At 36.4% G+C, this 144,179-nt stretch overlaps 3 protein-coding genes and 1 non-coding gene across 4 annotated transcripts; 1 reads left to right on the top strand and 3 right to left on the bottom strand.

Annotated features, from left to right (window-relative positions):
• Nucleotides 1-4,385: 4,385 nt before the first annotated feature.
• IDI1 (isopentenyl-diphosphate delta isomerase 1) lies at nt 4,386-15,132 on the bottom strand. Its single transcript, XM_036761280.1, has 5 exons — nt 14,641-15,132; nt 10,368-10,540; nt 9,547-9,639; nt 7,734-7,864; nt 4,386-5,901 (listed from the first exon to the last, which is right to left on the bottom strand). The coding sequence occupies exons 1-5, from the start codon at nt 14,841-14,843 to the stop codon at nt 5,584-5,586; spliced, it is 918 nt and encodes a 305-aa protein (XP_036617175.1). The 5' UTR covers nt 14,844-15,132; the 3' UTR covers nt 4,386-5,583.
• Nucleotides 15,133-17,582: 2,450 nt separating this feature from the next.
• On the bottom strand, nt 17,583-17,690 carry LOC118852456. Its single transcript, XR_005010538.1, has one exon. It is a non-coding gene; the product is annotated as a U6 spliceosomal RNA (small nuclear RNA).
• A 14,285-nt stretch (nt 17,691-31,975) lies between these two features.
• Nucleotides 31,976-131,979, top strand: WDR37 (WD repeat domain 37). The gene is made up of 14 exons (XM_036760307.1): nt 31,976-32,231; nt 59,161-59,338; nt 70,407-70,503; nt 73,126-73,221; nt 73,602-73,666; nt 77,663-77,798; nt 80,461-80,532; nt 81,559-81,603; nt 88,768-88,844; nt 92,118-92,358; nt 93,252-93,393; nt 123,591-123,725; nt 124,220-124,334; nt 128,846-131,979. Exons 2-14 carry the CDS (start codon nt 59,201-59,203, stop codon nt 128,975-128,977), a joined length of 1,491 nt encoding a protein of 496 aa, XP_036616202.1. The 5' UTR covers nt 31,976-32,231; nt 59,161-59,200; the 3' UTR covers nt 128,978-131,979.
• LOC118850711 (ribose-phosphate pyrophosphokinase 2-like) lies at nt 55,309-56,253 on the bottom strand. Its single transcript, XM_036760308.1, is given in 2 exon segments — nt 55,309-55,683; nt 55,686-56,253. Coding segments are annotated over 2 exon segments (942 nt in total). The 3' UTR covers nt 55,309.
• Nucleotides 131,980-144,179: the final 12,200 nt, after the last annotated feature.

Genomic DNA, 144,179 nt, shown 5'->3' with positions numbered 1-144,179 from the left:
AGATTATACCACACGAGCAGAAGGAGTCATAGATAATTTTCAGTTTTTTTTTTCTGGGTCTGATTATCAAATTGGTATAATTATTCAAGACTTGATTCTCTAATAGGTGTGGTGAGAGTGAAGATAGAAACTTGAAATCAGAGTGATGTTCTGCATTTATATGCTGCTGTTTTCTATGCTTTCTTTTTGCCTCCAGTAATATGTTGATAAAAGACTATACTTTTCCCTGGAGTCATGAGGACTTAAGTTAAAGTCTGACCTCAGTTACTGTGTGACCCTGGGCAAGTCACTTAACCCTGATTGTGGGGGCCCCCCCCAAAAAAAAACAAACAAAGAAGACCATATTTTAATCTCTTGACAAAAGAGACCAGATCCTAGGTTAATATTGAAATAATTTGGTTGATTAATCAGTGTGTTAACCTAAAGCAAAAGAAAGCCCAGTTTACAATTCTGGTTTTGGTGAGATAGCTTTATGAATGAACCTTTAATTAGATAAACCATGGGACTGGTGCTGGAAGGTTCCTAGAAAAACAAAACAGACTGTTTGCGGGGCTGCTCTGTTCAGCTTTGCTTAGAAGGGTGAAAGCATTTCTATTGTAGTAATAAACAAGATTATCTGACATTTTCTAAGACTATATTTTGTGGATCACAGATTTCCTTTGACGATATTACCTTGGTGTCAAGAGTTTATTACAAGTTGCGTGAAAATGAGGTCTGTGGAGAACATGAAATTATGCTGAAGCAGTGGTGGCGCGTGACTCTGGGCCAGCCCTTGTTCTGAGCTCCCGGGCAGAACCTAGATGTTGGTAATTATGAATTGTATTGGGTCTGTCTGTTGATATTTGTAATTTGTTTGTATTTTGTTCTGAAGTTCAGGATGCTGGATTTTTCCCCTGAACTAAGTAAATGCTGTCTGTATGCTGGATTAAACTTGTCAACCCCTTCACCTTGCTTTCCTTAATTAAGCAGATCAAAAGAACCTGTGCTGTTGGCAGCTTTCCAGGTGCTGGCTGTGGGTGGATCTTACACCCCCACAGAAGCTGCTAGCCGGATTGTTGAAACAATCTCTTTGTAAGGAAAGACGTCACTTCGAATCCAGATCCCCGAGAAGTAAAGGACTGTAACAAAGAAAGAACTAGAAAATCTTCTTGAACAAGAAACCAAGGACAGAGCTAAGTTTACCAGACGGTTCCACATAATTGCAAATTATTTTCTGTTTTAAGTATGGGATAAACTAAATGATCTGAATCTATTTGTCGAACCTGACAAAATATACAGAGTCTAAAAGCATGTCTGATTGGAAGGCTAGGGTCAGTGATGATATGTCAAGTGAAAATGATTTTTGACTTTGAAAAATGATTATCAAACACTGACAACTTTTGAGCATGCTCATTTATCAGAAGCCATAGGGCTGATAATTCATTCGTCGTTCACATCTGATCTTAAATTATTCTCTCATTTTGTGCTACATTTAATTTGTTATTTTCTTTCCTCTTTTATGCCTTTTCTAATTTCCTAATTTTGAAGGGACAGATGCATTTGTTCTCTCCAAACAACCTTTTTCTGGCACAGAATGCTGTCTATTATCATCAGCATTTTCCTTTACCGTATCTAATGGTTTTGTAAGAGTAGTGAAAATTACGTTTCCACTGGAACCCCATTTTGCAATATTTGTCAAAGGGAGCATAACCACTATTCGTGCCTTTTCAATTAAACACTATATATCAAATGCTAGTCATAGGCAAGTCCCCACATTAGGCTCTGAGAAAATGCAAAACTCATACTGTGAGGAGGTTGATACTCTGTTATGCTATACTATCTTATATAATATACCACACTATACTGTACTATACTATATACATTGTACTGTAATGCATATATTATACTATACTGGGAGGGGTTTAATAGGAAAATAAAAAGGAAACAATTGGAACATACAACAGACCACCTGACTGGGATGATGAGACTGAAACGGAAATGTTAAATGAGATCTGGGAAGGTGAATATCAATTAAAGATCATTTTAGGAAATTAACTTTTACCTCTTGCAACAGAGACAGGTTTAAATAAATTAGATGGGAGTGTTATTTTGAAATATGTTAATTTTAGAAAATATTACTTTTTAAATGATTCTATTTCTAGGCAAATCTGTACTAACATCACAAACTATGTAGTTTTAATATGAATAAAAACATTAATAAAATTGTCAGCATACGTTATGTTCTTAAGATTCTGTTGACTTTATGACTGAATAAGAGTCTTTCTGCAATAGTTGGATTATATTCATTTTCTAGGAAAGTTTTAACATCTGTGACAGTGAAGTCAGAATGAGAAGCCAAAAACGTCAACTTGCCTGCCATGAGAAGCTTAGTTGTGGAGACTCTAGGTTAATGTTCTTTTATTGTGAAGGGCTTATGAATTCAGTGGGGGTGAGGGGGGTGCAAGGGGTGGTGAGGGACCCTGGGCACACAGGCCATATAGTAGCAGTTCATGGAGTCATAACTTGACCCAAAGGGAAGGCGCTATACCACATCGTAAATTGCTGTTTGTCCTTTGTTCTTGAAGAGAACCATGACATCATGCAGGTCATGTGCAAGTGAATTGAAGTGAGGGAGGGCTGTACAAAGTCACCAGCCTCACTCTCTCCTCTGGAGCCATCTGAGCCCAGTGGCAAGATATGATTAGGATGACTGGAGATGGCCCTAAATGCAGTGGTAGACCTTGGCCTTTTTAAGCTAAGGTCTTTAACAGGTCTGTTTGACTGAGGCAATGCCCATTCAGTGATAAAGGCTAGGTAAGAAATGATGCAGAGAATGGCCTCTTTTACCTAGTTAAAAGAAAAAAATCAATCTGGGAGGGGAAGATCCTCAGGGTTTCTGGCCAAAACAGAAACGGTTGCTATTAAGAAATTCATGCCTGACAGAAAAACATTTTCTGAACAATTACAGCTACCTGAAAGTGGGACAGGCCACCCTGGCAGAGACTTCATATTCACAAGAAGTCTTAAAGGAAAAGGCTAGAAGCTCACTTGTTGGCTAGATTGTACGAGGGATTCATTTTTAGATAGGGACAAGCTAAAGTCTCTCCCAACTTGGAAATTCTGTGATTGAGTAGCTATAAGGCCACGTATTTTCAGTATGGCTCAGCCAGTCCTATTTATAATTAGCACCAAATTGCATAAGACAATATCCAAAAGCCTCAGTTTAAGCATCTTATTCAAGGATCTTTTCATGTAGACTTGAGCAAAGGGGCTGTATTGGGTTTCCTTGCCCTTAAGAACAGACATTACTATGAGAAAATGTAGGTTCTAGAACTAGAATTTAGCAAAGCAGCAGCTGCTACTTCACTCCCCTTGGAGAAATTACCACGATTGGATTCTAGCCCATCAGGCTCATAACTATAGGACCATGCAGACCACTGAGAACCACGAGAACTCGCGAATCATAAGTTGATAAAATGATTCTATTTGTACTTCTACCAGGAATGATGTGTCCAGGGGAAAATGGGAAGTATAATTTCCCTTGAGTTTAAGGAGAACTGAGTATCAAATGCAGATTACTATTATCACATGGACCAGAGGAATGATAAAAATAATTATACATTTGAAACCAAGGTTTTAGGATATTTAATCTAATCCAGTCATCCCTACCAGTTGCCAGCTGCCATAGACTGGGCAAACAAGCAGTCTAGCTGAAGCAGCAAGGCATCCTGAGGTAGAGACTGTAGGTGGCATGTAACCCACTAAAGTCAAACCACTACCAGCAACTTGACCAACTCCTTCCTATCCAGGACCAAAGAGCCACAGGAGAGGAATGTTTCTAGCCCAGGGCCCTCAGCCATCACCCTGAAAAGCGACTCCTATGGAGATGCAGCCTGGTGACTGCTCCTGCACGTACTTACCACCACAGGTACTGAAGAGCTAGAAGGGCAGGTTCTTGCCACTGTCCACTGGGTCAACATCACAAACTGGCATGAATTTGTCAGTGGAAATGACATGAAAGAAAAGGCCTTACTATCCGCTTTTCCTTGGCACCCTGAAGACCAGAGAACTTTTCCATCTGATTTGCACCCAAACTCTTCCCTTCATGAGAGCCAGGACTCTTAATTGTTGTAATCCCAGGCCTTAGCACGGTGCTTGGCACACGGTAAATGCTTCATTCCTTCTTTCAACCAACTGCTGACAGAATATTATTTTGATAAATGGGTAAGCAAATAGCCACAAGGTTAAAAGTTACTAGCTGTGTCACCTTGGGCAAATCATTAACCCTGTTTACCTCAGTTTCCTCATGTAAAATGAGCTAGAGGAGGAAATGGCAAACCACTCCAGTATCTTTGCCAAGAAAACACCAAGTGGGGTCACTACTGAAAAATGACTGAATAACCAGAAAAGTTTAAAGAATGTGAAAATTCCTTTATTGATTTCTATACTTTGTTTAGTAAAATAAATCCATTCTAAGTCATGCTGTATACAGATTAGCAGGACAAAAAAGGTTCAATATAATCATTTAGAAACTATAAATAAATACATGTTAAAGTTTAAGGACATATGATTCTCCCTCCCCCACTCCCACTGTGTATCACAGGTTTAGGAAGCAAATTTAAAATTTTCTCTTCATCTTTTGTTAGACTAACTTTTATGGTTAACAATTAACATTGGTTAAAAATGTCCCAAAGTTTCAAATGGTATTCAAGGAAACCAGAAGGTAAAATTTTAAACTGCAATATCTTATTACTTCAATAACCTAAATTCACTTGGGTCAGGCTAGTTCACACAACGTCTTACTCTATACTATCTTAAAATACATGTCAAGCTTTGTTCTCTTCAAGTCATGCTCTCTACGTTTTCTGATCCACATTTCTAGTTCATAAATAGTTGCAGTCATTTTGATTTTGAAAACTTTGCTATGAAAAATCTACCTAGCTGAGAAACGTTTTAAAAAAGGTTTTGTCCTGTTATTTCTCCCTAGAATAGTGCGTTTGAATTCAAGTATTTATACAAAGAGCAGTTGTAAAACTTAAAACTACTTTCTTTTCTTCCTTTTTTTAAAAGACCCATTTCCAAAATGACTAACCCCCATTTTCACTCAGAATAGAGGTTAAAGAAACCATAGCTCTGAGACATCGTCATTTCCTTAGAATCTTCTGTACTAGTTTAATACAGTTACACTGAAATTATTACAGCCAAGCATGTAAGAAGGGAATCAATATTTTAGAAGCAAACATATTCCTCCTTTACACAAATACTTCTATGTGAACCATAATAGAAACCAAGATACTGAAAATCTGTCTCAATCATATTAAAACTTAATTTGTGTAAATTTGCCACAAATAGTTTTTTAGGCACACGTTAAAAGAATTTAATCTAGCAAAACTGTGAGTGTGTCTACAGGCATGTGTAGTTTTTAAATAAAAAATCTTCCACATGTATACACCTTTCGGCCATGTGTACACCTAAGACATACAATTCACCTGGTCAGTGGTCTTTCTATATATTTGAACAGCATATCAACTATGACAGTCCTCATAAAAGAGAACAAGGTGATTTTAAAATGACTTTAATGTGGAGTTTTATAGACCCACATTTTTACATTCTATGAATTTTCTCATGTTCAACAAATCTATTCAAGTGATTCAAGTTATCCCACCATTTAAAAAGAAAAGTCTCGGCAATGATTTTGAACCAGGGTGTAATCTTAATTTCACCATTAGCTGCTTTTCCCAAGAGTTCTTCTAGTTCTTTTTGGGTCACATAACAATAGCTTTTAATCTCATTAGGATCTGGATCTAAGGTTACGTTCTTCCTCACAAACAAGATATAATCAATTTCATGTTCTCCCCAAATCCCATCAGATTGTGCCTTGTAGTGGATTCGTGTTAGATAGGATATATCTTCTGGAGGGACCTGTGACCAAAATAGACATTTTGTTAAAGAAGAATAAAAAAACTTAACATTTCTAAGCACATGTAAATGAAGATTTTTGGGGGGTGAACATTTCAATATCACCTTGAACAAAAGGACAGTTGTAGTTTCAATTATCCTTGGAAGGCAGGTTTATTTGGAAAAACTGCATCCAATATTTGGGCAGTTGAAAAAGTCTCGTGGGATTACAGTATCTACAATAAAGCACTGTTTTACAAATTTTCATCCTTTTGAAATTGTTAATCAATGTCATGCGTTATATGAAGATATATTTTGAGAACATTTCTGAGAGAACGTGTTACCACAATTTTTCAGGGAGAAATGTTTATCCATTAGTGGTAACTAATTTCTATCTGATCACAGCAAAAAAAAAACGTCCCAATTTGTACAATTCGGTTCATAGGGACTTTTTACAAAGCAATTATCTCCCAGGCATTATTTAATGTTCTATTCAAATCAAACATCTCAGTTTTTCTAATGTGCAAAGTACTATCCCAGGTGCGGTGAATACAAACACAAAAATGAAAAAAGTACCCCTCCATCAGGAATTCATAGTGAAGTTTGACAAAACACTAACAATTAAGTAAATACAAGATAATCTGAGAGGGGGAGAACACTAACAGCTCAGGAAATGATATAAGGCTTTGAGGAGGGGGTGGCGCCTGACCTAGGCCTTGAAGGAAGCTGGGCATTCTGAGAGGTAAAGAGAAGGAGAGAGAGCACATTTTCAGCAAAGAAGAGAAGCATGTATCAAGGCAGGAGCTGGAATACCTATTGGAGTCCCCAAATATGGGGACCAGACTCCATGTGGAAAGGAAGACCACAAGCCAGGAAACGACTAAAGTTCTTACAAGAACATATACAGTGTCAACATGTCTCGGTATTGAGTAAGACTAACTATTGAGAAGGAATGAAAATATCAATTTTAGTTTGAATTTGCTCATGTTACCTTCTACAATCAAAGGACTATTCAGCAAGATACCAAAATTTCTCTTGCAATTGTGTGAGGTAGTGAGAGAATAAAGTGTGAAGGCTTCACAGGGAATACATGTGTATGTGTATGTGTGTGCGCGCGTGTGTGTGTGTGTGTATATCTATATCTACAGATATAGATATATGTAAAATGTTTGAGAATCAATATTTAGAGAAAAGGGAAATGGGATGAATTTGAGTCTGTGGGAATCTAATTATTTAGCCTTTAGGAATATCTTTCTCACCCTTCTTCTTTAGATTTATAGATGTCACCTCAGCTGTGAGTGGAATACAAAACTATGAAAGCTTCCCTATGAATAACTCAGGCAAGGACCTTACCAGGCCCAAGTTTTGTTTTCCTGTAAATCATGTGATTTCAGGGAAACCAGATGGTATTCCCCTCTCCCCCTCCCCTCGCCTATTTCCCCCATAAGGTAATTCTGTAGTTTCTGTGCTTGTATTGGGTAAAAACTTATTTCTTTATTGCTGGTTAGACTGTGAGGCCACTTGCTTCCCGCCAATGGGGATGGGGTCCAGCCTCTGGGGTGGGATTTCTTAGAATTGTTTGTACAAGGGTATATATCTCCCTGCTTGCCTTCTCTCCCCGTACGTACCCCCCCATCTCTCATCACTGCTAGTCCACCCTGGTAGTGAAAGAGATGCCCAACTCTTGTGAGACTTGATCAAATAAAGCTTCTGTTTTTCCTAACCTAAGAAACCCTTTTTTTTTTTTTAACCTGAGTCAGTGGTCTTCTGACCCACACACAATCTAGCTATCAAGAGCAAGTTTTGGCTTATACTTAGTTCTCAATTGCTAAGTGTCATACAGTATCACTTGTTACCTGTTCCATAGGGATTCCTAGTTCAGCATTTAAACGTCTCTGAGCTGCCCGCCTTACTCCAATGGCATTATTTTCTTCCAGTTCTACTGGGTTGCTTAGTGGATGGCTACAACAAGTGTTTGTAAAACAGCCTGCAAAATGTTAAAAGAGATTAAATTACCTCAATTCCTTGAAAGATCATGAACATGGTATGAAGAACATAATTATTGAATTTTCATTCTTTATGACATAACAAAAACAGTTTATAAGACAAATTTCTGTATAAAGAAATAAAAAGTTATTTTGTGCTTCTGAGAAGCTATTAAAAATCTATGTTAAAGTAGAGATCTGGGAGTCTACCCTCTTCCCCTTATTATGAAAGGACTCGAACGCCGCAGTGTACTCGCTTCTCACCAGCAGCACCTGTCCCACAAATGTGAATATAAAAAATATTCTCTATTAAATTAGATGTCAACAGCTTTAAAGATGCAAGAATGAATGCTTTGTTAAAGCGGACATTTACACCTTGACAAATACAAAAATGTAACAATCAAGTTATGATCATGAAGTCATGATATTCTTCCACTGAGAATCTCTTCCACTGATTCATACGTATCACCTAAAGAAACATCTCCACATTTTTTGGTAATAATGGTAATTATGATGATAATAACATTAAATAGCACTCGAGAGTTTTCAAAGGACTGTGCATGGACTACTTCATTGGACCCTCACAACTATCCGAAGAATTAGGTGCTATTATGATTAACACCATTTTACAGATGAGGAAACTGAGGCTGAGAAGGGTTAAGTGACTTGTCCAGGGTCACATAGCTAGTAAGTGTCTGAGGCAGAATGTGAACTCAGGTCTTTCGAAAAGGAAGCCTAGAGCTCAATCCACAAAGCCACACAGCAACCCCATCCTTCCTTCCTTTACCCTTTTTGAGCATTTCATATGTAATCTGTACTACATTATCACACAACTTTCATCGCTACTTTAAAGGCTTTTTCTGCTGTTGTTTCTAGGTTCAGGGTTATACTGGACACTTAGGAAAAATGGGATGTTGCTGCATATGGACTCTGGCTCATGTATACTACAGGAAGAGTTATTTTTAAACTGCACCTTTATTAATCTTTTAATCATTAAGTTTACTGTATGGCCAACTCTGTCCTAGACTCTATGGGCAATACAAAAGAAATTGTACCATGTTTACAATTAGAGTAGGCTGTCAACAAGTGGATAGCTTTTTCTTGACTATGGCCACATGATCCAAACAACTAGAATTCTCATTGGTGTAGTTAACAGAGATAGATTAGTTATACTTTCTCCTATAAAAATGGAATTCTTAATTAAAATAGCGAGGTATGTATTAAATGCCACATTTAAACAGGACACACAATGTTGAGCAGGATTGAAATAAAAACAAAAAATCTAGGCAGATCACCTTTGTTCTTAAATTGTTTTGAACCATTTAACTTCTCTAACACTCAGTTTGTTTATCTGTAAAAGTGGGCATATTAATACCTGTACTACCTGCCTCACAGGCTTCTTTGGAAGAAAGATGGAGATCTGGAAGAGTCCAACTGCCTCATTTAAGGGTGGTGAGGCTCAGGTGAGATAACGTATGCAAAGTGCTTTAGAAACCTTAAAGCACTATATAAATAACAACAAATGACAACGTATATCATTATCCCCACTGTACCATGGTCAAACAGTTAATAAAGTATGAACGGTATGACTTGAACCCAGGTATTTTATGACTCTAAAACCTATAGGCTCATCCCACTATACCATGTTGTTTATCACATAAAAACTGAAAATAAGTGTACTGACCTGGAAAAGTAATTTTAGCATCTGATCTCTGTTGCAGTAATAGCTTGTTTTCAGTATTAAATAAGAAGACACTAAAAGCTCTATGTAATAATCCTGAAAAGAAAAAAAAGAAATTAACATTGACATGGCTTACAAAAAACTTATCTATTTTTTCTCCACTTGGGCCTCAGAAAGTTATCTTGTAACCCAATTCCCATACTATCTTCCCTCCCACATCTGGCTAGACTTAGGAAAAGTTGAAATTGAGACTGTTTCATCAACCACCATGGGGAAGTTTGTTGTTATTGAGCAACAGGATCATAGATTGAGAAGCGGAAGGAACCTGAGAAGCTGTCTAGTCTACCTCTCTCCTCTCGTGACAGAAGTGACTCTATTTGCAGCGGTTAGTGGCTCTGTCTTTCACTGGGCCCACAGCCTTTCCAAGGCTGTGCAGCACACGGACAGCCAGTTCAGTCTGGAATCAGCAGTGGCACCTTATGCTTTACAGCCATTCCCTCTGCATGATGAATTAGGCTTAGTAATTTCTGCGTAACAATGCTGACATGTCTCAAAATTTGGCTTTTTAAATCTTCATTTACAAAAAGAAAACGGCATCAAGTATCTAAATAAAATGGAGGGGGAAATATGGCAAAATACAGACGTAAATGTTTATATTAAACTACGCCATTGACTAACCAAAGCCCAAATGGAGAGAAGGCTGACAAGAACTCTGGTTTACTTCAAATTGATTTCTAACACCAATGCATCTGAATGACTGTTCTTGCCAACTGGAAGTGCCAGATAAATATATTTAAGAACAAAACGAAAATTTCCAACTGTACCTTTATCGATGTTTTCATTCAGGTGGCAATTCTTTTTAGTCTCTGCACCAATCTTATTATCATTTTCATCAATAAGAATGCACATCTCTGCAAGGAGCTGAACTTGCTGCTTATCAAGATTGTCAGTGTTTATTTCTGGCATTGTTGCAATCTGTTTAATCCTTCCCAAGAAGCTGATGATAAAGAGGAGGGGAAAAAGACTGTCACATTTCTTGTAAATCTCTCTCAATGAAATCCACTCCCCACCCGCCATGGCTGAGCCTCTTTATCTTGACCCAGGTGGCTGAGGAAAAGGCAGCTCCTTCTGGTCTAGACCAGCTACCTCTATCTGTGCCTTCATCCCTGACCCAAGCTTATCTCACTGGTCACTCTCACACCAAAGCCACCTTCACTCTTTTCCTACCTTTTGCTCCTTCACAACTATCTAGAAACATGCTCACAACAACGAGTCTTAAATGGATTAACTTGATCCTGTCTTCTCTCTCTCCTCTCTTTGAGAGCCAAACTGTTTGCATCTACTCCTTCACCTCCCATTCACCTTTCAACACTTCAGTCTGGTTTCTGACCTCCCCAGTTGGCAGAAACTGCTCTCCCCAAGGTTACCAAAGCTACTAAACACTACATCTGTTGTCTTTTTTTCTCAGTCCTCATTCTTCCTTGACTTCTCTGCCGCTTCTAACACTGCCAACCAACGAGAGGGAGCATGATACAGTGAAGTGCGCACAGGACTTGGGAGTCCAAAGACCTGGGTTCAAATTCTGATTCAAGTACTTACTAGCTGTCACTCTGGGCAAGTCATGTAAGCACTGGATACCCCAGTTTCCTCATCTGTAAATTGAGATGGTGAAGTTCAAGGGTGAAGTTCAGCTTAGAAAGCTCCCAATCCATGCATGTATGACTGCCCTCTCTTCTCTTTGCTCCCTTGATGATCACCTCTATGATACCTGACATTGTGATTCCCACATCCACAGATTTAACTATCATCTCTCTGCTGAAGTTCTGTCTACACGTGCCAACTTCCTTTTCCCTTTCCATATTTCCCTTTGGGTAGTTTGAAGACCCTTCAAACTCCTCATGTCCAAAACATTTTCTCTAAACTTGCCCTTCCTCTAAACTTTCTTGTTTCTGTTAAAGGAATTTCTCAGTCACTTGCATCATAAAACGCTGAAGAATAGTTGGCTCTTCCTCAGCCCTACAGTCAAACAGCTGCCAAATCTCAGATTCCGCCTCCACATCTCTTCCAACCATATTCCTCTCTCCCCTCACTTAACATACTACCAGTTCAATTGTTGCTTAGTGCTTGGACTACTGTCATAGGCTTTCCATTTCGGCCTCTTCAAATCTCGCCCCTGTCCTTTCCAAATCATTGCCTGTAGAACTGCCAACATCTGTCACTCCCCTTCTATTGCTTCTAGGATACTACACAGATTCTGCAAATTTTAGCAATACTAAACTATTAATTGCTCTCTTATCTCTAGAATGCATCTTGTCATCATTATTAGAATGCATTCCCTGTTCATCCACAGCTCCAGAAAGCCTATCTTCAACAACAATTCTGATATCTGTGTTCTTCCTGACACATAGGATGGCCTTAATATGTTTAGCAATATATGAAACAACCTCTAAAACAAGACTACTTCCCAAGAGGGAATTCCCTGTTGCCCCTCACCTCTGGCACCACGCTCCCCAATATGGTCCCTCTGAAATGCCCTGAATGCAGCCCTTCTGGTTTTCCTTACTCCAGTGGCCCATAATAAACTGGTTCCTTGAAGCTCATTCTGGCCACTTCTATCATGTTGAAGAAGAGAGGCAGAAATGTATTCCTTCTATTGCAGGGAAGAAGTTCAAGAGGAGCAGGATGGCCTGAAAGTTACTATCAATTTATGGTTTTAGGTTCAGTCTTAGGCCTAAAACCCATTTTGGCATTCTTACCTAGATTTTAAAAATCTAAAGAAAGCACTATATAAGCAAGGGAAAAGAGAATCTCTGAGAGACATGCAACTGCAGTGTTGACAATAATAAGATACTTTAAAAGAAATGTAAATGAGAAACAACATCAGCCTTAACAAGAATATTTGGCAGCTTGTTTCTGTTCTTATTGGGGGGATGAGGGGGGTGGTAGTAGCAACTTCACTAAATTTTTTTTAATCCAAATTTTTAATGCTTTTTCTTGCTCAGGGTAGTCCTTGTTTCCAAACCCACATTGTTCGGAAATCTTTCTTAATCTAACTTGTCTAGATCTGCGAAATGCTAGATAAACTCTTCCAGCTAGAACCTTCAATGTTCTACAATTTCTTTAGAACCTGCTAAATTCCTGGATTCAGGAAGTAGCAGAAGTTAATGGCTCAATGTCAACTTGGCAGAGGGTCTCCAGAGGACTATCTCAGGGATCTGTGCTTGGCCCTGTACTCATCAATGACTTGGATGTAGATGCCATACTCATATCTGCAGAAGACACAAAGCCGAGAGAGACGGCAATAACCATTTTTTTTTAAGGGTGGAGCACTGGGTGAATTCTCTTGAGATAAAAATTCAAAAGACATAAATGTAATGTATTTGGATAAACTTTTCAAGTAGAGGATGGAAGAAACCATCCTACATAGTTTTGTCTGAAAAAGACAGGGGGTTTTCACGGACTGCAAAGTCAATATAAGTCAGTACTCATGGCCTGTATCAAGGAAGGCAAAGCTTCCAGATATAAGAAAGTGATTCTGTCTTGCTACTTTGCCCTAGTCACATCACATATGGAAGACTGGATTCAGTCTGAACACCAGTTTAAGGAGGACACTGAAAAGAAGAGGATGACCGGAATGATGAAGGATCTTCACTTTAATTTCACACGAAGCAGGAAAAACTAGGCAAACTTAGTTTGAAATACCCTACATAGGATATGAAAGCTCTCACCAAGTATTTGAAAGGTTTTCATGTAGAAGGATGATTACATGTTACCCCTGCACAGCAGAACTAGAAACAAGGAAAAGAAATTGAAAAGAAGAAGATTTAAGTCTGATATTTAAGAAAGTCCAAAATTGTGGCTGTATGTCTTGGGAAGTCAAGGTCTTTATTGGAGACCATCAGAAAGAGCCTAGATAACACACCTGTTGAGTCTGTTAGAGTGCGGATTCTTTCTGTGTATGGGTTGGATGCAGATGTCTCTTCAATTCCATGCATAACAAGAAATAAAGCTCACGGGAAAGGAAAAAATGGAATTATTTGGAAGATAGGAAATTTAGTCAAAATAAGAAACAGGGTCATAATTTTTGTAGACCTATGTAAAACTTTTTCTAAAGTGCAGGTATGAATAGTAGAATCTCCAAAGCATCCCCATACTAGGACATACCAAACCAGAAATGTTTAACAAAATACATAAAAACACAACACAGATAATTTGTGGTTTTCTAAGGCAATATGTAGCCTTGGAAATTTGTTTCTATTTGAGTCTGACACGATTGTCCTACACCATTAGAAATCAGAAGGTGCCTCTGACCTGTTTTTCAATTTGAACAGCTGAAGCAATTCCCTTTCAGAGTTAAAAGTGTGGAGCTGTTTTCCAAGTCAGTTACGTCGGCAAGATTTCAACATCTAAAGTAACAACGTTAAACTTCCATAGCATTCAAAGCTTTCAGACGCAGTCCTGCAGTTGGGTGTTTAACTCCCACCTCCGTTTCTTATTAATCAGTATCGCTTAATAAACGCCAGTCTTTTGAGAGTCAATTTCATCTGAAAAATTAGAGGACCAGCAAGGATCTTTTTTTAGCTTTGGATGCTATGGCTAATCACGCCTTTCTACAGTGATTCCCAACTGCCAATGAAATACTCACTATGAATGTAGCGTCTTATCAATTCATTTCTCACTAATTAACTGTCCCCTGCTTATCAAGCCTTCCACTTTGCCCGAGGCAAAGGTACCGATAGCTGCTCCCCTAGGGGATGTCCCCCACGGCGCGGGGTTCGTTCCCGCAGGGGATCCCGGTGGGCTTAAGCCCTTGGGGAGCTTCTTCCCCAGCGGAGGCTCCGAAGTCCGCGGACAGGGAGGAGCCGGTTATTTCGGTGGAATAACAAGGAAGCCAGCGGGCCAGAAGCTCCGCTTAAGCATCCCTTCTATGGAAAAGGAAGCAGAGCCCCGAATAGGTTGGATGTTCGCCCGGGGCCCACAGCTCCGAGCGCCTGCGGTCGGAGCTGAACCCTGGCAGGCCGGCCGCCACCGGCCCCTCCCAACTAGGGCACACGCCGTGCCCACCGCGGGCCTCCGAGTACCCGGGCGCTCCCTTACCCTGCGCTCCCGCCGAGGGTCTGGCGCTGCGACTCCGCTCCGCCAAACTCGCAACTGAACAAGGAGCGGGCGGCCTCAACCCCGAAACCGCCGCGGCTGCTCAAGAGCGACTGGGACGCGCCCCAGCCCCGCCCCCCGGCGGGGGCCCAGGCCCCGCCCCCAAGCGCTCGGACCAACGCCAGCCGCGCCGCGCCGCGCCACATCCTCGCGCCGACCAATCGCGGGCCGTCCCGAGCCTTACGTAGCCCGATCGCCTGATGGCTCCACAGCTGGCGAGAGCGAAGGCGTCCTTACCAGGCCCGCCCTCGCGTCTGCCTCTCGGTCGGCGGCGCCCTCCCGAGGCTGAGCGAAGTGGGGAAGGGTGTGGGGAGTAGGTGGAGGAAGAGGAGCCTTGCCGAGCCGAGCCGAGCCGAGCCGAGGGAGCAGGCGGAGGAGCTCAGCCCAAGGATTCGTGCGGCGCGGGGGTGGTCAAAAGCTCGGTCTAGTGGTTCTTTTTCCGGAAAGGGGCGGGATGAGACCACGAGCTCGCGTCCCAGCCAGCAGCCAATCGCGTCTTCTGACCTCGCTAGGCTTGGCCAATCCGTTAGCGGCCGTGGTTGCAGAAAGGGCTGGGGAGGGTGCGTGGGCAGGGATGCCGCGGCTTTGTGCTGGATGTACTCGGTCCTCATCTCCCTTCTCCCTCCCGCCTTCGGCTCTGGACGCCTCGTGCTTCTGCCTCCCGAGCTTGTGCCAGACTGTGCCTCCCGTGCAGCCCCTCTACGGGAGAGCCACCGAGCTGGAAAAGCCAGCGGTTGCTTCCTAGAGGTTTAGAGCCGCCGATGACGACTGGCTAGGTTTCATTGGAATCATGGTTTAAACGGCTTTGATCATGTTTTCCTACTAAGAGTACGTTCTTGGACATAATTGCGTTTTTTACAAAGAGTACATAACATCTTAAAATATTGGTTTAGATTTTTTTAAAATTCCTTTCCAGCTTGCTTTATACTGTTTTATTTGCCAAAGCTAACAGGAAAATCCCAATAATAATGTAGAAAGACGATATAGTGGTTTCAAAGTTTGCAAAAGCACTTTGCATGTGTTTTCCTCTGATCCTCACGTCCCTATTTTACTGGTAAAGAAACCGAGGCAGAAAGAGCTCAAGTTCTTTCCCAGGGTCACCTGAGGACTCGGTCTTCCTGACTCCAAAACCCTAACTCTACTCATCTCGACACCTATTTGCCTAAAACATTACAATGGAATACCCTAATTTATAGCACAAAACCCTAAGGAAGGTGTTCTTTGACCCTAAGTCCATTCTTTAGCCCAAACTGCGTTCAAACACTGCGATGGTAGGGTCCCACCGCACTACTACCGCGGAAATCCATTGTTACAGTAAGTGTACCATCCAGAAAGTTTGAGGTTTCTCCAAACACCCCTGCCTGACCAGCTGAATGGTTGTGGGCGAATAGCCTGAGAAATGCAGCCTTGTGTTACTCATATTTGTGTCACCCCACAGTAACTTACATGGATTAGGCATTCTATACGCCAGAAGAGATTTTAAGAAAAGAAAGACAAGGTCAATACATACCAAAATATTTACGGCAGCTCTTTTTGTGGTGGCAAAGAGCTAGAAAGTAAGGGGGTGAAGCATCGTTTGGGAAATAGATGAACAATTGCGCCTTATGAATATAATTGAATACTGTTGTTCCATTAGAAATATCTAAGAGCGGTTTCAGAGAAACTGAGACTTGTTTGCCCTAATTCAGAATAAAATGAGCAAAACTAGAACAATTTATACTATAACAATGTGTACAATAACGTACTGTTATCAACATCATAAAAATGGATCTTGAAAGACTTAAGAACTCTAATCAGTGCAGTAATTAATCATGATTCCAGATGATTGAAAATAACGGATGCTACCCATCTCCTGATAAAAAAAAAAGTAATGGACTAAATATGTAGAATAAACATTCATTTTTTGGCATGGCCAATATGGAAACTACTTCGCTTCACTATGCGTATTTGTTGCAAGTTTTCAATCCCCTTCCCCAGTGGATGAGTGGATTCAAAGGAGAAGATGGGAGCAAGAGAAAATGATTCTTGATAATTAAAAATTTAATAAAAAATAGATTGGGCATTATATACATATATATATATTTTTACATTGAATGATTTTGAAGTCAAGCCACTAGGTGGCGCAGTGGATACGGCCCTGGGCCGGGAGTCAGGAAGAACTACATTCAAAATTTTCCCACGGATAGTTAATAGTTGTTTGTCCCTGGGCAAGTCAATTAATCTCTGTTTGTCTCAATCTCCTTTTATGAAAAATGGGGATAACAATAGTATCTGCCACCCAGGGAAGTTATGAGACTAAAATGTATTTTTTTTTGTAGACGTTAAAGTGCCATACAAAATGGTAGCTATTATTAGCATATCATTAGTTCAAAAAAGTTAATTGTGGATATGGGAGTACTTTTGTCAGCCTGCCAAATATTGTTTTATTTAAGACATCTATTCTGAATGTTGTCATTTTTGCCAGTTTGCAGGGTTGCAGTAGTGAAACTTTAGGTTGTTTTGATTTCCATTTCTCTTATTAGTTATTTGGAGCATTTTTTTTCATGTGATTGTGAATTCTTTGTAGTTCTTTTGGGAACTCTTTGTTCATGTCCTTTGACTAGTTATTGGGGAATGACAGTCATATATATTTATTGTGTGTGTATATCTTGGATGCCAAACTCTTACAAGAGAAATTTGATGCAAAGATTTTGCCCCATTCTACCTCTTCCCTTCTTATCCTAGATAGATTTATGTTGTCTGTGCAGATTTTCAGTTTGTCCATTTGGTCTTTTGTAATTACCTTTATTTCCTATTCTTCTACACGGAGGGACATAATTTATTTCTCTTCTAATTTTTTTTGTGATAATTAATATCAAAGTTGAGTATCCCTTTAGAATATATTGTGGAATGTGGTATAAGGTTTTGGTCTAAGCTCAATTTCTCGTGCAGGGGCCATGATAATCTTCTCTGTATCATTCCAATTTTAGTATATGTGCTGCTGAAGCGAACACTTAAGCCTAACTTCTACCAGACTGATTTCTCGTTTTCCCAATAGTTTTTTTTTTAATCAAATATGGAGTTTTTCTCTAGGAAATTTATGTCTTCCACTTTGTCAGATACTGGGTGATTGAGTTTTGTTGTTTCTGAATCTTCCTGGTCCAGTCTGTTCTATTGGTCTATCTCTCTATGTCAGATGGTTTTGACGACTGCTGCTTTATAATATAATGTGAGGTCTGGAAGTGCTATTCCATCATTTCCCTTGATGTTCTAGATCTTTTGTTTTTCCAAATGTATTAATTTATCAAGTTCTGTAAAGCATCTCCTTGGTAATTTGATTACTATAGCATTAAAGATATAAATTGATTTTGGTAGTATTGCCATTTTTTATTACATTATCATCGTTCAGGCACTGAATATACCTCTAGCTTATCCAAGTTGATTTTTATTTCTTTAAGGATCATTTTGTAATTGAATCTATAGAAGTGTTTTGTGTGATTTGGGAGATTGATACTCAGATATTTTATGAATTTTGTAGTTATATGGAATTAGATTTCCATTTCTGTTATTGAGTATTGTGTTTTGTTATTATTATATAGAAGTGCCTTTGGTTTTTAAGGATTTATTTTGTAGCCTGCAACTTTGCTGACACTGTTAATTGTCTCAATTAGTATCTTTGCTAAATCCCTAGAATTTTCCAAGTAAACCATCGGATTGGCAGCAAACAGGTATAGTTTTATCTCTTCTTTACTTATGTTTATTCCTTTAATTTCTTTTCTTTTTGCTATTGTGAGCATTTCCAGAACCATCTCAAGTAATACTGAGGAGAATGGGCGTTCTTGTTTCTCTCCCGTATTTATTGGAAAATGTTTTAGTTTATCCTCAATGAGTATAATACTGGCTTTTGGTTTTAGAAAGATGTGTTTTACGATTTTACAAAAAGGTCCCTCCATATCTGAGGAATGCTACTCCCTTCCAACAAAAAAGTAATGGACTAAATATGTAGAATGAAATATTAATTTTTGACATGTCCAATATGGAAACTAGTTTGCTTCACTATGCATGTTTTTGTAATGGATACCTTGCAGGGTTTTTAGCATAAAAGAGTGGTGTACTTTGAGGTTTTTTCTGCATCTATTGAGATGATCATGTGGTTTTGGATGGTTTGGTTTTTAATATGATTATGTTGATTGTGTTCCTACTGTTAATCCATCCTTGTATCCCTAGTGTAAATTCCACTTGATCATAATGAATGAGTTCTTGGATAAAATGTTGTAACCTGATATGATATTGTTTAAATTTTTTGAGTCAATATTTATGAATAATATTGGCCTATAGTTTTTTGTTTTGTTTTGTTTTACCTTTCCCTGGTTTAGGTATTAGGACTCTATTTGTCTCATAAAAGGATTCTGGTAAGGTTCATTCTTTTCTCAGTTTTTGAAAGTAGTTTGTGAAGTACGGGCACTAATTGTTCTTTAAAAGTTTGATAGAATTCTCCTGTGAACCTTTCTCATCTCCAGGGAGTTGGTAGGAGGGATGCCTTTCCTCCAACTGGACTGTAAAAGATAAACCTTTTGTCTGGGCGTCAGGTTTTGTTTGTATCTTTTTTTTCTTTGATATGGGGTTTTGTGAGATGTCAAAAGGCAACTGGCATCTTCCTCTTTTTCCTGAAGGCTCTAGCAAGGGGATATTCAATGTCAAAGTAGTTGTGGAAGAAAGTGGCAGAGGCAGACTAGCCAATAAAGTCACACAGAGAGAAAGAGAGAGAGAAACAGAGACAGAGACAGAGACACAGAGACAACGATATGAAGAAAAAAGTCTGTGTGGCACTGATTGGACTGTATTTAGTGGAAGTGAGATATAAAATAGCTCACGATAAACTCAGTTACAAATATTTCAGTCAGGTTTGAATATTACCTCATAACTGACGATAATCATTCTATGAGTCTTTATTGCTTAACATTTCATTTCTGTGTCAGAATAAAACTGCCTGTTCCTTTCCTGATTCATGTTTGTACTCTGGGTACCTTTTTATTTCCTCTACCCCTGTGAGGGAGGACTCCTTAGATTAGGGCTAAAAATAGAATTATTACTCACGAATCTGAGGTGGGGGTAGATCTGGCCTCTGGGAGCCTAGTTCTCCAGTTGAGAAGTTGGTTAACCCCACTACGGTGAACCAGGGCAAACCGGAAGTAGATACAGAACAGAGAATGGCAAAGGTCAGTGCAGTGATTCCTGAATTGCCACTGTGTTACATGTGAATAAATGTGGTCATCTGAGATAAACCTTTGGGCCCTTTGCATTCTCAGGAATCCACTGGAGATATCCACCTGGGACTGTCTTCACTGGATACCCTGCTAGCTGGAAGGATACCTACCTCCCTTCACCAAGATTAGGGTAGAGGATGTTTTGTAGCAGCTTTTTTAAGTTTGAATCCATTCTCTCCAGGGCCCATAGATGGGGGAAGGGATCTCTTCGTTAGTGGGGCAGAGTCTAGAGGGAGCCTTTCTATGCCTTCCTACCATTTCCTCACTGGGGACTGTAAAGGTAACAAGAAGGGATAGATCCAAGACGGTATTTGGGACTGTGCAGAAAGAAACAAGAGGTTTGGCTGAGGCTAAAACTTAAATGCAATGTCTAGAAGACTGAGCTGTTACCCCTGAGCTCCTAAAGCAAGGCATAGTCTTAACTACCACATCCAGAAATAAGCGTGGTCACTGATGCAGAATGTAGTGAGAACAACTGGCAAATTGTAGCTGTAATGCTAACACTGTAAAAAACTAACAATTTTGAAAGACTTCAGAACGCTGATTAATTCAGTGATCAGCCAAAATGCCAGAGGAGGGAGGATGAAGAATGTTACCCACCCCTTCTGACCAAGAGGTGACGGATTAACATACAGAATCAGACACATTTATGAACGTGGCCAATATGGGAATTTGTTTTTTCTTCACTATTTGTAAAGGGGTTTCTTTTTCTTTTAAGATGGGGCAGATGGGAGGGAGGAAAATAAATGCTTGATAATTGAAAAAAAATTAATTTAAAAAACTCTTCCTCTGTGCCTTTGAATTTACCATGTCAACCAGCCAGGCTAGGTTAGAAAGGCGTCCCCACAGGGCAGGGCAATGGAAAGTCCTCTAAAGCCTTTGACGCCAACTCCTATAGATAGGGCCTTGTATGGATCAGATGGCAAAGAAGGCAAACATCCTTCCCACTTACTTAAAGGGCTAGCTCAGCCTGCATTAGACAGGTGCTGCTGTTACCACAGGTGCCATTTCCACTCTCTTGAGAATTACATCCATGACTCTGACGTTATAGTATAAATGTGTTGAATTCAGTTTGTTTTTAAAATCTTTAGAGATTTTTTTATTTTTGTTTGTTATTTGCTCGATGACCTTCTCTTTTCTTCCCTGGATGTCTTCCAGATGACTTTGCTTAGTTGGATCTTTTGCCAGGATTTGGTTTTCCTTCCGATGTTTCTCACTGTTGTATGAGGTTGCTGCTCAACATATGAGTTATGCTTCCATCATACTTCAGCACAAGATTTCATGAATTAGTCCTATGCGATCTTAGTCCTTAGCAAATCTCTGTGCATATACTAGTGGCTAGGTAGTGAGCTGTAGCCCTGATGACAAGTTTGATTCATAGCAGGGCTTCACAACCAGAACATGGTTTCCGTAGATACTTGTCCAAGCTCAGGGATCCCCTGGTGCTGGTGTGAAACAATTCTGGGATTTTACTGTGGCTTAGTTCATCCAGAGGGTGAGCACAAAGGATTGTTGTTATGCCAAGGTCAGGGCACAGCTTGCTTGCTGGGCCTTAGCTCTGCAAAATGGGGTGTCTCCTAATGGTAGAGTAAAAAGAGAGGGGTGGTCTTGGCATGGGGATCCTGACATCTACCACTCTAAATCCTACTCTTCCTTTTATATCCAGCTCAAGGTTTACCTGTTCCTTAAAATGTCAAACTATTCCAGTCAGCAGTGGTACTTCCCTCTCTTGTACTTCTATTAAACTGATAATTAATACTATACATTGTAGTTCTCTGTTTCCTGTGTGTCAGTTTTATAACCTTGAACTATGTCATAAGCTCCTTGAAATCAAAGACTCTTTTGTGCTTTGTATCCTTCGTACACCTAGTACAATGCAGGGCATATAGTCACTCATTGATTGTTTGAGCGATATGAAGTTGAGAAATGTGATACTGGCTTACATTTTTATATACTTTGAATTTCCAAAGCACCTTCATATATATATATGTGTATATATGTATGTGTATATACGCATATATTTTTCTCATTTGATCTTTGTAACAACTTGGATGTGTGTGTATATGTATATACATATATATGTTATTGAAACTGTGATTTAAGGTTTATAAACTTCTTTATATATGTAGAAACTAACCCCTTTATATGTACCATTTCTCCCCTCTTCTCCAATAGATTGCAACCTCAGTCATATCCTCACTTTCTCAAATGTTTAGTCACTTTCTATCTCCTGGGTCCTTCCTTACTGCCTTCAAAAAATGTAAGCCTTCTCCATTCTTCTTTTGTTTTTTAATAATACTTTATTTTTTCCCAATTACATGTGAAGACAATTTTTAATATTGATTTAAAAATATTTGAGTTCCAAATTCTCTTCCTCCCTTTTTCCCTTCCCTTTCCCTGAGATGGTAAACAGTTTGATATAGGTTATATATGTGCAATGATTCAAAACATATTTCCATATTAGTCATGTTGTGAAAGAAGAAGCAGACCAATAAAAACCACAACTTAAGTAAAAAATAGTATGCTTCAATCTGCATTCAAATTCCATCAGTTCTTTTTGTGGATGTGGATAGCATTTTTCATCATGAGTCCTTTGGAATTGTCTTGAATCATTGTATTGCTCAAAATAGTTAAGTCATTCACAGTTGATCATCATACAGTTTTTTTTGTTTTTGTTTTTTGGAGGGGGAAGGCAGGGCAATTGGGGTTAAGTGACTTGCCCAAGGTCACACAGCTAGTAAGTGTGTCAAGTGTCTCAGGCTGGATTTGAACTCGGGTCCTCTTGACTCCAGGGCTGGTGCTCTACTCACTGCACCTCCTAGCTGCCCCTTATCATACAATATTGCTGTTACTGTGTACAATGTTTTCTTGCTCATCATTTCTCATAATACAATAATGAATGTAATGAAATACTGTTGTTCTATGAGAAATGATGAGCAGGCTGACTTTAGAAAACCTGAAAAGATTTACATAAATTGATGCAAAGTGAAGGGAGCAGAACAAGGAGAACATTGTACACAATAACTGCAGTATTGTATGATGATCAACTGTGAATGATTTAGCAACTTTGAAAAATACAATGATCCATAGATTCCTAAAGTGGGTGATATAGCCCCCTAGGGTTGCTGGAATGATCCAGGGGGCAATAGTAGCCTCAGGTGCAATTGGGGGCCATTGAATAAAAATAAGGGGGCAGTGGAAGCATAAGGAAAGAAGAGAAGAAAATTTTGAAAAACTGTTCATATAGGTTTCCTCTGTTGTATAACAGAGTTAAAGTAATAGTGATTACATTATTTTCCAAATAAACACAAAATGCAAGTTATAACCAATCAGTGGTCAAGTCCGCCAACAGGTCTTAACAAACAAGTGTTGGCAGGAGAGCATGTTGCTCGCTGTTGGGAAGTCCAGTGTACATCAGCAGGATTATGTGTGTTTAATGACTTGTACAAAGCAGGAGAAAACCCACACATTTAAAATAAATTATTAAATTTAAGATCTATCATTAAAAATACTTTATATTTTTTTGAAATGATGCAAATTAAAAAAATTTTTTAGAGGGTTAAAGAAAGTAGATTTCCAGGGGTGGGGTGCTGAGTAATTTTTTTTAAAAAGTAGGTGGTAGGCCAAATAAGGTTGGGAACCTCTGATTACAATCATATACCACAACTTGTTCCACCATTGCCTAATTAATGATCACTTTCTCAATTCCCAATTCTTTGCCACCACAAAGAGAGTCGCCACAAATATTTTTTGTGAAAATAGGGGCTTTTCCATTTTTAAAAATCTCTTTGGTATACAGACCTAGTAGTAGTATTGCTAGATCAAAGAGTATGCACAGTTTGATTGCCCTTTGGGCATACTTCCAAATCACTCTCCAGAATGGTTGGATCAGTTCGTAACTCTGCCAACATTGCATTAATGTCCTAATTTCCCCACACCCCCTCCAACATTTATCATTTTCCTTTTCTTGTCATATTAGCCAATCTTATAGGTATAAGGTGGTACCTCAGAGTTGCTTTAATTTGCATTTCTCCAATTGATAATTATTTAGAGCGTTTTTCCTGTGACTATAGATAGCTTTGATTTCTTCTTCTGAGAAGTGCCTGTTGATATCCTTTGACCATTTATCAATTGGGGAATGACTTGCATTCTTTATAATTTGACCCAGTTCTCTATATAGTTGAGAAATGAGGCCTTTATCAATGCACTTGCTATAAAAATTGTTTCCTAGCTTTCTGCTTCCTTCTAATCTTGGTAGCATTGGTTTTGTTTTTAATTTAATTTGATACAATTACAATTATTTTATATCTCATAATACTCACTATCTCCTCCATTCTTAGGAAAAAGGAAATCTTCATTAGAATCTACCATTTCTTCAAGCTAGAATACCAAACTTCTAGAAAAAGCTGATTACTCTCACTGCTTCCTATTTCTCTCCTCTTACTTTTCAGCCTTTTGTAATTTGGCTTCTGAATGGTCACTCAAATGAACTTCTCTCTTTAAAATTGCAAATGTTCTCTTAATTGTTAAGTCTAATTGTTTTTCCTGAGTCTCATCCTCTCTTGCATTTGCCATAGTTGACCATAGTCTTCTTTCATACGCTCTCTTTTTTCTGGGTTTCCATGACACTACCTTTGCCCAAATCCCCTACCTGTCAGATAGCTTCTCCTTAGTGTTGTTTCCTGGCCCATCACTAATTGTGAGTGTTTACCAAGGTCCTGTCCTAGGAGTTCTTTACTCTCCTACGAGCTCTCTTGGTAACCTCATCACTTCTTTTGAATTTATTATCATTTCTATGCAAGTAATACACAGATAGACATATCCAGTCTCAGCTTCTCTTCTGACCTGCAGTCTCATGTAATGAATTGTCAATTGAACATTTCACACTGGATATCCTAGATACGTCTCAGACTCAATATGTACAAAATGGAATTCATTATCTTTCCCTCCTCTTCCAAATGATTCTGTTTTTGTTCCAATGTCCCGGGTTCATAACCTCAGGATTATCCTTTATACCTCACCTTCCCTCATTCCCCATATAACATCTAGGGTACCTGACACCTTCTCTCTACTCATACAGAAAACCATCTTAGTTCAGGACCTCATATTCTTTTCCCTAAATTATTGCAACAGTCTCCCAACTGGTCTCTCCTCACTCCAAATTATTTTACACATTGCTTCCAAGGTGATTTTCTTTAAGAGCAGATGTGACCTTGTCACTGTCCTACTCAAACATCCAGTGGCTCCCTACTTCCTCTAAGATAAAATACAAGCTCCTTTGTTTAGCTTTAAAGCCCTTTACATGCTGGCCTAAACCTCTGTTTTCTGTCTCATTGTACGTTAGTCCTCTTTCACTCTGCATCTCAGCCAAACTGGCCGTTTTGTTTCTCATAGGAGATATGCCATAGCCTGTTTCCATGCATTTGCACAGGATCTCTCCAAGTGCTCCTCATTCCGACCTCATATAATCCTTCTCATTCCTTCATTCAGGGACGCTTCATTACCACCTCCTTAATGAAAACCTTCTGATTCCCTCAACTGCTAGTGCTGGCTTGCATCTAACTTCTATTTACTTTCTTCATATTTATTCTGCATATACTGTGCTTGTCTTTCCCCATTAGAATGTAAGGTCCTTTTGAGTGGGATTGTTTTTACCTGTATCTTTTTTTGTATCTCCGGTGCCTTTTTCTTTTTTACTTGTATCTCCAGTGCCTACTGTTCACACATAGCAGTACTTAATACTTTTTTGACTCATCTCATTTGATTCTTACAACAACCATACGAAAAAACCGAAGTGGAGAGTTTGCTCCATTTTTCCATGGTCCTATACTTACTTAGGATATTGAAGAATCTGGAGCAGAACCCAAATCTTCTGATTTCTAGTCCATTGTTCTTTCCATTATACTCCTTTGACTTTTTATGGATGGTATTTTAAAAATAGCAGTAGTGTTTTTGAAATATTTAGAAAAGGTTTTTCCTTAAGTCTTTATCACTTTGAATTTAATGGTGATTTTAAGTACCATGGCATCATAGCAATGATAATTATTAAAGTGGAGATTTTTTTTCCTACTCCAAATCATAAAGTTTTGTTTTGTTACTTTTTTCCCTAGATGAGGTGTTGTGGCCTGAGCCACATAGACTATAGGTTCACTTCATGTTCAATACCTAATGTGAGTTCAAATAATGTGAAATTTGATGGAATGTGAATTATAAAATGATTCCAAATTTCATTTAGAGCCAAATTCAATTAATGCAATATTTATAAACTAATTGTAGGTTTTATATATAGCTATGTCATCAGTCTGTACTTACCTGTTGTTAAACATAGATATGTTGTATTCCTATATATACTTTTGCTCCCAGTTGTATTAAGTTTTTGAAAAGAGCATTTTAAAATTGACAAAAAGAGGAATAATCCTGATGGAAATGCTGCCAGTGTAAAAAAGAAGTGTTTTCTTACAGTAGAACAAAAATTTGATGTAATTGAATGAAATGAATATGATCACATTAACTCTAAAGTAGACTCAGAATACCTGAATTTGTGGTACAGAATATTCTAAAACATGCAATAGTAACAGAAGAAAAAAGCAAAGTTCCACCAGCTGTTTTGTGGTTTGAAAACAATTACAAGGAATGACGTCTTACAGTGATAGAAACAGAACATCTGTTAGCTGTATGGATTAAATATTTTAACAAAAAGCATGTTCCTCTTAGCAGAGCAGCCACTCAGACAAAAACTTCAAGTTTACTTAAGACAGTGAAAGAAAACAGAAATGAAATGGGTAGTGAATAAATGTTTGCTGCAAGCATTAGTTGGTTTGATCACTTGAAAAATTGAGTATCTTTAGGCACAATATTCAGTAGTTTTAAAATTTTATTTTCTATACCTACCCTTTACTTTGTAATAAATTTGAATCAGAAAAACTTTTCTTTTTGTTTGCTGTTATGTTAATAAATGAATAAAAACGTTTTATGTTAATAAGTGGATAAAAAGTCATTTAACAATTTTTTCATTGAAAATCTCCATTGGGCTGTAACCAATTATCATATTTTACATATAATTATAACTTTAAATAGTATGAACTTGAATAATTTAAATACTTCATGGGATTCATTATTTGTATTAATAAAGCTAGCTGTATATCCATCTAGTTTTACTTTAGTTGCCCAGGTCTTGTTCAGTACCATGGATAGCACACAATCATAGCATCTTATATTTGTAAGAGAATCAGAGGAACTTTCCAGTATAACATCTCAACAAGAATTTCCTCTGTTGCAATGGTGTTTTTTTTAAAACTCTCTCTCTCTCTCTGTGTGTGTGTGTGTGTATGTGTGTATGTGTGAGTCTGATGACTTAGCAGCCTGGTGAAGTGTATAAACCTTAATAGTTGGCCAGCTATGGCAGATGGTCAATTGTCTGTGGGCAGGAAGACTATGATCACATGCAATCTAGCAATGAGTCTAATTATAGTAATTTTGAAGTATTAATTAGCATGAATGGTATTTTGATATCTGCAATAGCTGTAATGTGATATAAAGATATCTGTGATTTTTAGTGACCATAAAATCATAGGTACTGTTAATACTACTATGGTTTGTTGTCTACGTTCATAATCAAAGGAAATGCTAAATCTTAGGTAGAGATTAGTGAAAATAAAGATGTGACCTCCCCTCCCCTTTTTTAGTTCATGGACTCCCTAAAATCTAGCCACGTACCCCGGTGGCTCTATGCGCCCCAGATTAAGAATTCTTGTTCTAACAGGCCTTGGTCATCTAGTCTTTACCTAAGTCCTCAAGTGAAGGGGAACCCATTACCTCCTAAAACAGCCCATTCACTTTTAGGATAACTCTAATAGAAAGATTTTCCTTATATCAAGTCTATATCTAGCTCTCTGTTTTCACCCATTTTTCTTAGTTCTCTGTTCTTAAGTCATCCATAAAAATCTATTTCCTCTTCCATATGATAGCCCCTTATATATCTGAAAACAACTTAATATACTCATCTATTTTTAAGGTAAGCATACCTAGTCCCTTCAGTGGATCTTCATGTGACATAATTTGAGGTCCTTAACTCCTCTAGTTGCCCTCTTTTCATCCTTTTCCAGTGTAACACTGTCTTTCCTAAGTTGTACTGCCTCCAACAGAACACAATACTTCAGATTTGGTCTGACTAGGACAGAGTATACTTTTTGCCTAATCTGGAACACTGTGTCTCTCTTAAGGCAATCTAATATTACTCACAAATTCACTTATACCTTTCCTGAAATACAGTAACTGGGGGGTGATGGTGGAGGAATGGAAACATTTTAAGTGGAAGTGAATTACAATGATTCACTTAGTTTATTTCTGAAACCAGTCTGTGAGCTTTTGCTTCATCAGTAGGTTCTCCAAGGATCTAAGCTAACTACTGGGGAGCGTGGGTCAGTTTGCAGTCACTTTGAAGATTTATATCAGAGTTGAATAAGCCAGGTTGGTTTAGAAGCTGAATTAAACTGGTGGACATACAGAACAATGATCCAGAACAGATCTCCTTATTCCGCACTGTGGGCAGGTATATGTAGGTATGATAGGATAGAACCAATCTGGTCATACCAAAGTCACTGGGATTGGAAGGTGCCTTCTTTAGGTTCTATTATACAAAGAATTAGAAAATATGGTCCCTGCCCTTGTGGAATTTATAATTTCATTTGAGATATACACATACTTACATATACAGCAATCTAATTTACAAGAGATATTGATCTCTAGATATAGCTCCTTGTGCAGAATCTTGAGATAATGAGTCAACATATCAACAAATGAAATGTAGTGCAGACTGAATATGTAAGTGTTGAGGGCATATAACAAAATGAATTAATGTAAAACTGATGGCAGAGCAGAGAACTCTCTGCCAGAAATTAATTCATCTCACTGAATATCTCTCTCTTTTTCAGTCTGTCTTACAGACTGAGTAGGATAAATGACATTTAATATTGCTAAACACATTCAATTAGCAATTATTTTATGGTCAGGAATGTCAACATAATCTTACTACTGATCTTTGTAAAATCCAGTCCTAGCTTTATCATGCATTTCTGGGACATTGGTCAGTGTCTTCACTTTCTTATGATTTCTAATCTGGATGACTAAGTGTCTTCAGATTATAATGAGTACTAAGAAATCCTCAAAAATTATCAAGATGAAATTTTTTTTTAAAACCACATAGAAATCTTATGCAAATTATTTTTGGTCTGTGTTGCAAAATGAAATGTAGGGCCTTAGAAATCCATCAATGCAATTATTTTAAATATGAGAAGATTGAAGTATACAGAAGTGATTTGTCCAAAGGGCACACAGGAAATTGTTGTTATGTCCCACTCTTCACATTCCCATTTGGGGTTTTCTTGGCAAAGATACTGGAGTGGTTTGCCATTTCTTTCTCCAGCTCATTTTACAGATGAGAAGACTGAGGCAAACAGGGTTATGTACATGATTTGCCCAGGGTGATACAGCTAGTAAGTGTCTGCTGCTAGATTTGAACTCAGAAAGATGAGTGTTCCTGATGCCAGACCATGCCCCACCTAGCTGCCACACAGGAAATTAGTGGCAGAGTAAAAAGTTTATCTCAGACTACCGTTATAGAACTATGTCTGCTAATATTTTGTATTTTTATACTTAAAAAAAATTCTCATTGTGTGTGGGGGGAGAGAGGAAGAGAATTTGAAGAGAATTTGAAAAAAGAATGTTAAAATTGTTCTCACTTGTAATTGGGGAAAAATAAAATATTAAATTAAAAAATAATTTAAACAATCCTCATTATGCAACATGTATCATTCTGTCACTTGGGCACCCAGACTATAATCCAAATCTTACCTATGGAATTGGATTTTCTCGTGATATAAATTTTGTTATTTTTTGATGTTACCGTTATAATGATAGTACTCCAATCTAGAATCATTGGCAAAGAAAAAGTTTGTACTTTTCCACTGTTCTAATCTGTGTTTACTATGTGTCAGGCAGATAAAGTGTACAGCTTTTGATTAGATAACTCTCGACTTAATGCAGGGGTCTTGAATCATTCTCTTTTTGCTGTCTTAGTTAATTTAGATCCTCCCCCAGTTTTGGTCCTGATAAACTTCCTTCACTAGAGCCTCACTCAAGCCTGGTATAGATAAGTCACTCAGAACTTCTCTACCACATCTTAGTCTGATTAGGAAAGGCTTCTCTCACAAATTGTTCTAAACCAAGACCATCCTTGGGGTATATAATTTCACCACCTGAACCCCAACTTTGAGCATTGTTCTTCTCCACACAGCTCTCTCTCTACACTGGGTCAGTTTCTTGCATATGCCGGCATGAACCTTTGTTTATATTTCCATAGTGTACATATGCTTTTGTTTGCCTGCTTGCTGCAGTATAATAATAAAAAAAACCTTGTTTATATCACCTTCCCACGTACCAATTTTCTGTAAATCCCTGAACTCAGCTTTTTGCCAGAGTTCCGAGGCCAGTGAAAGCATTTACTTATTTCATTACAGCTGCTTTTTAAGTATGAGCACTGAGCTTCACCTTTTGCAAGACAGATTGAGAATTTTGACCTTCATAGAGAAATACCTTATAAAAGAAGGAAAATACTTGTAAGTCTTAAAGGCTTAAAATTTTACTTGTGGCTGAGGATGCCTTCTAGTTGTGTAACTAAGCAGTTCAGGTCATTCCCATATTCTATCTAAAAGAGATCCAAGGGGGAAAAATCCCAGCAATTTAGGTCCCACCTTTTACAGAGAACAGCTGATTTTGCCTTTTCTTTCTAGCCAATGGTGATCACATCTTTCAGAAAGGAAACTAGATGAGTCATCTTCTGCAGATAAGCTGAAATATTAATAGTTCTATCTCCATAAGGCCTCAATGCAGCCAAATCACACGGCACGCCTACTCAGCTCTATCATTGGAGAGGTTCATGGCAAAGAAGCCCCTTCAAAACAGCTCGGATCTTAAAGCTTCGGAAACTGATTGAACAGCTATGAACTATACAGTTGAACCTGAATCTTAAGTCGTCCCCCCTTCCCCCCCCCTTTTTTTCCTCTAACCAGTTCTTCACGGATTGTGGTCATTCTTTTTAGACAGATGGACTTGAAACCTGCTTGCTCTTGGAACATCACTTGAACAGTCACTGCAGTGAGTATCTTCCAAAGTGGGTCAATTCTGGGTTTTAAGATTTAACAAATGCTAAAAAAATCTAAGAACTTGGTTATTTTGAAGGGCGTACGTGTGTGTGTGTGTGTGTGTGTGAGAGTGTGAGAGAGAGAGAGAGAGAGAGAGAGAGAGAGAGAGAGAGAATGTGAGCTCCTTGAGATCAAGGACGAGTTATTGCTTTTCTTTGTATCACCAGCGCTTAGCACAGTCTCTGGCACATAGCAAACGCTTAATAAATGTTGACTGACAAACCGACCAGAAAGGACTTTTTAGTTTATTATTCAGAGACGGATTTGGGGAGTGTGGGAGTGGGAAGGTAGAGTGAGGGGGAGGAAAGAGCCCAGAGACGTTGTATTTTGATTGGCGCTCAGCCATGAATTAATTAAACTTGACCAGGGGACTCCAGCGTTCCCATTCCTTATCGTCATCTCCTGGATTTTGTAAAATGAAGACGGTAGAGATCCCCCAGAGCTATTGCAGAGATGAGCGCACTCCAGCCCAGTGGGGAGAGATTTGCAGGGCTGCCAGCAGGGGGCACCCCCGCACAAGAGCACTCCCCCGGAGGCTTCCTTTGGTTCTCGGGCCCAGCCTCAATCCCCCCGGCTCGGCACCGATGTCCAACGGCCGGGCTCCCCCGCTGGTAGGAGGAAGCTGATGAGCTGTGTCCCGCTGTTATCCTCTGCGCCACAGCAGGCCCCGCCACCAGCTAGTCAGTCACGCTCTGTTTTTTGTTTGTTTCCCCTTCCCTCCCACCCTCAGGCTCCTGCGAAACCAGGAGCAGCTGGGAGCCTCCTAACGGGGCACGCGGCGTAGGGTGCGCCGCCAACTGCCTTCTCTATGGCGACAGGATGGAGACGGATGGGCGGGGCTTCCGGCACGGCCGGAAGTGTGAGGCCGCTAGGGGTTGGAGCCAAGGGGAGTGATCGTCCCGTGTCTGTCTACTTCAGTCCCTTGGGTAGCTACCGTCGCCCGCCGCCTCTCCTTCGTGCCGGGTCGCCTCGCGCGTGGTGTGGTCGCTGAGAGCAGCCAGCGCTAGTGGCTCGGAGTCCGTGGCCGGCAGTGAGCGGGTAGAGGCGGCGGCGGGAGTGGCGCGAGGCCCCTCGGAGGCTCTGACAGGTGAGAGCGGCTTCCCGGGGAGGGCGGGATCCCGCTTCCGCCCGGGCCTCTTCACGCCCCGGGGATGCGGGCTCCGCTCGGCTTCGGGGCTCCGAGCCACTCTCGGCCCCTGGTCGCCATCTTCGAAGCTGGAGCCCCCGGCCCAGCAGAAAGGGCGGCGCGGAAGCCGCTGGGCTCCTCGGCGCCCCCGCTCGCCAGGGACCTTGCGCCCTAAGTCCTGGGGAGGGGGTCTTCACGGTGGGACGTGCCGTGACGCGGGCACCGGATGCCCCCCCGCCCGTCACGGGCTCTGAGGCTGGTCCTGTATCCGGTGCCTCTCGGGGCCGCGGGGCAGGAAGCGCCGCGTACCCAGCAGCCGTGCGGCAGCTGCCGGACCATTCCGGGGAGACGAGCCCGGGTTTCGGGGCCGTGCATTCCTGGTTGTCTGGGACGCCCTTATTCCCCTCTTGTAGGTCTTCCTGGCATATTTCACTCGCCGCTTGTCCCAAAGACCCGAGAAGTCACTAGAAAAAAAGGAACGTGAACAGAGCCATCCTTGGCTTGGTCCATTGTGATAGACCACCTTGTGCGGATACTCTGGCGCAGGGCTCTTTATTTTTTTCGGAATGGTTTTATTTGTAAGTAATTCAGGGATGGGGCTATGCTGTGATTTGATTGGCACCTCACCCTAAGATTTGCCCGCAGCCCTGAGAGGTTACGTGATTCCTGAAGGTGTAAAGAGCTCACTGATGTACTGAACATGCTTTGAACCAGTCCTGATGTGCAACTGCAGGCTGGGGAAATAGCTGCGGGTAGTGCAAAACACGCCGGACCAGGAGCCAGAAGATCTGGCTTGTTTTTGTTTTGTAACTGCTATTATGTACCCTATGAACCTCGCGACGTTGGGCAAGTTACTTCCTCCCGATAAGCTCCCAGTTCCTCCTCTGTTAAATATTGTGCACGAAGGTTTGCCTGGCTGACCTCACAAACTTTGTGAGGCTCGTATAAAATCGTTTATATGAAAATAGCTTATTACACAGTGCTTTACTCTCCTCCCCCACCGAACGATTGTTCTTATTTCCATTACAGTAATCTTCCTTTTGCAAAAATCTGGTCGGGTTAGTTGTGGTGTAGTTTATGCAGGACAGTAATTAGAAAGAATGTATATTTGGAGTCAGGAGCCCTGGCTCTGACTTTTATTATATTCTACACTTACTAACTGGATGATTGTGGGATAATCATTTCATCTTTAGGAGGCCCAGGTTCCTTCTCTGTAAAATGGGGAAAGTAATCACTTATTTCTTAGGATGATTGAGAGTAAAGTGCTTTGTAAATGTGCGGAGTGCATTATAAAAGCTAACAGATGATGACAGGAATTGGGTTTAAATACTCCCTCTGCCCTTCTTGACCTTGGGCAAATGACATAACCCTTCTGGGCCTCAGTTTTCTCTCTTTGTAAAGTGAGAGGATGGTTGAGATGATATTTTAGATCAGGGGTGGGGAACCTGTGGCCTGGAGACCACATGTGGCCTCCTAGGGCCTTGGGTGCAGCCTTTTGACTGAGTCCAAGTTTTTTGTTCTGTGAAGTTTGGATTCATTTAAAGGGCCAAACTTGAGGCCCTAGAGCGCCACATGGGAACCTCCAGATTGAAGGTTCCCCACCCCTGTTCTAGATCAGTGCTCTAAAATGGTGGCCAGGCCCTCCATTGGTTTTGAGTATGATCCTTAGGGAGTATGCTGAATGACCCTCACTCCCTTTCCAAACAATTGAAGGGGAGAAAATGAGTCTTATCTCAGCCTCCCCATGATAGCCAATCACTGGGCCGTCTCCAAAGCGACTTTACAGTCTCTTTACTCCATTTTCCTCTAATACTCTGCCTATGTCTGGAGCCTCCTATGGGTCTGCAAGCACCCTATTTCTCTTATGCTATAAGTTTTCAGGCAAAATACTCAATTTGCTCTCCTAGCACATCCCCACTCTACCTCCTAGATCACCCCTGGATAGATTCAGTTACAGTACAGGCTATATGCATGGGTGCACTGACTGATGTGTAAGAGTCCTGGCTATGCTCTCCCTAAAAATAGATTTACTAATAATAGTATTTTTAGGGAGAGCAAAAAATTTTTGTACCATTAATAAATGATATATTATTTTCAATTTAATTGTTTTTCTTTTTTCCCATCCTTTTTTAATTTTTATTTTTGTGTTGTTTTATAATTTACATAATTATTGCAGTATCATACATATATAATTTATAAATAAATAAAAATTTGGAGGAAGTGTGCCCCAAAACTTTTTTACTAATGAGATGACTCATCAGAAAAATTTGGGGACCAGTGATGTAGAAGAGATGAGCAGCAGTTTGGTACAGTAGAAAGAGCACTTGGTTTGCTGTCAAGAGAATCTGAGTTTAAATCTTGCCTCTGCCACATTACCTGCGTGTCCTTGGGCAAGTGACTTCACCATTGTGAGCCGGTTACCTCTTGGGTAAAATGGGAGGGTTGGATTAGATATTCCCTTTGGTGATGTCCATCTCTTTATCTATGATCCTGGGATCCCTAAGATCCTTTCAGCTTATGATTTCCCCTGTTCAGTAACTTTCAGTCGCTCGCTCTTGCCTGCCAAAAAAAGTTCAGGCTCTTTAGCCCTACACTCAAACCTCTTCATAACTTGAAGCCACTTTGTCCAGACTTTGCTCCCATAATTGTGGAAGATGCCCTGGATTTGGAATTAGAAGAGTTGAGTTCAAGTCTTGTCTCTGTTACCACCTTCTTGTGCCCATTCAAGACACATAAACTATGGATTTTGGACAGGTTGCCTGTAAGGTACCTTCTCCCTCCATTTCTCTCATCTTATATGCCTGAAATGTCTTTCTTTACCTCACCTTGCCTTTTGTTGAAATTCTATCTATCTTCTAAGACTCCAGTTCAGATAACTTGCTCTCATTTCCTATACCCCCTGCACTAGGTGGTAATGTTTTTTTCCTCCCTTGAACCTCACTTGACATTTGGTTTGTTTCTGTCATATAATTAACATGTATGATTTTGCTGTAGTACCTTGTGTATATGTCTCCGTCCTCTTCCCACAGACTGAAACTCCAATGAATGAGTCAGAGACTCTGCTTTATCTAAAAGTTTTATTTTGCTCAGTGCCTACCACATAATAGGTGCTTTAAATGTTAAATTTGAAATATAAGTGCAATTAATGCCACAGTAAACAATATAGGTTAGGACTCTACAGGCGGAAGGTGTTATTTTCATTTGTTTTCCATTAAGTTCACTGTTTTTAATGATTTGGAGGTAATGGTCTTTAGAGAAAGATTACAAGCTTTAATAACTTGAAAAGAATGTTTATTTGAGTTTACAAAAACTCACACTTACTGGGATCTTGACCTCTGGCATTAACTGAATACCATTAAAGGAATGCTAATTATCTTTTGAAAATGTAGCTTTCAGTTTTTTTTTTAATTATTCTGGATTAGAGGTTGTGTCATCACCTCTGAGAATAAAGAGTGTGACTTCACTTTCGGGTTTTGTAACTGACTTGCCTCAGTCTCTCCTCTATTAAATATTAGTCACTTACATCTCAGGTGAGAGGATTAATAGTTGATAAAGCAATTTAGCTATTAGTTTGGAGTAAAAGTTTTAAATTGATATTAAGTAAAACAATTGTAATTATGCCAGTGAAGCTTTCTAGATGACCTAGTTTATTAACTGTAGATTCGTGTTCTTTAGCGTGGAGGCAAAACAAAAAAACAGGTTTTTTTCCTCTGTTATTCTTGCGTCTGTGATTTACAAAAAAAAGGATGCCTAATTTCAAATAATCAATTCACTTTTTCCTGAAGATTAACTAGGTAATTAATGTATGAGCCTGGATTTAGATCTAGAAGGGACCTTAGAAATAATCTATCAAAATACTCATTCTGTATTTGAGGAAATTGAAGGCCAGTAAAGGAAAATGACTTTTCCAAGGCAATGTAAACAGCAATTCTGGGATCTTGTGTTTTAGGGGAATTTTTGGATTGTGAAAACTTTCCTATAAAATGCATTTTTTAAAAAGGAGTTTTTCCTTAATAAGATAGTCACCCTAAAACCCTGAATTAAAAGTGGCATGCTGATAAATGTCTAAGGCTAGATTTTGATCTTGGATCCGAATGTCTAAGGCTGGATTTTGATCTTGGATCTTCCTGTCTCCATGTACAGCAGTCTGTTCACTGCCACCAGCTACCTCTACAGATCTAGCACCATACCTTCCTTGTACATAGTAGGAACTTGATAAGTATTTGATTGATAAATGCTATGAATATAAATTAAACATTATCTGAGGTCCCTTTTTCAGAATGGTAGGTTGCCTTTAAAACCCTAAGACCCCAGAATAGTATTACAGATTTTATGTTTTGAAGCATTATCCATTGTGGATTGGGGAAGAATCAGGGGGAATGACATATTAGATGGTTTTGTAGTTACTCTAATTTCACATATTTTGAACTGGATGTCCATTAAACATCGTAAACTCATTATGTCCAAAATGGAACTAATTCTCTTTCCCTCTAAATTCCCCCCCTCGCCTTCCCTATTACTGTGAAGAGCAGTACTATCCTCCCTGTCCCTGGTATTCTTAACCTAGGGGTCATCCTGGATTCCTCATTGTCCTTTAAATCCCCCCCACCCCCAATCCAAGCTGTTGCCAAGGCCTGCCAATTTCACCATTTCAGCATCTCTCAAATACATGTTCTTTCCTCTGACATTGCTGCCGCTGTAGTAAAGGTCCTCGCACCTAGATTTTTGAAATAGCCTGCTAGCCACAAGTTTTCCCACTTATCTCTTCTAATGGGAGAAACAACATGTAAGTACTTATGTGCAGACAAAATATGTATACATTCAGGATAAATTGGGAATAATTTCAGAGGGAAGGCACTAAATTAAGGAGGTGAAACTTTAAGGAAGCTAGTATACGTGACAAGGGGAAAAATTTTGGGGCATGAGAGACAGTGAAAATGCATTGAATCCAAAGATGTATCTTGTACAAGGAATAGAAAGGACATCAGGGTAGCAGAGGAGAGTAAAGTGTAAGAAAATTGGAAAGGTAGGAAGAGGTCGGAACATGAAGAGCTTTAAAAGCCAGAGGATTTTTCTGTTTGACCCTGGAGGTAAAAGCCACCGGAATTTTTTGAATGGGGTTGACAGTGACATGGTTAGACAGACTTGTGCTTTAGGAAGATCATTTTGATATCGTAGTGGAGTGTAGATTGGAGTGGTTAGAGACTTAAGTCAAAGGTACCACAGAAGGCTAAAAACAAAAGGCTAAAAAAACTTGGATAATATCAATAATTTCTATTTTCAAATTTCTTTTTTATCTTGCAAATATATGTAAGTGTATCTGTTGAGCAGATGTTAAAATGATAGGGTTATAGAATTTAGGATATAGGAAGGGAATGATAAGCTTTTAATTTAGAGCTAGAAAGGACCTTAGAGAGTATACTTTTCAAGAAAACACTTATTTTATAGTTGAGGAAACTGAGGACCAGAGAAGGACTTTTTCAAGGCAATATAAGTTATAATTCTGGAATTGCAGAATTCCCTGTGTTTTAGGGAACTTTTTGGATTAGGAAATTTTCCAATAAAATGTATTTTTTAAAAAAAGATGATATAATAGTGGTTTCTCCTAAAACACTGAATTAAATATTCTATGCAAGTCCAAATTTGTTAGTTTGTGTCTGAAAGTTTTTTTTTAATTGTTGTTTTCCTTTTAACTAAGCAGGTGGCTTCAGGAGTCCAGGAGGATTTGGTTTGGGAATCTTCTGTTTTGCAGGTTTTCAAATAATTATTTTATACTTTCATTATATATGGTGTTCTCACAGTTTTTTTGGTAGGGATTCATGTTGTGATAAAAAGGGTTTTGGGGATCACTGGACTTCCCCAAATTGTGAGAACATGCAGCTTTGGAGATCACTGGACTTCCTAGGCAGGGCCAAAGTCCTGAAGAAGAAACCCATGATAATCCCTAAGAAGGCTGTGCAGACCACAGGACTCCCCAGAGGAAGACCAGGTGGTAGCCCTCCTTAATTCTGTGGGGATCACAGGGTTCTAGGGTCAGACCCTAGGAGGACCCAAGTGATGGCCCCTTTGAACAGCAGTAAAATCACAAGGCTCCCGAGATAGGACTGGAAGACCCAAGTGATGTCCCCTTAAGAAGGCTGTGCAGACCACATGGTCTCCCAAGGGAACCCAGAGTAGTAGCCCTCTTAACACCAGTGGGGATCACAGGACACCCCAAGGCTAGATCCAGGAGTAAGCCCAGGACAAGCTGCTGCTGCCCATTGCTTCCCTTCACTTCACCTTAGGGAGGTCCATGTGATATGCCTCCTTCTCACCCAAAGAACTCAGGACCAGAGTGGGCAGAAGAAGGCATTTATTACACTTCTTGCAAGAGGGGATGTAGTGCTCACAGGAGCACTCACACTGATACAGCTGCAGGAGCAGGGGTAACCATTCCCTCCACTCCTGCTAGAGTTATGGTTAGTTTACAATCTTTGTTTTTTACATAGTTTTCCTAGGTTATACAGTTTATACAGGTAGGATAATAACAATACAGAAGCAAAAGTGAAGTTAATTAGATTTTCCTTGTCTTAATTTAGGATTAAACGATATTCTTTTTCTTCCCCTACTTTCCCTTTTTAACATATGCAAATCAGTAGGCCTGGACTTTTATGAGTTTAGGATATCTACATTCCTTACTCCCCTGAGTTCCCTCCTTAACATATGCAAATCAGTAGGCCTGGACTCTTGACCAAGGCCAGACCCTAGATAAGCCTGAACTGGTTCAACCTGGTTCCTCTGACTGCCTTCTCAAAAAGCATGCGTATAAACCTCTAACCCTCACCTGACTGACCTTGAGGCCTGATTTATGCTAAAGCTAGGGTGGAGGAGGAGGAGGAGGAGGAAGTATACCTTCAGTTCTGTGGAAACAAAAACTCCTCCTTCCATTTCTTACACATGTTTACTTTTTAAGCTTTATATTAGCCATCTGAAAGCAGTCTCAAAGCATTTTCAAATACTGTCATGTGTACTAATGAGTATTTAAGGATTTTAGGAGCATAGGTCCTAGGGACATTAAAGCTAATCTAATCGTTGATTTTCCCCATCCTGATCTCCATCTTTTACTGATGAGAAAATTGAGAGATGAGTGGTTTACTCAAGGGCTTGGAGGTACAGTCAGCATTTGAACCCAGATCCCATAACTTCACAGGTATTGCTCTTTCTACTATACTTCTCATTATTTAGGTAAAATGGAAATTAAATGAATTACTCAATTTATTTCAGTAAATGTTTAAATGCATACTATATACATGCACACTAAAAACACACACACACACACACACACACACACACAGTATTTCAGTAAATGTTTAAATGCATACTATATTTGCTGGGCCCCAGCATACTTAGGTTGTTATAGTTCTGCTAATAACGTAGCTTACATTCTCCTGGGGGGGGGATACATTACAAGATTAGTAATTAAAAGTAGTTTCAGGAGTTAAAGAGTACTAACAACTAGAAATAGCCAGGAATGGTTTTGAAAAGCAGGTAGTACCTAAACTGAGACTTAAAAGGTAGAGGTTTTAAGCCAGGTAGATGAGGAGGAAATGCATTCCTTGCACAAAGGACAGTCTGTAAGAAGCATTGAGATGGGTAATGGAATGCAGAGCCCAGGTAACAGCTAGTTGTCCAGTTTGGCTGGAACTTGTTTTGCTGAGTGTGTTTTTGGTAGGGGGAAGGAGCATACAAAATGTGGGGGCCAGTTTGTGGAGTGCTCTAAGTGTCACACAAAAATTTGTGTTTCAACCTAAAGGCTCATGGAGCTTTCTGAGTAGAGAAGGACATGGATAGTACTTTTGTTTTAGAAATATTAATTTGACAACAATACGAAAGTAGTATTAGAACAAGGGAGAGACTCAAAGTAGGGAGGGCAAATAGGCTATTGCAACAGTACAGGCAAGAGATTTGAACTTGAACTAGGAAAGGAGATGTGTGAGTGGAGAGAAAAGGATGGCTGTGAGAGATAGGGAAGCAGAATTGACAGGACTTGGCAACTGACTGGATATGAGGGGAGATAAAGGAAAGGGAAGATTGACCCTGAAGTTACAAACCAGTGTAACTCAAAGGATGCTGATACTCCCAACAGAAATAAAGAAGTTTGGAGGAAGAATTTTTTTGGGGGGAAATACTAGTTTCAGATGTGTTTAATTTGAAGTGCTTATGGGATTCTAGGTTAAGGTGTCAGATAGGAAGTTGCTAATGTGGGAGTGTAGTTCATTAAAGACACTAGGGCTCAGTAGCTATATGTCTATATTTATATGTGTATATTTATGTTTGTGTATGTATAGACACACATTTGGGAATTATATGGATAAGCATGATAATCACCCATGGAAGATGGTAAAATCACTGAGAGAGTGTACAGAAGAGAAAAAAAGCCTTGAGCACATATTTGGGAAATGCCTGTATTTACTGAGTGGGAGATGGATGTTGAGGTAGTAAAGAATCCTGAAAGAAAATTATTTTGACAGCAGGAAAATGAAAGTCAGATCCCTGTCACGAAAACCCAGAAAGGAGAAAGGAGTTGACAGTTTGAGAAGCTGCAGAGGGGTCAAATAGAATAAGGGCTGAGAAAATTGCATTTAGCAATAGAGGTCCTTGGCAACCTTGGAAAGAATAGTTTCAGTCAGGTGGTGAGATCCAAAGGCAGGTTGCAAGGTCAGGAAATAGAGACAGTATGTATAGAAAATCCTTCTTAGGAGTTCTGGGGTGAAATGAAGAAAGGATAGTTGGTGAATGTTAGAAATACGCTTGACACTGAAATTCAGGTATCAAGGGCAATTTATTATTATTGAGGAATCCAAAGGAATTGGTAAATGTTCCTGGGCAGGAGCAGACTCCTCCCGTCTTTAGGAAGAGGGAGTGAGGAATACAGGAGTGAGACCAGCTTTATTCTATTAGACTGACATAGATTGATGCACCATCAGCTCAGTACCTCCCTTCAGAGAATGGATTGGTCCACCCCCTTCTGGGTTACAATCTTCTCTGCACACCCCCAACATGCAACTCCTTGGTATGTCCCCCTCTCCCCCAACATATGTCCCATGTTCAAAAATGGTGGAAAACTCCTCCCTGTGGGTGTGTAAGGTAATATTCAATTAGCCAATTAAGCATGCTTGGTAGCCATTTGACCCAGTTTTCTCTTCAATCCTGACCATTATCTGGCCAGTTTAGACCAGTTTTCCTAACATCCTGAATAACATCCTGAATCTGTGGTTTCTGCAAAATGGCAAACTTTATTCCTATTGGCTGGGACCCTCTTCCTGGTTAATTTTTACTCCCTTCTTTGTTCAAGCCTACACTTCATTAATTATTCTGTGGAACTTAACTCTTTTGTGGAAACCTAACTTTCCCTAACTTTCACCAGTCTCTCACGGTGAACTTTGTCTGAGACATTCCATATCCCTTCTTTATGCCTTTGTCTGGAATGGTGTTTCTTCTTAGCTTTGCCTCTTGAAATTCCATAGGGTCCCTTTAAGGTTTATCTCAGAGAGAGGCGACCTCCCATATGAGGATTTTCCACATCCCCTGCAGTTGTTAGTGCCCCCTCTGCATTATTTCATAAGTAATTTGTACATGTTTTATGCTTGTTTATGTATTTGTCATTTTACTTTAATAGAATTTAGGCCCCTCAGGGACTGGGACTTTTTCATTTTTGTGTTTTGAATCCCAAGCACTAAGCTGGATGGATGCCTTTACATAATAAGTGTTTGTTACTGATTGCTAGTTGGAGATAAGAGAAAGGTAATGATAGAGGGGGCTAGCCTTTGGAGAGACAGGAGGGGATAAGATCAAAAGTACCAGTAAAGACTTTGGTCTTGGCAAAGAGATGGGCCTGCTTTTCTTTTTTTTTTCAAAAATTTAAAAAAATTTTAAACTTAAATACTACAATATACAAGGGGAACTAGAAATACTAAAACTTAAATATACTATAAGAAAAAAATATTACAAAGGTAAATATTAAAACTTAAATGCAAAATAAGAAAAGAGAAAAAATGTATTGCGGTATGCTTGGAAGTGTTTTATTCTTCACTGGGATCAAATCTCAGATCTCTCTGGTTGTCTCTGGACAACCACTGTTCTGCCCCAACTCTTGTTTGTTCTCCCTGCCCCCTACTTTAGCCCTGAGGTGCTATTTGTCTTGTTTGTGGTGGAAATCTGGAGAGCTTGGAGTTTTCTGACCTACTCTGCATCTTCCCAGAATTCTCTCCCAGAAGGACCTTCCTTTCACCAGAAGCCAGAGCAAAAAATGAAAGAATAAGGGATGTGATAAAGAAAGATTTCTGATGTGTGGAGTGGGGAAGAAGTTAGGTGCTAGTGCTGGAAGGCTTCTGTTTTCTCAGTGAAGTAGGATTTCTCTTGAGAGGAAGGGGTTAGGGGGTGAATTGGGAGTCTTAAAGAGAGAAAATAAGGCTTGGAAGAGTATGGTAGTCAACCATAGAAGAGTAAAAGAATTCTAGATGAGTGCCCAGTTTAGTTGGAATTTAACTTTCTGAAACCATCCCTTGATACTAAACAGACCTGTGGTGATCTGTGGCTCTATATTGCTTTTATCTCTGGTGACTTGGTTTTAGAAATTTGCCAGTCTTTTTTGGCAGAAGAGGAAGATTGGGAGCATGATGCTTAATTAAGAGTTATAATCTTGGACTTCCTCTAATTGTGTGATTTTAAAATAAGGGTTAAAAGTTGAATTAATCTCCTTTTATAGTTTAGAATGAAATTTTGAATAACTCACATTTGTGAAATACTTGTTTGTGTCTGTACTTGTTTGTGTGTGAACATGGGCTCTTTAGTGCTTGTACTAAGTGATCAAATATATTAGACTTGGAGCTTCCATTTTTTACAGGGGAACCAGACAGTGAAGTAGCACAATAATTAGCCAACCAGGAGGGCTTCTGATGCCCAGGACTTGACATACCAGTGATCCTTTGGGAAGTAAACTTTAGATGAACTCAGAGATGCCTGCTATTGCTAAAACCTGTCTTGACCAGCTCAGAGAGAAAAGCAAAAATCTCAGTTCCTGACTTGTCTTAAGAGCAGCAAACATTTTGCTTTATTATATTTACAGATATCTTCTAAACTGCCCCCCCCCCACCTGACATATGTATAAATACATCACCCCTTCCAACTCTCCTTTGAGCAGATGGTAACATTGTCTCACTGTTCTAGCTTGCAAGCTTCTTCTTAAGCAGTAAATGCAGTTATAATCTTTGTAAGCTGTGATCAGACTCTGGATCGTTCCAGGTCCCCCTTTTGGATCTGGGGTTTCTTCCATTTTAGCAGTTCACAAGGGTTTTTATTTTAACAGTAGAAAACAGAAAATTATGTCCATTATTGTTTATAGCAATTTGACTAATAATTTTATTTAAATTACATTGATTCATACAGCTCTTTTATTTTTAGGTTAGTGACTTATTTTTAATTTAGTAACTTTCCCCTACTTATAGTTTAGGCCAGAGGTTCCCAAACTTATTTGGTCTACCACCCCCCTTTAAAAAATTAACTCTGTATCCCCCTAGAAATCTTTAACCCCTTTTTAAAAAAAAATTGGCATCATTTCAAAAAGATATAAAATATATTTTTAAACATGGAAGTGTCTTAAATTTAATAATTTATTGTAAATTGGTGGGTTTTTCCTACATTTTTTAATGTTTCATCATGTAACAATATAGTATTATATTGTAAACAAATCATTACATGCACCTATTTCTGCTGATGCATGCTGGACTTCCCTACCATGCACTACAAGCTTGCCTGCCAACACTTTATTGTTAAGACTTGGGGGAACTTGACCACTGTGACTTGCTTGTTCCCAGTTGAGGGAATTTGACCACATAGGAGCTTTGGCTGCTATGAATATGCTGTTGTAGTTCTGAATCGAAAAATGTAACAGACTCTCCCCATTTATTCAAACACCAGAAAGCCAAATCCGTCACAGCAACAAAGAAACCCATCATAGTAACCAAGAAATCCATACACATTACCCATGCAGAGAGCAGAGACATCCGCAGGCCTTCCCACAAACCCCCGTAAGCAAAATCACTCCCTCTCTCACTCATGCTGGTTCCTCTGCCTGCTCTCTCTTTCCCAGCTCTGACTTCTTTGTCTCACTTGCTGTTCTGCCCATTTAGCAAGTTCGTGCCAACACAGGGTCCATGTGACTTAAACTCATGTGACCCACACTCATGTGAATCAGGTCACATGTGCCTTTTAACGGATGGAAAAGATCTTCCCATTGCATTAACAGTAAGTTAACAGTACAACCACTGATCAGTTATAGCTTGCATTTTGTGTGTTTATTTGGAAAATAATGTAATTACTGCGACTTTAACTCTGTTACACAACAGATGAAACCTGTAGGAATGGTTTTTCAGAATTTTCTTCTCTTCTTTCCTTATGCTTCCACTGCCCCCTTATTTTTATTCAACAGCCCCCAAATGTACCCGAGGCTACTGCCACCCTCCCATCATTCCAAGGGCCCCCTCCCCCCAACGGGGTTGTATGGCTCACTTCGGGAACCTCTGGTTTAGGCTTTGTTTTACTTTAGTTGATAACCATATTTTAAGCCTGTGATATGACTTTAAGATTCTTTTACAACCTTACTATTGTATTCAGGCTTTAGCCTTACCTTGTCTGGACCCCAGCCTCCATGGCACATTCTGGCCATTTCTATATCATGTTGTCTCTACTGGGGCCATCCTTTTCTTCTTCCCTCCTGTTGGAACTTTGGGCTTTGCCCCTGGGTGAGCTTTGGCCTTATTTTTTTTTTTTGGCAGGGCTGTTGGGGTTAAGTGACTTGCCCAAGGTCACACAGCTGGTATATGTGTCAAGTGTCTGAGGCTGGATTTGAACTCAGGTCCTCCTGACTCCAGGGCCAGTTCTCTACTTACTGCGCCACCTAGCTGCCCCTTTGGCCTTATTTTTAACTGGACTGGGCATTTGCACACAATGCCCCAGTCATTCTAGCCCTTCTCCTTTTCCAGTACTTCTTTATGTGTTGTCTTCCCCTATTAGAATGCAACCTCCTTGAGGTTAGTTAGAGACTGTCTTGTTTGTCTACATTTTTATCCCCTAACACTTAAAACGGTTTCTGGCACAGAGTACTTAATGAAGATTTATCTGTCTTTTTAATCTCTAAAATCTAATTCATCTTATCTTCTCCTTTGTTTCTGTGCCATTCTTCTATTTTCCTTTTTAAAAGAAGTATCATATATATATATATAATATATATATAAAATATATATGAAATATATATTATATATAAATATATATTGTATATATATATGAATATGTATGTCATATATAATTTATATTATATATACATTTATATAAATTTTGAAAATACTTTGACAAAATGCAAGAAGTCTTTAATTCTTTTAACATTTGGTAAGTAATGAGGGCATTTACCGTTATTTGTAGTCACTTTTTTTGAGGTTGTGTTGCTTGTTTTGTCTCCCCTCTTCTATTAATTTGATCTTTTTTTTGTACTTACATATGATGTAGCTGCTTATGTATTTTAAAGTTAAACAAAAGTAACCATGCAGGAATAGGTAAAATTTGTTTCACTCTGTATATGAACAATTTTTTTCATTGACTAATCCTATTAATTTTTCCTGAAGACAATAGCTTTAATATTTTGGAGATTTGAATTGTTTATTGTATATGTCTTATTTGAAATGAAATTTCAGATGGATATCATAACTTGGAGGGAAAATAAGCTTGAGAGAAATCAGGATAAGATCAAGATAAAAATCATGGTATCGAAAATCACTATTATAGCTTTGTGCTAGAAGGGGTCTTTGAACGTCTCCAGTACAACTCTCATTTTAACAGATGAGGAAATAGGTCTAGAGAAGGTAAATACCATTCAGAATCCCATAGGTAAGAGGTAGCAAAGTTGGGATTTGAAACCAGATCTTTCGACTCCAAATATTTTCACAGTAGATAAAAATTTATTCATTGTATTTTTTGGCATAGTTTTTTCAAACGTCTTGATTGTGTATACCAAGCTTGTTATTGGTACATTTATAAAGCTGTAAATAGTGAACAAAAATAAAAAAATTGATACTCTTTTGTACTTGTATTACGTTTATTATTATCAGTGGTTCTTCTTGTGCTTCAAAAATACTTGAATTCTGTATTTTTTGGCTTCTGTTAATTTGGTTTACTGAAGATAAAATCAAAGACTTTTGCATTCTGCCTTTGGCAGAAAGAAATTTGAATGTTATTTTTCATTACAGTTGTTACAGCTAATTGTCATAAATATAGCTAAATAAAGTAATTAGAGTTTTATATAACAAAGAACTTTTGCGTAGGCTTTGAATGTGGTACTCTGGCTTTGGTAGATCTTAACCAGAGTAATAAAACAGAAAGATGGATTTTTAACCTTGTACACTTACATGTTACTGACTAAAACTAAACAGCAAATCTACTAAGCACAGACTTCATGAATCAGGGCTTCATTCTATGAAGAATAGTCATTGCTAGGTTAAATATATTTTATTTTACTTAATATCAGGTGTCAGTAAGGAATAGGGGACCCTGTTGTGAAATGTGTAACATAGAAATTCAAGTATACTTTTCAGAACTGTGAACATATTATTATTTAATTATAGGTATTGATAAATCTTTAAAGGCAAAGCATCTTATTTAAAACAATCTTCTACTTGATGATGATAACTCTTTTTCCTGATTTGGATATTAGTCTGTGTTTGGATTTGAATGCCCTGGACAGTGATGCTGTTTTTTCTGTTATTGCTGGGGAATTGTTTTACATGAGTACATTTTTTGAGTAATTGATGGAATTTTTATTTCTTGCCTTGTTAAACATAGTATGTGAAATTTTGCTCTTTCCCTTGTTGAGTCAGAATCGTAAAAATGAACGTCGGATCATAAATTTAGAGCTGGAGGGGAGTCAGACTAATTTCATCTAATCCAAGTCCCTTATCTAAAGGTAAAGAAAATGAGGCCCAGAGATTTACTTGCTCAGTTTAGGTCACTTATGTAGTAATTGGTAGAGCTGGGATTTGAATCCATATCCACTGACTCTAAAACCAGTATGATTTTAAATTAAACCATTTTGCCTTAGTTCTATGCTGTTATTATAGTGATGTCTTGAAAGAAAGTTGTGTAGGGCATATTATGCAAAATGGCTCTAAACTGTTATGCTTTTATAATAATTTATTTTTATAGTTTAACTGTTTATTATGTTCACCTACTATCTAGCTGTCATGAATTTTAGTCAATGTCTGTTGTCTACTGTATTGTGGGAGGAGTTTTTAAAATCAGCAGTCTTATTGCACAGAATTCTAAATTGGACTCTGGGTGAACTTTCATGTTTTTATTATGAATTATTTACAAACATGAGCTTTTCTTGTATGTCTGGGTCCACTACATTTAAAGTCATGCCTATACTTTCCAATGGACCTTCACAATTGTGCGGGGCTCTTTTTAAATCCATCTCGAAGGACTTCCTCCCCTTAAAACCACTGTTTCATACCCTTACCTTTCCTTAATCTATCATATATGCTTGTGTCTGATAATTTGCTTAAGCTAGCTTTCCTCATCTGTAAAATAATTTCAATAAAAACTATAGTGATAGAAGGGGAAAACCCTGCTCTGTTAGCAGGGTTTTGCCTTTGCTTCTGCTTCCCAACTTAACTGAAAAAATTGGTGTCATTAAATATGAGCATTATCTCTTTCCTTCATAGTATTTAATGACCCTAGAGATAATCTAATCCAATTTCCTTATCTTACAGATAAGGTGACTGAGGCCCAGAGACATTAAATGATTTACCCTACATCATGAGAGATGGCACATCAAAACTAGTGTTATTTCTACTTTATTACACTTCTTCAATTCATTTAAACTTCAGTAGTCTTTAAGAGTTATCTTCTTAAGATGGTCTTCCTCCTTGCTAAAGTGAATTTTTCTACTTGTGCCAATCCACTTTTTTTCTGTTGTCATCTGCACTCTCTCACTAATAATTCAATCTCTATCTTTATGCTAGCTTTTCTACTGCTTACAAACATGCCCATAGCTTCCCCCGTTCTCAAAAAACCTTAACTTGATTAGTCTCTCCTGTTAGCTATTTACCTATGTCTGTCTTGCCTTTCATGGCTAAACTCCTTGACAAGGCTATTTACAATTATTTACTCTGTTCCTCTAACTTTTCTTCACTCTCTACAATCCGGCTTCTGATCATTCACCTGAAACTATTCTCTCTAAAGTTACCAATGATCTCTTAGTTGGTACATCCTAATGGCTTTTTCCCAATCCTAATCCTTTTTGACCTTTCTGTAGCCTTGGACACTGTCACCTCTTTGTCCTTTATACTGTCTTCTCTTTTGGTTTTCATGACATTATTTTCTCCTTCTACCTCTCTGACTGCTCCTTCTCAGTCTCCTGGATCTTTATCCAGATCTTGCCCATTAACTGTATTCCCCAAAATTCTGTCCTGGGCCCTTTTTCTCACAAATTGATCTTCCTTAAGTAGTGGTCTGAACATGTTATAACACACACACTCTCTCCCTCTCTCTCTCCCTCTCTCTCTCCCCCTCCCTCCCTCTCTCTCCCTTACTTCCTCCCTCCTCTTGCCCCCCCCCTCCATTTACATTTTTGTCTCTCACTTTCCCTTTAAATAATGTCTATATGCTGTAAAAAGCCTCAGCCTCCTCCCACATTGAGGAATTTACTTTTCACGACCCTCAGTTCTTGTCCTATGAAAGTTTTGAGAAGATAGAACTGTTAGCAGCCACATTTCAGTCCCCTTTCTTTCATGCCTAATGAAACTGATTACAATAGCCTTTGCCCCATTTCTTTTCCTGTTTCTCATTCTTTCCTTCTCTGTCTGTGTTGAGTCTCCCAATTTTTGCAGAGTTGAAGGAAGGTGAACCGAGTTTTTGCAGTGTCTGCTGCCTTACAGTTCCCTAGGGTCTGCCCCAGATAGAAGACCAGTTCCCCCAACTTCTGATTTCTCCTCTTCCTTTTCACATAGCTGGGCACACTCAGTGTTTGCTAATTCTTACAGCTGGGTGAGGGACGGGCAAAGCTTGGGTATGCTGTCAAAAGTCTCTGAGGGTGACAGTGAATCCGTTTGTGGATCTCAAGCACAAACTTTTGCATTAGCTGGTGAGCCTTGCTGAGAGCTGGGGGAGGGGTACTGAGTAAGTGCCTTTTGCATGAGTGTTTTCCATATTGAATTCCTTAAAGTTTCACTTTCTTGGGGTTCTCACTTGTCCATTAGATCCAGCTGTAATGGCTCCCCCTGTGGTGAATAGTCCCTCTTTGCTGGGTTGTAAGACTTAAGCCAGGGAAAATTCCTGGTTGATCAGCTTGTCTCATGGATCCTTAATCTTACTAGTGTTCAATTTTTGTTAGACTCTCTTGTTTGCCCTGATAAATAAGTGGGTACAGGCCTTTGAAGTAGTCTTGTTGAGGGAGAAAAACCCAGGGATTCAGGAATCCCAAACCAGAGTTCCCAGGGCAAGGTCACCTGGAATGAATTCATGGATCCAAGCATTCTTAAAAGTCAAGTTGGCAAACATATATTATGCTTTAGAGTGGGCAAGAGTTCTTAGGGAACCTGCAACCATAGAGAGGTTGCAGAGGGAATTTTTATAGAAGATTTTAGGGGGCTTAAGAGGGGGAAACGTGTCAGGTGTTCAGAGTGGGATTAGGGAGTGGTTAAGGCATGGTTAAGGAGTGTTTAGTTCTTAAAGGAACATGCACATTTAGTATTTACTGTGCAGGCATTTTACCCAGAGTTCACTGGGAAATAGCCCAAGGTGGGGCAAGGAGAAGGTGTGGTTTTGACTGTGAAATGTCACTAAGTCACCAAGCGGTCAGGGCTACCTGGAGATACTCGGCTCGGTTCTATCAAGTGTCTCGTTAGTCAAGATTAAGGGAGTATACATTTGACTACGTCTAGGATATATGTTAGATTCAGAGTATAGTCAATTATCAGCATCTGGTAATCAATCTATAATTAAGCATAACTGCTTACTGAGGAAGAAGCAGAGAGAACTTGGGGCACACTGCCCTTTAGCTAGAGAGAGACTGCCTGGGAGAGAATATGTTTTGAGAACTAGATGTATTTTGGAATTGGAGTTCTGGCACAGGCACACCAAGCAGAGGCAGTTAGAATTCGGGTCCAAGCACAAGCATCCCATCATTCTCAACTCATCCTCAAGCACTTTTCCAGGCTGTTCTTATGCAAATCATCGATCAAAATCTAACACTCAAATTTGTTAAGAAGATTAGGTCTAAGGGCCCTCTCATTACTTCCCAGTCACCCCAATGCATTTAGAAAAATAATTGTGGTAATCTGTTTGGCAAATATTGTAGAAAAACTACATTTAAAATTTAAATGTCAGAAAAAATTTGTGCAGGGTGAACAGCTTTTTAATCAGGGAAAAAGCCATCTAATCAGAATTTATTTGGTATGATCCATCTTAAATAAGGGTTGCTACTTCTTTAAAGCTTTCTATAATACTTCATGGTTTATAATGTACTTTACACAAATTATTTCCACTGATTCTGGCAACAACCTTGTGAGCTAGGTAGTTGTAGTATTATTATTCTCATTTTCTAGATGAGGAAACCAGTAATAACTTATCCAAGGTTACACAGTTGGCAAATCTCATTATGTATTTAAACTAAGGCCAGGCATTTTGATCCTTATTCCCTGTTAATTTTCTGTTATACAGCACTCCTTCTCTTAATGAGATATTTCTGTAGTATATAATTTCAATGAAAAGTTTGTCATTCAGTGAGCATTTATTAAATATTTACTATGTGCTAGGCACTTAGGGTACAAAGAAAGGCAAAAAAGCTAATTGGGGCCAAGTTTAATCATTAAAATGACACAGTATTCATTTTCTTTTTGTTTTGTTCCTGTGTTAAGGGCTATGCTTTAATGTACTGCAGCCTACTAAGGCAATTAACCTCTCTGTGCCTCCCAGGCAACTTTTTAAAGCTGTACTTAAGTTAAAGATGAATTGATAATCTGAATTTGTGAAGGATGTTTTCTAAACCTGGAATTCCCCACCCTGATGACATCACAGGTGCATACCTAGGGAAAAAAGGAGCAGGTCTAAAAATTTCTTCTTGTGCTGTTGTCCATAATAGTGGAGAAACTTTTAAAACTAATAAAATTATGTTTTAAGTATTGGTGATGAAAACAGGTTAATACCCTCTTTACCAAATTTTTTCAGTTTAGTTTGGATATATATATAGGCTATCTGATTTGAGTTACCTTCTAATATGGGAGACTGAAGCAAGCGATAATGATTTTTTACTTCATGGTATTTGAAGTATTTCACTTTTAGACATTTTAAAGGTATAACTTCTAAACAGAATTGCGTATAAATTGTAACTTTATCTGGTAATGGTAATCTACATAGTTTTCTGTGGAAACATGCTTTCTCAGAGGGCTGGGGTGAAGCCATTCTTAGAAATACATTGCAAATTTATTTTATAATTGAAATCAGTTGTGTAGTGTATATGCTTTAATAGAGTCTAAAACTGGCTTAGATATGTGACTGTTGTAAAAAATATCCACATATTTTTATATTAAAAGAATAAGTTTCCTGGGTTTTAGTGTCCTTTAGAAAGTAGTCATAGAAACTTGGCACATTTAAATAAAAACAAACCTTCCAAAGAGCCTAGTTTTGGCCTTTTAAATGTAAAATTTGATAGGTAATAAACAGTAGAGAGTGAAGCCATTCAGTGTTTATTTGGAAATTTTATAGTCAAAGTAGGGGTTGGGACCCAAGATTTTTTTTTCTAGTTTATAGTTAAACCACATTCTTTATTTGGTTTAGTAATGGACTTCATGTTACAAACTCTGTTTGTTGGAAAGTAAAAATTTAGTGAAACTACTACTTTTTTGTGTATCTAGTTGTTTACGACTAGACAAAATGAGATGATGTAGGTGTATCAAGTAATCTACATACTTTAAAGTGCTATATAAATGTCAATTTGCTATTATTGTATACCAGATAATTTTTTTGAATGATTTCTTTTCCCCAATGCAAGTTGCTCATTTTATAGACAAAATAATAAGTAGACAATGATTATAAAATAATTCAATTTGTTTGCAGTATTTCTGTAATTAGTGATTTTATAGCCTTTTAATTAATCTCAGTAAAAACTAAAGTAGTAGGGTAAAGAAGTTCAAATATAAAAATGATAAGTGCATGATACATTGTATTAGAGTTCCTCATGTATTTGAAACCTCAGTAACATTGTCATAGGCCCTTTTCTGATGTCAGTAAAGGCTACCATTTGTTACAGAAATGCTTTTATAGAGCTTGATAAAACTACATTTTTTAACAAGGAAGGCCTTGAGAAAATTTAGAAATTTCTAGATATTTTCTAACTTTGGAGATAAATTCTTTTTTTTTTTCTTGTAAAAGAAGCAATTTGCAACGCAATTTTATTGAAAATACTTGAGTACAATATTAGAGGAAAAACAGGAAATTCATTTTGTAACAGTGACCTGATCAACACAAGCAGTACAAACAATACAGTTCTTGGACATTAACAATAACTAATAAAGGAAAGATATGGTATAAATACATACAGATTGATATCACAAAGTTTTGGGGTGAGCAACTTTGGTATGATCATGGTTCCCTAGTCATATTATTTGGAAAGTGACATAAGCTGGTTCTACATGCATGTAGCAGAATTGGATGTAAATGAAAGACTTGGCTAGTTCCATTTACTATGGGCCAATCTAGATAGATCCACAGGAAACAGAAAACCTAAAAATAGCAGCATCTTCTCTTGAAGCAACCTTTACAGACTATTTGATCTTTCACATGTATCTGGTTCTACTTGTGTATATGTAAACACAGCCATATTTAACATCATAAATTTATTTTAAAAATAGGCAAAACCAAAAATAATGTCAAATAAATGATAAAACAGTGATTTCTCATCAGAGGAGCATGGCTATGTAGATTTCAGCCTGTTTTGTGCTAGAAGATAAAATCAATTCTGGACATTGTCATTTCAGTGGGTTTCAGGTATTCTGAATGGTATCTATACTATTCCCATGGCACTCCAACAACACAAACATAAATAACTGTACTAAGTCTTTTGGGATATCTTATATAAGTAGCCAAAGCAGTGTATTTGGTCCCTTCTTTTTAACATATTAGATGAACTCAGAATTCAGAAAGTCAGTGTTGTTAAGCTATTGTTCATGAATCTGTAGCGCCTCATTTTCTTGCCACATTACTTTAGAACTGTCTTTTGGAAGCTATTTTACCACATGGAAAGATACAGTAAGACTGATGTCAGCAACTGAAATGTCAGATAAATTATCCTTTTAGGTCTGTCAGCCTGGAGTAAGATTCTTTCAATGCTGGAATAGAAAATCCTAAATAATGTTGTCATAAAGATAACAAAGTTGGTTATTTTCAACTAAAAGATTAGAGAATGGCATTACCTACCATTAAGGTTGGTCTGCATAACCATACATAACTTTTTTTTGGTCTGAATTATACAGACTTATTGTCTAGTCAAAGTGCATTAAGAAATAAGACCAGATAATGTTCAAAATGTTTTTTGGGGGGAAGGAGGGTGGTGCTGTGTTAACACCCAAGTTTCCTTTGACTTCTGAATTAGAAAAAAAGGTATAAACAGTCATTTTTCATGTAACAATATTAATTTAGCGAATTCTTCACTGACACTGTTGGAAAAATCTGGTATTTTAATCAAACAGTTAATATTTATCTGCAAATATTTTTTCCAGATTTCCTTTATTACTGCCTTCCAGGTAAATGTTTTTTAACTTAGGGATGATTCAGTGAATCAACTGCTAGAGACTTTTAACTATTTCAGACTACAAATAGCACAAGTACACAAACCACAAAAAAGAGAAAGCGGCCTTATATAAACATACATTTAATAGTCCTGATGATTCCAAACTTTACTCATGCCAAAGAGAAAATTTAAAAGACTGAATAGGTTTAGTGGATTTAAGCCCTGAATGTTGCCTTAGTCAAGTGTGAGCGTACATTACTCTATATTTAACAATTTGAAGCTTCGATGACTTGGAGTCAATCGTTGAAATGTCAATTTTTCTTAGCTGCAAGAAAAAAAAAAAGCAAAAGTTGCATTTTAAAGAGCTGGGATTTTCTGTGCAATTTCCCTTTTCAATTTGTAATGCACTACCAACAGTCAGAACCCGTCAGACCATTTAATTTAGAGATTAGAGTCTGACAGATTATATAGAGAAATTTCCAAGTAATTCTACTGCCAGAAATAATTTTGGAATTTTCTGACATGGAAATAGTTTTCAGAAACAATGAGCAGAAATTTACAGCAATATGATGGTCAACTTCGATGTGATTTATAAAACTACATTCATTTATACTATCTTGTCCTTAACTGATTTGTCTACAAATTTCCATCAGCAAATTGCTCAATGACCATCAAAGCTGATCAAAACTTTGTTTAAACTAGGTAAAGTCCAAGAAATTAATTTGAACTCCAATTAACAAAAAAAGTCAACATTCAAGGTATCCTACAATTCTGTAAAATAATGTTTATTCTGAATAAAAGGTCTAATTCTATATAGCAGGGGTTTTACCCAAATGCCCATAGGCATTTTTATTTAATAAAATACATAAAATGCTTTAATACAGGGTTACCTTTGACAAACCCAGACGTATAAAATTTAAAAACTTCCGAAATGTAATTACACTCTTACAATTGCAGCTCCAATGTGATGTAAGAGTACAGGAAAAAGTTATCTGTCAAACCAAAACAAAATGCAGACATTTCCCATATAAGCCAATCCTTTAAAAAAGGAAACAAAAGGGGAGGGGAAGGAGAAGGGGTTAAGAAGGTTGGAGAGGAAAAAAGGAATCTCAAAGCACACACAATGGAAGCTTTAATAAACATTAACTATCATAATGTTGAGTCCCAATAATTAAACAAAAACAGACCGGTTGTACACAGCCTGCCGGAAAGCCATGATCTGGAGTTATAGTGGAACATGACTGAACAGGTAAGACACAGATTCACCATTGTGTGTTCTCCATATTGCTTCAGCCACTATCATTGAAATGTCAACAACCTGGATTTTCGAGCTGTGCTTCATTTTGTCCTCTGGTGGAATTGTATTTGTGACTACCACGGCCTCAAATGCAGCATTATTAATCCTGGAAGTAGCTGGTCCAGAGAATATTCCATGAGTCAGAATAGCATAAACTTTAGTGGCTCCAGCAGAAAATAACTTATCTGCCGCATGGCATATTGTGCCACACATGTCAGCCATGGCATCCACAAGGATGGCTACACAATCCTTCACATCACCAACCAAAACCATCCTGTCTACCTTGTTTGCCTTCTTTCTTTGTGAATCAAAGCAAACTCCACATTCAGTGTGTCAGCAATTGATGTCACTCTTTTAGCCCCACGAGCATCTGGGGACACAATGATACAAATCCTCCATTCTGCAATATTTTCTTGAATCCATTCCAGTACTGCAGGTTCTGCATACAAGTTATCCACTGGAATATCGAAAAACCCCTGTATCTGAGAAGCATGGAGATCCATTGTAACATGATCAGCTCCAGCCACTGAAAGCATATTGGCCACACGTTTTGCAGAAATTGGAGTACGACTCTTGTCTTTTTTATCTTGTTGGGCATATGGAAAACATGGGATCACTGCAGTCACCCTGGACGATGATGCAACTTTGCAAGCATTGATCATGAGAAGTTCCATCAAGTTATCGTTAATTTCCCTGCAGCCACTCTGGATGACGTAGACATCTTCTCTCACACTTTCACCAATTTCTACACTGGTAGCCTGGTTATTGAATTTTTTGGTGACCATCTTGCCCAGCTCTAGCCCCAGCCTGTCTGCCACATTCTGGGACAGGTCCTGGAGCGAGCTGCTGCTGAACAGCACAATGTTGGGCATGGTGGGCGCGTGGTGGGGGCCTGCGGCAGCGACAGCCACTGCTGCTTCTGCTGATGGCAGGAGCTGGAGCGGGAGGAGGCTGGAGATATCTTCTTAAAGGAAAATTGGGAGTCCGACGAAGCCTTATAGAATTACATCTAAGAATTTTATCTAGAAAGCTCACTCCATTGTGCATCTGTTGAGGTACCACTGAAACTATTCTGGCCTATTTGGAGTAGAAGGTTGTGTGACATTATATTCCTTTAAGTACATAAATACTCTTCTGTTTTGCCAGCCTTTGTGAGTTTATACTTAGTAGATAGAGAGCTATGGTATATGTATCTTACCTCCACCTGCTGTAGAGATAGTGGGAGTTATGAAAAGATTGGAGGTGGGGGAGAGGAATCTCCTCACTTGGAAACTTTTAAAAGTGTTTTTCAGTGACTGTTGTTGGTATGACTCAGTGGCATGCTGCAGATGAGTTTGGATGATTTTGGTTATGTCTTTAAAAAATATTTTGTTGATGCATTTTAAAAGCATCACTAATGTTTCCCAGTGACTCCCTTTGTCCCTGCCGTGCCCAGTAGAACCTGTCCTTATAATAAAGAAATAGAGTTAAGCAAAGCAAATCTACACTTTGCCGTATCATACTACTTCCCTAATTCTGAATCGACCCAACTCTGCTGAAAGGCTTTTTGTTGTTCGTTTGTTTTAGACTTATGCTTAAATTTTAAGTTAGTTCTCTCAAGATACATAAGGTCATTCCATTGGATCAGAGTTTTGGAGTCTTCCAGTATTGTTTTCCTTTATATTATTGTGATCATCGTGTAAATTATTTTTCTGGTTCTGCTTACTTTGCTCTGCATACAAGGCTTCTCATGGTTTTTAGAATTCTTCATTTTCTTAATGACAATGATAACTCATGCAGTTATCTCTGTCACAGTTTGTTTAGCTATTCTCCTTTTGATGGGAATCTACTTTTCTTCTAATTCTTTATTACAAAAATTGTTGGTATACATTTAATACTTTATCATCAAGATATCTTTTACTTCTCTTCTTTTTATTCTCTTCCTAACTCCTTGACTCCTTTATTCTTGTCTCCTAGTTCTTTGGAACAGGTATTTCATTAGTAGGGCCTATGACAAGTATAGGTTCCCATCACCTCTTCCTTGGATTATGGCAATAGCCTTTTAATTGGGTTCTTTTCCTCAGAACTTTCCCTGCTTCAATCCGTCCTCCGTTCAGCTACCAAAGTAATTTTCTTTGTTACTTGCTCTCCTCCTCCCCCCTCCTGCCTTTTCTCCCAGTAAGCTCTCGTCATCATTCCTCTTACCTTTAGGATCAAATATAAAATCCTCTCCTTTTCATTTAAAACCCTTCACAATTTGTCTCTTCCCTACCTTTCCAGTCTTCTTACACTTTACTCCCCTCCTTACACTCCATCTAGTGTCACTTCACTCCTTACTCTTCTTCACACATCATACTTCACCTCCCACCTCTGTGCATTTGCACTGACTGCCCGCCTGTCCATAATGTTCTTCCTCATACCTTCCCCCTTTTGGCTTCCTTGGTTTCCTTCCAGACTAAGCTTAAATCCCACCTTCTGCAGGAAGCCTGCTCCTCATACTGCCTTCAGGATGAGATATCTTATATCTATTGTATGCATATCTGTCCTCTAGCTACATAATTATTTTCATATAATCTTCCTCATGTGAGCTTCTTGAGAGCAGAGACTTCTTTGCATCCTCAGCACTGAGCACAGTGCCTGGCACATATTCAATACTTATTAAATTTTTGTTGACTCAGTTGAGTGATGCTCTCTTTTCTGCTCCTTAGCTGCTAGCTCTACCTCCAATTTCTTCTGTCAAAAAAACCAATTATAATGAACTCTATAAGAAAAATAAACCATTTTAATGGAGGTATAATATAACTTTTAGAGATGAAAAGACTTGAGGCCAATTAAACAGAAAATTAACAAAGAAGCGTTTTGGGCCAAATAGAGAAAATGGGAAGGCCTCTTCACTCCTAGGTGGTAGGTGGCATAGTGGATAGAGTACCAGGCCTGGAGTCAGAAAGACTCATCTTTTTGAGTTCAGATCTGGCCTCAGACACTTACTAGCTGGGTGACCCTGGGCCAGTCACTTAACATCTGTAAAATGATCTGGAGAAGTGAATGACAAACTCCACTCCAGTATCTCTGCCAAGAAAACTCCAAATGGGGTCGCCAAGAGTTGGACACGACTGAAACTGGATGACAACTCCATGTCTCCCAATTTCTCCTTTAAGTTCCTGGGTCTTTGATTATGCTGTTTTGTTTTTAGTGGGTCATCTGGGAATTTAGGGTTTTTTTTAAACCTGTAATTAGCATATTTGAGTGTGAGAAGCATGTTATAGTAGATAGGAGGTAGGCTTTGGAATCAGGAAGATATGGGTTCAAGTCCTGCCTCCTGATACATATTAACTGTGAAAATATTCAAGAAACCTCTGCTTATAACTGAGTTACAGACCTTCATCACAGGAGGGTTTTCTGTACTAGGAATTAACCCTAAATTGATAAAATCAATCCAGAAAGTGTGGAGCAGTGGAAAGTTTGCTGAATTTGGAGTTCCAATGGGAACTAAATGTGAATCTCATCTGTGCCACTCATTTAGTTGTTTTTCAGACATGTCCAACTCTTCATGACTCTTTTTGGGGTTTTCTTGGCAGAGATATTGGTGTAGTTTGGCCATAGTTGTCACCCTAGAGCTTGTCCTGTTTTTAAACAAACATTCTTGATCTTAAGATCCTGTATCTGTGTTATATTCAGTGAGAATAATTGTAAAAAAATTATACCTGACTTGATTAAAATTTTTTTCATAATGCCTTATTGTCTTTAAAAAACCCAAAAAGAAAACTTTCATTTTTTCCTCTTTTTTTTTTTTTGTTTAGTATATTGCAGGAGAAACCAGGACATTATTTTCTAGAAGTAATGCCCACAGAAAGCGGAAGTTGTGCAACTGCTCGCCAGGCAAAGCAGAAACGCAAATCACATAGTCTTTCTATAAGAAGAACTAACAGTTCAGAACAAGAAAGGACAGGACTTTCAAGAGAAATGTTGGAAGGACAAGTAAGTTCATATTGACTAGTGTCTTCCTATCTTAATTGTGATCATATTTATTTATAGTTTTATAAATGCAGAAAGCAAGAAGTAGCTAGATGTCCTAAGTCGTATCTAGATGTGATTCATGTGTTCTGGGATAGCTAAGAATTTTCTTAATCATTCGTTTGTGTGTGTATATACATATACACACAAATACGTATATACATATATAGTATGTATTATATATCTGTTTATCTCTATATAAATTTACGATGCTTGATTGGATTTTTAAAATGTAAGGTTTTTAAAAAAACAACTTGGGATTTTATTAATATATGGAATTTTTTGTGAGAAACTCCTTTAACAGTGCAGATCAGTAACTTCTCAGCAATACATAGTTTTAGAGAGTTTTCTGGTGCACTGAAAAGTTAAATGACTTGTCCTGTCATACTTTGGTAAGTTTCTGAGGCAGGACTTGAACTCAGGTCATACGTATGAGACTAGCTCTCTTTTCAGCACAGTATATAACCTTTGATAGCAGTTCTTCAACTTAATTTTTATTCTCTACAGGAGCAGTGGCAAGATTCATTATTTAATTCACTTTATACATTCACTTCAACAGATGTTAATTTAGTACCTTCTTACAGGTTAAACAGGAAAATAGGACATGTAGTACTGAAATATCTATAATAAAACAGGGTAGGCTTATAGAAATGGCAAAAAAAAAAGATAGGATTTCAACAGGTTGAGATTTGAAGGGCCTTGAGGGAGAAGGCCTTTCTAGGCAGGTGTAGATAATGGCATTAGCCAAGCAACATAAACAAGAAAGAGAGGAATGTATTAATGAGCAGGCCACTTTGGTTGGAGCATAGAGTATATACAAAGTAATATAAGATAAGGCTACCAAAGCATTTTAAACCTAGAATATGGAGTATCTTGAATATCAGGCTAAATTTGGATTTTATTTGGTAGTTTACAAGAGGCCATTGATGATTTCTGAGCACTTGAGGTATGTGATGGTTTAAATTTAAGGGATTTTAAACTACTAGTGATAGGAAGAATGAGTTAGAGGCCATATTGAATTAACATAAAGTCGAAAATGTAATGTCCTTGTCCCCAAAATTTTACATTGCAGTACAGATTGCCTAGTAAATAATGATTGATCATTAGTGATAGTATTTTTACTGAGTTCCTCCTTTTAATCTGTTTGAAATTGAGTTGGAGATAAGATTAAGGTCAGGGAGGCTGATTAGAAGACTCACACTACAGGCCCAGGAGGTCCTGAGGACCTAGACTAACTATCTGACAACTCTGGATTTCAGCCTTTTTATCTGTAAAATGTAGCCGTTGGACTCAAGTTTTGAGATTCATTCAGGGGATGATATCGAGTAGATAGTGGGAAAATGTGGGTCTGGAGCTCAGGAGAGCAGATTGTACATACAGATTTGGGAGTTACCTTTGTTAAGGTAATGTTGGAAGCTGTGGAATTAGCTGTGGAAGTGCTAAGAGAATAATCTAGAGAGGAATAGACACTGACAAATACTACCTTCTGAAAGGTGAAATTATGAGAGGGAGAGCCTCTTCACATATCCAGAGAGTTGAAATTTTTCATTTCTTTTTCCTGTCTGCTTCTGTAACCCATCATCTAATTCCTCCTATTGTCCAGGTGGTCTGTAATACACTTCATGACATGACATATATCTGGCAACATTGATCTCTACCCAAAAGTTTTCTCTGATGTGATTTTTCCTCCTGGATTTTCATATACAAAATATGTTCTTGATATACTGCTTCATAGGCAGTGAGGTGGTACAATCGATAGAGTGTTGGGCCTGGAGTCAGGAAGACCTGAGTTCAAATTTGGGTGCTGATATTTACTAGCAGTGTGTGTGTATGTGTGTGTGTGGGACCCTGGACAAGTCACTTAACCTCTGTCTGCCTCTTGTTTCCTCAGCTGTAAAATGGGGATAACAACAGCACCTGTGCCCCAGGGTTGTTTTGAGGATGAAATGAGATAATATCTATAAAGTAGCAGAGTGCTACAGCAGGCATTATATAAATGCTTATTCCCTTTTCTTTCCCTCCTTTTCATATAATTTGTTCCTTTTGAATAAAGTATTCCAGTCATGAATCACATCTACAAATTCTTTGTTATAATTATGAAGTCATGCTTTGCGTTTTATCTATTGAAATCTGAGCCAGTGAGTATTATTAATCCCCTTCCAGGAGCTTTTTTCTCTGTAAATTCCTAGGCAATCAAGACAATACTTTACACATATTACTCTATTGTTAACTTGGAGAACAGTTTTTATGGGCCAAAGACTACAGGGTGTCATAATTGTACAGATAAAGGGTATCGAGGGCCTGAAGTAAGGTAGTGACACTGGGAATAGAAAAGATAGAGGGAATTCAAGACATTTCTAAGACTGAATAATTAGAGCTTAGATGATTGGAAATTGCAGGATGAGAAGTCACAGGTGATTAAGGCTTCAAGTTTGGGTAATTAGGAAAGTAGTGGAACTATTAACAGAAGTAATATAGGAACAGGAGTCTGGTCAAGAGTGGGATGGGGATTGGGGAAAGACTTCACAATTACTGAATTTTAGAATGGGATTTCATTAGCTATCTGGGCCAACCCTTACCTAAAAAAGAATTCCAGCTACAACATATCTGCCAGATGGGCCTCCAGTCTTTGCTTGAAGACCTTCATAAGCAAGAGAGGGATCTCATTACTTCTGAGGCTGCCCATTCTGCTTTGGTATAGCTCTAACTATTTGGAAATTTTTACCTTACATCAGGCCTAGGTTTCCCTCTGTAGCTTTTACTTCTACACTCGTTTCACCCATTACTCCTAGTTTCCCTCCAGGCAAAACTGGATTAAGATGATTTCCCTGCCTTTAGTTCTCTTATCAGTTGAATGCTAGGTTTGTGTATGATTGAACTAGTGAATATTGGAAAAAGGTGACAGTTATCAAACTTAATTTCTCATTCAGGGCAATACCAAAATTATTGTCAAAAGGATTCCAAGTGAGCCTATATGATCTATAAAAAGTCTGCCTCCAAAAATATTTTAGGGATTTTTTTTTTTTTTACTTTCAGTGGGCTTGGAAGTCTTGTCGCATTTCGGGAATGATGAACTTGGGTAAATATATTGATAGACTGAGAAGCAGTTATTCCAGAATAGCAGATTCCCAAAAGGGAGATGGAATACTGCAACATAACCTTGTACAATTCCATGCTTCACAGAAGGTTAAGAAATCTATTCAAGAGTTGAAGCTAAACATGCTTCAGTGGCCTGGGAACTCAGCTGATTTAAACTCAAATGAGAACTTTGGGCTGTAATGAAAGCTAGATTTAGAAAAATTGACTCTGTGAAAGGTATGCTTAATATCCAGTGTAATAAAACTGGTTCATGATGAAGAATCAAAGAGTATGTGTCAGAATCTTGTGAACTCAATTCCAAGTCATGTAAAAAAAGGACTGCAGCAAAAGGACATTAAAAATTTTTAAAGGTATGAAAAATTGAAAAGTTTAATGAATAAGTTGTAACATTTAATTATTTTATCCCTACTAATTCACATACCACTGAAGGTTGATCCTTGCAGTTATGAAAATTCTAAATTGTAAACATAGCTATATATACATTATTAACAGTAATGTTTTGAACTACAGAGGCCAGACATTGTGGAAAGCTTTGTAACAATTTAAAGTTCTTTTAGCTGTGCAGCAAACTATCGTGTCTCTTACCCCATTTTGTCATTTATTTAGTCAGCAAACATTTACTAAACACTTTTTATGTGTAAGGCACTATGGTAAGCACTAGGGATACAAAGAAAGGCAAAAGACAGTCCATGTTTTCAAGGAGCTCATAGTCTAAGGTATACACGTCATACCTCTTCTACTATAGTAGGGATCAGCAAACTTTGGCCCCTGGGCCACATTGGGTTGCTGCCTGCTTTTGTGCAGCTCTTGGGCTAAGGATAGTCTTTACGTTTTGAAATATAATAAAACCTTGCTTATATTTATTTACATTTTTTTCTATTTTAAAATATAATCAGCTTTCCATTCTTAGCTACTGGTGACAGCAAACTATAGTTTGCTGATCCTTGCAGTACTATATCATAGTCTCCTCAGGAGATGTTTCCTTTGCAGCTAGCTAAAACATCTAGTATTGTGTCAGTACTGGGGATCAGTGGTAGAATAATAGGCCAGGGCTTGCTGGGATCCAGCGATTAGATGAACGCACTGCAACATGGCCTGTTTTCCAGAAAGGTCTCGGCATGGATTTTGGTATGGAAGTCTGAATAGGTGCAGGAAATGTAGCGGTAGATAATAAATGAAAATCCAAGTGGACAGGGGTGTCAAGAAGGGGTCTGACACAGGTAGTAATTCAGCGACAAGGGGGTATGGTTTAAGAAGATGGGGGCAGGCAGGGGTATACTTTGGAGGGAACTGGGTTGAAGGACAATGTTACCAAGTCTGGAATTAGGTACAAGGGGAACAAGACATAGAGTTCCATGTACTGGGACTTGGGGTATAATATAAATGGTACCAGTATTGTGAGGAGAGGGGTTAGTCACATTGGACTTGGTAGATGCCTAGTGTTTATTGTGATACAAAGTAAAAATGTGACCAGCTGCAAGATTGAATTAATATTAAGTTACTTGAATTATGAATTAGTAGATTCTTGTATTTTATGTTGGCTAGGGGCTGGATTGGTTCCGGAAAGTGAGGATTCAAGAGATGCTGGATACAGTTTTTGCTGCCCTGTGGATTAGACCTGCTTTTTCAGTAAAGGAAACTCCTGGTGAAGAAACTCTCCCAGTTCAGCACCCTCCCTCCAACTTTTAGCCTTAAAGATCAGTAGCCACCTCTATTCTTAATTACCTGGCGCACTGAGATGTGACATGCCCAAGGTCACAGCTAGTATGTGTCAGAGGTGGGACTTAAAAGGTCTTTCTAAGATCCATAATGAATTTTTATTGAATAAATTCATTATTTTTTGATATTAAACACAGGAACAGAGGAGTAGACTATAATAGTAGAAGGTCAAGGAGTAAAAAGGTTCATGGATATTTGCACATTTAAAAGAGGTAATGGGAGTAGGAACTATCTGGACACCATGTACACATGACCAAGAATACTGTTTTAATTTTAGGAAACAGCATGTTTAAAAGGTATTGTCCTGCCAAGTATCAGGAGGAAATGAGAGCAGTGAGGGATAAAATATAAAATCACAGCTGGTATGTCTATAATGCCTTTCTTTCATCCAAATGTCCATTTAAAAAAAAAGTATTAAGTATGTTTCTTTTTTTAAAAATATGGTAATTAAGTAGTAATTAAATTAGAAATCTGTGTTTAGAAAGCCAAAGATTTCTAGAGTTACCTGGCAGCAGAATTTTTTTTTTAACACTTTGTAATCTCTTCTAATTTCCTTATATCGAAAGATTTATAAAATTTCTAGTGATGTTGATGACTGATGTAATAAACAAGGCTGCCCCTGATTTTGTTGTAGTTGTATCTGACTTGGGAAAGACCAGAATCATAATGTAGCATGCCTTCTTTTCTGTGTTGGGAGTTTCTTTTCCGCTTTAAGCATGAGCAACTAAGATGCATGATCAAAGCATTCATCAAGTGCCTACTTGGTGCTAGTCACTATGCTAGCTACTAGGTATACAGTGACAGAAATGAAATAGTTCCTGTGTTCCAGTAGCTTGCTTTCTATTGGAGGAGATATGATGTACATAAATAAGCATATACAACATATTTATAAAATCTATAGTAAATTTTTTGAGAGGAGAGCACCAGCATTTGGGATCAGGAAAAGCTTCATGTTAAAGGTAGTGCTTGAGCAGCGTTCTGAGGAAAATAAGGGATTCGAAGAGGTCAAGTTGAAGTGGGTATATTCCCACAATGGGGGACAGCCAGTACAATGTTGTGCCGTTGAGAGATTGAGTATCATGTGTGAGCAAGAAAGCCAATTTGGCTGGAGTATAATATGCAGAAAGGGGAGTAATTTACTATTATGTTGGAAAGGTATATCCGAGTCGCGTTGGGAAGGGCTTTAAAAGCCAAACAGATGTTCTTCTATTGTTCTTAAAAGTAACAGGGAGGAACTACTAGAGTTTATTGGGAAGGTAAATGAAATGGTTAGACCTGCACTTTTGGAAATCACTTTGGCAGCTGTGTGGAGGATAGATTGGAAAGGGGAGAGATTTGAGAAAAAACAGACCAATAAGAAAGAACCCTCAAATTTAGTAATTAGAGATCATTAGTATCTGGAGGAGAGCAGTTTCAGTTGTGTAATGAGATTGAAAACCAAATTGCAAAGGGTGAGTATGAGATGAATTGGTGGCAAAGGGCAGGGACAGTTTCCCTTCCTCTCTCCCCTTCTCTCTTCTTCCTTTCCTTCCTTCCTCTGAAAAGGAATACAGATATGGAGCAATATCTTGAGGGGATAATAGGCTCTTGTGAAGCTTTTTTTTTTCGGGTTTGGGGACACTCAGGTAAATTTGTAGGCAGCAGGGAAAGAACCAGTAAATAGGTAAAGATTGAAGATTAGAGAGAAAGGATGATTGTAGGGTTAGTCTGATGAAGATGGAAGGAAAAGAATCAAGGATAAATCTCAAGAGGAACTGGTCTTGTTGACCAGAAGGGTCTCCTCTTCATTAAAGACTCGCGTTAAAGGAAGGGAGAATGATGGATGAAGTCAAGAAGTTTTGTGGTAGAGGTAGTTGGGTAGGTGGTAGGGGTTTATTTGGGGTTTTGTGGTTATCATTTTACTTGTAGAATTGAATTTAAGATCTTTCCCCCAACCAATTATGGCAATTGATTACAGAATGGAACATACTTTTAAAAAAAAACTGTATGATGAAAATGTTGGCCTTTAAAAGTGGGTGATATTGAGAAGAGATTAGTGATGAGACTTTTTCCTGCATTTTGGTTTTATAGAGGTCTAAAATGAAAGTATATATCTAACCTAAGTAAAACCATTAATTCTCTGAAGGCTTTTAATTAGTATGAAGGGGAAGGTTATAACTGTCTTGTATTTTATTGATAAGTAGAAAGTTTAGATACTATATTGTAGTGACATAGTAACTTTGATCCCTGAAGAATGCTAGTCATAATTTCTGTGTTGCAGGAGTATAGCTTATTATTAAACACAAGATTTTTTAAAAATTTGAGTACTTTGGACCATTTCCATCTAATTGTTTTGAAGTGAGAAATTTTTACTCGTTTTTACCTCTTCATAACTTAAAGCCTATACACAGAGTTATTTTATCTTTTGTATAACCTAAACAAAATACCCTGAATCGTTAGTTAAATTTCTCAATTCCAGTTTGTAGGATTTGAACAAACTTGATTTTTTTCAGATAACAGTCAGTGGAATAAAACAAAATTGTGCTTTTGAATAGAGCAACTCATTATTTGTCCTTGATCAGTTTAGTCTCTTAATAGTCTGGCCTAAGTATAAAAGTAAAGAAAAGTATTGTTAATTTGCCACAGTTGTGTATTAGAATTTTCACTTTGAATTTTTTTCATTTTGTCAGAATATTTAAGAGTTAAGTTGTTAATAACAAACAATGATGCTTTGATTAAATGAAAGATATGGAGCAGAAATAGATATTTTAAGAATCTAAATCTTTTATAAAAATATTGCTATTAACTTAGTCTAGAAATTCTTTAGCTACAATCTTTGCTAGACTTATATACGATTGAGGATTCTTTGTTTTGGAACAAATTCGCCCTCTAGTGGATGAGTTAAATTGTAATGTTGCGCTTTATTTCTTGATTACCCACAGTAAATTTCATTACTCTGTAATTAAGAACAAAACACCTAAAATATTTGTAATCTAGTTTAGTGCAAAATCCACATGAATCCATGTAGATATACAGATACATATCGTTTCTAAAAGGATAAGTCTAAGGATTTTGAATAAAACCATTGATGGACTGTAATCTAGTTGAATAGATAATTGACAATATATGAATAGAGGTAAAATCTGGAAACTCTTTAAGGCATTTCTCATTTATATGCATAATTTTAAATATTAACAACTATTTTGGTTAGATATTCATTGCCACTAAAATCTTTGTGCATTTTGTGATTTGTGCATCTTCCTGAGAATTTAATCTGAGAAAAGGGGCAGTCTAACATTGCATCAGATCTTTCAAGTAAATCCACTAAGAATTCACTGTACTATATGTACTATAAGTAAATTTGATGATTCATGTAATAGTATTCATACTAACATTAGGTATTTTAGGCATATCTAGCATAACCCGTTTTCTAGCAGTGATCTAGAAGATGTATTTTGAGGCCCTGTATGTGTGTCTCTTTGCAAATTCATGGCGTGCTACAGATACAGACCTTGTAAGGCCCATGTGATAGCTTAGGTGAACTCTGTCTCCTGACCCAGAAAACCTCAGTGGTAGTATTGCCTTGTTGAAGCTATGGAGGCTGCTATGTATAGCTGATCAACTGTGAATTATTATGCCCAAGGTTAATAAGCCTTAGGCATATTAGGCTGTTTGTCATCTGGTTCTCTTCCAATTTAGAAGCCATCACTGTTCTATGAAACCAAAATGGCCAGTATGTTTGTACTTTTACCTATTGAGTGTTTGGCACTTGACAATTTTGGTTGAAATTAGTATGGATATTTGCATGTCAGAAGAGTATCTTTTATTTGAGTAGCTGTTTATTCCACATCTTTTTCTCTATAATTTAAAATTTGTGATTGCAATAAATAACTCAAACTCTTGAAAGGAAAGGTGATATATACATAGGTACATAATTCCTTTTTTTTCTTTAAGACCTTTCATTTGAAGTTCTTTGAACTCATTATATTTAGTCAGCCCATAAAGTGATTATGTCTATGAGTGTGTATGTGTGTATACATATCTGTATACATGTATACATATCTTAACACAAATGAAATAATGGAGGTAAAGAGGGTATACTTGTTCAAAGTTGTATAATATTTAGTAATTCTAGGAATTGAATCAAGAGTTCCTAATTATACTCTTGCCTTTAATGATTTATAACCTTCTAAAAAACACTACACCTTTAAAATTTGGATTAGCTTGTTCTTCTAACTAACAGGACCTTTTGAAGCAGAGAGGGTGCCAGAAATATGAGGGAGTGCCTGAGGACAGCATAATAGCTACTATTTATATAGCGCGTTAAGGTTTACAAAGCGTATCACAATTATCTCATTCGATCCTCACAACAACCCTGGAAAGTAGGTTCTATTAATTGTTTTCATTATACAGATGAAGAACCTGAGCCTAAAAGTGGTACAGTGACTTGTTCAGGGTCACACAGCTATTAAGTATCTGAAACTGGATTTGAACTCAGGTCTTTGTCTCCAAGCCCAGTGCTCTGTGCATTATGGTGCCACTTAGTTGCCTTAAGTCAGAGCTTGCAGAAATATGATTTACCTAGAAGTAAAAACCAGCCATGGAGTTAGCTTCTGTATTTACAGAGTTTATTACAGTAGCTATAAGTGGGTTTTTTTTAAATGTTAGTAGTATATCATTATTAATATAGAAGTAGATATAGCTGGTCAGGTGGATCATAAATACAGAGCTAGACAGAATTTTAGAAATGTGTTTTAGTCCAACTGCTAATTTTGCCTAAGGCCACAAAGATAGTAAATAGCAGAGCTGGATAGTAACCAGCAAACTAAAGATATATATCAGTTTGTACCAATGTCTTTTGGAAATATATAGAAAATTATTTTATGCATACACACACATAGTACTTCACAAGGTTATTTTAGTTAAAGATTCTGCATTGCCAAACCTAGACTGTTACTACAGAAATATCTTTTTAGACTCTGTTCTTGAATTTTGCCTAGCATAGTGCCTAGATAGAACATAGGAGGAAATTCATAAATGCTTCTTGAATGAATGAATCCAATAACTCTGTCAAATAACTTTAAAAGTATGTAATTTATGTTCTTTCTAATTTAGTTAAAAATTTAAAATGTATACTGAAGAACATATTTCAGTTTCAAGGAGAATGCCTAGTTTTAGAAACTTTTAAAAAAGAATACTTTTCATTAAACTAATATTTATCGAGCTTTTACTATTAAAACTTTTAATGATATATGTCAGTTTTGAACAAGAAGCTTTTTCAAAATTTTACTTCATGCGATATTACAATTTAGTGCTTTAGCCTTAATATAGCTTTAAGTCCTATGGGTATTTCAGTAAAATATTTTGTAAATTATTGAATCCCTATCCCTATACTCCAAAGCCAAATTTAAAGAGATAAATAATTTACAAGGTGTTTTGTTGGTATATTTTGTCTTTTATCATAGTCATTCACCTTTCTCTTCTCCTCTCTTCTTCTACTCCCAGTTTGAACTTTCCATCAGATCAAAGAAAACAGTTAAGCAGAGCATCGTATTCAGTACCTAATAATGTACACAATATTCTGTCCTTGCTGTCACTGCTGTGAAGGATGAGATTTATTTTTCATTATCTCTTTTCTAAGCCTTGTGAACAGTATTATCTAGAAGTGGAATGAGCAACTGTAGGAGGTGGAAGGCTCCTGCCCACTAATAGGGGTTTTCATGAAATGACCCCCCTTGACCAGTATATTGTAGAATTCATGTATGGTTTAGATTAGATGGCATTTAAGTTGTCTTCCAACTCTGAGATGCTGTAATTCTGTGTACTGAGAAGCTTAACTAGGAATCTGTACACGTATGCTTTCTCTGTTGCTTATGTGTTGCATACTGACTGCAGTTAAAAGTGTTTTACAATATAGTATAGCATAATTTCAAATAAGATAAAAAGCCTTTTTTGTGGTTTGGTATATTTTGGACATAATATGTTTTCTTTCCATAGATCAAGTTAAATTCATGTTTTATTTTACTAAAGAAGTGTGTCATTACCTGATATTTATCAGTTATATTATCTCTTTCTATACATTTATAGCTCTGAATTTCCTTTGAGTAAGAAATCTCTAGACCCTCTTGGGAGCAAATACTATTAAGAGTAGGAGACTTTTCAGAATAAATTTTGAAAGTGCATTTTTACGAGTAATATTTTGTCTACAGAATATTAATAATTTTTCTTTTGATAGGATTCTAAACTCCCCTCCTCAGTTCGGAACACACTTCTGGAGCTTTTTGGCCAAATAGAAAGAGAGTTCGAAAATCTTTATATTGAAAATTTGGAATGTAAGTATTTTATTTTTATGTGACTTTTATGTACATTTCATTTGTCCTCAGAACTGAGAAAATAGTCTACTTGGCTGTTGAAAATACTCTAGGGATGACTAGTATGAAACAAAGAATACTTTTAATTTTTCTTTTAAAATTTTTAAAGAAAAGTATTGGTATATTTTATTTTGATGCAACAGACAGACACTTCTCCAAACACCTAAACAAAAAGCCACTCGCAGAGAAAGTTTCCAGAAAAAAGTTTGTGGTTAAACTGAAAGGAAGGTTTTGTTTTTTAACTCTGCTATTATTACCATTGTATTTGGCCAGTTTTTTGTTCCCTATCCATATTTATTTTATTTATATTGTCATTGTGAGTATTGTTATAGGCTTTCTGCTTTCTTCCTCTATATCACTTCAAACAAGTCTTCCCACATTTCTTAGGATAACTCATAGTCATCATTCCTTATGGCACAGGCATTCAGTTCAGTTCAGTAGGCATTTATTAAATGTGCTAGGCACTGTGCTGGGTGTTGGCAATACAAATACCCATGTCTAGTAAGTCGAAGCTAAATCAATAGAACACTATTATTAAAATAACAAAATGCTTTTCAAGAATGCTGGTCATGTTGAAGATCATTTCTCTTCTAGCGCAGAAACATTGTTCCTTCGTTAAACAGAATTAACTCCTTTTGTATCGAGATAAATTTATTCTGAAAGGGTTATTTGGATTCCAAGCCCAAGCGAGGCTAACAACTACCTTTTTCCACCATGACCAAAATAAGTAACATTAATTAAAACTCCAAATATAAGAAAAACCATAGTCAATTTCCCTGGTAAGCTTTGAAATTAAATTGCCCTGAGTGGATTATCAGATCATTTGCTAAGATTTCATATAATCTCAGGACTACTAAAGTGCATTCTTCAGTCTTAGGATTTGAAGTTGAACCTGAAAATCATATTGGAAATATATATCTAGAATTAGACCTCTTAGTTTAACACATGTTAATCTCTGGAAGTTTTAAAATTTAGGTTGCTTTGATTTGGCCATAAAGAGACGACACATGATGGAAGGTAATTAAAGGTGGCATGTCCAGGGCCCTGAATGTTCTTCATCTTTTGTGCTTGAGCTTCTTACTACCCCCTACATTTTAACATCAGTAGATGTTGTTGGTCTTTACATGGCAATAGTTGTGCCCTTTTGGGGCTGGCATGAGGTTTGCATACACGCTTCAAGAGTGATATAAATGCCAATTTTTATCATTTGTGAAAATGTAGGATGATAGTATTACTATGAAATCAGTATTGCTTCTTTAAGAATTTGTATTTTGTAAATCTTAGTATCTGTATACTTGAAAAATATTAATATTTATATGTGTAAGGTATGTATTTAATTTATAAAAAGCACCAAGAAGCTTATATAGAGTCATTTGTTCTAATAGCTGGTGCTGTTTTACAGCTTTCAGATCAGAAGTGTGTTTGAAGCTGTGAACATTTCAACTTTAGATCTGCTTCCGTATCATCTTGTTTTGGTTTTTAGATTTCAGTGCAAAGAATAATAAAATGATATACTTTCATAAGTAAATTGTAGCAAAAACATGTGGTAGGCACTTCATAGCTTTGACTGGACAGTTTGGAGTACTTAGAATTAAAATCAGAAGTGATCTATGATCTTTTGTGTAAAGATTTTTATGCAAATTATTTTTCCCATTGAACTTTATGAATCATCAATAATACAACACCACTGACAACAAAGTCCATTATTCACTTTTTATATTTTGTGAGAGTTAGATAAAGAGTAATTATAACATTTAGTGTGCGTATGGATTTTCAGGTAGTCATCTAGCATTTATTAAGTGCCTACTAGGTGCCAGACACTGTGCTAAGTGCTAAGGATACAAAGAAAGGCAGAAGATAATTCCTGTTCTCAAGGAGCTTATAATCTCAATTTTTGGACCACTTAAAATAACTTTATAACCCCCCAGTGGTCCTTACCCTTCCTGGTGGTAACTAATGCCCAATAACGAGCCCTTTATGGACCTTTATGAAACCAATGACAATCTTTTCCACTCTCTTGTGGCACTTTTCAGTACCATACACTTACCCAAAGACTTGTTCAAAGAGAGTTTTGTATAGTTAAGTATCTTTTTATCTTTATATATTTTATCTTCCCAACTAGAGTATAAGTTGCTTGAAGATAGGGACTGTATTTCACATTTCTTTGTGTCCCTCATTGCTTCTACTTATTGTCTTGCACATGGTAGGCAGTTTATATTTTGATTTGTTAGTTGTGGCTTTTTTAAATGGATCTTGAGATTTTCTGTTGTGTTGTTAGGAAAACTGTCTTATTTATATTCCTTTATTATCACTTCTTTGAGTAACGAATGTATAGAATGAAGAGTTTTTAAAGATTATTTTTCTTGCCTCAAGGTGGAGCTTGTAGCTTTTTATCTTGATCATAATTGACTTTGTATGGCCAACTAATTTAGAACTTTAATTGTTTTTGCTGTTAGAATATAGTTATATGTTTTTTAAAATAGCAGGAAAATAATCACATTTTTTTATTTCAAGTGCTTGAGCTCTGAAATTAAAATTTTATGAAATGTGTATATTCTTAGTTTGCCTTTTTGAAATTCTTAGTGCGTAGAGAAATCGATACCCTTAATGAGCGTCTTGCTGCTGAAGGACAAACAATTGATGGAGCAGAACTGACTAAGGGTCAGCTGAAAACAAAAGGTAAGGTTAAATGTCCAAAAAATGTACTCATTTAAAACATTTTTTTTTCTTACACGAATTACACATTGAGCTAGTCTTAGAATCTAATAATAAAAATTGACTCATTTGTACTATTGCAGTCAGAGTCTTCAAATTCCATTTCAGTTTAATGGGAAACATTTAACGAGAAGAGCACTAGACTGGGAGTAATGAAGCCTGGATTCCAGTCCTAATTCTATAGTTGTGTGATTGAGGGCCCCACACTTATCCTCTTTGGAGCTCAGTTTCCTTATATGTAAAATGAAACAATTGGATTAGATGATATTTAAAGTCACTTCCTTCACTAAAATTCTGTAAGTCTATATTTCTCTTTCAATGTCAATTTTTTTTTATCTCAACAGCCAGTCATAGTACCAGTCAGCTTTCTCAGAAATTAAAGACCACTTACAAAGCTTCTACTAGCAAGGTATGCAAGACACCACTGTATTCCATATTAGTGTTCGTTCTTGAACCAATAATGCAATATTTAAAATATGTGTATTGTTTTTATTTTGTATACTTTTCCAACCATCAAGAATGATGAAGTCATCACACTTGGACTCTTAACATCACAGACTTGAATGTGCTTACAGTGGAGATAGAAACAGCATCAAGGAAAACAAAGATGGGAGAAGTAGCCAGATCAAACGAAGTATATAAAGAAATTTCATGCTGTAGGCAACACAATTGTGAGGGTGTTGAAGGATCAATACACAAGAGTGTCTGAAGCTTATTGTCTTGCACAGAGAAGGCAGTCAATAAATGTGTCTGAAAATACCAAAGGCATAGACAGCTACTAGTATCCTTGCATTGTCAGGAGAAAACAAGGAAAGACTCACACATTAGAGGTGACACCATCACCCCTCTACCCCACCTCCATTGTGGTGAACTTAATAGGAGGTCATGGACAAAAGTTGCACAAGGTAGGAATGCGTGGATGGATTGTGATCTACATTTTTGGAAGGAACAACCAACCATATTGATGAGATCACATTTGAGTATTTGAGAATATTCTAAATAGAAAATATTAAATGGGAAATGATAGAGTTATTTTTCTAAGGAAACTTTTAAAGGTAATGATAAATATTTATTACATGTGGTAGATGTTTACAAAGTAAGTCTTTAATAAAGCAACACATAAAATGGAAAAATTGGTATTTTCAAATGAATCAGGTCTCAATGTTTAATGTTAATTAGCTTGATTAAAAGCTCTGTGAAATTGGAAAGAACAAGTGGAAGTAAAGTATTATTGATTTCTAAATCAATAATTTGTGTGTGTGTATACACACAGACAAATATATATATGTGTGTGTAAAAGTGTATATACACACCCACCTATTAATTATGTCCCCAGAAGCTAGAGAACTTTATATTTAGAATTTATATTTAGAATTGTACCTTTGTTGTATGTTAGCATCTTTATTCACTCCTTTAAGAATGTAAAGGAGGCTGAGATGTGCATTAGAGGTGAAACGATGACGCTAGTACAGTTCAATGTGGTCTTTTCTCTCTTACATAACCAGAGTTAGTGGTATGGACTTGGATTTTTGAGAGAGAAGTATTAATCCTTCTGTCAAAAATGGCACCTTTACATGTTTGTTAAACCATAATTTATCTTCAGCGCAGTAATATTTTGAGTCTCATGTTTATGTTTTTTTGTGCCAGGTGCTGTATAGAACAGAGAAAACAAAGACCCTGAATTTCACAAATTTAAATGTTTTTTTACTAAATCAAAGCAGGAAGAGGGGAAGCATAGCGCAGCATTATGGTGCATTTCTTCTAATATTGTGGAATTACTAGATAAATTTTTTTTAACATCTCTTCCCTCGGCTTAAAAAAAAAAGCACATAGCTTGAACACCATAGCCAAGTAAATAAATAAAGGGTAAAGGATAACTTTCAGTATTCCTTTTATTTTAGGTTATTTTAAAAAATATTTTCTATAGATTACTTTCTAAATTTCCCAAAAAAGGATTTAAAGTATTTCTGGCCTGCTTTTTCTTTTTTTTAAATGGGCATTAATTAATGGAGTATGACGTTTCACTTATATTTGATTGTTTTGAAACTGATATTAAAATATACCTATTCAAAATATGGAGGTCATACTATTGTCTATATATTTTTGTTTTCTTACTACGTTGCCTAATCTGGCAAGTTATTATAGTTGTAGATATTAACAGTCCAAATTAAGAATGTATGTATGTAATGAAATATGGAGAGGAAATGTTACATAATAGATAGGGAAATGGCCTTTGGAAGTCTGGAAGGTCTGTGTTCAGGTTTTATCTCTGACACATACTGTCTGTGTCTCTGGGTGAGTCACTTGACCTTTTAGACCTTTTAGTTCTTGAGACTACAAATTGCAGAGAAGCTACTGATTTGCATTGGTAGAGGGTGTTATTCACTCAGACCTCCCCATACCAATGAAATTGCAGGACCAGTTTAAAGTAAATAAGAAAATATACTTTTTAGGCTTCCATAATTTTCATCTCTTTCTATTCTTTTCTGAAATGGAGGAAGAGAAGACTTTTTTTTCCCTTACATCTCCCTGTATCTTAAAATAACGAAGAAACTGCTCAGACAACAAGCAATGTGCCAGAGTAGTTTATGTTTGCCTTTTTTTTTATAAAATGTCCTTCTCCCTCACCTCCAGTTTCTAAACATTTTAACATGTGGAATCCTGCTTAAACCCTAATCAACAATATATCATTCCTGTCCTCATTAGCGCCTCATGGTATTTGGGTACTTAAGTTGAAAATAATGAAAAATACTGGAAATGAAAGACAGGAGAAATAGGTTAGTAGCTATATGTATCCAGATTAGGACTCTAGAATGAATTCTTGGTATAAAAACTAAGCATGCATCATAAAAACAACTAGAATTTGGATTAATTTACAGATAATTTCTTGTTCTAATTTAGAATCTTTTAGGCAAACTGTATCTTTGATATAGTGGGAGAAATGAAAAGTTATATGAAAAGGAACCATAGCACCTTTCCCCCTAATTGCTTTTACTTAATTTCTTAAGGTTTGGCAAGAGGATGATAAAGACAATGAATTTTAAAATGAACACTTTAATCAAACCCATGGTATATTTACAGAATAATATTTTTATAAAGATAAATCACTTTTTAAATAAGAAAAAAGGGCCATTTTTAGTTTTTGAAAATGCTATAACTAAGAAATAATGACTTTTACATATGAAAGCATAGACATGGCACCATTTCCTATGTTCCCTAATGTTCTTTATTAATATATTGTATTTTAAAGGCATTCTCTTTTACATCCAATAATTAAAAAATTGTTTTGCTTAGTAAGTCTTTAAGCCATTGTTAAGTAGCATTAATTATTTCTTTTCTGCTAAAATTTCTTTAAATTTATTTCTTTTATTTTTATATCATCTACATTTCCCAATGTATCCTCTGTCTCTTCCCATCCCTTGGAACCATCTTTTTTAAACAATTGGGAAAAAAAAAGCAGTTCAGTAAAACTAACACACTGAAAAATCTGACATATTTAGTGTTCCTCACCCATGGTCCTACATCTCCTAAAATAAGAAAGCAGAAGTACCTTCTCAGATCTCTTTTTTGAGCCAAACTTGGTCATTTTTATAGCCATCAATTTTAATTGTTTTGTTGTTCATCCTTCTTAAATTGTTGTAGATGTTCACATATATTTTTTTCCTGGTACTGCTTACTTCATTTTGCATCAATTTATGTGACTATTCTTAATTTCTGGAACATAGTAATTTTCCATTAGATTCATATACTATAATGCGAGTTTCCTTTTTAAAAAGTTGTTTTTGAATCTGTTATTGATATTTCGTTATTTCAGGGCAGTAGTTCCAGGATCATGGATCTAGAGCTTGAAGGGGCTTCACTCTATATCTGTGAGTCTGGAACTGCTTTATTGAAATCATGCGATGGTTGGTAATCCTCAACATATCTTAGATTCAAATAAAAAACTTCTTAAATTTATTTTTTGTTTTCTTCAGTTAAAGCAGATTTTGAAAGTAAAACTCTGGGCTGTAACTAGGCCTCTTAGTGAAATTTAAATTTTTCATTACAGCAAGACATCAGAATCTTCTGTCTGTTGTTGTACATGTGCTTCTTGAATACTATAATAAGCCTTTAAATCTTGTGTTTTATGACTTGATGTGATTTGAATTTATGGGCAAATAACTTAAATTTCCTAATATATATATTTTTTGCTATAATTTTCTCTTATAGTAACAGCTAGATAAACAAAAAAGTAAAGAGAGTAAAACACATGGCAGGGACCCAATTATTAAATATTAATATGCTAATGTTAATATTAATATAAAAGTTGAGGGAAATAATTTTTATTCCTTTTTTAGTAGTTTACTTTAAAAATGATGGATTACAGTCAAATGGAATGATATAAATATTCTCTTTATTGTTTTAGATTGTTTCCAGTTTTAAGACTACAACATCAAGGGCAATTTGCCAACTAGTGAAGGAATATGTTGGCCACAGGGATGGAATCTGGGATGTGAGTGTTACAAGGACACAGCCGGTGGTGTTGGGGACCGCTTCTGCTGGTAAACTTTGAAAGATTTAAAAACAAAAACCAAAAAAAAATCATTCAACTACAGTTTTTTGGAAATTAAATAGCGATAACTGATATATTGCTGACACGATGCTGATGGAAATAAAATGACCCAATTGAAATATTTATTAATTATAAAACCTAAAAGTGATTTAGTATTGAAGTGTGAGTACATCACATCGTAAGCCCTGGTGAATGAAGCAGTAGGAACTGATGTCAGGATGGCATTGTCTAGCTTTTTGGTGCTTTTGTTTTTTTAAATTTTTTTGTCACAACTTCTAATTGTTTAAAGTATTTTGATAAAGTATTTCATTTTTTCTTGAGTGCTGAATGAAAGGGGTAGTTTTCAAATGTAACATTTCTAAACTGAAACTATTTTATATAATTAGATTTTCTTTATCTATCACCATATTTAACTTTGGAATGAAACTAAGCTTTTTTGAGCAGCTCTGTTTGCCTCCCCTTCCTTAATCTACCCTTTTCGGAAATACTTCTCTGATTATTTTACCCCTTGCTATTATTTTTTATGGTTAAATCATTCTGGTTTTAGGAGCATATTCATCTTTAGTTTCTTGGTGGTAATTTTATTATTTTTAATAAGTGCACTCTAAGATGCCAAGGTGGGAGGTTTAAAGTTTGAAGAAGTCCATAGAAAATAACTCAATAACAGGAGTGGGGTTTAGGCCGTAGCCACCTTACTATTCAACAAAGGATGATGTTTTTTTTTACAGACCACGATGGGTCTATAAAATAATGTAGTATTTTTGGTACCCATTTTCAATTAACAAATTTAAATTTAAAGAGGGGTATCCCATTATTAAAATCATTTACTGAGCTTGTTAGATACGATTGTTCATTCAACTCTGGTTTCCAAGGGTAATGTGGAAATGGCAAAATGGGTTTCCCATGTTTAGTTAGAACAAAGAGGAGCTGAATTTTTCTTATTCCATCCATAAGAGAATTCCCTCCTGAAAATAAGAGTCATTGCTGAAGTTTTCCTTGGAGTTCCACAATACTCGATTTGATTGTTAGTACTTTAGAGATTACTCAGTCAATCATTTCATTTTACAAATCAAGAAAATGAGGCCCCAAGAAGTTTAAGTGACTTGCTAGAAGGTCAGATTGAAATAAGAGACTGTTTGATGAGACAGACCGACTGAAATCAAATAGTGGAATGGAGTACCAAGAGAGAAACCACTTTTTTCTCATGATTGCTGAAAATAGGATTTTGATCATTTGTATTGGGTGGTTTACTATCCTAAACCATTCTCATATTTGTAGACAGAATCCTTACAGGTCAACCCTGAGGCCTTCCTACATAACTGAGCTTCTAGTGTCCTTGTGTTAATCTTGATTTCTAATCAGCTTTACTTATGAGGAGTATGCTATACAAGTGTTAAAAGAGAGCCTGTTTATTTATTTTTTACTTAGTTAATTATTTTATTCCCATAAATGAGATTTTTTGATCGTTGTAGTCCAGAAACTAGAATTTAAACCAAAACAAAATCTTCTTTGCTTCGGGAAGGTCTAAGTTAGAATATTTCAGAAAAGCTCTGATTTGGAAGAAACATTGAGACCATCAAGTCCAAACCATACCTAAAAAGACATTTTATAAGCTTTGTTTGAACATTTTCACAAAGGTAGCTTACCATTTCCCAAGGCACTTCCACTTTGGATAGGAACATTTTTAGGAACTGTTAGTAATTTTTTTCTTAAATCAAGTATAAATTCAAAAGAAGCTAGATAAGAAATTGAATCAGGGGTTAGGATGGAAAAGCTGGATAATTTTCAGTTTCTTTGAAGTGAGACTTTTATAGAGTATTTTAATTATTTTGTTTGTAATGGTGCTAATTATAAGGCCTTCGGGTATTCATGTTCAAATGTAAATAGAAAACTCGTTAAATCCAAGTAAAAGTTTTTTCTATTATCTATAAATCTATTGTCTTGAATTAGAACACATAATCAAGAATGGGCTTTAGCAATATAATGAAAAAAGCCCATATTCAGTTAACTAAATTGGCTTTCAGAAAGGAAAAGGAATTTGTCTAGTTTTGTCATGTATAAAGGGAACTTTATTTAAAATTTTTTCTTTTCAAATTTATATTTTCTGGACATTGCAAAGAAAATAACTTTCTCTGTTCTTTTCGCATCTTATGTTCGAATTACTTCTTCAGGTATATCCCTAATAGACAATAAAAGTTGCCTTTCCTCGTTAGTTATTTTTAAAAACGGCCTATAAAAACATCAGTGTTTTTTAAGAATAAATTGTAAGGAATGTATTACTGTAATGTTGTTTAGCTTTATTTTGATTTCCCTTTGAGGATAAATCAGTTTTATAGGGCTGTTTTAAAATCTGTTTCAGATTTATTGCACAATTAAGTTAATCTTTTAAGATATGGTTACCTAAGATAATGCAGATATAAATTTTCCCAGTAGCTGACTGAGGAGCAATTTAGTAGATCAGCCTTGTGACTCATTTGACAAGTTAACTAGTAGAACAGATGCTATCTGTGGGCACAGCATTCTTAATGTTGGCATATTTAAAAATATTTTATTGATCATTTTACGAAATCAGAATGTTAATCTTTGGCCTGTTTTCTTTGTTTTCTGTATGATAGATATTGTTCAGATGCAACTTTTCCTTTCCTTTCCAGATCACACAGCTTTATTATGGAGCATAGAAACTGGGAAGTGCCTTGTCAAGTATGCAGGTCATGTTGGGTCAGGTAAGTTTCTGTAGATGTGGAATTATTTTCTGTCAGAGTTTATTTTTTTTATTTTTTATTTAATGTATAACACCATCCATTCACATGACTGAATTAAAATACTCTTGGTTGCCACTTGTAATCTGTTATTGTTTCTTTATCTTTATAGAAAAGTTAAGTAGCAAGGAAGGGTAATACTTTACTAGCTATATATTGCCCCATCAGTACTAATGTCCAACATATTTCTGTTGGAGACTTTCAAGACCTTCCTGCAGTTTGAGCTCTTTGGCAGCTGATCACATTCCATCTTTGAACTAATATAATTTAGGCTTCAGGCTAGAGAAAATGAAACACATTCTTTTATTGTAGCTGAATTGGCAAGACTTTGTGGTTCCTCAGATCTCTTATCATTTCAGTTTAAAACATTGTTAACTCAGTAGTCTTTGTCATGCTTTTATGTATGTAAAAATCTTTTGGGCTATAAAATTTTTTTTAGGCTATGGAATTTTCACTAGTTCTTATAGTTATCAGTACTGTATTAAAGTACTAGTATTAGTGCTTCTTATGACATTAGGCACCAGTAGCTTGAGGATTTTTTTCCAACTCTGTAACAGTTCTAATGTTATGATTTCCATTAAAAATAAGTTGTTTATAATAGAATTCTAAGGACTGGCTTGATTTTCTTTCCTCTCTGGCTTATATTACAAAAAACATAAGAGGTAGAAGTTAGGGTAACTGGTTACCTCTCCTAGCTGCTAGGGTGATTTAGGAAAAGGTTATAAATATTTATGGTTCTTATTTTTATGTCTTATTCCTTTGTGTCTGTTTAAAAAGAAACAAAAGTTAACATTATTATTTGTGTAAGGTATGTTTTAATCTTTTAACATTCTGAATAAATGAATAAAATATTCAAAGTTTTTTTACTTTTTGATATCTTTTTTTAAAACTGGCAGGTAATGGATGCTTTGTGTTGTACGTGTTTTTATAAACTGATAAATATCATGTTATGTTCTTATCAAAACAATTGGTTTTGTTTTGTTTTTGCAGTAAATTCCATAAAATTTCATCCTTCTGAGCAGGTAGCTCTTACAGGTATGTGGAATTTTTATTCATTACACAAAAGTATTAATAATAATACTTACTCTTTGTATCCTGAATACCTAGCATTATGTTTGACACGTAATAGGAACTTAGTAAATGTTTGTGGATTGATTGATTATTGATGCTACTAATAATTATTCACTGAGTATTAACAGTATCATCAGTATTACGTAGGTATTTTATGAACACTCAACTGTTCTATGTAATAAAGTTGGGACGTAAATGTGTATTTGGAAAGAAACTTTTTATTCTATCATGATAGTGTACTAATAGCTAATTATTAGCTTTGTGACTGTAGGCATGTCATCTCTCAGGGCTTTAAGTTTCTTTATCTTGCAAAGTCCTTGCCTAACTTATATTGTGAAAATAAAATGAGGTAATAAGTGTGAAAATATTAAAATTCTGTAATATTTGTTGCTCTTCCTAGTTAGATTAAATTAAACATGTACACATGAAAATTCTCTTAGTATATAGCAAGTCTTTTTATTTAACTGCATTTTGGAGAGAATAAAATCAACATATATTCCATCTTAGGTAAGAAAGTAGTTTCTTGTATTTGATGTGCAAATTAACTAAATCTGATTATATGTAATACAGATGTTGGGAGGTACGTAGAATTTGGTGCAGTTCTTTATTGTCCTTTTAGCTCTTAGCATCATTTCTGAATCCTCTTATACAGTATATAAGTAAAACAGATAGGGAAGATAGACTTGACATTTTACCAGAACTAATTTTCTGATACATTGCATGAAGGTGTCAAGTTATTTAGTTTTGTTCATTTTACACATGCAAAGAAGGCAAAAAAGTTGATACAGATCCATGATGTCATCAACTTGAGAACTTCTTCCGTTAATTCAGATCCCAATCTTTCCATGCCTTTTTAACCTGTGCAGTTTTGTCCATTTCTTTTCCTAAATCTGCCTTAGAGGAGCTGCCCCATCTACATTTGGGTCCATTGATGTATTCTTTTGAGAGATACCTCCCATCTTCTAATGCCCTCTCTCCTTATATATCTTGTATTTGTTTGCATTTATTCTCTTTTCTATTTATTCTGAATATATGCATATGTGTAATTATTTTTTCACTATTAGAGTATAAGGCTCTTGAGAGTAGAGTTTGTTACATTCTTTGTATTTGTACCCCCAGCACCCACACCAGTGCTGGCACATAGCAAATGCTCATTGAATGATTGATTGTTTCAGCCTGGTCATTCTCACTACATAATCAGCTCACCTATATATTTTTTTGATGTTGTTTCCATGTATCCTTCGGAATTGCTGTTTACATGTAGATTTTTCATACACAAGAATTCTTAATATGCTTTAGCCATACACTAATCGAGCCACTTTTTTTCATTGCCTTTTAAATCAACTTTAATTTTGATTGTTTGATTTGATAGTATTCCATTTTAATTACCCCTATGTGCTATATGAAGAAGTAGCAGTATCAAGGACTGGAATAGCACTAGAATAGACAAATATACATAAAAGAAATGAGTGCTAAGGGAAATTTGATTTTAAAAGCACTTAGAAATAGATTTTTAACATCTCTTAAAGAGTGAGTCAAAAGAATTTGAAAAGATCACAGCAATTTTTTTAAACCAAAAAGTGGCAATTAGTGAGACATCAGCATTTATCGATCCGTATGCCCGATTCCTAAAGTCTCTCAGATCTTCATGAGAGTGGACATTGCAGGCTTTGAGAGTGTGCATTTTCCTTTCAGCTGCTTTTTAGTGTTATGACGATGTGGTATTAATCTATTTTTATTCTTTTTTTTGAATGAACTTCTGCTCTAAATCTTGATTGATTTTGATCTCTTTCCAGTTATCATAAAGATATTTTTTTGTTGGCTTGAGATAATTTCTGGGTTCTTTTTGTTCCCTTTTAGTGACTATTATGATGAATTGGTTAAACTTTTCTAGAAAATGATAGTAAAGTTAATGTCTTTTATAGTACATTTCCAATTTTCTTTTTAAGTTTGAAAGAGATGGAGTCAATGCCTTCTTTAAATTTGGTTGAAGCTACTATAATAATGCTTTTTTCTTATGATTCTTTTTTTAAAATGTATTGATTTTGACCTTTACTCTTAACTAGTCAGTAATCTGACTGTACATGGACAGCTCATGCTGAAATGACTGCTAGCAGTAATTATTTTTCTTTTCTGTTAAGATGTAGTCAGTTTTGTCTCTGATTTTATTCAGTAGAACTCTATATGTAGAACCCTTTTGAAGAAATTATTATTATAAAATCTGAGGCTTCTTAAATTGTCCACTTTTGTTTCTTGATACTTAACTATATTATTCATAATTTTGACCATCTTCATCTCATTCTCAGATCTATTTATACGGACCCATCCTCTCTTCTGATCTCCAATCTTGCAGCTCCAGTAAATTATTGGACTTCTGAAACTGACTGTTCTGTAGATACTTTAAACTCAACATATCAAAAACTGAACTCATTATCTTCCCCCCACCCCCCCAAACTTCCTTCTTTCTAATTTTTCCAATTATTGTTAAGGATACCACCATTCTCCTAGTAACCCAAGGTCACAACCTAGGTGTAATCCTTGAGTCCTCACACTTTTTTCGCTTTTCATATCCAAACTGCTGCCAAGTCCTGTCAGTTCTACCTTTTCATCTTATCTCATATATAACCTCCTTTTTCTCTGACATTGCAGCAACCCTGATGCAGGGCCTCATCAGTTCATGACAGGACTATTGCAATATGACATGACATGCAATTGTAATAGTTTGCTGGTTGGTCTCCTTGCTGTAGAACTTTCCCCATTATTCACTCAAAGTGACCTTCCTGAAGTGTGGTTTGACTATGTCACACTCCTCCTATTCACTCAACTCCAGTGGTTCCCTATTACCCCAAGGATCAAGTATAAAATCCTCTGTTCGGCTTTTAAAACCCTTCACAACTTGGCCCATTCCTACTTTTCCAGCCTTCCTACTTTACTCCCCTGTACATATTATATGATCCAATGCCACTTGCCTCTTCAGTGTTCCTCACATGTGATAATCCTGACTGTGCATTTTTATTGGATTCTCTCCCATACTTGGAATTCTCTCCTTTTTCTTATCTACTTCCTAGATTCTTTTAAGCCTCAGCTAAAGTTCCTTAGAATGCCTTTCCTGGTTTCCTTTAATGTTTAATCCTTCCTTTGGAGATTATTTTCCAATTTATAGTGTACACATGTTGTTTATTCATAATCGTTTTAACATTGTCTACTGTACTCAGTTATAATCTTCTTGAAGTCAGAGTTATTCCTTGTCATTTAGCATAATGCCTGGCACTTAGTATGTGCTTAATAAATCCTTCATAATTTGATTTGTGCCCATCTTCACTTTAAAGTCATTGGGGATTAAGATCTATATGTATAATTTTTAGGTACGTACACATATGTGCACATACGTATATTTATATGTAATTTTACATATGTACATATAAATCAACACTTCATTTATCCTCTGCAGTTGGCCTCTCTGGTCATCTATTTGCTTACACTGATTGTGGGCCCTATAAAATAAGTTGACCTTACATAAAATGAAATTTTCTTGTCACCTCTAATTCCAGATTCAGTGTTCTTTTCAACTGTACCATCAGGCCTTCTCAGTAAGCAGGTTAATATTCCTTCTGCACCTTTTGTTCAGTTATTCATGTATCATGGTGAAATGGGCCAGCAGGCAATTACTGAGTTTTAAAAGGAGCCCTAACATACAGTGTCTGTGAATATGGTTCATTTTCTCTGGTACTCAGTCACTGACTAAGATCCTTAACATCACCCTTTTCATCCAACTCCCACAAAGTCCTATCATCCATGCCCTGAGGCTAGGATGTAATGGAAGGAGTCTTTGGCAAAATAGAGGAACTCTTAACCAGGGTCATGTACAGTAGGACCTTGTGTGCCTTGAGATTGTTACAGTAGTTATGGAGTCCTTGCAGAAGCCCTGAAATGATGCTAATTTAGGCTCTGGTAATATCTCTGATTGGATTAATGCTATAATCAATGTGTTATTACTGTTCCTAAGAGTGAAGAAATAGATAGGGTAGCATAAGGTTTCAGGTTTGCTTGTTGTGATGATCAGCTTGATAGGGAAGATGGAGAACTGATTGGTTCTCCTTTGTGTTCTGATACCATAAGAAGGCAAAGTGCACTGAACAAATGAGAAATACCAATATTCCACCTACAGGAAATACTCCAGTGCATATATCACTGACCACTAAATCAGGCGAGCAGTGAGAATACATGAAATGGATTTAAGACATGACTACTTTTCTTGTGCACCAGTAAACTTTTATTATGTACTCATAACAAAATTATAAACTCATCTGATCAGTTATTGACAAGGGCTTTATACTGTTTATGATAGCTTGAGTGCTAAGTCACACAACAGTGTACTGTTAACCATTATAGGGCCATCAAAAACAAAAATAAGAAACTACATCCCTAAGCCAAGATTAGATGAAATTGGAGATTTAATGGAAGAACTATTTAAATCTCATGAGGGAAAAGTTAAGGAACCTCAGGTCATTGAGAATCTTATTGCATTACAAATTCTAGAAATCATCTAATAATGAAACAGATTTGAGAAACAGCATCAAAGTCCCAAATGATTTTGAAAAAGATGGGAATTCTTAGACTGAAATTCCAAAAAAGTTTAAAAAAAAATTAATAACATGAACCCAACTAGTTGACCAGTTGTATTAAGGTAGAGTTATTTGGTATTTGCTAAAGTTATCATGAGTGAATACATTCTCTTAACCATTTTGACAAAAAGTGCAAAAATGTTTGAGGACTTCTGTAGAGTAGTATATTTGGGGGTTGTTGCCATGGTAACAACCATAGGAGAATAGAAATTTCCCTGAAGGGTAGAAGGCAAATACCATCATGTCAAAAGTAATTTGTAGTCCTAGCAAGATAGGACATTGTGGCTAGAAATATATATGTATATATATATATGTATATGTATATGTATATGTATATGTGCGCGCGCACGTACACACACACACCCACCCACCCACCCCCAGACACACACCCTTATTTTTCATGAGTTGAAAAATACAGACCTCAAAATGTTTTCTAGAACTCAAACAATAAATGGTATTGGAACACCATCATTATCACAGATTAAGCTGTTACCTACAATTGCCCAACATAACATTGATTTATAAAATCTTAACAGAATTATTGTAAATACACATCACCATTCCAAATAATTAAAATCTCCAAACTGGAAGGGAAAGCTTTAAAAATATAAAGATCTGGCCTAGGAGATAAATAAGAATCATATGAGAAGAGGGTGAGGTACATAGTATTCTTGCTGCCCTATCCTCTATGAGAATTGTACTAAGTATGCTTTGAGTGAGACTGCAGAGGATGTGCTTTTATCTCTATACTTTTATTCAACTACGAAAAACAATTATTTTATTCAGCTACAACAGGCAATTACTTTACTTTGTTCAACTACAAAAAGCACTGTAATGGTGGATAGAATATCATATCTAAGTGAATAATAAGGATAGTAATTTGTCCAAGGAACCTTTTTTATGTGATCCTAGTTGAAAACATGAGATAACATAATTATAATTACTAACATTATATAGCATTTTACTATATGCATACATTATTTGATTTGAGCCTCATAACAACTCTATGTAGTGGGTACTGGAGTTGTTGCTATTCATATTTTAGATGAGGAAACTCAGGATGAAAGATGTTAAATGACTTGCCCATGGTCACATAGCTAGTAAATGTCAAAGGCTGGATTGGAACCCAGGCTTTCCAACTAAGTTCCACTCTCTGGGCACTACTACATGCAGCCTCTCATTTGTCAGTCCACTACTTTCACCAGACTGGGGATCATTTTGCGTTTGTTTTTGTTTCATAGATTGACATAGCCAGAATTTTCATAACTTTGTAGATGACCTTGTGGCAGTATACCTCTCTATAATTTGCCAAGTTACTTCCCAGAGTACATATCTAGTCTGTCATTGAACCTACACATGAAGCTTTTACAGCTTGGCAGAACCTGAATTGTCCCAGACTCTATCAGTGGAGACATTGATTTAAGATAAAAAGCACAGATAAAATAAATTTTATATAATATATATATCTAAATTTATATAATAAATAAATAAAATAAATTTTATATAAATTGCTTTTCCATTGTAGTAAAATGGCTGTTTAGGCTAATAAATTATAATATTTTTGAGGTGTAGACATCAGTGGAAGAGGTATGATAGTAGTTTCAAGGTGGTTTATTAAAAGCCTAATTACTAAAGCATTTCATAAATTGTAGTTAATGCTGTCTTTGGTCACATTTATGAAAGTGGTATTCATTTTAAATTCCCCAAAATATTTTATTTCTTATATGAAAACTTGATAAAATTTGTTTTTCTATAAATATGTAAATACTCCCCTAATAAATGATTTCATTTATTTCATTTAGACTACTCTTATTTGAGAAGATGAGTTTTGGTATGTGTATATACACACAAACCCACATATGTATGTATGTATGTGTGTGTGTGTGTGTGTGTGTGTGTGTGTGTGTGTGTGTAGATGCATACATATATTTATAGATAAATAGCTTGAAGTTTGACTTGAGTTTGAATCCTGCTTCAGGCACTTATGTGACCCTGGGCAAATCACTTAGCCTCTGCCTGCTTCATTTTCTTGATCTGTAAATGGTGATAAAATATTAGCACTTATCTCCCTGGGTTATGAGGATCAAATGAGATAATGTTTGTAAAGCATCTTGAAAACCTTAAATCATTATGTAAATGCTTATTATTATCATTATTATTAATTATGATTATACATGTTACACATAGTAAACAAAAGTTTGCTGTAATGAGATTCCATTCTAAATTAAATTAATAGTAAAGAATATTATATTTGGACCTTGAACATTAATAAATTTATTTTCACTCCAGTAAAAGGGAGAATATTTTCATGATAATTAATTTGTCTTAATCTTCCAGTTTTATAGTGATTGTTCCCAGCAACGTCATAAAGTTCCAGAAAGAATTATTTTCTTTTGTCTGACCAAATGGTATTTTTAGTATTTGTCATAAAAATATTGCTCATGTTGCTTTTTTGTGTTTTATGTATTTTGAGAAATATGTTTTTCCGATTTATTTCTCATAGCATCTGGTGACCAAACAGCTCATATCTGGAGATATATGGTACAGCTACCCACACCTCAACCTGCTACAGATACTAGTGTAAGCACCTTTATTTAAATGAAAAATTCAGTTATGTTATAAACTCTAGTTATATGTATATGTTACTTATGTCTTCTTACAGATTAAGGTTAGACTTTTGCCATTAAATCTCTTGCATTTTTTATACAAAAACTGTAGTCATATATTGTCATATATTACCTGATATATACCTGTTATATGCTTGTTTGCCATTACCTCATAAGTTTCTTAGCAGAGAAAGCTAAATGACTTGTTAAAGTGAACATCCAAGTTAATTATTTAAAGATACACATTTTGACCATGACTGTCAGATTTTGAGGATTTTGAAGTATCTTCGAAGAAAGTTACATTTCATCTTTTGGTTTTGAATTGATTTTGATATAGATTAGAAAATTAGCAGATTCTGGAGGACCCTTATTCTGTCTGAGAATGAATGAATTCTCAGTAGGAATTTAATTCTGAACAGCTGTAGTAATATTTTAACTTCAGAAGTAGGACATTTTCTTTATAGTAGAAAATATAGCATAATTAAAATTAATTTAATCTCATTCTTTTATGGATAAATTTTGCCATCCAAACAACAGGTGAATTATGTAGAAATTAAATGAGCTTGTATTTATGTAATAATCTTTCAAGGTACAATTCACTATAAGGTAAATATAAAGCTATGGCTCAATCAGGAAACTTAACTGTGTATTACATGGCAAAAATTCATAATTTGCTTAAATTTTGATATTGATTTCATTTAATTTTTACTCTCCATTATGCTTACATTGAATATGGCAATCACCTTATATCTGATTCTTTCTGAGACTCTAAATTCAGAATTTTGGTCTAATTCGGGGGAAATTAAGTTTGAATTGTTACATTGTGTCATCATTGCAATATAATAGTAAGGATCGATTCAGAGATTTAATTGATGTGGATACTGCCTTCACTGGGTACATATTTTAACCTCTGCTCACCCTAGTGGATTGTCTTCACAAGTTGCTGTGAATTTACAGTAATCTGACCTGCTTGAAGTATTACCAAGTAGAATTTAGGCTGAATCATCTTTAATGATCAAAGATCTAATTTGAATGAGCACTTTTTATATGCAAATGTTGTAATTGTATTCATGAAGTATTTCATATCTTAAACATTTTTTAAGCTTTGCATCATAGATGTTAGAGCTAAAAAAGGTCAAAGACTGAGGAGTCATAGCATTTTGTCAGTGTTATGTAAAAGTAAAAATTCAGTTGATATGTACAGTCTATAAAATTTTCACTAACCTGGTCACACATTGCCAATACTTTATTGATAAAATATATGCTGAATACCATAGGCCAAAAAAAAAAGTAGAATCATATAATACATAGCACATGATGTTGATAGGGACCTTAGGAGAATATATAGTATAACGTCTTTGTGTTGTAGATGAGGAAACCGACGCCTAAGAGGTAAAGTAACTTGTCTAAAGTCATAAAGGTGGTAAGTGACAGAGTCCCTATGAATATAACATGAATATGACAACACTTTAAGCAGGTCAGGTTACTGTAAATACTGTAAATCTTACTAAAGTCTAAGCTAAAAAATTATATTCTATAATAAACTCCCCTCTAAATTTCTATACTCTGATGATTCATCATGGCAGAAAGATATGCCAGTAAAGCATAAGCTTTGGTAGGTCCTATCAAGCTTCAGAGTCCTTGGCTATAGGCCTGGTAGTAAACTATGGGAACCAGTTTAGTTAAGTTTGGAAAGGCTCACCATGAGAAGTGTGGTCCAAATTATTTCATTCACAGCAACTTATGAAGACAGTATACTAGGGTGACCAGAGGTTAAAATGTGTACCCAGTGGAGGCAGTGTCCTAAACTAGGTTGAGGGTAACTGACAGGCTTCAGACTTGTCAGTGAGTTTGGAGGATGTTTATCCCAAGCATGTGAAGACTTCCCCAGTGGAATGGGTGGATGGATGAGAACAGTTTGTTCCAATGGCCCTGAAGGAGGCTGAAGGAAGGTGCTGTGGAGCACTTAGAGCTTGGTCAGACATCAAAGATGCCAAGGTTATCCACTGCATCCGATGCAAGATCATCCTGACTTTTATCCAGCTACTGGACTTAAGTGACTCAGGAAGAGAGAGTGGGGCTGATAACTGTGCAATTTGGCCTTACTTAAATCCAGTTCACACACAAGTCAAGACATGACCCATGAATATCGTTGGTCGTCTTGGAAAGTGAAGGACAAACAATGACATCATTTAATAACCACAGAATTGGTTTAATATTGGCATAGTGTCTGAAGTAGGAGTCTTGAAAGTTAAGATTCTGTGATCTTGGTTCTGTGGTTCTTGGCTTTGTGACTGAGGAAATTGAGGTCCCAAGAGTTTAAGTAACTTCTTAATCTAGAATTGAATTCCAAATCTGCCATTTCTCATGGCTCACTTGCCTTATCCGTAAAGTAAGGGCTTTGGATGAAATTATCTCTATTGTTCTTTCGAGCTTTAAAAACTGTATGATTTTATGACTCTGCTTTCATTTAAAGAGGAGACTTTCAAAGCTTTGAGCAGTTTCCTGTGTATCATGTCATGGTTTATATTGGTAGAAACCTTTTTTTGGAAGGAAAATTTAGTGCTTAGATTGGAAAAGTATCTTTTGTTAGTAAATTTATTTTGCTAACTTTCCAAAAGAAAACTATAAAATAGTTGTTAATGAGGCATTTAAAATAGAAATTTTAGTAATTTTTAGAATAAAATTTATTATCTTAGCCAGCATTTCATTTATGAAACTTTTAAAGTTCTTTTCATTTTAGCCTTAGTTTTTTTTTAAAGACAGAGAAGAAAAGGATTAATATATTTAGTGGAAGGTTGAGTAGGTAGAAAATATTAAACTAAGAATAGCTTAAAGCTTGTATTTGAGACAATCTGTTTATAAATGAGAAATTTAATATTGACATTGTATGGTAGATTATTCATATTCTGTTAATTTGTTGTTTTAGATTGTACCATCAGAAGGGAATTCTGTGTTTAAATCAATGTTTACAGCTTATTAAAAATGAAGAATTGTTTTGCTTACCATTTATCATACCACTGTTTCATACTAGTGAAATATAAGCACCTTTATATGACAGTGACTTTATTTGTTTTTCGAATTTAGTTGATACTTCTGAGGGGCAAATGGATAAATAGAATGTTAATTGGTTTTCTAGGAACAAGAGCAATCTAATTATGGAGTTTTGCAGTAAAGAAGTTTAAATGTAGTTATAAACTCTACTTCATATGAGAAAAAATTTCACTTTTATACCTCTTGTTTTTAGCAACAAATGTCAGGAGAAGATGAAGTGGAATTTTCAGATAAAGATGATGCAGATGGAGATGGAGAGGGTTCTAGTGATTGCCCTACCATTAGGGTTCCCCTAACATCACTTAAAAGCCATCAAGGAGTGGTAATAGCAGCTGATTGGTTGGTTGGAGGGAAGCAAGCAGTAACAGCCTCATGGGATAGAACAGCAAACCTATATGATGTTGAGACATCTGAACTTGTTCATACTTTAACAGGTACCCAAGTATTTTTTTGTGTGTCCTTAATAAAAGGGACACATATCTTTGAGATGATTTTTTTCCAATGGAATTAATGTTATCTCTTGTGTGTTTTAGTCATTGGAATAAGATATTTTTTATGAAAGTTGCCTCTGAAACTTATAATAGTAATCATTTGTGTATTCTAGTTATATAATTTTCTGACCCTGTACAATGTAGAGAGCTATGTTGTTGCAAACTTAATCTGAAAATATGGATCAAAGGATTGAGATACTTAAATTTTGAAGAATTGTAAAGGAAAGTATTTCATAATCTAATCATAATTGTTATATTGAGAGCTTCACAACATTTGGGTGTGTTTCAGTTCTTCAGTTCTAAAACAGATGTAATCAGTTTATGTTCCCTTGCATTTCTATTTTCAGCTCTTAAACACAATAAATTATTTTATATGTGAATGTGTTCAGAGTGACCTTGGGGGGTGGGGCTCTGAAAAATGAAGCTTTCACATAGTTGGACTATTGTACTGACTCATCATAAATAACTTGAACCCAAAAGTAAACATTTTTGTCACATTAAATACTTCACACATTGCTACTTCCTGGTGTCTACTTGAAAGCATGTCTGAAAAGATGAATATATATTTGAAGTTTTGTTGAAACTCTAGTCCCAGGTATTCTACGCCTTCTTGATTCTTTTAGAAAAGTCCTTAGAGTGACTTGTTCATTTTTAGTTTCTACCTAAATTGATTCCTCTATGTTGGAGGACACTTTATAAAATCTCTGTGTTGATTTTCTATTTTTTCTCCCAGAAGTAAAGTTTTTTTTTTAATTAGTGCTTTATTATAGATGAATTCATTAAAATAAGAAAGCTTGCCTTTTTGGTATTCTAAATGTTTTTATCTGTGATTGTAGGGCACGATCAAGAGTTAACACATTGTTGTACACATCCCACCCAGCGTCTTGTAGTGACATCATCTCGTGATACAACCTTTCGCCTTTGGGATTTCAGAGATCCTTCAATCCATTCTGTGAATGTCTTTCAAGGTCATACAGAGTAAGTGACAAGTGCTTTCAAAATTCTCATTATATATATTGGATGGGATGTGTGGGTGCATGTTGCATTTTAATTTAATTTTCAATATTTAGAGCCTAATATACTATCTACTTTTACTGATTTTGTGAACCATTCATCTCTTGAGCATTAATCTTGCATTTTGGATATTTAAAATCATGAAAGAATTAAGAACAAGTATTTTGATGCTCTCTGGTTTCTTTTAAAATAAATATTTGAACTAAAATATTCTCATATTATATCTTGGCATTTAAAAAATCACTGGCAAGTTTTCTTTAGTTTTACTTATCCATATTTGTGGTCACTCTCATCTTAAATGGAATGCAAAATTTATTTATGGAATTTTAAGAGTTTTCTTTCTTGGTTTCCTCGTTTTTCATCTTTGTAAACGTTATTTTTCATGAGATTTTAAATGGATAAGAAACCAAGAGGACAGGTAGTTCATTAATACTTGATATAACTTGCCCTTATAGCTATATCTTATATATTATTAAATTGAGTATGTTATATCTGCAAAGCTTAATAGTATATTAGTAATATGCTTTTTAAAGACTTTATTCTTTATTTTTCAATTAGCAGGCATTTATTTTATTCCCTTAGTCACCCTACCCCAACACACCACCTACCCATCTTCCCTCTCCTCCCTCCTCCTTCCCACCCCCTAATCCCAATTGAAAAAAGAAACAAATCCCTTAACACGAAAATGCATAGTCAGGCAAAATAAATTCCCACAGTGCCTATGTATAATATATGTATTTTATCCTGTATCTTGAGCCCATCACTTCTCTGTCAGGAGGTGGATAGTGTGCTTCTTCATTGGTTAAGTAAAATACTTTTGAGGTTTTTAGAACCCAGAATGGTTCCAGATAGTCCCATCATATTCTAGACCATGCTTATGATAGCTGTGAAATCCTGATTCCTCATTTCTTATTTTTGTTAATTGTTCTAACTGACCTGATCACCACATTCTCTTTTGTATTATCTGCAGTCATTGCACACATTACAAAAGCTGTCTTGTATATTGACAGAAAGAAATCAGAGCGTAGTAAAGGATAACTTTAGAAATTTATCCCTAGACTATTTTCATATTGCAACTTGTGCTTTGTCATTATACATTTTAGCTGATTATTTGTATATTACTTTTCCTGTCTGTGCAGTGGATTAAGTACCCAAAGAATGCTGCAGAAAGGCCAAAAAATATAGCTACTATTTAAAGAACCATAGATGTGGAGATTATCATTTCAAACGCTTCATTTTATTTCTTTACTAAAATTTTTTATTATGAACTTAATAATCATCTACAACCATGCGCATTTAAGTTTTATATACTTAATAAAATAAATCATAGGAAACCATAAACCTCGATTACATAGTTTTTACTTATTAAATTTAATGTGGTAACAATAAAATTGCCATAGTTGTATCCCATGTTGAGTTTTTTTAAGTGTATTTTTAAGTTCTTCTTTTCCTTTTTCCTTTTCCTTTCCCTTTCCCTTTCCTTCCTACCTCCCTTCCTTTTCTCTTACTACTGACTTATTTACCCAGCCACTGTTGTAACAAATATGAGCAGTTAATCAAAACATCGATATATTTCCCATGTCTGAAAGTAGATGTGTCATTTTGCACCGTTGGTCCATCATCTTTCTGCTAAGATGTAGACACCATGCTTTATCATCTGTCATCTGATATCTTGAATTGGTCAGTGTATTGATCAGAGTCTGTTTTCTTCCAGTGTGATTTTCTCCTACATTATTCTTGTCACTGTAGTTCTTGAGTCTTCCTCTTCTAATTTGTATCAGTTTATTCAGGTCTTCCCTGATTTCCCTGAATCTACCATATTTATAATTTTTTTATGGCACAATACACACAACACAATTTGTTCAACCATTTTCCAGTTAATTGATGCCTGTTTTGTTTCCATTTCTTAGCTATAATCGAAAGTGTTTATATATATATATATATATTTGTACACATGGGTACTTTAGCCCACTATCTTTGATTTCTTTGAGGTACACTGAATGCCTAGTTAGTTATGTGTCTTTGGGATAAAAAGTATTGCAATTTAGTGACTTTTTGTTAATGACTTTCCAGAGTTATTAAACAAATTCACTGCTTCACCAACGGTCCATTAATGAACTTCACTTCCCCTAGTCTCTCCAGTTTCGTTTTTCATGTCTTGTTGTCTTTGCCAGTCTGATAAGTATGAAGTAGAATCTGAGATTTGTTTTATTTACCAGTTCATTCATTTTACAGATGACAAAACTGACACCCAGATAAGTAAATTTCCTAATGTTACAAGGATACCTAATGACAGAGAAGGTACTAGAGTCCAGGTTTCCAGATTAATAATGCTGAGATTTTTTTCCACCATAGAGTGAGAGTGACGTGTCTGTTCTGTAGTTAAATTGTAAACCCAGTCACATGCCAGTTCTGCTCCCAAAACCTTCTAAAAAAGAAAATGAATTTAGCATTTGATTTTAAGCTAGTCTGAGTAGCTTTTGTCTTATTCTCCCCTTCATGGCTAAACTTGAAAAATCCATCTTTATCGGGTCCATCTCCATTTCCTATCCTTGAACTCTTTTTAACTTTTTATAATCAGGCTTCTGACCTAATCATTCCACTAAATTTTTTTTTTCAGTTTCCAGCATTGTCTTAACTGCCAAATCTAGTGATCATTTCTTAGTCCTCATTTTTCCTGGCTTCTCTGTAGCCTTTAAAACTATTCATCACTTTCTTCACTGTTTTCATTGTATGGCTTTCTCATTCTTCTCCACCTTTCTGAGCACTCCTCAGGCTCCTTTGAAGAATCTTCATATTATAAAGTGCTTTGCAAACCTTAAAATACTACATAAATGTTAGCTGGCTATGTCTGCTAACCATGGGTGTACCTCAGAGCTCTGTCCTGTGTCTTCTTCATTTTTCTCACTGTAACATCTTGTTTGGGTCATCAACTTCTGTGGGTTCCTTTATCTCCATGCAGTTGATTTCATGATCTGTATGTTCACCCCTAGTCTTTTTTTTAAAATTTTTTTGTCTTTTTTTTTTTTCTGAGCTCCAGTCCCATATCATCAACTTCCTGTTAAGCATTTCATGCTTAATGTCAGGTGGTCATCTCAAACTTAACATGTCCAAAACAAAATTTACCTTCTCCATTGCCTTCCAATTTGGCCTTCTTTTGAAATTATATGTTACTGTTGAGGGCTCTTCTATTCTCTTTGTCACTCAGAGTTTGTAGCTTTGGTGTTATCCTTGACTCTTCATGCTCATGTACCACAGACAGATTGCCATTTGCCAGATATTTCTCTTCTGTGTCTCCAATGCTCTTCTCACGCAGCTGCCCCATGGTGCTGGTCTTCATCACCTCGGTCCTGGACTGCTGTGTAGCTTTCTGTTTAGTTTATGTGCTTCAGGTCTCCCTACTCCAATCCATCTTGCGTGCTGCTGCCGAAGTGATTTTCCTAAGGCATAGGTCTTCCCATATCATATTTCTATTTAATAAACTCCAGTAGTTTCTAGTTACCTTAAGCCTTCTTTTAAAAAAAATATTTTTGTCATTTAAAGCTCTTTACAACCTACTTTCTCTTACTCTTGCTGTCCTCTTACATTTTATTACCCTTCATGTGCTCTGTGATCAAGCTATAATGTCTTTTTTGTTGTTCTTCACATGTGACACTTCATCATTCATTGCCCTGTCTTTGTACTGGCTATGCCCTGACTTTGCCTAGAATGCCCTTTCCCCTCACTGCTGATTCTTAGAATCCTTGGCTTCCTTGAAGAATCAGCTCAAATGCTGTCTTGTGCAAGGGAACTTTGCTGGATCTGGGTCCGTTGTTCTGCCCCCAATATCTGGTACCTTCTCTCTGAGATTATCTTCTCTCTTATATGTTTCTTGCATATTCCTTTTTATTTACAAGTTGTCATACATAGAATGTAAGCTTCTTTAGGGTGAAGACTATTTTTACCTTTTCATTGTAACCCCAGTGCTTAAAGTGATGTCTGATACAGATTAAGTATTTAATAATTGTTCATTATCGCTGATTAAATTGGGAAGAATAGCAGACACTAGACTGAAATTGAATATTTGACAGTCTTTCTATATGTATCTAGAAATGTTTGTTTCTTTTAGGTATTGCTCCTTAATATAGTCTTGCTTTGTATAATTTATACCTACTTTTTCCAAAAAAAAAATTTATCTTTATGCAGGGAGATCAGTTAGTGATGAGTATGGCATTTGTCTATAGTCCCTCCTACCAGGGAAACTGAAGTTGTTAGTCTTTTGAGCTTGAGAGTTGTTATCTTCAGTGAACAAAGCTAACCACTTGCAAGCACTGAATTGTGTGATAAATCCCTGGGATCAGGGCTCTACCAGGGTGCCTAAGAAGAGACAGTTAACCAAGGTCCAAAATTGAATAGGGCCCCAGAGTGACTCCAGTACTTTTAGCAGGGATGAAATAGGAATGACAGGGAGATGGGTTCATATCCTGCCTCAAACACTAGCTTTGTGATTCTAAGCAAATCACTTCCTCTTTCAGCCTCAGTTTCTTCATCTGTTTAGTTTGGATGACAGTATCTCACAGGATTGTTGAAAGGATTAAAAAAGTTGCTGTTGCAACTTATGTTAATACATAAAGCATTTTGTAAACCCTAAGCACTATATAAATGCTAGTGATTATTAATATTATTATTATTGTGTAGATTTAAGTAAGCAGAACCAGAAACCAGAGCAACTACAACAATGCAAATGGAAAGAAAAAAAAAGTAAAACTGAACATAGTAATAATAATGACCTAGATTTTTCTTAAAGAGATGAAAAAAGGGACCTCTCTTTTTTCTTTGCAGAGGTGAGGGATTATGGGCATGGGGCATTGTATATACTATCAGATTCAGTTGTATGTATTGGGTAGTTCTACTGAAATATTTTTAATTATTTTTTTAAGGAGAGATAACTTGCTGTTTATTGGAAGAAGAAGGGATATGGTCAGAATAAGGCTGATAAAAAAGAAAATATTAATAAAAAAATTTTAAAAAGCAAAAAAGAATTTACTTAACTCATGACACTTTCCAGTTGGGAGCAGGTGGAATCTTGTGTTTTCATTCATTTTATTGTAACATATACATGTTTTTACATTGCGTTTGGTGTATTGATTGATAGGCCTTTCACAATTAGCCAGTTTAATTGCTAAGTTTTGTTTTGTATTCTCTCTTCCTAAAGATGAAAATGAATTGCAATGCTGAGAAGATACTTGCTATGTGGAGTCAGTGGAAGGGTAGATTTTGTTTTGATTGTGGGTTGTTTCTCAGTTGTCTCCCTCTGTGAAGTTTAGGGAGTGAATAAATTAGCTAGCTAATCTTTTTTGTCTTTGTTATTGGTGGATATGTGAAGTTAATGATTGTTCTGTGGAATTGTGTGCTTGTGTAGATTTTAGTGCTTACAAAGAAAAGGCTGATTTTTAACATGAATTTGGAAGAAAAATTCAGCTCACATTCCATTTTACTCAGATTTGGGTAAGACATTTCTAGGTTTCAAGTGACATGCGAATTAATTTTAGTTCTTACATCAAAAGAAATGATTGGATATGTACATTTTATCAGGCATAAGGCAAGGGAGTTTTAGTTTAGTTTAGAAATTCCAAAATTTAGTGAAAACGGAAACTGTGCCCCTTTTTTCTAAACAGAAAAAAAGCATTAGTATTCATTCCACTCATTCAGGTTGCTTTTATTCTTTAACCTAATTTTTATTCTCATCTTCTCTTTACTTCCTATATGATGATAAACATTTTATAAAATCAGCACAGGTGGCATGTTGAGAGGGCTAAGAGTACTTAAATCCTGTTGTACTTGAATTTCTCTGCTCCTTTATTTGCTAAAAGCACCAGTAGGAGATTAGAAAGGTATCTGTTTTCAGCCAGGTCTACATTTTGGTGAGGTTGCTGAACAATTGTAATTACTTGTAAATTAGAATTTGAAAGAAGAGTCACATTTTAGCTTATTTTGAAATTAATTACTGAATATTCTCCTTCTTTATCTTGAATTGAAAATAGAGTGTTTTGTGTTATTTTTCTTTTAAAAGAAACTTCTAAAATACTTTCTTTAAGCAAGATTTTAAGGATTATTTTTGTCAGCAGATGGCATCACAGTTCTTTTTATTACGTAAAATAGTTCTTGATAATACTTGATAAACAAAAATCAGTAGGTTTTCCAGAAACATTTCAAATTTAGAAAAGAGGAAATTCGTTATTTCATAGGAATCCAATTGCGATTATTTCTTCCCAAACAGCAATAGTCTTTTGCCTCTATGACAACTTCATAGCTTTTAGGTATGCATTATAATTCTTGAAGGAATTAAAGGCCGTAGGCTGTAGTATGTGTAGCAACACATGTACATATTTGTGTGTTCACTTTTATTGAAGTCAAACAGTAGTATATTGTGATAGTAGAAATGCTGAGTGAGAGTAGAAAGGGATACTTTATCATAATTCTATTTCCATATTAATCAACTATGAAATGAAACTGCATATAATTGTTAAAAATAAATGGAATCCTAACCTTAGGAAAGTTTTATACTACCTCTATATCTAAACTAATTCATTTGTAAAATGAGGGGAATGAATTAAATGCATCTCTGAAGCTTGCTAGTTTTAGAATTCTATTAAATTAAGTTCTCAGAGTTGGAATTATAGGATTGGAAATTAAGTCAAATCATAGGGGACTTCAGAACTCATCTAGTCCAACCCCTACCTCAAGCGTGCATTTTTCTTCCTGAGTCCTTTGTACTTGTCTTGGATCATTGTATTGCTGAGAAGAGCTACGTCATTCATAATTGATCATCACACATTATTGTTGATACTGTATACAATGTTTTCTTGGTTCTGCTCATTTCCCTTCACATCAGTTCTTACAAGTGTTTCCAGGTTTTTCTGAAATCTGCCTATTCATCATTTCTTACTATACAATAGTGTTCTATTACATTCATATACCACAGCTTGTTCAGCCATTTCCCAATTGATGGACGCATCTTCAATTTCTAATATTTTGCCACCACAAAAGGGGCTGCTATAAATTTTTTGTACATGTGGGTCCTTTTCCCTTTTTTGTGATCTCTTTGGGATGCAGACATAGTAGTGGTATTGCTGGATCAAAGGGTATGCACAGTGTGGTTGCCCTTCGGGCATAGTTCCAAAATGCTCTCCAAAGTGTTTGGGTCAGTTTGCAACTCCACCAGCAGTGCATTAGTGTCCCAATTTTCCCAAATCCTCTCCAGTATTTATCATTTTCCTTTTTTGTCATATTAGCCAATGTGATAGATGTGAGGTGGTGGTACCTCACAGTTGTTTTAATTTGCATTTTTCTAATCAAAAGTGCCTGTTTTGCCTGCTGGCTGTAGGATACAGGACAGTTTTCCTTTATAATTTCTTGAAAGATGCTGTCCAGACCTTCCTTTTGATTATGGTATTCAAGTAGTCCAGTGATTCTGACATTGTCTCTCCTGAATCTATTTTCCAGGTCATTTGTTTTTATAATGAAATATGTAACATTTTCTTCTGTTCTTTTCATTCTTTTGAATTTGTTTGATTGATTCTTGATGTCTCATACAGTTGTTAGCTTGCACTTGCCCAGTTCTGACTTGGAAGAAGTTTTTCCCAGTTAGCTTTTGTTCTTCTTTTTCCATTTGGCCAATTGTACTTTTTAAGCAATTATTTTCTTTTTTCCAAGCTGTTGACTTTTTTTTTTTTTTGCATCACTCTCATTTCCTTTCCCAGTTTTTCTTCTACCTCTTCTACCTACTTCTTCTACCTCTATTATATGATTTTTAAGATCCTTTTTTGAGCTCTTCCATGAATTCTTTCTGGGCTTGCAACCACTTTCCATTTTTCTTTGGGGGTTTTGCACATTGTTGTCCTCTTCTGAGTGATCTTCCCTGTCACCATAATAACTTTCTATGGTCAGATTTCTTTTTTTGGTTGTTTTTTGCTCATATTTTTTGGCCTTTTTCCTTTTAAATTTGAGCTCTGCTCCAGGAGTGGAAAGGGCGCTGTCTTAGGCTTCTTGGCAGGTTCTGTAAGGCCCTGGCTATTTACCTGGTGCTTTGCTGATTTTGCCCTAAGGCCCACAGGGGACCCTTGTGTTTGGTGCCAAGCCGAAGGGGCTTGGCTGGCTCTGCTGGAGGCTGTAGGGGTCTGACAGTTTACCTGGTGCTGAATGGGGGTCGTAGTGCTGGTGTCTAGCATGTGCTAAGGCTGGTGAGGTGTTTCTGCATTTCCTTGGGGCTACCCTGAAGCATGTGGAGGTTGCATGTTTCCCTGGGCTACCCTGAAGCACCTGGCGGTTCTTAGAGCTGGAGTCTGCCCATTACCCTGGCTACGCTGAGGCATGTAGGGGTTCCTGGTGTTGGGGTTTGCCTGCTCCATTGCACTGAGGCTCAGGATCTCACACTGGTTTGCTGAGGTGGGGCTTGCGGCTGGTTACTGGGACACTTCCTGTCCTGGACTGTGTTCCCCTTTTGCCTGAGTGAGACAGACCTTTGTTGGCGATCTTTCACGGTTTTTGGGCTAAAAGATTGTTTCACCCTGTCTTTTTGCTGGTTCTGCTGTTCCAGGATTTGTTTTGGGGTACTTTATGGTTGTTCGGTGGTGAATACTTCTTACTCTGACATCTTGGCACCCCAGTCATCATATCTGACATCTAGCATATCACAAACTCCTTGAGGGTAGATAAAGACTGTTTCACTCTTCTATTTGTCTCTCTAATATCTAGCTCTTAGAAGATAGTTAATAAATGCTTTTGATTCATTCAGACTTTGTTGGAAGATTTTCAGTGATAGAAAAACTCCCTTTTTTCCAAGGCAGCACATTGTATTTCTAAACAGCTTTATTTGATATAATACTTTTTTTCATATTGGAACATAATCTGCTTTCTTCTAACATAGGTCATCATTGTTCCTTCTTAGACCAGGCAGATTGTGTAATACCTCTTTTACATAGTGACTTTTCAAATATTTAACAATAGTTACCATGGCATTTCCTATGCCTTCTTTTCTAGGCTTAACATCCCATGTTCCTTCAGCTAACTCTCATTTGTCACGATTATAAACATGTTCCAACTTACAAATATTTTCCCTAAAATGTAGTATCTAGAACTGATAACAAAATTCTGGATTTGGTCTGATTAGGACAGAACATTGTGGCACTGTACAAGTCAATAAGTATTTACTAAGAGCCTGCTATGTGCATCAGAGATACAAAGATATGACACACATCCTATTGTCAAAGCACCTTCCTCTCAATACCTTCTGCTTCTCCAGAAAAAAAAAAAAGCCCCTCCCTTATGAACAAATCTGGTTAAGCAAGATAAATCTGTCTGTGGCTAAAAATGTATGCTTTATTGTGTGGGAAGGATGATAACTCATCAGTCTTCTGGAGTCATGATTATTCATTACATTGATCAGAGTTCTCAGCCTTTTCAAAGTTATTTTCCTTTACAATTTATAGTCACTGTATAAGTTATTCTGGTCGTCCCCCCCCCACCTTTTGTCAATAAAATTATTTAAAGATAAAAATTTTCTTTTTATGATTGCTTTGGCTGCATCCTCAAAGCTTTAATGTTATCATTTTATTTGATAAAATTAGCCATTTCTATAATTTATTCTTTGACCTACCAATTCTTTAAGAATTAAGTTTGAATTTTTTAAAAGTCATTTGTTGGTTTTAGTTTTTGTTGAGTTGTGGTCACTAAAGGATGTGTTTGATATTTTTGCATTTGTTCATGAAGTTATTATGTTCTAGCACATAGTCAATTTCTGTAGATAGCATGGCTCTTCTGACAAATACATTCCTACCTAGTATTCACCAGAGATGTATCATACTTAATTTTTCTAAAATTATATTCATAGCCTTAACTTCTTTCTTGTTTATATTTTTATTTGATTTGTCTAGGTCCAAAAGGGATACATTGAATCCCCAACTATTACAGTTTTGCTGTCTATTCCTGTAACTAGATTAACTTTTCCTGTAAGTGCATATTAAGTATTGATGTTATTTCATTATCTATGGTGTCTTTAGCATAATGTTTTCCTTATCTCTTTTAACCTTGTCTGTTTTTACTTTTGCCTTGTCTGAAATCATGATTGCCACTCTTTTTTTGAAGTCGCCTGAGAAATAATAAATTTTGTTGAAATCTCTCTCATTTTAACTCTGCAAATCATTGTTTCAAGTATATTTCTTAGAAAAATAGGTATTATTGAATTCTGCTTTCTAACCCATTCTGGTACTTTCCTTTGTTTTTTTTGAGTGAGTGAATCCCATTCATGTTCATTGTTATGATTGCTAATTGTGTATTTCTCTTCAGGATATCTTCTTTTACTTTTTTCCTCTCTTTCTTCCCCTCACTCATTCCTTTATGCAGAAGAAGGAGGTGGTGAAAAAGGAAGAATCCAAAACTTAGTGATCTTTATTTAATGGTTTGTCTCAACTCCATTTCATGAATGATAAAATTGATGCTCAGAGGAATTAAGCAACTTAGTTGCATTCACACAGCTGAGAACTTTTGGCGATAGGACTCACCCAGACCTTAGGAGCCTTCTGCCAGGGCTATGACCTTGTCTTCCCAGCTGCCTAGTTCTTCTTATTGGTCAGAATCAGCTCTAGTTCCTCTAGTTTCTTCCTATACTTTTGTTGCACAAATGTAAAAAGCAAGGTAAGTCAAAAATTTATTAGATAGTCTGCCTTAACAGGGAAAGATTCCCAGCTAATTTTCAAATAATTGAATTCTCCCATCGCAAATGTTTCTTGTAACATATTCATATTCCACAGTTTAGCCATTTCCCAAGTCATTGAACAGATAGTTTGTTTCAGTCTTTTAGTTATCACAGATAATAATTCACGTGTGGTTTTTTAAGTGGATCTTTTCTTATTGTCATTTACTTGCTTGGTTGGGATGTAAATGCTGAAGTAGCAGCTCAGGAACAAAGGGTTGACCAATATATTAACTTGCCTTGCAAAATTTCACAGATTTTTTTCCAGAGCAGTAGGTCAATTCACAGCTCCTCTAGCAATGATTTAATCTGCCAGTCTTCCCAAAGCTCCTCTAAACATTTAATGTTTTCATCTTTACTATGGCTGTGAGTTGATGACTGTTTGTTTTAATTTGCATTTATCTCTTTTGGGGTGATTTTAAACAACTTTTCACATACTTGTTAATGGTTTTCATTTGCTCTTTTTGGAAACTTATCAGATTCCCTCCTATATTCTTGTACAGCCCTCACTCACCTCCTCTCAGAATCTCATTCTTTTTTCCCTGTAGTTGAAGAAGTGATATTCCTATTCCTACTACTATTCACAATCACCAATGGAATGGAAGTGGGGGGGTGGGAAGGATAGAAAATAGATTTCTGTTCATTAAAATAAATAAAACTTTAAAACAACAAAAATTAGGTTAAACTTAATAGACAACACAGCAGTACTATCTTAAAGTTAAAGCACAATCTTCATTGAATACAGTTGCAATACAATTGTAGATGCACTTCAATGTTATTTTGCTTAATTGTTTTCAGAGAGTATGCTTTGTAAATTTATGTTTGCCATGTTAAATATTTATCACTTTTAAAAAAACACGCTTTTAAAAATTACCAGATCTGTTTTCATACTTGATGTATTTGTTGAGTTAGCATAGTGTAGTAGATAGAGAGTTGACCTTAGAGGAAGGAATACCTGGGTTTAAGTCTCACCTTGAAACGTACTGGCTGTATGATCTTGGGCAAATCACTTGAATTCTCAGTGAAGCTCTAGACAACTCTCTAAGACTGTATGTTGTAGAGAAAGTTTCAACCTTCACAGATAAGAGGATTGTCCTCATGCAGGAATTCTCATTGCCAGTGAATTCACGGGTCCATTCTCCATCCCAATCCTTTTGAGATATTCATTATTATTCCTTATCATCAGTTAGAAATGACGGCATAAAAGGCATTAGAGTTGACTTTGAGGTACTGCGAACTATGGTTTGTTTACTAGGCTGAGAATACTACTTCTTCTGTTATTATTGTTATGGCAACACAATAATAATAGGTTAGGCCTTTGTTAAATAAAGTTTTAAAATTATTAATATTTTCACCATCACTTTCTTTAGACAATCAACAAGACAGTAAACCAAGTCCTGTTTTATTCATGGCTATAAAGGCTCACACTGAAAATTTAATAACAACCAGAGTTGGCTCCCACACACACCTGATTCCTACCCTGATCTTATCTTGTCCTTTCCCGCCTCTCTGTATTTGCACATTCTCTCCATCATGCCTACAATGAACTCCTATGCTAATTTTTCTCTCTTATTCTGAGGTCTTATATTCTGATTCTTCCCTTTTCCCCTTCTTCAAGTAGAAGTAATAAGTCTCTCCTTAAATCTTTCATGTCATCTTCTTTGGCTTCTCCTATTATAGTTTAACTTTTTTATACCTATTTCTATACATATTATCATAAAGTTTCTTAAAGGATGAAAATTTAAAAAAAAAAATCTTCCTGTCACTAATACCTACCATAGTGCCTCAAGTGTAATAATCACTTAATACATTTTTAAGAAATTGAATCCAAAATTCTAAGTATGTTACTAAAGTTCCAACCATATTAGCAATTTCTTTCTCAAGAACCATCTTCTTTCCATGAGCTACAAATGAAATCTACTGCCATACAGAGGAAATAATCAAATTTTCCATAAACTATATATTTAACCCATAAATTATATATAAAGCTTATGTATCTAAAGCATATAAATGGTTTTTATATGTGTAGGCATACCTGTACATAGTCATATACATACATATGAAGGGATGTGTGTATGTGCGTGTCCCTGCTTATCTGACATATAACATAATGATTGGCAGTCTTTTCAAAAGTCACATGAGTGATGAGTGTCTTATTACTTGTGTCCGGGATATTCTCTGATGTATTGCTGTGTGACATTCTAATGCATTATTATTTAAGCTATTCCTACCTGGACCCTGGATAAATCTGAATTCCTGTCAAGTTACCATTACCTTTTTTCTAGATTTAAGAGATTTAATTTTCTCTTTTTAATGGAAGATAAGAGATGCCTGTTAAGGTTTTGCCTTTTTGAGAGATATTTTTAGCTTCTCTTCTCATATGTATGTCTTCCTCTGTCATGACCTGCCTTTCCTGTGGAGTTTGGGAGGATTATTTTCTTAGTTTTCAGTTTCAATTGCTATAAAAAAACTGACATTTGAGGTGTTACTGGCCATTAAATTTCATCAGCAGTAGGTCTGATGACTCCTTTTATACGAATATGACAATATTTACATATGGTTACACACTCTGGTGTTGACAAGATCTTAAATTAGTTTGGGATGTGTTAAAAATGCTTGAAAGCAAGGATTTTCCTTCTTCCCTTCTGCTTCAACTCTTCATATCTTTGTAGCTTTAAAAAAAAGTTTAGATTTCAGACCTTTCTGACCTAAATACTTAGAGTGATGCTAAAATACTGGTATATTTTTGTAAGGTAAAAACAGCTCATTAATTTTGTGCTATATTCTAAAGCGTTAATAGTTATCTGTTCACGCTTTTAAAGAGAAAATGCAGAATTTGGAAAACTGCATTTTAAACTAAATGTTTATAGAAAAAGCACGTAATTTGTTTTTAACTATGATTGACATTAGATGTGGCAGTTATCAGTGTATCCATTTCTAGCTTGGCCTGAGTAAGTACAGACCGTGGAATAAAGTAGGGATTGAACTTGGAGGCATTTAACAGTGATAGAATTGGAGAAATCTTAGTAGGCTGAATTCCTTTGGCTATTTGTATTTTATTTTATCCCACCCATTCTGCAGCTTCATTTTCCTACCATTATCGTTTAAGGAATGAGAAGCTTTCTATAAGTAGCCTCCATACTGTGATTTCCAGATCTTGAGATTGTTTTATCCATGTCTCACATAAAGAGGTGACCCTTCCCCTTGTCAAGACGAACTCTCGTATGTGCACAAACACGTGCACGTGTGATTACATTCCATCCTATCTTCTTTAGCAGATTACTTCTACTATCATCTTTCTCGTTGTTGTTGTTCAGTCACGTCTGACTCTTTGTGATCCCATTGGGATTTTCTTGAGAAAGACACTGAAGTGGTTTGTCATTTCCTTGTCTAGATCATTTTACAGATGAGGAAACTGAGGCAAGCAGGGTTAAGTGACTTGCTCAGGGTCACACAGTTTGTAAATGTCAGGCCAGATTTGACTCCAGACTCGTCACTCAGCTTGAGCCACTTAGCTGCCCATCATCCATACTTCGTCACTAATCTTCAGTCTTTCTCAGGCTGCTGGATGCTTTCCTTCAGTCTACAAACTTGTCAGTGTCTCCTCCGCAAAAAAATCTGTGAAGGATTTCCCTAAAAAAAATTACCCTTAAAAATGCTCATTTCATGTCTCTACCCACCCTGTTTATTATCCTGTATCTTTCCTCTATTGCCAAATGGAATGGCCTTATCTTAATATTTAGCCTTGACATCTCTGCAGCCTCCAAAGCTATCAGTTACCTTCTCCTTGGTACTCTCCTCTTTCTAGGTTTTTGTGATGTGGATCTTTCCTGATTCTCTTCATAGTTGCCTGACTGCTCCTTCCCAGGCTACTTTTCTTGATCTTCATGTAGGTCATATTGACTAACCATGGATGTCCCCCAAGGCCTTGTCTTAGGCCTCTTCTGCCATACTGTTTTGCTTAGTGATCTTACCAGCACTGTGATTTTCAATTATCTCTGTGTTGATTCTCAGATCTACTTATCTAGCCCTAACCTCCCTTCTGACCTCCAGTATTGCATCTCTAGCTGTCTGTTGCACATTTCAAGCTGGAAGCCACATAAACATATTGATTCATCATGACCAAAACTGAACAAGGATGGTGGTGTTTTCAACAGTAAATAGGGAAGTTATGAAGAGGGGAACGTTGGGGATGGGAGCTCAGGGAGAGATAATAAGTTCAAAAATAATGCTCCACAGTAATGCTTCTTTAATGTCGTCTAGTTTAACCTCATTTTACCAATAAAATTGAAGGAAATTAAGTAACTTATTCAAGGTTTCCCTAAGACATTAAGTGACTTCACCTGGGCCACAGAATCAGTAGGTATGAGAGGTGAAACTTGGACCCAGGTTTTCCTGTCTCCTGGGCCCAACTATCCATCCTGCTACATTGACACTAAAAAAAGATATTGTTGACAAAGAGCAATAATTTTTTCTTGCTGCCTATTCTTATTCCCTCAATTTCTTTTCCTGTTGCTCCATAACTATTATTCCTGGTTGTAGTCAATAATCGTGCTAACAGTGTGCATCCTTACTTTATCCATGATCTGACTATAGTATCAATAATTGGAAGGTATTTTGTATCTCTCCTTTACAGATTATAATAACTTCATTCTAGATATATGCTACTTACCATAATAAGAAAAAGTTGATTTATTCCTAAGCTTTCTAGTTTATTTCCTACAGAAGAATGTTGTATTTCATTAAAAGCTTTTTCTGCATCTATTTGATGTATTCATGTAATCTTATTTTTTTTGTTATTTATAGCTTTCCTCATATTGAACCTATTTTGCATTGCTGTTATAAGTGCAACTTGGTCATAGGTATTTAATATTTTTAAGTACTACAAAACAGTATTAAGGACTTCAGTTATTTTATAATTTTTTCAGTTAATAAGATTTTTTTCCTCTTTCACCTGCACCTCCATTCTCTGTTAGAAAAAAGCAAAGAAAAACAAATCTCTTGTGCCAAATATGCAGAGTCAAACCAAAAAATTCCTACATTGTGTCAAAAAAATGTTTCATTCTGCTTCTTGAGCCCATCACCTCTCTGTCAGGCTAGCATTCTTCATCATCACCACTTGTCGTGGGTGAAAATTGCATTGATCAAAATTCTAAAGTATTTCAAAGTTGTTTGTCTTTACAATGTTATTATTGTATAAATTGTTCTCCTGGTTGTCTTAACTTGGCTCAGCATCTGTATTGGCAATCAAAATGGGCTCTCAGCCCTTATTCAACCAAGTGCCCTTGAAGAGTTTGGCCTTTATTTCCTTGATTAAATTAGGAATCCTTGATGACTTCCTTGCCTCAAGGGAAAGCCTAGTTTACATGGCTTTGAGTGACATGCTTGTGACATCAGAGGCTTTTAAACCTCGTGGGTTTAAGTTGCATTTTTGTGACGATTTTAGGTCGTGTGGATGAGTCGAATGTGTGACTCACTTTTGACCCTGAACGATATATAAACCCAGAGGTTGACTTTCTCTTTTGGAGCTCTGAGCCAGAGCAGGAGTGGTGTGTGACTCTGGGCCCGCTGTTGTTACGAGCTCCCCGGCTTTGGAGAAAACTCAGATGTTGATGCATCTCTGTTAACTGTGTATTGTGATTTTGTCAGACGGAAATCTGTCTGTTGATTCATGTTTATTTGCTCTGTTTGTATTTGCTCTGAAGCTCAGGGTGCTGGCTTTTCCCCCTGAGCTGAGTGAATGACATTTGTATGTTGGATTGAAGTAAGATTGTTGACCCCTTAATGTTGCTTTCCTTAGTTAAGAAGATCAAAAGAACCTGTGCTTGCAGTGTTCTCGTTGTTGGGCTTGTGTTGGTTTTTCACCCCCACAGCAGCTGCTAGCCGAATTGTTGCAACAGTGTCAGTTCATACAAGTCTTCCCAGGTTTCCCTGAAACCATCCTTTTCTTATGTCACAATAGTATTCCATAATAATCATATAAAATTACACATTCATTTCCCATTTGATGGGAATTGCCCTGGTTTCTAGTTCTTTGCAATTACAAAAAGAGCTCCTTGTAAATATTTTTACACATGTGGGTCATTTTCTTTTTTTTCAATCTCTGTACAGTAGAAGCCTAGTGTTGTTGAGTCAAAGGATATTTTAGTAACTTTGGGGTTTGGTTCTAATATACTCCCCCAGGGGTGATTTTTCTTTTTTGTCAAATTGGCTAATCTTATGGGTGTGAGACAGAACCTCAGAGTTACTTTAATTTTCATTTTTCTAATGATTAGTATTTGGAGCATTTTTCTATATAGCTGTTTATAGTTGGACTTTTTCTTTTGAAATCTGCCTATTTGTATCCTTTGTTCATTTGTTAAGCAGGGGGTCAGCTCCAACTTTTGTTGCTGTCCGTGTAACTATCCTTAATAGACTCTCTTAACTCACTTACAGTTTGCTACTTCTAATCTCTTTGGGGCTAGAAAACCAGATAACCTCCCCAGTACATTCTAAGTGGGGTCTCAAGAGGCTCTTCTTTGAGTAAATAAAGCATATAAAATCTTTGCTGTAAAGCTGTTTGGGTTATGGTGTAACATCTATTTGGGATGTTTAGACCGTGCCCATTCTATTTGATTTGTTAAGACAACTGTACATGCTACTGCTGCCAGTGTGATTTTCCTTTAGCACTAATCTGACCTTGTCATACCCCTGCCCCATAAACACTGGTAGCTTCTTACTGTCTCTGCCATAATATACAAGATCCTTTGTTTAGCTTTTTAAAGGCCTTTACAAGCTGGCCCTAATGTATCTTTCCGACCTCATTGTATATTACTCTCACTCCTGCACTCTGAAATCTCACTATACTGGCCTTCTTTTTGTTCCACATACAGTGTTCCATCTCCTGTCTCTGCCTTTGCTTGGCTAGCCCCCTCTGTGAAATCCGGCCCCCTTTTCAGCTTGTAGAATGCATGTTTTCCTTGAAAAAGAAGCTCAAGCATTACCTTTTTTCTTTTTTTCCTTTTTTTATTAGATTTTTTAGTTTTAGTTTACAACACTCAGTTCTACATGTTCTTGAATTTCAAATTTTCTTCCATTCCCTCCCTTCACCCCTCCCCACCAAGACAGCATGTAGTCTGATGTAGATTCTATATATACCTTCGCATTAAACTTACTTACACAGTAGTCAAGTTGTAAAGAAGAACTATGACCACTGGAATGAATCATGAGAGAGAAGAAACAAAACCAAAAAAGAAGAGGAAAGAAAAGAGAGCAATAGTTTGCCTCAATCTGCATTCAGACTCCTTAGTTCTTTTTCTGGATGTAGATACCTCTTTCCATCATGAGTCCTTTGGAGCTATCTTTGGGCCTTGTATTGCTGAGATGAGCCAAGTGTATCGAAGTTAGTCATCACAGAATCAATATGTTTGTGGTTGTGTACAGTGTTCTCCTGGTTCTGTTCCCCTCACTTGGCATGAGATCATGTAGGTCTTTTTAGGTTATTATGAAGTCTGTATGTTCCCCATTTCTTATAGCACAATAGTATTGCATTACATTCGTATACCAGAGCTTGTTCAGCCATTTCCCAAGTGATGGGCATCCCCTTGATTTCCAGTTCTTTGCTACCACAAAAAGAGCTGCTATGGATATTTTTGTACATATAGGTCCCTTTCCCGCTTGTGCAGTCTCTTTGGGATACAGCCCTAGAAGTGGTATTGCTGGGTCAAAGGGTATGCACATTTTTGTAGCCCTTTGGGCATAGTTCCAAATTGCTGTCCAGAATGGCTGGATCTGTTCACAACTCCACCAGCAATGTAGTAGTGTTCCAATTTTCCCACATCCTCTCTAGCATTTATCATTTTCCTGTTTCGTCATGTTAGCCAATCTGACAGGAGAGATGTGGTGCCTCAGAGTTATTTTGATTTGTATTTCTCTCATCAATAATGATTTAGAGCATTTTTTCATATGCCTATAGATATCTTTAATTTCTTCCTCTGAAAACTGCCTGTTCATATCCTTTGACCATTTCTCAATTGAGGATTGGCTTTTATTAAGCATTATCTTCTTTCTACCTGAAACCTTTCCTGATCTCCCTGACTACTAGTACCTTTCCTCCCAAATGAATTAATAGAGAGAGAGAGAGAGAGAGAGAGAGAGAGAGAGAGAGAGAGAGAGAGAGAGAGTGTGTGTGTGTGTGTGTGTGTGTGTACACGCTGTATATTAGGCATATATTTGGTGTTTTCCCATTTAGGATGAGTTTGTTTCATTCTTTTTCTTTGAACCTCCTTCCCCTTATCTAGCACAGTACCCAGCATATAGCAAGTGCTTAAATGTTGATTGATTGATGCATATTGTTTTTGCCCAATAGAATGTAAGCTTCTTGAGGGAAGAGGTATTTGTTTTTGCCTTTATAAAACCCACCTCTTAGAATAATGTACCTTCCATGTAATAGGCACTTCATATAAATCCTCCAATTAGAAATACTTTGTTAGTTTAGGTAATTGAATGTACTCGAAAGTAAATTACATTTCTTTTAAAAATGTTTTGGAATTTAGACTTCCACTTAATCACCCCAGTTCCAAATCAGGGAGCTTTTGTTGTAGATTATTAATTACATTTAAATTTAACGTAAGTGACAATTTAATTTAAAAGACTTAAAAATTTCCAAATATATCATGTGCTTAGCTTGTAGCTTTTCTTCGCACAACTCTTTTTGTAGAAGAAAGACAAGTGTTTGAACTAGGAAGTAAAAGTAAATTGATGGAAAATCAAGATGCTAAGTCCTGAGCAAAGTGATTTTCAATTGAGTTTAAAACAATTAAATTCATTGTGATCTTACTGTCCTTTGTATATGCTTACTGGAGGGCATTGGTGGTAATGTTGCAATGTGAATTTTAGTGGTAGAACAGTGGCTAAAACAGATTTCCTGATTCTTATTTTATTGCTCATAAAAAGATTTCACCTTTTTTTAAAAAAAGAAGAGGTTATTAAGATAACGTTCTTGTAGAAAAAAATGTGAACTTAACCTAAAGCTATCCCTTCACCAGGGGTCACAACTGATGAAATAGTTACGTTTGATAAGTATAGGTGACATCTTATTGGCCAAGCATTTCCGCCACAATCTTGTTCTGATTTGTACATTTGCTGGCAGAAAACCACTAACATTTATGTATCTTAGTTACTTGGCAGATAATTTTTTCTCAATATCCAGATGTGGAATAGATTGCTGGTGAACTGAATTCAGTGTTGAAAAGGAAAAACAATGTCATGCTTGTAAGATCTCCTCTATGGCATTTTAAGTTCCTTGAGGCCAGCAACTATTTTTCATCTTTTGTGTCTCAACTATATTTCAAATGTTACACAGTTAACAAATGCTTATTGAAAAAACTAGTTGAATTTATTACTTGCCTCAACATTGAATACAGCATGGATATGTTGGCTAGCACATTAGCCTTTGGGAGTCTAGAAAACCTCGGTTCAGATTCTGCCTCTCATACATACTATCTTTGTTTTCATAAATAAGTTAATTAACTTCTCCAGTGTCCCAAATTGTAAGTTACAGATGAATTATGAGATCATTGTGGTAGAAGGAGTAAAACAAATGCTCACATAAAGACACTTCCATAAAGTTAATTGTCATATTCTTTGACTATAAAAATTTGAAAGAGAGGTATTAGAGGATATGAGTGTGTATCTAAATTTCAGTAGAAACAAACTGACATGGTGAGACTATTGCAGAATTAAAGTGAGACAAGATTAATTCAAAACCTCACAAGTTAAGAATTTATTACACTTTTGATTGAAGCTGACCTGAAATTTACTTTTGAATTTCCAGTTAAAAGTTTTTACTGAGCAAGTAGAGAGATTTTATGATAGCTTTAAAACTTTATTCCTGAATTAAAAAATGATTTTATCATATTAATATTCTCAATAGATAATTTCCCTCTTCTGAAAATACAAATTGGTTTATATCATTGTTTAGTTTTTCTTTATTTTCTGGAGAATTTTAGCAGATTGTTAGTGACAATTTGTGAGACACACTGAGATATCTCAAAACCAGGATTGTGATTAATTCATTCAGCAAATATATATTGTGTGTGTGTATGTTTGTATAAATTTATGTTTTGTATATTAATAAAGGACTATTGTCCTTTAAGAAAGCATATTACTTCAAAGTACTCCTAAAAGTACTTGGCTAACTTTTTTATATTCTTTCTTACACCAAAACTTTGATACTTTAAAGATATTTAAGTTTGTCAATGTAAGTACTACTTTAATGCAGATTGCAACCCCTCTGTAAATTAAGATGAACTTTAAGAGTAGCTTTGACCAAAAATTCATCAGCCTGTAGCCAATGTTAAGTTGTTCTAAACTAATTAGGTTGGTTTGGCCAGTAACCTTTACTCACAGCCCTTGCTGGGAAGAGTTTTTTCTTCATTGGTGTAACCTTTGAACATGTAGGGTTTCGCAAGGACTGGGAGTAGGACTTTTGGAGATTTATAAATAGTAATAAAGATGATAATTGCAAGTGATTCTTAGCTCTTTGTGATAAAAGAGATTTGACTCAGAGAGTTCATTAATTTGGACTTGACTTCCTCCTACCCCACTAGTCATTTCAACTTCTTAATTTTACAGATGAGGAAAATGAAGCTATAAATTATATTAAAGAAGGACTTCCTAAAGTTACACCCAGCTATGGCCAGCGGTGGGATTAGACCTTAGGTCTCCTTATTGCCAAGTTGTCCCAGAATCTTTCTGCTACACCACACTATGTTGTCTACCAGGAGACAAATTTGCTTCTGTTTATAGATTATTTTAAACTGTTTAATCATTTGAGGTGAATTGACTTCAGGTTTTTTTCTCCCTTATGTTGAGTATTTCACATTTTACTTAAAAGGATAGTTTAGGTAATTTGGCTAACTGGTTATATATATGTTTTGTACATAAAGAAAAATGTTTGCCCAGAAAGCCTTAAGTAATGATTCTAATATGTTAGTAAATTCTGAATTAAGAGTTGTTGTTTAGTAGGAATATATTTTGGTTCTCAGTTGTAGAGAATGGTATATTTTGAAGAGGTTTATTTATCTGGTACCACAGATGCTTTACTTGTATTTTTATGTTAACAATATAGGATACTGGGCATAGAGTCAGTAGTTGAGATGATCAAAGCAATGACATTAAATTCACAAATAACTTAAAGTTACTGACAAAAGTTTTATGAAACTTGGAAAATATAAATCCTGTGTTGAAATGATTTTGACTTATCGTATACCAGACATTGGCTCTTTCTAGAACAGACATATATTTTCTTCTTATATAAGATAGTAATTTATTTTCCAGAACAGCTTTTATAGAACTCAGAAAGAGAAACTATAGTGTTAATTTTTTTTAATGCGGGGCCCCCAAAGCACTCTCCATCAGCATTTCATGGTCCAGCATTTTCTACATCATATTTTTTTTCCCTGTGTGTGAAATTTCAGCAGATTGTTATGCAAAACAGTTTTGTGTCTCTGTGTGACTGGGGAGACAGCTGTTAGCCCTAATGAGGAGTGCTAGCATTACAGTATTTTCGTTGATTGAGACCCACGGAGGGAACAGAATGTTCCAGATCGGGCAGTGGTGTGTGGTGAGAAAGTGCCAGGCTGTCAGCTGGAGGTGTCTGCTCGGCTGCTCGCCGCGACAAGATAAATGAGTTTTGCTGGGGTTTGGCAGAGTCTGAAGCTTTTTCAGGGAGTAGCAGCAGCAACTCCCCAAACTCCCAACGGGACTGGTACTTTAAGGGTGTCTTGAGCATTACTGTGTCTTTTCTAGTTTTTTTTTTCCTTTTGATGTCCTATGGTAGCTGTCAGGCTTATGAGTTATTAAAAACCTAATGCTTTTTAGCATTCCATTAACAAAGGGTTAGAAGATGTTTGGTTGACATTTCCTTTTTATTAATCTGGCAGAATATTAACTAAAAGTTTAACATAACTAAAGTCACTTGAAGACCAGAGTCCAAAGAGAAATCAGTAGACATCTTTAACTTTATTTGAAGTCCATAAATAGTTACCTTTCAGATCTGATTTTAACCTTCTCTGTTAGGTATTTAGATCTGAAAGGAGGAAAAGCAAATTTTCTGATTTTCAGTCAGTCCCATTTTATCTTAACTCCTTTGCAAATAGCATAGAAAATAGGTGAGAATTATGTTTCTGTGTTATTATCTACTGAGTCAGACACTGTTGGCCTTTCTGTACTCTGAACTGTTGAATTCAAGTCAAGAAAAAACACTGACAAAGAGCCTTCATATAGAACTTCATACAGTCTGCTGAGGAAGGTACAAATATTAATTATAAATAAAGCATAGCCCCTGCTATTCTGGAGCTGACAGTCTATTAGGAGGACATAATACATACGCCAATAAAGATAATTCAAAATGAAATCTGCTGAGCGCATGAGAGGGGCACAAATAAAGTGCTTGCGAAAGGTCCAAGGAAAAGCAGATCATTGGCACCTGAAGGATAAGGCAAAGCTTCTGGAGAAGGTGTCATTTGAACATTTGGAAGGAGGTTGTACTAGTTGTTCGTGACAATTCAGTAGTTACCATCTCATTTTATAGCACACTATGATATTCCTCACTAAATGGTAAATTCTTTGAAGATAGAACATGTCTTGCAGAATTAGGCAGTGTGGTATAGGGGATGTAGTGATGGACTGGATGCAAGGAAAACTGAGCCTCTGACATATACCAGCTATGTCAGCATAGGAAAGTTTCTTTCAACCTTCTTAAGAACTTGAATTTCCTCATCTGTAAAAAGGATGGTAAAAATACCTATAATACCTCCTTCACAGGATAATTGTAAACTCCGAGATAATATATGTAGAGCACTTTGCAAAACTTAAACTGCTGTATATACATTAATTACTACTTTTCTTGTTAAAACCGTCATTTGATCTTCAGTATTTGTTCTGAACCACTTGGTGAGAATATGCATCTCATAGGGCAATGGTCACCATCTAGGTGAAATATATCAAAGTTTATGTTGTACTGATATTTCCTTTGAAGAATCCTGACTTGCCCCCATGCCATAATTAAATTAGTTGTTTAAGGAAGGGAAATATGTACACAATAAATATTTGACTTTAAATTAATTTGTAAGTCAGGTGATAATTTAAACAGTTTTAAACATTACTTCCCACTTTGCCATAGATTCCCTGGACTTGAATAACTTAATTCATTGGTTTAGGTTCTCCATCTGTAATAGAAATAATAATTTGTAGAAAATTTAGAGATTATCTGGTATTTTGTAGGCATGCTGAAGGGAATCATGACATTTTAATTGAATGTTTTTTAAATTTTTAATTTTTATAATATTTTTATTTCTTGTGCTTCCATGACATGTCTCCTGTTTCTAGACCTGGATTTGGTTCCCTGAGGCATCCTTTTCTTCACTTGCACCTTTAGGGGCACACTTGGATTTTTCCCATTGGCAATCATTCCCATTATTCTTTCTTCCATTATGAGTTCCTTTCATCCATCTCTGTCCTCAAAAAGCAATTTAGATCTCCAGTTTTTCTGCTTCCTTGTTATATAAGAAGTAAGCATACAACCTTGTAGGGAGTTAGTGCCGACCTTGGGGCTGCTCGAACCCTAGCGCTTGGCCTGTTTCCTGGGTAAAACCAGACAGGCTTAGTAGGAGTTGGAATGGTAGGTGCCTTTAGGAAAGACTTCCGTCCCTAGCAGCCTTCCTAACAGCACCCCTCTTGCTCTGATAGCCATCCTTTCTCATGCAGGCAGAGTCCCTCCACCAAGGACTCACAAGCCCAGTAGGAGGAACGCAGCTGGCCACTACCTAATGCTCTTGAACCAGTGCCTAACACAAACATGCTTTAATTAATGGGAACTTCTTTCATACTTTACAAGGGCATCCTGCCCCGTGCCTCACGTAGCTCATACAGCTCTGATATCAGCTGGCTACATGCCTGAGCCTTCCCATGCCTCCGTAGATACTGTAGGACAGCACCCCGTTTTGTTCCCATACTCCCATGGAAACTACCTTACCACAGCCCTAGTTTTTCCCATACGCTTGTAGGCAACATAGTTTATAATAATCCAGATTCTTCCCACCAGATACCGCTACTTACATCTAATCTAAGTCCAACAATACATTACTGAAGCACATCCCCTTTTTCCCATGCCTTCATCCCCTTGAACACCTGCTTCTGCTTATGTAGTGCAAAAACCTATAAATATGGATAATGGTTTCCAATAAATCGGAGTTATAACCATCATTGCTCCCGCCTCATCATTGCGTACTGAGATAGGGCAACTTGCTGGTCAAGACCCTAGCACAACCTCATTCAGATTTTTAGGGGTCTTATTACTAATAATAATAACTCATGTTTATTCAACACTTAAAATGCTTATAGAGCATTTTTGTCCCCACAACCCTGTGAAGTAGGTGGAATATAAGTAGAAGACATGTTTCAGGAACTGAAGGTCAAAGGGATTCAGGGGCATGTTGAGAGGCATGAGAAACACCGAGAAAAGAGTCACAAGTCTTCAAAACTTCTGAGTCCTAATCTATTGTGGCTACCTCCTCCTTTTCCCTGACTGATCAACCTTCTTTTGGTTCTCTCTGGAGTCAGTTTCTCTCTAGCGTTTTAAAGGTGAGTGTGGAATCAAGCTGTTAGGCTTTTAGCTGAAGTTGATTCACATTGTAGAGATTCTTTTTTCATTTTTTAAAAATATTTTTTTCCTCAATTATCAATAAATTTTTTTAGCATTCATTTTTACAAGATTTTGAGTTTGAAATTTTTCTCCCTCTCTTCTGAAAATGGTGGGCAGTTTGATATGGTTTATACATGTGCTATCATATAAAACGTATTTCAATATTTGTCATAGTTGTGGAAACGGAAACGGATCAAAAAGACAAAAACTTGAGAAAGAATAAAATAAGTGAAAAAATATGCTTTGATCTGCATTCAGATTGTTGAGATTTTTAGACCTTTTAGGATTTGCTTGTTAGACATCTCTTAGTCCAGGGCCTCTGGTGTGAGGAAGTTTATTTTCTCATTTTTTTGAGCCTTCTGTTCCATGCAAGATCAAGAAAGACTCACTTTTTTGTTTCAGATCTGGTATTGCTCACCTGATTCCCCACCAAGCACATTTTTCTTTTTGGAGGGATGTTGCTAGTGCTCATATTATTGTAGATCAGAGGTGACAGCCAGAGCTTAAGCTCACGCTTGTAATTATGATATCTCAGCTAACTACTTTCTCTTCGCTGCATGAAGGACCCTCCTTCCTCTCATCCACGTCAATGGCTTCCAGAATTATTGTCTCCATAGAGTTATACATTCTCAAAACTGCAAAAGAGTTGCTGATCTGTACTGTTGAAAGGAACTTCCTTACAGGGAGATAGATGCCTCCACTAATGAAATAAATTCTGTCTTCTTCCCCCCCCCCCCCCTATAGCGGTTGGGGGAGGGGAGAAAGAGATAGATCATTTTCTGAGATAATTCTCTCCTTATTTACAAAAGCATAGCTTAGATTTTTGTTGTTGTTGAGGAACAGTTACAGATCATTTTAACTCATAACTCATTTTTATATAACATGAACTACAAAATACTTTTTTCATGATAGATGGGTGGTACTATAGAGTATTGGAAAGATGTTTGGATTTGGAATCAGAGGGCTTGTGTTGCCATCTCGGCTTTCCTACCTGGATGGATTTTGGGCAATCACTGAACTTTCCTGGGCCTCATTTTCCTCATAAATCAAAGAGGTCATTTTTGACCCTACATTTGTGATCCAGGAATCTCACTTTCCTCATTTTACAGATGAGACTGAGGAGGCACAGAAGAGTTCAGACGTGTTCAAAATAAGATAGCTAGTAATCATCAGAGCTTGAAATCCAGCCCTGTTGAAAGAGACTAGTATTCTTTTTGTTAATAACCATGCTACAAGCTTAGTTTTTTCCCCTTACCTTCAGAATTCTAGCCACTCCTTTTCCCCCAAACTGGAACTCTGGACATAATGCTAAAGGAAAATACTGCTTGAGGGAATCTGGCTTCCTTTTTCTTTTTCTAAGTCCAAGATCCTAGGTTTCCTTAAGCAGATTCCAAGGAAATCCAGGGATAGGTACTATAAACTGTAAGTGAGACTATAAAGAATCTAGGTGTGAGTATCAGCTTTTTCATTTTATGTGCCATAGACTGCCAGAGTTTCGCAGGGCATTGATTCTTCCTGTGTTTCTAAGGGCAGGAATCCACCATTTTTGGTTCTGTCAGATTTGAGATTTTGTAGTATTTTGTGAGCTTTTATAAAGATCTCAGTTCTCTGGTAAGATTTAATAACTGGATATTGTCAGCAAATTTCATTTGGTTCTTGAGTACCAAAAAACTTCAGGTAACCTCTACTAAATATCCCTACAGATGACTAAGACGGTTTTGGATGCTGTTCACCTTGGATGAATATTGCCTGTTGCTATTCACTGTAGGCTAATAGCAATTTTCAGTTACTCTTATAGTTCTGATGGATTTCAGAGTAAAATAAGACTTTCTGATAGTGAATAAAATAAACTGATTTCCAATAAATCCAAAGGCATCTGAATCAGAGTTCAACCAGACTCAGAGACAGAATGTATATGATTTGTTTAGACAAGATTTCTTCCTTTTATGCCCTATCCTTCTGCTGGTAAATTCTTAAGGTGCTAGATAAATTTAAAGTTAAAGGAATGCTTTGTGATGTTTTGCTAAACTTTATTTATTATGTGATATCACTTAGTGTATTATGTGGTGCGATTATGGCCAACCACTTTTCTGTTATTGTAACCTAAAGACATCAGTTACCATAGTTTGCTTTTGTCCCATCAGTTAATCCAGAATTTCTGCCAAGTGCTCTGCTGGGTGCTACAGGGATACCAGAAAAGGGTATTATGACTTAGTCCTGGCCCACAAGAAGCTTACCTTGTAACTTGGAAAAGATGTCATGAAATGGTCTGTTTTAGGAATTTTATTTATATTTATTTAGATATATTTGAAAGGGTACATACTTGGAAAATAGAAAATGTGACCTTTTTAAAAAAAATAGACAAAAACACTACTCAGTTACATATTAGACCTCTCATTGACTGTGTGTGTAGTAGTTGTGTATGTAGAAGATGATCGGAAAGTTTTGGTGAAGCTCTTTGATTCAGGTGTCCTGTCAAATTTTCCATTAATAGTTTCGCTGCACTTCGGTATTACATTGAGAAACTTTGTATCATCAATTCAATAGAGTTTGGTCCTAATTAGAGCTTAATTTGATGTCAATTTAAATTAAGAAGGCTTTTGTAAACTGGGCCATTGTGACACGGATAGTGCTAATCTTAATCAGTAGTCTGAATAGAACATGAAATCAAATTCTTATAGTACAGCAGAAGTGACAGGAACAACTGACATTTTAAATTAGAGTTACTGAATTCTAAGAAATTGATGTGCATGACCCCAACTAGAGAATATGCCAGTAAATCTAATAGGTGAAAATTAGTCAAGCTTTTGATTTATGAGCTCATACATGTAGACATGAGAAGTGATTCATATATTATCCAAACAGTCAGTAGTCAGTACTCTTTTAAAGTAGGGTACCAGGTTGATAACCCATGTGACTCTGAGGCTGTTGAGCTGGTAGCAACATATTTGTGTGCTGTAGGTTCATCTTACTTTTAACTTCAGTAGTCACTTTGAAAAACTTTAAATGTATTATATAGCTCCCAAGGGTCATAAAGCTTGGCTAGTACCTCACATCTTATAAGAACTGAAAACTCACTGTTTGCTTAAGCCCTTAAAGATCTGAATCTGAGTTTTATTTTATCTTTAAAATAAAATTCTTGTAAGTAAAAGAAAGGGAGACAAAACTTATTATATGAAGAAGTAAGATTTCTGTCATGGAGTTTCAAGCACAGTGCTTCATGAAATCCTTTTCTGTTTCTAATTTTTAGCCGAGGGAAAGCTAATTTCCCACACTAGAAGGGCATTGGGTATGGTTTTTCCTGTGGAGAAAGACTCCTATTTTGGTTGAAGTAAAAAGAATCAAAGATCTTGGAAAATAATGAAGCTATTGAGTATAACTTTGAATGTCTTATTTAATTTACATCTAGATATAGCATCGGAGACCAGAGTAATTTTTGAATAATATTTAAAATTTGTTCCTTAAAATTTTAGCCATTAAGAATTAGTACTATATACTGTACTATACATATTTGCATATACATACATACATACGATATATATACATACAATACACATCTACATAAATACTTATAGATGTATATGACACTGTATTTAGGTTGAGAGTCATGTTGATGCAGATATAAACCATATTCTTCCCAAAATTTGCCTTGTAAAAAACCTTAGTGGGACCTATAATTACAATCTTAGTAAGAAAGGCAACAAAAATAACTCAGGTGAAGAAGGTAATGATAAAAAAATTAATCAGACCTCTGTTGGAATCAAAATAAATGGTAAAAACAAAACACCCAACCCTTATGGAAAAGATTTTTTTCAGTGCATGAATTTTTGTGTAATTATTTTCAGGGGATGTTAATTTTTTTTTCCTTTCCAAGAAATCTCAGATGTGGCATTTTTGATGGTCCATATTTAGACCAATACAGTAATAAATTATAGAAGATGCATAAGGCTAAAAGATATTAAAAATCCCTCCCATTCCCCCTTTTCCTATTCCTGCCATTCTTTAAAATAATCCAGATTTTCTAAGTCCTGGTCTACACTTTTCTTGGCTCTTCCTTTGGGTTCTTTTTGGCTCCCTAGGACTCACCTAGTCTTTCAGTTTTGACGGTTTGATTTTTTTTCTTAATGGTTCTTTGAGGTACTTGGTGGCAGAAAAGTTCAATGAGTGGTTCTGATTATAACTTTTTGTCATATTGTTCTGTCTAAATGTACAGTAAGACCCTGAGGTAATACATTATTTTGATTGCCCACGTATACAAGTATATATCTGATTGATTTGATTAAAAGTTACGCTTGAACATATATATGCATATAATTTTCTTCAATCTCTCACATACTCAAATATATAGGAATTCATGCAGGTTTCAGCCTGTATTTTTTCACTAGTTTCTCTTCCATTTTGGGGGTTTTTGTTGTTGTTGTTGTTGTTGTTGTTTTGTTAGCAAAAAGAAGTTAGGATGCCAGAATTAACTTTTTTTTTTGTTTGATGAAAGATAAAGGAATGGGATTTACTAAATTTGTTAGAGAATTTTCAAAGTATGAGAAGATACTTTGTTGAGCAGAAGACACTATCACTTTTATCACTTTACATGATGTGAATCAACACATCAACAACTCTCTTAGAAATTTACAAAAGTTTTTGTTGTGTTCTATATGGGACAGTACATGATATCGTCTATGAAAATATTAAAACAAATCAATCTGAATTGAATTTTTAAATTGGTGTTTTATCTTTTATTTTTAGCACTGTGACCTCTGCTGTGTTTACTGTGGGTGACAATGTTGTTTCAGGCAGTGATGATCGTACTGTAAAAGTATGGGATTTGAAAAATATGAGATCCCCAATTGCAACTATCCGAACAGACTCTGCTATAAACAGGTAAAATTAAACTATTTGTTATGCAGAGATTTATAAAAAAGTAGTCCCTTAATGCTTTGAAAAGTGTTGAATATAGTTTCCCAAAATATCTAATTTAGATTGTAACTGAATCTTTTTGGAAGAGAATTTAGGTCATTACAGGTCATTGACCTTTAATACACATTCACTTGTGAAAACTGAAATCAGCCTGGGATGGTACGTTTAAAAAAAAAATAGGTTCTTTCTGTATTATGTACTTGACAGTGGGTAGAAACTACAGATAATTTTTAATGCAATGGGTTAGACTTTGTGTCTAGTTTTGAGTACCAGCTGCATAGAGTGGAGCTGGAGATAAGTAATTTTGTCCCTTACTTCAGATAATCTCTCTAATACCGTATTTTTCAGTAAAATACAAAAAAGTAGTTAGTATTCTTTTTTAGTGGACTCAGAAATTGTTCCTTGAAGTCCTATTTGACAGGTTCTGTATATAAACAGTTTTTATCTCTTCTCTGCAGGATTAATGTGTGTGTTGGTCAAAGAATCATTGCCCTTCCACATGACAACCGACAAGTTAGATTATTTGATATGTCAGGAGTACGATTAGCAAGACTCCCCCGAAGTAACAGACAGGTAACTAAGTTACTACTTTTCATAATGAGCACTGCATCTCTTCTATGGTTTTAATGAAGGGTAACTATGAGCTCAGAATTTTATAAATTATTTGAAACTGTATACATTGAAAAATCAGACAGCTAAATAATGAACTAATTATTGAATAATAGGCCTGAACTAGGGCCAGCTTTACACATGGCTTTTATCTATGTAGTTGATTTGAGGGTCACTAGTAGGTCCTCTAAAGTTTGCAAAACATCTGCGTGCATTTGTATACTCACATGCACATGCATACACACACACACACACGCACACATACACAAATGTGTATCAGTTTATCATCAATGTTAAAATGATGCTATTATTCCTTGTAGAGAGGGATATGATATTAAGCACTATCAGATATTAATACTTTAGCATGAATGAGTTGTTTAGAGCATGTACAATTTAGAGTTTAGAGTCATGCACAATAACTGACTTGTGCTATAGGGGAAAGTAGGGAGAGAGATTTTTAAACATCAAAGGAGCCATGCAAAAGGAGTTATTGAATAAAGAGTTGGCAGAAATTTCCTAATTTTGTGTTAAAAACCTAATGATGTTTTTTAAAAAAATAAAAATCCTTATTAATTTAGGTTCTATTCTGAATCTCTGATAGTTTCCCAAGGCCACACAGATAGTAAATGCCGGAGTTGCCAGGTACTCTTCTAGACTTCAGGCTCAGCTCTCAACCACAACACAAAATCAGTAATGTATGTTCAAAGTTCTCTAATTTGAGGGCAGACATTAGAATGGAGAGAAAGACTAAGATAAGAACTGAACTTATTGAGGTAGAAAGGAAGATGTCCTGGGTTCTTTCCAACTCACATTCTCTGATCCTCTATTCACTATATTGTTAAGGACATACCTGAAACCTTTCTTTAATATGATAAATAGAATCTGCCAGAGTTTGTTCTCCACTGGCATAGCTTTTGAGAACTCATGGTTACCAGCATACGGTGGTCAGGCGTCCCAAGTAGGAACTTGTGGAGGTCCAAGTTCAGAGTGAACCATTCATGTCTACTGTTTGGGTTCAGCCATTCCACTAGTTCTGAATCTGCCTAAAATTGTAGTATTGTTTAGGTTCCATCTCTCAGTCTTTCCTTTTCTTTTTTCTTTTATTTAAAAAAAAGTTATATTGATGTCTCATCCTTTGCATCATATTCATTTTTGAAAAATGAACAAAACCCTCCTATCCTCCTCTTCCAAAATTGAAATTTTGTGACAGGAACAAGCAAAAATATTTGATACAGTGACACATCTAACAGTTTATAGAACATTTTGCTCTGATAGTCTTCACTGTAGGTCCTCAAGTGTGGTCCTTTGAATCCAAACTTCTCAAACAATAAAAGGATTAGAAGGCCACATATGGCCTTAAGGCTGCAGGTTCCCCACTCCTGCTCTAGAACCTTCCTTTTTTTAAAAATTTGTTTCTTATTCTGAACTTAATTCTCTCCCCACCCCCCATGAGCATTTTCATGTATGTAGTAGAACAGAAAAAGATTACATGAAACTGTGGTGGATCTCTGTTACAAGATCTCAGATTTCAGCTTGCTTTTTTTAAAACCTGCTTTTATCTTGAACTTAAATACCAAAAAAGGAGAATTTTTATATACAAATTAGAATGCAAAAAGAGAATTATCCATGAAATTGGGAATTTCTATTCTGTACCGCTTGTTTTATTGTAATAAAGAACAATTGTCATTACTTTAAAACTGTCCCATTTATCTGTGCTTCTTTCTGAACTTACTTCTCTTGTTTCCTATGCATTAAAAAAAAATTTCAATGATTCTCCACTTTTTTCTTTCTTTCTTTTTTTTTTTTTTGGCATCACCATTGCTTCCTTCCCTCCAGAAGATCTTCATCCCCATTTAAAAACCAGAGAGGTGGGAAAAATTAATGCTCCTAACACATAAGCCCCATCCATGCAGTGGCTGTGTCTACAAAGGTAGTTCTCCTTCAACACCCTTATTCCATCATCTGTCTTTTCTTTGGCCTTCTGGCAGTGTTGGTGGTTATTGCCTTGATCAGATATCTTAAGTGTTATAAAGTTTTTCTGTACGGTGTTGTCATTGTACAAATTGTTCTCTTGGTTCTGCTTATTTCACCCTACGTTGGTTCCTGTTTTCCTGGATTCTGTGAAATACTCTCTTTTATCATTTATTATGTACAGTAATATTCCGTTATATTCAGATACTATAGTTTGTTCAGTCATTCCCTAATTGATCGGTACCCACTTTCCTTCTGCCTCTTTGCTATCAGAAAAAAAATGCCGTTATAAATGTTTGGTTAAATATGAGGCCTTTCACTGTCTTTGATCTCTTTGGGGTTTATACCTAGCATATAGACTACTTTACTAGATGTCTCCGCTTCTTACAGCACTTGTTCTCTTATTTATGCCATTCTTCATTCTTCTTGGAAACGAGCAACTGCGCTTTCTTCTCAGAGTCTTACTACTTCCTTTTTGGGAAGAGTTGTTCAAACAGAAGCCATTAAAGCTTAAAACTGCACAAAGGCTTTTGTGATACCCACTATGTGTTACTCCAAAGTTTCAGTGACTTTCTTTCCTTTTTTCTTTAGGTCTCATTTTGCTTTCCTCTGACCCCCTGATGTGGGTTTGGATCCCTCCCCCACCCACCCCAGCATTTTCAGATGACACTTCTTATATTCTTATTCCCTTCTGTTGTTTTGTTCTGTTTTGTTTTTAAGAAACACTTTATTCTACCAGATACCTTGAGGAATGAAAAGGTTTTTTAAGACTCTACTTTCTCTACTAGTAGGGAGAACAGACTTTGAGCAATGATCACAACCATTTGGTCTTGGCAAAAATAAAACTATTGTAACTCTCTGTGCTGGTCATGTAACACTGTAATTGTATTTGATTTGATTTTTCAGTTTTATAATTTGGTCTTATTTGGTCTTTTCTTTCCCTAGTTTCAGTTTTTCCAACATAAGAATCATCTTGATGGTGGGTTGAATTTCTAACCTTTAAACAATTTAAATCCTTAGGATATATTTATATACACGAACTTAATGAATTCTTAACTATTACTTCAAAGTCATTAAGAGATAAGTATGATAAGATAACTTGCAATAATTCACCCCCTCCCCTTTCTAAAAAATTAAACCTTCATATCAAGCTCTGTTTGCTGGTCTTTTTTGTATTTTAGTAGTATAGATTTATGGCTGGAAAAGAGCCTTAGAAGTCATCTTTTCCTGCCTCTTCACTTTACGCATTAGGAAATGTGCCACTTACTCAAGATCATCTGGATTTGAATTCATGTCTTCTGATTCTGTCTAAACTTTTTCTGTCTCATCACACTGCTTTCCCAGTTGGCTGAATATCTTTAATGTTGATGCTCGTAGAGTGAATTTTTGGTCTAAAATTAGACAACGCTGCTTAAACTATTTATATCACTTAATCAAATGTTTACAAACTACCTGAATACTTCATAAATTCCATGATTTCATAAATACAACTATTCCTGAAATCAATTGTGATCTCTAATTATGTTAATTTGCATGAGTTGCTCATGGCCAGAGAAATTCATGACTTGGTGTTCACCTTCTTGTGAGGGGCTGGTTGTGGCATTGTAACTGGTCAGCACCTGCAAAAGTTCAGAGGCACCTGAGGCATCAAAATAATTTATTAGGGCTCTTCATGGATAATTCTGACCCTTAAAATGCATTTTTTGTTGTGTCTTAATTTATTCTTTACCAGATTTTTTTGTTGTTTATGATTATTTGTTAAAAAATAATTCTTTGATGCACTTTTCTTTTTCTTAATACCACTTTTACTTCCCAATTACTCTTCCATCATCGATTATTTCTTAACATATCTTTATGTATGGGTACATGTGTACATATGTATGTGACTTCTTGTAGGAAGATTTATATTTAAAATGATTTTGGAATATTTTCCAATAATTCAGTTTCTGTTAGGACATAAATTTGGTAGGCATTAGATTAGACCATCATTCCATCTTTTTGTTTGAAAAACTGGTGTTCTGTATTTTTTTCTACTGTCCATATAGTAATTTAAATGCATCTTGTCAGGATCATGGGATCATAGTTTCGGAGCTGACAGAAACCTTAGATGTTGTCTAGTTATTCCATCTTATCATAAGACTATAGGTTTAGAGCTGGAAGGGACTTGAGAGGCCATCTAGACTTCATATTATAGATGAGAAACTGAGACTGGGATCTGATTATCACTCTACAGATAATTCTTATTTCTTTATATCTAACCCTAACCTCTCTTCTGAACTCCAGCATCTTCCCCAATATTCCACTTGGGATTTTCCCTCTGAGGTTCTCTTTCATTTATGTTTTAGATATATGTTTGGCATTATGCATTGTTTGCTTATTTGGAAGGTGAATTCTTTGGAGGTGAAGACCATGGTTTGGCCTTTCTTATCCCCAGTGCTAATTTGGTTGCCATTTTATAGATCTTGTTTTTGGACACTAATTTTGGTTCATTTGACTATTACCAGGGCCACAGAAGAATGGTGTGCTGCTCAGCTTGGAGTGAAGATCATCCAATATGCAACCTGTTTACTTGTGGGTTTGATCGCCAGGCCATTGGCTGGAACATCAACATCCCTGCTTTGCTACAAGAAAAATAAGATCTGTGGATTCTCCACAGTTACTTTTTTGCCATAGACTTTTAACTCATGCAGATATTTCTGCATATTGGTCTGCCATTATTGTGAGAATTTAACCCAAAAAAGGGGCTTTGTAAATGTTCTTTCCACATTGTGCCCAGTTTGCATGAAATGAACTGAAAATGTGTGATCATTTTTCTTTCCTTGATTTCCGCCTTGTGTATGACCTTTTATATATTGGCATCCATTGGTCATTAGAAATGAAGTTATCTTCCCATAGAGCACATAAAATGCTCATGAATTATTCCACATTTGATACAAGAACAGTAGGGCATTACATTTCTGTGAATTCAGTGTCAATGTGAAATCTATAACTTGTGAGATAGTGGACTCTTGCATTTTACAGAAAAGTCATAAATACCTACTAGGTTTTGAAAAGATCGAAGGCCTGAATTTGAGTTGGTACAAATTTCGCTGGTAGTCACACATTTCATATTTACTTCTTACGTGAAGTTTTGACATGTAGTGCTTCAGGGTAATACAGCTTCAATGCTAAGTTTGAGTATAGTTCTGTAACAGTAGTGTGGATATGAAAAGTAAAAGTTTAGCAGCTTCTAGTATGTATAGAATGTTGACTCACAACATTCAGAGGAAGTTTCTTTTTAAAAAGAAGTGTTTTCTGCCCTATTAATATTGTCATTTCAATTTCATAAGGTCTTGCACTAACAAATTCCAAAATAGGATTCTAATCACTGAAATATGTTGAAGCAAAATTTAAAGCACTTTAGTTTATAGCTGTGGTTATAAACAGTTTATAGAAGTTTCAGATGACTTATCCAGTGACTGTGACTTGACCTTTGTGAGAAGGACTTGCTACTTTTTGGTGACCTACCTGAAAACAAAATCTTTTTTTTATGTTCTACACCTTCAGTTTGCATCTTTATAAATAGGTCCACTTCCCTGGTGGCATTTGAGAGCCAGCAATGCGAATACATGAGTACTACCTCACGAATGAATGTTATGAACTTTGAATCTCACTGTGGCCTAGTTAAAGCACTTTTGGTTTATAGCTGGAATATTGAATTAAAATCATAAGGGAAGAAGACAATCACACCACATGTATCTTGAACATAAACAATTTGCTATTGATTTGGTAAAGTTATAACACGGGAAAATATTTTTATGTTTGGAAGGTTCTTTTTTCTCAGACTAGTAGCTGAGACTAGAGCTTTTGAAGTATCTTACCGTATTGCAGAGTGAGTGATCCTGTCACTCTTGGCTTCTTTGAGATCAGAATGTTGTACTAAAATTCATATTACTTCTTTTTGACTTGCAATCTTGCTTAAAAGGCATCTTAGTGTACTGCCCTTCACATTTGGATGGCCATTTTTCTTTTATTCTTGGTTTTCTCCCTTATTTTTAGGTGATGTGGGAGGTTGGTTCATAGTTTTTTAACTGATATACCCATACAGTAAAGTGTAGGGCTAATTGGAAATGGGAGGCTCTTGAGAAGAGTTTATCATGAATGAAAAAAACGTCACATTTTTTTGACAGTAGCTGAGCTTAGAGTTAGATTCTTGTGCATTTAGAATAATTGTGCAGGGGTTGATTAACTTATTCATTGGTGTATTTAGGAGTCTGAAGAAAAAAAGGAAGTAACTCCTAAAAAGAATGAGTTAAAAGTTAAAAAAAAAGCAAAAGAATGATATTGTATAGAACTGGGGGGGATTCGATGAAGTGATAAGAAGTAAATAAACATTATTACAGCAAATTTTTCTTTGAAACTCAAGGCTTTGATGTTTTCAAATTTGATATTTTTTATTAGCTCAAATGCAGTTTGGGGAGTCCAGAGTTAGTTGTCATTGTAGTAAATAAAAGTGTTCCAGGTTTCAGCTACTGCTTTCTGAAGAATATTTTGCCATAATGCCTTGATCCTTTTGAGGCATTTGCTATGACTTATCTTTACCCTGTTATGCATTAGCTTTTGGAAAATTAATATTCAAAATGCCATTTCCTGCCCCCTTTATTATATATTCCAAGGCCTGTGTATTAACTTGCTCTTGAATGCTGGACTACAGAGATAGTGCTATTGACTTGATTTCTTTTAATCTGGAAATTTCAGATATTTTGGAATCACTGCTGGAAATAGAAATATGCATATATAGTATACACATGCATACATTCATACATCTATATATATATATATTCATACACACAAATAACTGACTCCACCTTTAAAAACCAAGTTTTAACCTGTTTTTTGAAGCCTTTAGAATACATGACATGAAGGCCATTCAGATCTATGCAGACCAATGTCCATCACTGCCAATGGCTGCTTACTTTTACCATGAACTAGAGAGGCCAACCTCTGACACCAAAATGAGTATACACACTCCTTTTCATTGGAAGTAAAGTAAATCCCCAAGGTGCTAGAGCTGAGTTCTCAGGAGCAGGCTAATATTTGCAGCATTAACTACTGTATCATCTTTTAACTTGATTTTATATAATATCTTTTTGTGGCCATAAATGTTATTTCCAGCAAGTCAGGTAGGCAGTTGGTGATAATGAATTTTGGGGGGTTGAAATTAAGTCATGTTTCTAGCCACTCATAGTACCATTTGAAGTAGTGTTTTGAAGAGGGAACTGTTTCATGCTGAATGCAGACATGTCCAGAATTTCATTTCATAATGGAGGAAAATGTGTTACGGAAAAATACGTATTGGTGCAGAATTTCATAGAAGATACATTGTTGGGCAAGGCAGTGGTCTTATGTGGCTTTCTTTTTCTCTACCAGTGCACATCCCTTTTTTACAGATTCAAAATCTGCACATATTTTGGAATCTGATGTAAAACATTTGCTGCCTAAATCTGTGAATACAAATTTCTTTTGGAAGAAATATGTATTTGTAAGTGTTGTATGGATCTACTTGTTTTTTTATTTACTTTTACTGTGCTGATTGTTTTTTAAGTGTTTAGTCTCTTCATTGAAATTTGAAATTCATTAAAACATCCATGTTCCATGATTACTGCTTTTGAAGTTATATATGAACTATTCTCATGTTTTATTACAGCATTCCATACGTGTTTCAAATAGTTCTGCATTGGTCAGATAACAGTTTCTGAAAGTGGTTATCAGGCCTAAAAGTTTTCCACAGCTGAAAGGAGAACAAGTGAGATAAAAGTTATTACTGCCCATTTGAATTTTTTAAAAAAATTTATAATAGGAAAAATATAAAGTTCACCTTTTTGTTTACTTTATGAGGTACCAAAACAAATAAATTTATTTCTAACTTTTTTTGACTGAAAACAGTCCTGTTAAAAATAGAATTTGGGCAAAGCAATTAAAATATTTTTTTTCCCTGTAGAGGTCATCAAAATATCAGAAAATACTTTATTATTATTCTAGTTTGAAAGTAAAACTTTTTTTTATAGTTGAAAAAATGGATACTCTTTTTTACCATGGGAAAATGTAAATCAAGATTGGCAAGTAGCTCTTTCTGCATTATTATATTCTAATAGGAGTGAAGCATTATAGTAGTTATAGAAACCTCCAGGGGCTTTCAAATATTATCTGATATTGTTTCAGTTATTAATAGTTTCTTTTTCACAATTTTATAGTTCATGGCTTAAGATAAACACTGTAGGAATTATGTATTGCACTTCAAAGATCCTAGGAATTTCTTAATCCATCTTTCCTTTTCTTTAGGGGGGAAGGGAGGGCAATTGGGGTCAAGTGACTTGCCTGAGGTCACACAGCTAGTAAGTGTGTCCAGTGTCTGAGGTCGATTTGAACTCAGGTCCTCCTGACTCCAGGACTGGTGCTCTACTCGCTATGCCACCTAACTGCCCCAACCATCTTTCATAAAATAATTCTTTATTAACCTGACTTAAAACTGCACTTCTCCCCATCTGGTCTCCTGAAGTCAATGGCCATTGTTCCTGTTGGGAAATAGTAGACTGAGCAGGAAAAATAGTAAGATGCTTCTTCTTTCTAGGTTCTAATGTCCTGGTGGATGACTAAATGGGATGAGGCCTTGGGGCTGGCTAGATACCAAGGGACCAAAGTGAAGATTAATTCATGCTGCTTCTCATCTACGAGAACACCAGGGCCCAGTTATGCACATATCCTGCCATAGTCCCTTCTGTTCTCTATCTCTCCCTGCAAAGAATAGCAACTCACCCTGACCCTCAGAGACCCTCTGCTTCCCACCTCCACCCCAGGGAAATTAATCCATTCAACTCGGCAGCTTTACTACTTACCAGGGCACAGCTACCCGAATTAGAGGCAGAGTGCCTTGCCCACTACATGTGTGCCGCCATCACCTTTTCCCTCTGACCTCCTTTCAATAGCCCCTGCCCCCCTGCCATAGGCTCTTACTCTTGGATCAATAATCAAATTATATCAATATTTCCATTGCTATTAAACAAAATATGACCTTTTACATTGCCCTGTGGCTCTGCTCACAAGCCTTGTGCCTCGATCAAAGTTCCTACCTCACTGATGTATTCCTAATATTATATTAGCACAATATTTATATTTATGAAGTGCTTATTATGTGCCCAGTCATGAAGAGTTGGACATGACTGAAAAACAACTTAACAACATGTGCCAGGCACTGTGTAAGCATTGGGGATACAAAGAAGGACAAAAGACAGTCCCTGCCCTCAAGGAACTTACCATCTGATAGAGGAAGACAAAATGCAAAAGGAGGCAAATTCCTGAAAGGACATAAAAGGAATCTACCCTAACCTAAATATCAACCCTACCTTGGGAAATTCCCTGAGACCAGGGTAAGGAAACACTGACTGTGATGTGGATCAGAGAGGCTCTTTTCTTGCCACCTGGGTTTGATTGGTTTTCCCTCACAAAAGAGCTATGTTGATTAGATTTGCATGTTTTGACTGGGTAGTCTGATAAAGAGCAATAATATTTCCTTCGAAGTAGAAGAGAGATTCTCCAGATGGCCACAGCTAACTCAATGGAGAGAATCCCGCAAGAGAGATGACTAGTAGGTAGCTCTGTAGAGAAGCATCATTGTGAAGCTGTAAAAGCAGCAGTCAGTTGCCACTGTGGGAGAGAAGCAGAGGAGCAGAAATATGCCATCACTCGGAGACAGAGTGTTCCAGCTGGTATGCAGCTCTAGCATGTTGAGTCATCTAAAGAATATTCCTCCTCCTACCAGTGGTATGGGAATCTATGGGAAATTACACATCTTTGTATATGGAGGAATCTTCCCTTGTTATTTACTTTGCTATTTTATACTCATTAAAATCTTTGCTATTTGATTTATGTTTTCTGGTCTGTTGGTAAAAAATACACCAGATGGTGGTTTGAGCTATGCTTGCATGACGTTGATTCCTTGAAATACTCTACACTGAACCTAGAAATATAAGAAGAGGTTCCAGAATCATGTGAGACTTGTCCTACATGTATGTAACCTGAAGAAATCTTTCATACTTCTTATTTTTGCTTCAGTTGTGTTTGACTCTTTGTGACCTCTTTTGGAGTTTTCTTGGCAAAGATGCTAGAGTAGTTTGCCATTTCCTTTTCTGCTTCATTTTACAAATACAGAAGCCGAGGCAAACAAGATTAAATGACTTGCCCAGGGTTACACAAGCCTAGTGTCTGAGGCCAAATAGGAACTTCTGGAAGATGAGTCTTGACTACAGGTACTCTTATCTACTGTGCCACCAAACTACTTCTGAATAATTCCTTCTTTTTTTAATGTGTTCAAGCCACTCTTCACTATCCTCTGCCTCTCCTTTGGGCAAACCTCAACTTCAACTCAATAAACATTTCACATAATTAAAAACAAGTTTTTAATAACCAGCTTTTGTTAAAAATAAAAACCAAGTACTTAAAAAAACAGCCACTTTGAGACTACTGAGAGCTCTAGTTACACACTGGACAAAAGATTTTAGATTATTGTATGCTCATTCACAGCTTGGCAAATGACACTTTGAGGAACAGATGGTACTTTAAAGAAACAAAAAACATGGAAGAGAAAAATCATGGCCGTAAATATCAGTGTCTTCATTTGTGTAATATCTGAACAATCAACTGGACATGCCTATAATCCCAGAGGCTGAGACTTCTAGGCGTCTGGGGCTTTGGTGTTCTGCATTGCAGTGGGCTAAGCCAATTGGGGGTTGAGCCCACTGGGAGCAGGGGAGTAATCATCTTGCATAAGGAGAGGCCTTTTGGCCCAGGCCCAAAATGGGGCAGGCAGGTCAAAGCTGCTAACTCACCAGTAGAGAAATCAGCTAGCCCATATACTTCTAGCCTGGCCAAAACAGGAAGACGAATAACCCTTTTTACATGGTTTTTTTTTCTGCCAGAAGAAAGTATTTAAATTTTCAAGTATGATATGAGGAGCTCAGCTTATGGGCAAAGTGGGTGTAGTCCATGCTGTGATTCAATTTTGTGTCTGTAGCATTCAGCTTTATTCATTTTCTGACTCCACTAAAAGTTTTGTGTGTCATATATGTGCATGTGTGTGTGTGTATGTATGTATTTTAACTAAGAAATAATTTTGCTTTCAGAGTTTTTGGAATGGTTTATTATTTCCCTTGAGATAACAAAAACTTCCCCCAGGTATCTCAAAGCTGGGGTTGGAAATTCTAATTCCAATGAGTTGAAAAACCAAACCAAACACTCCTTGGCCAAAGTTATTTACCATTATCGACAATTTGAATTTATCTGCTAATGGAGACAGTGATTTGAATAATTCAAAAACCACTGACAATCCAAATGTCATTTTTATTTGTGACTACAAGAACACTTGGAATGTGTTGTATATGATGTTTTAGCAGCTGATTTACTTTCCAAATTATATGTTACTCAGATTATTACATATTCCAAAATATGTATAAATAATAGATTAGCATTCCCTGAGCACATACAAACTGACAACAGAGCAAAGCCGTTTTGAAGGGTGCTAAATGGCAGGTAGAAACTTTGGGATTAGGAATTTGTCCAGAAAGCAAATGACCCACAAACAAAAAGCCAGGAACGTATTATTCATTTATTTTTATATTATCTCATTATCTTTGGGGGTGGAGTGCAGGTGATGATGGTTCTGGGGTAACTCAATGTACTGATACTGTTTTCTATTTGAGGTTCTGCGGACTATTTGCACAGGTGCATAAAATAAAGGCCCTTTGCAATTGAGCAGCGTTTTAGGATCTAAGCCGTTTTTGAGTCTCACTGAAAGCATCTTCCATTCAGCTGCAATAGCAGACAAGACAGTGGAGGTGAGGGATAGCTCACTCTATTTCCACATGGTTTTGGTTGCTGTTGGGTCCCTGTATTTCGAAATCTCTTCATTCCACATAGTTTGGAGGTCATAAATGTTACTTTGGTATGCGGATAAGTATTAAAAATTTTTCAATTTGTATGAATGGGTGTTATGTCTAGGTAATTGCGGGTGATCTACAAGTGTGAATTTCAGGTTTGTCTATTTCTTTGTGCTATTTATTTAAATTGTTAAACGTTTATTAAGTGCCTACTATGTGCCAGCTCCTCCAGATCATGAATTTGATGAGCTTGTCCTGGAAACCTGGAATCTACCTAGAAATGAGAAACTTCAAAAAGTGAAATATGTAAATTTGCAAGATTTATAGTGTGATGACTGTCATTATTACTCACTTGTGCTTTTAGGAGAATTGCCAGTGCACTTGCTAGTGAGTCTTGTTTCACTTCTGTTTGTGGTTTGTTTGTTTGTTTTGCTTTCTGACTATTTTCTAAAGATAAAATTAGTTAACCAAATGATCCTGAGCAGGGTAGAGAAAGGATATCTGGAGTTCCTGCGTTTATTAGCTATTGTGCAGCTGTAGCCTCTCTTGTGCATTTGAAATGGGAACATTTATGTAAAGTACTGTTCTTAAGTTTTTATGGATCAGCATTATATTTGGGCAGCTGTAGGTTGCTTTTTGACCTGTGATAATGGTCTAGTTCCAATTAAATTTATTGTGTTTTTTTTTCCCCCTACAAATTTTGTCTGTTAGCGCATGAAAGATGGTAAACTTCTGATTTGTAATTTTAGCTACCAGGTCATGTCTTGCTACATATTTGGTAGTTGCTAAATTTTTATAGCCTGTGATGATTTAACAGTTTACATAATTTATTTGTATAATCTATATCAATACAAATTGATTCTATAATTTCTGATGGCAATGACCTGAATTGCCACCTCTAGAATAAAATATAAAATCCTCTGGTGTTCAAAGCCCTTCCTAACCTGCCTCTTTCCAGTATTCTCACACTTTACTCACCCCCCAAAATTCCAGTATCAACTGACACTGGCCTCCTTGCTACACCTCACCTAAGACACTCAATCTTTTAACTTCATGCATTTTCATTGGCTGTCCCTCATCCCTGAATGCTCTCTCGTCTCTATTTCCAGGTTTCCCAAGCATTTTTCAAGTGGCAGCTAAATTCTCCCATTCTATTGGAAGCCTTGTAGGCTAGTGCCTTGCCTCTGAGATTACCTCTCATTTAGGCTGTCTGTATTTTGTCCATTCATAGTTGTTTATATGTGGTCTCCCTCATTAAATTGTGAACTTCTTGAGAGCAGGAGTTATTTTTGCCTTTTTCTCTCTCTTGCTTAGCACAGTGGCTAGCACACATTAACTGTCTAATAAATGTGTGCTGTTGTTTCCACAAACCCTCATTTTTATGCCATCTGTAAAATGCTTTTTTACAGACATGTTGATGGCAGAGTTCTATAAGACATAACCCATTCAGGGCCTTTTGATTCCATTCTTGGATCATTACCATTTTAATCACCTCTTCTATCAGGAGGCAGACAACTTTTACTTATATTCAACAAATCCAATGGCTTGTATCTTTTATCAAGACTTTACTATTGCTGTACGAACTGATGTTTCTTGTTCCAAAAGTTTTTGTAGGTTTCTTATCTGTTTATCCAAGAATGTCTATATGTCCTCTTCTTCCTTTTCTCGTGAGAAAATGTTAATCTTTTCATAGGTATCTTAGGATGGTGGGCCCTATGTTTCATTAATATTGTGTGGGTCTTTATTGTCCATTTTACAGGTCTAAAAGTATACATTAAAAATGCTATCACATCTGTGTTAGTTGTTGCAAACGTGTTCTTTCCATTAAGCCTTCGTTTTAGGATGCCAGAAAGTATCTCACAAAGTATTTATAGGTATGTCATCATGCAACAATTTAATGTGACCTCTGAATTAAAGACTGAAGCCAGTCCCTTTATTTTCTTAGCATACTTGAAGAATTTTAGACTCGTTTAAGTCTAAAATGGTATTTTTATGGTTATTGTCCTTTGTTCTCAAAGAGGACCAAAACATCACTATGTTGGGGGTGAAGCTACAGTGTGTATCAGACCAGTGTGATCTTGGAAGCTCTACCATAGGTCGGACACGAATAGTCTATATGAACATTTGGATCGAAGAAGTCTCTAAATTTGCACAACTCATGTTTCTTTTGAGCTACTGCAATTCTGCTTTGCTCATAGAGCACAGCTCCTTGTTTAATGTGATCTTGACATGCTTGGTATATATATATATATATATATATATATATATATATATATATTTTATGGATTGCATGAAATGAAGGAACTGTTCAATATATTTCCAGTGGAAGCATATAGCTTGAAATTATACATGCGTATCAAATGATTAAAAAGATGTTTTGGTTTGGCTTCAACTTGGAAGCCATACTTTGTTCTGTTTCAGAGAGATGATAATGAATTTAAGGCTAGACAGAGCCTTAATAGGCTTAAACTCACCCTGAAAAATGCCATGTTTTGTAGCCATTGTTCTTTATACTATTACTTTTGAGGCAATTGGGGTTAAGTGACTTGTCCAGGGTCACACAACCAGGACGTATCTGAGGCCAAATTTGAACTTGGGTCCTCTTGACTCCAGGGCTGGTGCTCTATCCACTGCACCACCCATCTGCCCACTTTTGATATTATTACTGTGGTAGCTTGTTTTAAACAAAGAACAGTTTTCTAAGTGGGCATGATATTCTACAGCTGAGCTGTGACTTAGACTTATCATAGCTCAAATGAGATTAAAATGTAAATGGGAAATGTTTAACAAGATAAATGAAAACACAATACGATATCAATGATGTTTTTTTAGTTTTCTAAAAACAGGATGCAGCAGGAATCTGTTTGTACTGGAGTTCGATACTGCTGCTGAAGAGCATTCCTTGATAACTCTACCTTCTTTCTAATGGCAAAGCCTGCTACTTATAGTGTTTAGTGCAAATCCTGAAATGATTTTACACTTTCTTTCAAATAATTTGGGAGAATGCATTAATTTATGATTGTTATAGAAAATACCAGGTTTTTTTTTTTGTATCACTGCTGCCATCAAACTCCAAAAGGTTTTTCAAAATTCCACTCTAAGTATGTCCATCTCCTTTTCAAATTAATTTGAGACATTATATCCATTTCATTTTTAGGTATAATTTCTGAAATTTTATTTTAAGTAAAGATTTTCAATGCCAAAAGGTTTCTCAACCATTTTCTCTTCAGATTTCAGCAGCTCCCCAAAGTTGATTTAATTCTTTCGTGTGATTGTCCTATATTGGTCAGTAATTGTGCAACTTGGAGCTAAGGTTACCTTTGATAAGAAGCAGTATAAAGCTTTTGCCTCTAAGTGGTGAGATCTGTTTCCAGTTTTGTAATGGTTGTAATACTGGAATGTGGTGAAGTGGACAGTGAGCTGGCCTTAGAGCCAGGAAGAACTGGGTTCAAATCGTCTCTCTGACGCATTCTGGCCGTTGACCCTGCACAAATCACTTAGCTTTTGGGTGCTCTAGGCAGCTCTATAAGATTACAACTTGCAAGGAGGATTCCTGATGTACCCTGGTAAAGCAGGTTTTCTCATCCAGGAGATCCTTTTTCCAGTGGAACTGCAAGGCCAATCCTTATCCTCATAGTACTGGTATATAACGAAAGCATTCATATCTTCAGTCCCGTTCATGCACACTTGGTATTTCAGCACCATCTGCCCGGAAGTATTTCCAGCAGGTGGAGTATTGGTGTTTTTGGTTTGTTCTGTTTAACTTGCCTTCTTGAGGTACCAAAACATGAAGGAGTTTTGAATCCAATTTTCCTAATTTTAGGTCAAGCACTCTAATAGACCACCTGGCTGCCATATTGAGTATGTATGGCAAAATTCAAATTCAGGTCAGCCTGACTCCAAGGCTAGTTAATGCTCTTCACTCTGTCAGAATCCCTCTCTCAGGGTTGTTGTGAGGCTTAAATGAAATAATATTTTTAAAGTATTTAGCACAGTGCCTGGCACATTGGACTCTATGTTTCCTTCCTATTTGAAAACTTGAAAATTGCTTTTCTTACACTTTTGGAAAGATAGTTTTTGAGAAATGGCATATTTATTTGGAAGCAATTTTGTATTTTGCAATTATTACATTTTGGCATCCAATTGAATTTATTTTATCTTTTTCTTACGTTGATATCTAATGTGTTATGACTTTTTTTTTTAAAGATACAGTTTGGAATCAATGGAATAAGGGAATTGGTAACTCAGAACTCACTTGAAAGAAAGGTGAAAGGTAGAACCACTAAACTAGAGGTCTAAGAGGTGAGCCTAGTGTTTTTGATATTTATGTTTATATTTTTTATATTTATTTTTACTTTTATATTTATATGTTTTCTATTCAAGGGGAAATTTATTAAAATGTGATTGATTAAAATGGCCACAATGAACATTGCTTTTGTTGACATCATTACTGAATATAAGATAATGAGGTGCAGCCTCATATAGTGAATAGGAATAATTGGTAGCATTGCTACAGATAGAGGTTTAAGGTTTTGTCCTCACAACAGCCCCCATAGCAGGTTGGTACTACCGTTATTCCCGTTTACTGAGGAGAAAATGGAGGCAGACAGAAATGAAGTGATTTTTCTCAGGGTCACACAACTAAGGAGGCCAGATAAGAACTCGGGTCTTTCTGATTCCAAGTCCAGTGATCTATCCACTGTGCCTTTTGATAGCCTTAGAGTCAGAAAGTCCAGGGTTCAAATCCTGCTTCTGATAGAGTCAGAATCATACAGTTAGGGTTAGGGTTATCACAGGCACTCCATGTTTTAAGCTACTCCCTTAGACCATAAGTTATCAAGTTGTGATTGGTGGAGGTCCCCATACTGATAAAATCATAACATGTCTGGACCAGAAATGTATGTTGCTGTAGGCAACTTTTTTGATCATTTCATGGATGTGCAGAGTGCTTAATTGTCCACAGAGTATTATACTCCTTTCTACTATGGTGTGGACTGCAAGAGAATACAGAAGTGAGTAACCCTGCCTCTCTTCCTACCTCTTCAAGAGTTGCAACGGTGTTAGGGCCAGGTAAATTTGGTCTTGGAAATCTGATGCTGGGTCTGTCATAGGTGAACAGGACAGACCTTGGTTGATGGCTGGTTAGACTGCTGGAAATCTTCTCTTAAGGGCATGATTAAAATCTCACGCATTTGCTTTTATCATTTCTCAATGTTCACTTGTCCAGTGGTGCCTGGAACTGAATCGTCAGAGCTGTTCTGATTCATATATGTTTTTGTTCTATAGTTTGGAAGTAGAAAACATTGTTAACTCCTCTTTTCCTAGCTGCCTTGCTAAATTAAGCGGCAAGATTTGGACAGCTAGTTCTCTTGCCAATGTGTTTGCATTTGTACAGTACATTCAGACATCTGCTTTATTTCAGTATATTTTTATCTTTCAGTGATTTGGCAGTATGTAAATGAGTATGAATCCAATGGACAGCTAATTTTTTTTCTTCCACCAACTCAGATTGCAACCCTTGCATTCTTTAGTCTTTATGAGTTGTTGTGGATGAAAAAATTCATTGTACTGAAGCTAACCTGGTGATGAGGTTTTTTTCTTTTTAAAGTTAGCCAAGCTGGTGTTCATACAACAAACATCCTGCCCAGCGCTGGATCCATATTAAAAAGCTCTTCTAGCTTAGAAGGCCCAGCAGAGTTTGTGTCTCGCTGGCATAGTTTTTAAAAACCAAGATTTCCTCCATGATCAGGAACTAGAGGGGGACTTTAATGGGACTTTAAATACAGAAATAAACATCCTTGGGAATGAAGCTCTTTTGACCTCTTACTAAGGATATGCCAGAGCCAGCTTGCAAAAGTTACATTTTCAGTGTGAACATTTACACTTTGGAAATCAGCAAACACTACAGACCAAGGCTTGGTTTATTGTTTTGTTGATTGACTAGACTTAACAGAGTGATGGAGAAATTGTTAATAATGCAAATTAAATTTAAAAGTGACCGAGTTCCTTCTCTCAAGGAGCTAATTGAGGATAATGTATGTTTTTATGTATTCTATTGCTGTATCTTTGTCTCTCTTAAAAAAAAATCCCCCTTTCCTTTAACAGTTATTTGTTGAAACCAAAATTGGATGGTCTAGTTCAGAGCTGTCCAAAATGCGGCCCACCTACAAGCATAGAAATTTACATAAATGCTTTACTAAATGAAGCCAGGCTACTGCAGAGCTCTCACTAAAATGGCAAATCAAAATATATTGTCTGTTGTTTCAATAAAAACCTAAGGTTGGACAGCCCTGATCTAGTTGACAGAGGGCCTTGAAAAAACCAGGATGTTGAGAACCACAACATGTTAACAAAAAGAGCTTTTATCAAATGCTCTTACTTATAGCAGCATGAGGAAGAGATACAGTACAAAATTGCTTTACATGTTAAAAAAAAATTTCCTGATGACTTTGAATTTAGAGACATTGCATTTTCACAAAGATTCCTATCTATGGTTTTTTTTTTTTGGTCTAACTTGCCACATCTAACCTCCTCTTACTATTTTCGAACAAATGTGACCTCATCTCTATAATGAATGGCAGCCAAAGTTACAGGTATGGAAAACATAAATTCAGCTTCCATCACTGTGATAGTTAGCAATGATTGCAGACATTGTGGAGCTACTTCACCCACTAGTGTCCTTTTTTAATTAGTATACTAACCGTTTTTGTGGAAAAGTACATCACAGGGAAAGCTAGTCACTTAGCCACTATTAGATGGAGTGAGTCTGGAATTTTCTATTTGTGGAAAAGAATGACAAAGGAAAAAAAAATGCGTCCTTTAGTTCTTCGCCTTTTTAGCGTGGATTAGGACCGGTGGGAACAAAATTCTGTATGGACTAAGACTCCTTGGTCAGACCACAAGAATTGTGCAAGTGCTGGGTGGGAACTACAGTTTAGGAAGGACATGCTAGATCTTAGCCAATGGGGCTGCTAGGCGGGTGGTTCGAGCACTGGGCCTGGAGTCGTGAAGACCCAAGGTCAAATCTGGCCTCATACACTTAATGCCTGTGTGCCCCTGGGCAAGTTACTTAATCCTGTTTACTTTGATTTTCTCATCTATTATGAGCTGGAGAAGGAAATGGCAAATCATTTCAGTATTTTTGCCAAGAACACTCCAAACAGGGTCATGAAGAGTCAGACACTACTTGAAATGACTGAACAATAACAACCTGTTAAAACCATGATACACGAAGGGAACTGAACGTACCTGGCCTAGAGAAGAGAAGATGTTGTTGAGGTGATGGGGAATGGCCCAGAAAAGAGGGTGGTCACTAACATGATAGCTATCTTTAAATATTTGAAGAGCTGTCTTATGGAAGACAAATTATACTTTTTTTTCTTTCCTTTTTTTTTGTTGGCTTGGCTCCAAGATGAGTCAAGCAGAACTAGGAGCACTAGGTAGAAATTACAGAAAGACAAGTTTCAGTTCAATAAGAAAAATTTCAAAGGTCTAAACGTCTTAATCGACTAGCCCAGTAAGTAACGAGTTCCTCATTTCTCGAGATCCTCCACTGGAAGCTATATGATCATCTTTCAGGGGGATGTTTTTAGAAGGGATTCGTATTTGAGGCACAGATCGGACTAGATGGTGCCTAAAATTCTTTCCAACACAGAGATTCCGTAATTCACTGAGGTGCTGCCATGCAAAACATGTGAAACCCAATCCCTGCCCTACTGATTTACAAACTTTGGACAAATTCTGAACAAATTGATAACAGTTGCATTTATGAGAAGCAGCATACAGGAAGCCCTTATTACTTGCAAGACTGGTAAGAATGTTTATCTGTTTTATCCTTTTTTGGGGCCAAAGCATTTTGGGAACAGGGACAGTCTCTTTTGTCTTTTGAAGGACCAAATACATTGTGTGTGGTTAGAAAATATTTATA

This window comes from Trichosurus vulpecula, chromosome 5 (genome assembly GCF_011100635.1).
Source record: "Trichosurus vulpecula isolate mTriVul1 chromosome 5, mTriVul1.pri, whole genome shotgun sequence".
Taxonomy (NCBI): Eukaryota; Metazoa; Chordata; class Mammalia; order Diprotodontia; family Phalangeridae; genus Trichosurus; species Trichosurus vulpecula.
This window is presented reverse-complemented; position numbering and strand designations above follow the sequence as displayed.

Bases quoted from the DNA above. Each gene is read 5' to 3' on its own strand.
- IDI1 (XM_036761280.1), bottom strand. From the start codon at position 14,843: ATGTGGCGCGGCGCGGCGCGGCTGGCGTTGGTCCGAGCGCTTGGGGGC. The intron at 7,865-9,546 runs GTCAGTACACTT...AACATTTTGCAG, and splicing joins TGCTAAAATTACTTTTCCAG to GCTGTTTTACAAACACTTGT. The intron at 5,902-7,733 runs GTAACAAGTGAT...TTTTGGTCACAG, and splicing joins TAGGAATCCCTATGGAACAG to GTCCCTCCAGAAGATATATC.
- WDR37 (XM_036760307.1), top strand. From the start codon at position 59,201: ATGCCCACAGAAAGCGGAAGTTGTGCAACTGCTCGCCAGGCAAAGCAG. The intron at 123,726-124,219 runs GTAAAATTAAAC...TCTTCTCTGCAG, and splicing joins ACAGACTCTGCTATAAACAG to GATTAATGTGTGTGTTGGTC. The intron at 124,335-128,845 runs GTAACTAAGTTA...GACTATTACCAG, and splicing joins TCCCCCGAAGTAACAGACAG to GGCCACAGAAGAATGGTGTG.